This window comes from Megalops cyprinoides, chromosome 6, assembly GCF_013368585.1.
Source record: "Megalops cyprinoides isolate fMegCyp1 chromosome 6, fMegCyp1.pri, whole genome shotgun sequence".
Lineage (NCBI taxonomy): Eukaryota > Metazoa > Chordata > Actinopteri > Elopiformes > Megalopidae > Megalops > Megalops cyprinoides.
In genome coordinates this window covers 3,984,529-4,128,707 of record NC_050588.1, presented here as the reverse complement: position 1 = coordinate 4,128,707, position 144,179 = coordinate 3,984,529, and the positions used below count along the sequence as shown (strand labels likewise).

The 144,179-nt window shown below is 40.0% G+C and overlaps 3 protein-coding genes across 4 annotated transcripts; all 3 read right to left on the bottom strand.

Annotated features, from left to right (window-relative positions):
• Positions 1-48,243: 48,243 nt before the first annotated feature.
• On the bottom strand, positions 48,244-62,202 carry LOC118778883 (NACHT, LRR and PYD domains-containing protein 3-like). Its single transcript, XM_036530670.1, is given in 10 exon segments — positions 48,244-48,782; positions 49,159-49,205; positions 49,334-49,507; positions 49,596-49,769; positions 52,689-52,862; positions 53,356-53,529; positions 56,620-56,793; positions 57,452-58,493; positions 58,496-59,152; positions 61,941-62,202. Coding segments are annotated over 10 exon segments (3,417 nt in total).
• A 7,807-nt stretch (positions 62,203-70,009) lies between these two features.
• Positions 70,010-99,315, bottom strand: LOC118778691 (NACHT, LRR and PYD domains-containing protein 12-like). The gene is made up of 15 exons (XM_036530321.1): positions 99,223-99,315; positions 97,949-98,094; positions 97,651-97,761; positions 96,615-96,725; positions 95,579-95,689; positions 94,584-94,659; positions 91,504-91,546; positions 89,130-90,912; positions 88,372-88,545; positions 87,618-87,791; positions 75,464-75,637; positions 72,921-73,094; positions 72,654-72,827; positions 72,470-72,516; positions 70,010-70,617 (listed from the first exon to the last, which is right to left on the bottom strand). Exons 2-15 carry the CDS (start codon positions 98,005-98,007, stop codon positions 70,079-70,081), a joined length of 3,750 nt encoding a protein of 1,249 aa, XP_036386214.1. The 5' UTR covers positions 98,008-98,094; positions 99,223-99,315; the 3' UTR covers positions 70,010-70,078.
• Positions 99,316-121,615: 22,300 nt separating this feature from the next.
• On the bottom strand, positions 121,616-130,224 carry LOC118778690 (NACHT, LRR and PYD domains-containing protein 3-like). 2 transcript variants are annotated; one of them, XM_036530318.1, is made up of 10 exons: positions 130,134-130,224; positions 128,067-129,858; positions 126,738-126,911; positions 126,264-126,437; positions 125,479-125,652; positions 124,559-124,732; positions 123,203-123,376; positions 122,766-122,927; positions 122,585-122,631; positions 121,616-122,168 (listed from the first exon to the last, which is right to left on the bottom strand). In XM_036530318.1, the coding sequence occupies exons 1-10, from the start codon at positions 130,186-130,188 to the stop codon at positions 121,627-121,629; spliced, it is 3,468 nt and encodes a 1,155-aa protein (XP_036386211.1). In that variant the 5' UTR covers positions 130,189-130,224; the 3' UTR covers positions 121,616-121,626. The 2 variants fall into 2 exon arrangements, with proteins under 2 accessions (XP_036386211.1, XP_036386213.1); XM_036530320.1 differs by lacking the exons at positions 125,479-125,652; positions 126,264-126,437; positions 126,738-126,911; positions 130,134-130,224 and having other exon boundaries at positions 128,067-129,850.
• Between the last annotated feature and the right edge of the window lie 13,955 nt (positions 130,225-144,179).

Here is a 144,179-nt window from a genome sequence, read left to right as displayed (position 1 = left end):
ACTTGCAAACAGCTTGTTATTGTCTGTATAATTATGTAATTACATTCAACGACCCACTGCCCCACTTGTCCCCATATATATATTTTGAGAAACGCTGAACTAAACAAAACAGGTAGTAATCATTAGCAACATAAGCAGGTTTAACCACAATTATTAACTGAAACAGAAACACCTGTGTAGAGGGAATAAAACTGGGTGAGGATCAGCCATACTGAAAAGGTGAGGTTGCAGAACAGATTGCTAATCTTACACCATGACAAGGGTGAGCATAGAGACACGACACAAAGTGGTCATCCTGCATCAACAAGGTCTATCACAGGCAGAAACTTCGAGGCAGACAGGTGTTTCCAGATGTGCTATCCAAGCTCTTCTGAAGAAGCACAAAGAAACGGGCAAGGTTGAGGACCAGAAACGCAGTGGTCGGCCAAGGAAACTTAGTTCAGCAGATGAACGACACATCAAGTTGACGTCCCTCCGCAATCGGAAGCTGTCAAGCAGTGCCATCAGAGCTGGCAGCAATCACACCCATCTACAGTCTGGAGAAGTCTGGTCAGAAGTGGTCTCAAGGGAAGACTTGCAACCAAAAGGCCATTCCTCAGACATGGAAACAAAGCCAAACGACTCATCTATGCACGAAAACAGAAAAGACCTGGGAGCCAGCACAATAGCAGCAGGTACTCTGGACCAATGAGTCCAAATTTGAAATATTTGGCTCTAGAAGAAGGCAGTTCATTCACCAAAGGGCTGGAGAACGCTACAAGGATGAGAGTCTGCAGGCAACAGTAAAGCATTGGGGCTGCATTGCTGCAAATGGATTTGCGGATTTGGTCAGAATTAGTGGCCTCCTCAATGCTGAGAAATACAAGCAGATTCTTATCCATCATGCAATACCATCAGGGAGGAGTCTGATTGGTCCTAAATTCATTCTGCAGCATGACAATGACCCCAAACATACAGCCAGAGTGATAAAAAAAAACTATTTTCACCAAAGAGAGGAACAAGGAGTCCTGCAACAGATGGTGTTGCCCCCACAAAGCCCTGATCTCAACATCATCGAGTCAGGCTGGGATTACATGAAGAGACAGAAAGAATTGAAATAGCCAAAATCCAGAGAAGAACTGTGGCAAGTTCTCCAAGATGCTTGGAAAAACCTACATGCCGAGTACCTTACAAAACTGTGCACAAGTATACCTATATCGGAATCAGTGATGTTTTGAAAGCCCAGGGTGCCTGTACATAGCTTTCCACTATTTAGTTGACATTGCTGATATGTCCAAATACATGCTATTTTGAGGCCAACGATCGTTAAAGAGATAGTTAGCTATAGCTATACTGCCAAAACCTGTCTCTTGCAATGATTAATAACGTTGATTAGTAGCTAGCTAAGCTGTAGCTAAGTAATAGTGATAGGTATAGTGAGATAGGTGAACTGGTGACCTAACACTACATAGCGAACAACAAAAACTTACCTTATTGTTATAATAAATGTATAATTAATAATAAATTATGTGTACCGGTACCACCATTTGGATGTCTATGTGTGGTTTTTTATAGGCTACTCAAAAGTACAATAGTTATGTTCGCCTTCTCCTCATCCGTGCCACATTACGTACCCGTACCACCGAAAGGTAAGACATTGAAAAGAAAAAAACTGAAAATACTTCAACTCGCGAATACTTTAGGGGATCTCGTAAAAACTTTTCACTCGTGAGAATGCAAGTGGCGTCTAACTGGAAAATACCACGAGGAAATCTGGACGTTTTAAAACTCGCAATGATTTCAAGCGTGTATGTAACATACTACAAATTTAATTATTAATGGTCGCATACTGGGTACTACACTGAAAATAGCATGCAGTATACAGTATATACTTGTGTAGAACGCAGTACACAGTATGCAGTAGGCGGTTTCGAATACAGCCACTGCGATCTCTGCAGCGTACAGATCCTGCCTCCTGCACGCTCTACCCAGGCGCCGCCCCTCGCCTAAACCAAACCGGAGTATTTCCTGCAGGTGAGAACGCATCTGTCACGGACAATCTCCTGTTGTGTGCTACATGTGTGAAAGGGCAATTTCGGCCAAGTTGGGGACCTGATTCTCCGCACTTTTTCCGGAGTTCATATGTGAAATCGGCTTAGTCAGATGGCTAGTAAATTTATCAACCAGTCATTTGTCATCGCCGTTAGCAAGCTAGTTCGCAGATGTAAGCATTTATGCTGAAAGAGTAAAAATGGTGTGTTCAGAATTGTCCAGTACCAAGAAAAGAAAGGTTGATGGTGAAAACCGGGCGTTTAAGACTGAGTGGACTGAAAAATACGCGTTCATACTCCCCGAGGGAAGGACGAAACCAGTGTGCTTAATTTGTAATGAGACGGTGGCCATTGTGAAGAGTTTCAACGTTAAGCGTCACTATGACACCAAACATGTACATTTTGAACAAAATTATCCCTAGAGCACAGAGGTAAGAACCACAATGTCAGGACTGCAGCTGCTTAGCCGGGTTTGTTTTTGTTTTTGTTTTCCCTGTCCATGTGCTTTTGTTTTTCCCTGTGTTCCAGCCCTGCCCTGCTCTCCGCCAACCTGATCACCTGACTGGCTCCACCCGCCTACCTGCACACCTGAACCCCATCTTGTCATCTGCCTTGCCCTATATATTCCCCGTTTGTTTCATGTCTCGTTGTTAGTTCGTCTCAGTTCTTCTGTTGCGCTACAAGCCGTTTGTCCTGTTTTGCCCGCCTGTTTTCTTGACTTGACTTTGGATCTGTTTTTGGTTTTGTTTGCTGTGCTCTTATGGATTGTGACTTCGCATGTTTTTGACCCTGATTCCTGGACTGCGTTTTTGGCTTGATTAAACTACCTTGTGCATCCTGCCTCCCTGTCTGCGCCTGAGTCCCTGCCTGAGCCCTGACACACAAAACTAAACTCTCAGAAAAGTGTCAATTCTCCAATTAAAACTACGCTTTTTGTATATTGTTTGGGAGTTTTGGGGACTTATCGTTTTTGTACATAGTTCTGTACTTGGTGCGACTTAGCTTGATTGGCCTGCCTTTCTCTGGACCTTCGAAATTTGGTAAGTGGACCTCCTAAGACTTTTTTTTTTTATATTTGAGTACCCCTGACCTAAGCCTTAAACGTGCACCCACTCCCCGGAAAAAGACATTAGGTCGTTTTGGAGTAAAAACTAAGTAGGCTAAATGATAGCGATAGGCGTGTGTGGATTTGTGACCCAGTTTCACGTTATTCATCTTTAGAATAATTTGGCAACAGCGACTCTAGCCTAGGCCAGCGTTTCTCAAACTGTGGGCCGCGGACCGTCGCCGGTCCGTGATGAGGAAACTGCCGGCCCACAGAGCCCTGCCACTGCGCCAGTCAAATTATTCTCGGTGCTTCTGTCACTCGCCAGGTGCCCGCCCCTTGACTGAACTCCTTGCTTCGAAAATGGTAACATTTTATATAAAATTCTAGAATGTTAAGCCTTCCCACAGGCGAGAAATTGCACCCTTTGTTATCTCAATCCCACGCTACTTGAGCTGTCGTTCAGGCATGTTCCAAGCAAGTCAAGATTCCTGTTTTAGGAAACAACCAGCATCTAACGACGCTAATTTAAACGAAGAGCCAGAGGCAAAATATCGCCCATTTACTCGTAATTATGACTCATAAATTTGGTTTCATTTCCAGCGATAGCTTCCCCCAAAAGCCAGCCTGTGTCATTTGCCAAACCATGCTAAGCAACGATGCAATCGAAATTACGCGGGCATTTAGAGACAAAAAAAAACACATCTCAAAGACAAATCTGAGGATTTCTTTAAAAGGAAAAGGGATGAATTGGCTAATCAAACTAAAGTAGCCTACTAAAGAAAACGAGAAACTTTCAAAAGCGTCATACATAATTTCACGCCACATTTCAAAATGCCAGGCTCCATTCACGATGGGGGAGAAACTCATGTCCTCGCTAGTGAGTGCTTGCTCTGAGGTATTGGGTCCGGCTGCTGCTGCAAAAGTGAGGGAAATCCCTGTCATAAGTCTGCCGTACATAGAATTGCGGACATGGCAGCCAACATTGAAACGCTAATCTTAGAGCAAAAACATCAAACTGGTTTGCTATTCAATTAGATGAGAGCACTGATATTTCCAATGCAGCATGCCTCTGGTGTGCATCGGATATGCTTACGAAGTCCGGTTCCACGAGGATTGATTTCTTGTGATGCAAAGAGCTGCCTCTGAGCACAACTGAAAACACGCTCCGAGTGGCTTTGTCATCATGTCTTCGTTTCGATAAGTTAGTTGCGAGAAAGCAGGCACACCCATCGCATTAGATTGGCGTCAATAATCACAAGTTTGTGATGGGACTGTAAAATCAGTCATGTAGGTCCATATTAAGTCAGCAAGTTAAGTCCATCATGGGTCCAGGTTACTTGACTCAGTTTTCTTCATGTAGTCCCCTCTCTGATGTGTGGGGAACGTTTATTTAAAAAAAATGTATAGGTTATTGGGGCATTGATAGTTTTGGCAGTGGTTTATGTTCAGCCAAAGCACTTTTGCAAACCACTATTGGACAGTGCTCTGTTTGAGTATGTTGTAAATATTCGTATATAACGTTAGCTTGTTACTTATTTCGCTGATCGTTAATGAACAAGCTAACGTTAGCTAGCCAGCTGTTGTCACCGATATAGGCCTATTGCTGAGGTAAAGTTAGCATCAGCTAGCTAGCTAGTAATGCTGGTGGGAAAATTGTGACCAACTTTGTGAAAACTTCACCACAGTATTGTCGACATTTTAAGTTTTAGAAACTGCAGATGAATAAATGTTTTAAGTTAAACAAAAAATGTACACACAGTATGTACTGTACTTCCATGTTTTCCTGTTCAAGGCCACAGATTTTCAAAGTTGTACCGGTTTCCCTGGCTATACAGTGAGGGAAAACCTGTCTGCTGTGTGTAATCCATATTTGGCAGTCTTCTGCTGTGATTGGATGGCATGCACCATTCATTACACCAAAGTGTGACATTTGGTTATGTGGATTAGTGTCATACTTTCCATCTCCACGAGGAAAATAACTTCATACATATATATATATATATAGGCCTAATGAGACACATCCTAATGTTGGGTGACACACCTTCATGTTGGGCAAACTCTGCCCCATCTCCTATGTCCAGATGAGCTTAGCACTTAAGCAGTGTTTACACGTGCATACCTTATTTCAAGCCATCCTGATAGTTTTATTCTTCAAGATATATGCTCCTTTAAGGACTGGGATTACATATACAGACAAAATTCATAGCAAGTTGTGCCCCCCCACCCCCCAATATCAAACACTCTCCTACGCCCTTGGAGTTAGTTCAGCTGGGCTGAAACTCTGGGCTGTGAAATTGCAGACACAAAGGACATTCTGAGCCACAGGAAATTTTTCCATTTGTACAGTTTGGAGAGGGGGGGGACAGAAGTTTGAAACAGTCCTTTGGATGGCATGGAAGCATTGAGTGTGTGGAATTAATGGCAGTTCTGTTGAATACATGTTCAATGTTGATTCAACATCACTGCAACGTCTGTGGACATTAACTAAATTACCTCAATTGAAAAGTTTGTGATTTACACAAATAACCTGTGCAGATGTTAAATGTTTTAAAATGGACAACAGAATTAAATTGAATGAAAACGTTTTTATTGATCTTTATTCAGTCTTTCTGCTGAGATATTTGGGTGCTAATGTTTGTGATAACCAAGGTAAATATTAAAATGCCAAATTAGTTTAAAAATGCAATATGTGGAGTACATATACTGAATTGGCTCTAATCATACACCACACCAAAGATGCATATCAGGTTGACTTTCTAGAAGAATGATGACTCAGTTAAGTGTCAGTATTTACTGTGCTGTAGACACAAATTATTTTTAATTGGTTATCTGATCTTTTTATAATCTGAGTTATTAGATGTGCTATTGCTTTACTGCAGTCTCCCATCAAGGTCAACTGAACTTTTCCATGGTTGGTGAGAAAGTCACTGGCCAGGATATCCCTTAACCTGCAGAGAAATGAGCAGACAGATGACTAGGAAAAGCATTACGTTGCACAAATAAAACTTGATATCAGAAGAGAAAAATGACAGTGATGACAAAACCCAAGCACAACCTAATGAACAGGGATATAGTCAGTATGACAGAGATGGGCAAGGTACTTAACCCACAATTACCTCAGTAAATGGATAACAGGTAAAAACTTTGTAAGTCGCTCTGGATAAGTGTTTGCTAAATGACAATGTAATTCTGATAAAATGCAATTTTGTTTTTTAGTGGCACTTGATATGACCTTTCCTTTTTTTAGCCCAGTATGGAAGATTGCCCAGATTGGAAGGCAGTGACTAACTGATAAACTACATGTGGCTGGAAGGGGATAATAAACTGCTGCTGGAGGTGAATGATTTTGGTTTAAAGGCCACAAACATCCAGCAAAGAGAAGATGATGGTCTAAGCCAGTGTTTCTCAATCCTACTCCTGGAGCCCCCCTGTCCTGCATATCTTTGCTCCAAACACACCTGATTGAAATGACTGACATGCTCTTGATTAAATCAGGTGTGCTCAGCTAATCAAAAGTACCACTGAGTTCAGTCAGGTAGGTAGAGCAGGGAAAGATGGAAAAGGTGCAGAGCAGGGGGGGGGGGGGGGGTAGTGCTGTAGTCAAGCATTGATCATTTTCTTTCTCTGAATCTTTAACCAGTGTTATCCGTGATAATGGCTAGGCTTAAGGAGCAGGGAAAAATAATCCCCAAATAAGCACAGAGAAATTAGCAAATTTATTCTGCAGATAAATCAGTGAATGTTTCAGTCAGGATGGAAACACTAGCAAAAAGGCCCTCCTGATCCACACTGCTTGCAGAGCTTATAAGAGTGCAATTTGGAATTCCTTACAAGTCTTCTCTTACCCTTTAGAAGTGTTTATACCTGTATACTATGAAAGCTGTTCTGTTGATGAATGACGGTGTGGTTTTAAAATGCTTCTTGAAGCCCATCTTCTGTAAGGAGATGAAAGGGAGGAAAGAAAGGTGTGGGTAGATAATGGTCATACCATATTCTCAAACAGACATAATTCACTTTTTAAAGCCAAACTCTTTTACTGTGGAATTTGTTTTTGTTTCTTTTATACACATTTTACATTGTCACTGTGTGAGTGACAATCTGATTAAATCTGAATCTGAATGGGGACGGGCAGTTACATGTGATGTAGAATACTTACATTCACTACCAGTTTCACTGGCAAACAGGTCTATTGCAAGTCTTTAAAGCTACGTTTGAGTGAGGTTATCAGTGATCAATAACATGTAGATTGCTGTAGGCTTCTCATTAACCCCTGTGTAACCAGGCTTCAGCTGTTCACTCTGACTTATCCAGCCTGAATCGCTGTATCACAGTGTAAAGCTTAGTGTATGCAGTAGCACCAACATCTAAAAAACACTCACATTAAACACGCTTAACTTCTGCCCTTTTTCCTGGAGTGGTGAGGATCCCTAGCAGGAGAATGAAGTAGGGATTTAGATATGGGGAGGAACATCATCCAGCAGACATAACAAATAATAAGCTGAAGCCAATCTTCTCTGCCTCAACACTGCATTAACAGGAAACTCCAGTGTGATAATATATTTTAACCACCAGATGGCAGCAGCAGGTTACCTACAGTTACTGAAACTGAGGCACATTTACATCCATGTTTAGAGAAGGAACACTTGTTTGACACTTGTCTCTTACCAGCTTATAATGTTAAAAAGAGGTCCTGCCAAGTTGATATGAGTGTTTTATAGAGTCTTTATAAAATCGTAACTCGATGTGTGATCTGGACTGTGTGAAGCTGTGCCTGTGCTTTATCACTGTGTTTTTCTGGTCTGTTCTGTGATGTATTCACTATTTGTGGCTGTTTACATTATAGCATATCTATGGTGTTACTAATCACATTTATATCACTACCTGAGAACAGCCGTAATTTAAATTCATTGTGTAATTTTGTAGTTTGTTAGGGAGTCCCATACTGCAAGCACAAAAGAAAACATGATGTGTAACTGATTTCCAACCAACAGCACAAAGGCAAACATTGATTTTAAAAGAATTGATGTGACCCCACTACAGTGTCACCATTGGGGAGTACAAACTAAGCTATTCAGCTAGCTACTGTAGCATATATCAGCTAAAGTGGGTGGATGTCCTGATTTTGATTGTTATAAATAGGCAGGATGTGTGGCCCTGTAGAGAAGGTGGATGGATCTGCCATAAATGCAATGTATTGTAAAGCAGCTACAGTAATGAACTGAAACATGGAGGCATGGAGTTACTGATGTGTAAAGTGAGGAGCAACAAGTCTTATTTCTGCACATCATTTCCAGCTGTTTCTCATTATGCACATGGAAGGTCATTATAAATGATCCTACATTAATAATGAGCACAATTTTGAAAAATGCTGCTGGAAGGAAGCCAGTGACTACGATCCAAAGCCACACCAGTTACCTTTTGCCTCGCCGAGGCCCCCATATTCCATATGTGTAATGTTAAATCACACATCATATTAACAACCAAAACATGTACTTTCAAAATGATTTTATTTAGAAAAACATTATGAGAAATATAATTCCATTTAAAGTGAAAATAGTGCATTTATATATCTTAATAAAGAAACAGTAAGAAAAATGGTGAACATGTCTGTGGGATGTAGGTGACTGTGATTATCTGAGTGAAGGAAAAGAGGAGAAATAGTTTTATGGAAAACATATTTACGTAGGATGATGAAGTCAAATGTTTCCATGAGAAAATATGTATCAAACATGTTTTAAACTATACCCACTTTACACATTGGCAGTAGTCTTATTTTCAATTCAACTGAAAAAATACACTGTAATTTATAATTCCACAGCAGTTAAGCATCATTCTGAAGCTGCTACAAGTCCACATTGTTACATAAAGGAATACTTTATATAACCCCAGAGAGCTTGTTTTTAAACACAGTGACCAGGCAGCACAGGAATATTCATACATTCATATACTGTAAAAATACACTATATGAATGTATGTGTATGTATGTGTGTGTGTGTGTGTGTATATGTGTGCATGAGAGGGTGTATTTAATGTATGTACGAAAGTGTGTGTGTGTGTGTCTGGGAAAGTATAAGTTTATGTCATACAGTAAAAGAGGTGTGCGTCTGTGTTTGTGTGTGTGTGCATGCGTGTGCAAGACTGTATTTGAGTGATACAGTAGATGAGGTGTGTGTGCGTGCGTGCACACGCGTATGTGTGTGTGTGGAAGACTGTATTTGAGTGATACAGTGAATGAGGTGTGTATATGTATTTGTGTGTGTGTGTGTGTGTGTGTGTGTGTGTGTGTGTGTGCGCGTGCGTGTTTCTGAGATAGAGTGGATGAGGTCTGCGTGTGTGTGTGTTTGTGTGTGCAAGAGAATATGGATTTAATTTATGTATGAAAGTGTGTGTGTTTGTGTGTGGGAGAGGAAGTGTGTGTTTCTGTGATAGAGTGGGTGAGGTGTGTATGCATGCGTTCATGTGCGTGTGTGTTTCTGAGATAGAGTGGATGAGGTGTGTGTGTGGTACAGGACTCTACTCCAGCTGGCACAGAGACGCTGAGTTGTTCCTCGAAACCCTAAACCCTGGATAGAGGGGTTGAGTGAAGGTGGTGTGGAATCTGTGCAGGAGGGTCAGTGTGTCAGAGGAGATGCTGTAGAAGGACAGAGTGCCAGCCGGCCAGTCCAGATACACTCCTACTCTGCAGGAGGGGGAGGGAGATGCAGGCCCATACTGTAGGAACAGCACAAGAGTGACTTAATAAGACACAGCCTGTCTATGAGGTGCAGTGTGGAAACTAAGAACCCTGAGACAATAGGTAGGGTCGGGCAACATCAACATTTTCACATTGTGGGTTCGAAACCAAGTGCCGACAAACAGCAGGAGTCCACAGTGACAGACAAAAATTGGCTTCATTCTGTCTGAAGTACGAGTGGGTTTGTCTGTTGGGTCCCCTCATATCTACACTCTCAAGCTCTTGTTAGGCATCTAAGAGCCACTCTGGTGACATCAGTGAATCATCCTTCAACTGGCAGTTACTACACTGTAGGGCTATGCGATATGACCAAAATCTCATATCCTGATATAGGTCATTTCATATCTCAATACATAGTATCACGATATAGCACATTTTCGGTAAATTCAATGAATAAATAGTTTATATAAAATGACCACATGGAAAGGCCTATTTCTTATTACATTTTGAATTATATACTCGACAAATAAAATGTACTTACTCACATTTGATTATTTTTCTCCTTTTATTTAGAACCTTTGTGTAAATTTTCAATTTACGCCTTGTTTCCATATGGCTCTGTGTACGTATGCCAGTCAACCGGAAGTCCATTCATTCCTATGGGAACCTCCGTGATCTCCAATGTATTTGCGAAACTCCTCCTCCTGTTTTTAAGGTCCAGAATTTGCCTTCGAGTGCGCTGGTGAATGACGCTGATGAAAACATAACGAACCATGTAATGTAACACACGCACTACCATAGCATGAAAATAAGTAATGGCAAAAGGGTTAAGCATGTAACAAAATACAAAACATTAATGTATAAAACATAAAAAGGTAAATTGAAAAGACTTTTCAACTATAGTTCTGTCACGTTCACTCTCCTCTGTGTTTGTGTTGCCTTCATGCAAATTTACTGCCTGAATCCGTGCCATGTGGAAGAACGCAAAGCGTCGTCCAAATGACGAAAAATATTGCCGTAAAGTGTGTGATTTGCCACACAACAAAATAAACGATAGAGCATAATATGAAATGACAGACGTTTTTCTATTTTCACACGATATACACTATATGGACAAAAGTATTCAGATGCCTGATCATTACAATCTTTACAATCTATGGAGTTGGTCCCCCTTTTGCAGCTACAACAGCTTCCACTCTTCTTGGAAGGCTTTCCACAAGATTTTGGAGTGTTTCTGTGGCAATTTGTGCCAATTCATCCTGTAGAGCATTTATGAGGTCGGGCACTGATGTTGGACGAGAAGGCCTGGCTCGCAATCTCCGTTCCAGTTCATCCCAAAGGTGCTCGATCTATATTCCTTGCTTTGTGCACTGGGGCACAGTCATGTTGGAATAGAAAAGGGCCTTCCCCAAACTGTTGCCACAAAGTTGGAAGCATAGCATTGTCCAGAATGTCTTGGTATGCTGAAGCATTAAGATTGCCCTTCACTGGAGATAAGAGGCCTAGCCCAAACCCTGAAAAACAGGTATGGCCAAATACTTTTGTCCATATAGTGTATATCGTCATATCGCACAGCCCTACTAAACTGTGGTGTATGGCAGGACTTGACTTGGAAATACACACAGCTTTGAGGTGCATATATCCAAGGACTGCATTCCTCTCCATTCTGTGCTCCTACCTGCAGAGGTTATGACAATTCTTACTGGAGTTTCTAATGAAGGGGAAAAGACATTAAAAAAAATATATCATATATTATGTTGTTGGTGGCAGGGGGTGAGTGTAATTACAATTTTAGATGTAGGGTTAAATTATTATATTGGGATTAGGGAATAAAATCATCTATAAAATAATCACAGTGCTCAACTTCAGAATGAAGGCAGGCTCATGAAAGAGGCATGATTTATTTAAAATAGAAGTAGACTGAGTCACAACCTCGTTTATTTTGGCTGTCGGGAAAACATGGAACGTGGACGCATTTACCATGTGAATGTCATTGAGATTCACGCAAACCATAAACCAGACTGATTTTGAAAATAAATGTAAAGGGAGAGCTATATTACAAATCACCTCAAAGGAAAGCATTTGTTTCTATGTATGACATAAACCCAAAAAGAAAGTAAATATACCAAACGACACACGTGCTGGGCCTATGTAAAAAGACATGTTAGACGTGTGGAGATTCATTAACTCTAACGTATTTTTTATGCTATGTAGCGCACGTGTTAGGCTACGTTACATGGTTTGTTATGTTTTCATTAGCGTTATGAAGCTTCTCATAGTTTTCAGTTAGCATTTGCTGTAATTTTTAATGTTAAATCGCTGTTTCAATGTTAAATCTAGTTTTCTAATCACACCGGTTTTAGCATACACGCTAAACGGCTAATCACACCGGTATGACCGTACACACAAAAGGGTTAATAAAAACACACTATTGAGGAAAAGGGCAACAAAATGCATGTTTCAATGTCCACGCTTGAACTCATGCGGAGTAGCCTGTTATTAAAAATTCATTAGTAATCACTCATCATGACTCTACCAAAGTACTCTATATTAGCTAAACTGATTAATGAATGGCTTACGCTTTGCTATTTATACTCATCTTAATTGATATGTCTGTTTTATCTTAATTGAACTAATTATTTACCAGGCTTGTTCACAACACCAAGTGATGTAAAACATTTTTTTCTGTTTAACAATGTAATATAGGTTTATAAGAAATGTTATTGTAGTTTAAAAATAATGACACACAAATATCGTAAATTTTGAACTTTATTTGTACGTGTATAATAATGTTAAAAGTAGCCCTACCGCCGACTTAAAAGGCAATATGGTGTTTTGCCATGTAGTGGCACTTGACTTATTACAGCCCTCAGAAGCGCGTAGCTGAAAAGCGCGTAAGTCAAGGGCAAAATACGCATAAATGGTGTTTACATAAGAAATGCCCAGATTCTGGGGTTGCTCCACCTGAAGCTGCCTTCATGGCGTGCAAATCATAGACTTAAGTCAAGGGGAGAATACACGTAGGCTGAAAAGTGTGTAGCTGTGCGCTTTTTTCGACTCAGCAGAGCTGAAGCCGGAGAAGCACAGCCTCTCTCTGTGACTCGACATCCTGACAGCCTACAGGAGATGAGAACTCTTCACTCCCCCAGCTCTGGACAAACTGCAAGGATCAGACACATCAGCAGTACAGTGTTCCTCACCCCAGTCTCTGCAGTTTACAGTGTGGGTCCTCCAGTCCAGCAGAGAGTGCTCTGACTCCTGAATCTTGTAAATTGTTGTCTCTGAGCTCCAGATCTATTAGCTCTGAGTGAGGTGAATGCAGGAACGAGGCTAGATCATCACAGCAGCCTTCTGTGAGATTACACTCCCCCAAACTGTGGAGAGAAGGAGAGAACACACATACATGTTTACCTTGGATAATCCTGATAACTTTAACTCACCCTTATCCTGCAAAGTCTGTGCCAATGTGCAAATAGCAATTCTTGCAACACACAGGAACTGATTGATCCATTTGGGCAGTTGTGTGTATGTTTCAAGTTGAAGCTGAGCCAGGAGTGCTGAGCCAGATGAATAGAGTCCTCCAATACACTCAGCCAATATTTCACACTTTAAGTCTCACAGTGCACCACAGTGAAGTGGCCACCAGCTGAAGGATAGACACTACTTCACTGACATCCTCTATGCAACTAACATGTGCCTGCTGAATTGCAGGTTGCCTCAGAGCAGAAAAGCAGAAAAACCCCTGGCTGACCTATCTATGCATATCCCTGACAGAAAACAGACTGTAGATCTCAGCTTTCGATCAAAGTGGGTGCCTTAACCTCTGAGTTCATCAGGATCCCTACCAGAAAACTGTTTAACTCTTCAGTTTAAATTTCAGTGTTAACATTTAAATACCTTGACACTGAAAATATACACAGGCCATGTGATAACATCCTACTCATGTTCATCAGCTTGCGCCATGAAATGCGTCATGACACAGTGTATCAGCACTATAATTTATCTGCACTATATGAAATGACATACTAAGGGAGCTGACCAGACCCTTGGTGTCCTTTTGGCACCTATGACTGTACAGATTCAATTGAAACCAGATATTATGGTTGAGACCATAATTTCTGAGACTAAAACTCATCTCAAAAGGGTGTTGTCCTGTTTTGCTGTCATAGAAGACTAAGAAGAAGGGGATGGAACTAATGTGGACCAACAAGGAAGGCTGGGGAGGGAGGAGTAAACTTAATTAGAAGGAGCTTCTTTCACTGCATCTCTGTACAGAGCCATAATCACTGAGCTCTGTTTGCTAAAAGTGATATATAACACAGCACTACTCACCTCAGTCTCTGTAGGATACAGGTTGGACTCCTCAGTCCAGCATAGAGCCGCTTCACTCCTGAATCTCCCAGGTTATTGTAGCTGAGGTCTAACTCTATCAGGTGTGAGGGGACTGACTGGAGAGCAGAGGCCACAGTGTCACATGACATCTCTGTCAGGTTACAGCTGTCCAGTCTGTAGAGAGGAGTTCATAGATAATTAATAATAATAATTATTCTTAAAAAAAACATAACATTTGAAATTAAATACTGATGGTGTTCAGTAAAATAGTCTAAGGAAGATGGCTGTGCTACATGCTTCAACTGCAGCACTTCAACTGCAGGGCCTGAAAATCAAGTATCATGCTGGTCTCAAATCTAATAGTGACAGAGCTCTGGTTCAGACCATACACTTTTCCCTGAAGCCAGATATTAGAACCAAGAGCTGGAGATCACTCAACTTTAAGATTCATCTGCAAGGGATATTGTCTTGCTGTGCTGTGATAGAGGAGTGAGAAGAGAGGAATGGAACTAATGTGGACAAAGAGGACAAGAAAAGCTGGAAGAAGGAAGAATAAACTGAGAAAGAAGGAGCTTTTGAATGATTTACTGTAACTGTATAGAGCCATAATCACTGAATTCTATTCACTAAAAGTGATGTATTACACAGCACTACTCACCTCAGTCTCTGTAGTTTACAGTTTGGACTCCTCAGTCCAGCACAGAGCCGCTTCACTCCTGAATCTCCCAGCTTATTGTAGTTTGAGGTCTAACTCTATCAGGTGTGAGGGGACCACAGTATCGCATGACGTCTCAGTCAGGTTACAGCTGTCCAGTCTGCATAGAAGAGTTCAGAAATATTTAGGCCTAATAAGAAACATGTAAAATCTGAAGTGTGATACTGATGATGTTCAGTGATAGACTGAGAGTGATTATAATAAGGACTAAAGTCTGATTTTTTACTTCCCAACATAAAATGAAATATCATCCTATAAACAGATCTCTTCAGCGCCACCTGTGGTCACTGTGAGTGGTTTATAGATGCCACGACTGCCTCACTAGTTCACTTCCAGAATAAATCATGTTCTGAGTTTCTACCTTACCCCAACCTCTATGTCTGCTAAAAAGATTCCAGCTTTGCTACATTCTCTATTACTTCTTACATTTAGAATATGCCAGTTTCATTTTAAACTGCATTGATCATACAGAGGCACTTCAGAGACATGCAGTGGTCACAATGGAAATTATTGAGTAAGGCAGTTTCACTGTGAGCTAACTCACACTATTCAACATCATTAACATGAGATCTACTGTCTTATAAATGCACAACCATTAAGAGTATTTAACAGGTGGCTGAGTTCACTTCAAAGAAATGATTTATCATCACTCTAATACCTCATATACATTGATCTTCCAGGGAGTATCTTACAGACAATGTACTTAATAACATTCAACCTGCATTTAGGAAAGACCATGAGAAATTCCCTCCTTTTGTTCACTGAATCATACCTGATAATAGGGCTTGTAAGGGTTCTACATACATTGGCAACTACCTAAAGGACAGTAATAACTACTGAAATGCCAAAAAGACACCGTTAAGGGTGAGTTTAGAGCTAATATGTGATTAGTTGATGCAAGTTTAATTTTAATCTGAGCCGAGTTGCACCATTCAATATACTACTGACTATGAAATTGAAGGTTAGTCCTTTCCCCTATGATTACTTATTTTGCACACCACATTGAATTTACAATTATGCAATATGTAAACAAGCACACAAGGAGAACTGGTTACAAAGTATTTTTTAATTATTAAATGCCGTTACACATTAAAAAAAAAAAAAAAAACCTGTGAACAGTTTGAATTTTTTTCCTCGGTTTATGTATACATATTTTTTTCCAAAACAAAAACGTCAATTGCAATGAAAAAAGCACTGCGAAATAACACTGAATTTTTCCTCAGCCCATACACAAATGTCCATGTAGAGGCAGGGAGACCAGGGGAACAAGATTCACCAGACAGCAGATCAACAATACACTACAATACTACAAACAGACATACAATACACCACTATGCCAAAAAATGGAACAAAACAAAAATTAAAGAAAATATTCCACAGACACAAAAAGGATGCAAACAGCTTGGTCATCCATCACCATTCCCTATACAACTTAATAAGATTATGGGCCAGATGGTAATCACACCATTGGAACACCCCCGATTAATTATGATTTTATTCTGGAATTGATGGGAGCCAAGAGTAGTGACTTTCATCAGGGAGGTGCAGCTTTTCTGCATACGCAAAGAAAGGCCTCCAAATCTTGTAAAATTTGTTGGAGGAGCCCCTCAATGTGTATCTAATTTTTTACAGTTTAGGCAGTAGGGATGTCACGAGAACCGATGCTTCGGTACCAAGTCGATGCCAAAATTCTGAAAACGTGACTGTACTCGTTTTTCTACAGTAGCCTGCCGTAGGTACCAGGGATGCAGCTGCAGCGACAGCTCTGCCTCGACTCAACTCATCGACAAGAAAAACAGTAAGAGTCGTGTATGGAAGTACTTTGCGTTCGAGGCTGATCATCAGGGATTAATTAATTCGCAAAAACCAGTATGCAAACGGTGCCATCGAACTTTTCAGACGAAAGGAGGAAACAATTCCTTTACAATTCCAGCTGACAAATTTTAGCTCCCTTCCACCCTTCTTGTGGGTTATCCTAAGTTGTACCACATCTGATGTAGGCTATTAAGTATATATAGATGGAGAAACTTGGCAATAGTGTCTGACAAGTGACGTGAATAACCCAAGCAAAGTAAAGAACACATAAAACACATACAGAAACTGATAACAGATAACACCCACCAGCGCTGGCAGAAGCATCTCCCCAAACAAGAGACCCTCACTAATACAAAACAATCCAAAACCCTCAATGTCAACACTGGTATTAACCCTTCTAACTAAATGCTGCGTGAGAGTGGCACAAGACTTATGAAAAGTGAACACGGTATAAATGATATCAACGATATCAACCAAGAATTACGCTATGCTGTCTTTAACACAACAGAAGAATATTATGGACTGATCTAAATTATGTATCAAATAAGCTAATGTCAGAGCGGTCCGTATAGTTAAGATAGTGGCTAACATTCGTTAATCAGAACTAACCTGCGCTAGCTAGCCAGCCAGCTATTTGTGGAGTAAGGTAACAAGCTATTCATGCCAGAAACTACTCCTACTACTTATCATTACCTGAAGTGACTGCTGTTTCAATATTTTTTTAAAAAAAAAGTCCTCTACAGTGGCAGGGTCCTCAAATTCGTGCGTGGTTCCGCTGGGCAGGGTAATGCTCAGTAATGCAGGGTAAAGAAGTCCAAACATGACTCCCGGACAGGAGTGGAGAAAGCGCTTCATGGTCCCAAAAGCAGCCCACTTCCCAACGATGGCAGCTGATGGAGAGCTTCTTACCCTTGTAACTGAGACCCAGGATTTGGGCTTGTTGCGGAGGGAGTGATGTGGTTGGTCTAGCAAAGGTCTTTCGTCAAGTTGTAATAAGTCCTGAGATTCCTGGGCAACAAAATTGGTTGGGTGGGAGCCCTCCACACCCCCTGGGACTCCCACAAGGTGAATGTTGTTCCTCCTCAGCGTTCCCGGCCTCGAGATCTTCACACTGAGCATCTGAAAGAGTCCCCTGAGTTTTCAGATAGATTATAATGGGCTCTAGTTCAGTTGGGCGGTTGCTGCAGTTAGATAATTCTCCGATGGAGCTGTCATGAGTGTCAACCCTCTGTTGCAGGGGTTCTGACGCATCTTCTACCCCTTGTTAGACTGTGGCAATCATGGCCCGGAGGAGTGCAACATTAAAGGGGTTATTATCATTAGCACAAGCGTAATGTTACCATCCTACGAAAAGACCGGGATTTTGCTGCACGCATTTCTCCCTGTATAGGTTTTCGCTTGAGTTGACGGCATTTCAATGGATTTCAGCAGATTAAAAAACACACTCATTAAACTAAGGACAATATTTTACTCACCATTTAGTGGTAATTATACTAAACTGTGCTGTAATTTAATAAATTAGTCAGTTTCTCAGAGCAGCTGGAAAATATCTTACCTCCTCTCCCCCGTAGTTTGAATTTTTAAAGAGACCGTTAGTAGCTAATGTAGTCCACTAACACACGCAGGCATCACTTGTAGATTGACAGAGCAAAAGCCTTTTCTGGTATGAAACAGCTCTCCGTGGTCTCCTCCAGGGTCTTACATTCGGATATGGGTGTCAATTGCTCCAAGCACACCAGGAAAACCATCTGCCATGTAGAATTCAGGAGTTGTCTCCTCTCTAGGTTATCCTTCAGCATTGCAATATCCTCTGACACTCTACAGATGGTCCTGCTCGCAGTCGACTTGTGATAGCCTAAAGAAAAGTTAAATGAATACGTTTAAAATACAACCATTGTAACGCTTGCATAACGTTCGGCAGGCTCAGGAAGTCCTTTTTGATGAAAATCGGTCACGACCAATGAGATGCGCTGTCAGTGTTGCGGCGCGAGATTTAAAAAATGGCAACCTCCGAGCATAGTCCGCTGGCAATCAAAACAAAAGATTACAAAAATACAGAAGGGAATGGGAAAATGACTACGAATGGCTGGAATGTGTGAGAGAGAATGTGTACAAGGCCAACTGCACCGTCTGCCACCGGGGTTTCTCTGTTAGTCGCGGCGGAATTTGTGACATCAAACAGCACGCATCGGAAGAAAATCATAGGAGGAGCGAGAGGCTGCGCATGACACAGGGAGAGGGAGCACTCTCAAAGTTCCTTGTCCACCAGGCGTCTCCAGAGGCTGATATGGTATGTATAATAATCATATACATTTTTTAAACCCAAATCTGGTTGATAGATGCCAGTGTTGGGGAATCTACTTTGAAAACACAGTTTTGCAAGCTACCAATTACTTCACACTGTACAAAGCTGAACTACAGCAAAGTTACTCTAGGGAGAAATCTAGTTTGGTTAACTAAGGCTGCTTAGAAAAAGTAGTTCAAACTGCTTTGTGAAAAAATTATCAAATTGACAATGTACATGTGATATGAAATTATAACAAAATATAATACAAAAAAGTCACATCCCAGCAAAAAATGCCACTCAGTTGAGTTTATTGCAAAAGTCCCCACTTGTTCACAGGTCATACATAAACCAAAAAAAAAAAAAACACTATTCATGGGTAAGTGAAAGGAATGCCAGCTTTTTATGATCCAAAATTGTTTGTAGTTTCAATTGTTAACTACACAAAAAATGGGGAAAAAAGTAATTTAACTACTTGAATCACTATGCAAATATGAATGTAGTTGAACTACCAGCAAGTTACTAGTAGTCAGAGCTCCTCAGTCCAACAGCCCCTCCCCCCCCCCCCCCCCCCCCCCAACACCATAGGAGGAAAATGGAGAACAAAAAAAGCTCTGGCACCCAGAACCGAAGAAGAAAGAGGCAGCCGGAAACAGAAAACATTAAAATTTAATATCTGGCTTACACAGAATGAGACATCTGAAAAGAGAGAGGAAACATTTAGGATTCCCTTGAGGGCAGGGCATAGATTTACCTAGCTAGCTAGCGTAGCCTAATATTTGTTGGGCCATTTGCCCAATGTCAAGGTTTGGTAGCTAGCTAGGTAACTAGTTAGATAGGTAGTTAGCTAGTTAACTAGCTGCATACGTGAGCAGTTAGCTGCTACATGATATTAGCAAACTTTACTGTTGGGGTCTCTCAGAAGTGAAGATGGAGAGAACAGGCAGCAGAGAGAGGCTACATTAGTGGACTCTAAAGCAGATCAAGAGAGGAAGGTGTAAGACCACACTCGACAACTGAAATCAAATATAGCCTATGTTTATTAAAAATCAAACATAGCTAGCTAGCAGACTGAAGTAGGGTATGGCACCTACTAGCTACATATGCCTTGCTAAATTTCCAGCGTTTGGTAAGGAGAGTAGTAAGGCCATCCAGAGTGAGGTCAGGGCAGAGGAGTCTAGCGAGCACAGGGATACTGTCAGCCTCGTTCAGAAGAGATTAGCTAATGCAGCCTTTCTCAACTGGGGTGCCGTCTGGCTTCCTCAGGGGTGCCGTCAAAAAAAATATTCTGACATTGCTGACATAATAAAATGAACTAAAATTCCAAAAATTGATAGTTACACAACTATACACAACCACCTCATACATCATCAAAATTTGTCTCACATGCTCCTTTCCCCATGTCACAACGTCAACACCGGGGTCAGTGTATGTCTGTGTAAATAGCCTTCCACAGTGTTTTTTTTCCCTCATTATCGTAGGATGCATTACCAGAGTGTTGCATGAAGCACACAAACTAGCATGGAACGGGTTATGAAATGAAAGGCTCCAGAATCGGATAACTCTGAATCTGAGCCATCAACTTCATCATCCAGTGGTAGCTCAGCAGCGAGGGTAGTAGAGGCCAGAAGCAAGACAAAGAAAAGACAGTACAATGACAGCTACTTGTCATATGGTTTCATCTTTGCTGGGAATCCATCATGCCCTCTCCCTATGTGCCTGGTATGTGGTATGAAATTGTCAAACCAAGCAACGGTTCCCAGCAAACTTAAAAGACACCTGACAACAAATCATCCGTCAGTTGCCAGCAAGGGTGCAAAGTATTTTATTCGTTTGAAAAGTCAACACAACCGACAAGAGCAAGTGATGATGAAGTGTGCAAAAGTGTCAGAGAAAGCACTGGAGGCCAAGGTTTGGTTTCAACATTGGTAGGGACACAACAACCGAGGGCACATCGGAATTATCTAATATGACTTCACTCCAAAGATAATGCGAACAAGTTCGCTCAAATATTGGTAGGGACAATTCTGTCCTCCAAAAATATTGATAGGGACATGTCCCTACCGTCCATATGCAAACCTACGCCCTTGCTGGAGGCTAGCTATCTAATGGCCAGGACAGTAGCTAAGGTTAAGAAGCCACACACGACTGCCGACATGGTCATATTGCCGGCATGCACAGCAATTGTCAACAAAATGCTAGGCCCACAATCAGCAAAAGAAATTGCAAAGGTTCCGCTTTCGGACTGTACAATTGGAAGGCGAATCAATGACATGTCTGCAGATACTGAAGACATGGTTTTGGAAAAAATCAGATCTAGTGGGAAATTTTCCTTAGAAGTTGACGAATCAACAGATGTCAGTGGGCATGCTCAGCTTTTGGCAAATGTTCGATTCGTAGATGGGGACCATATCAAAGAGAATTTTTTTTTGTAAACCAATGCCCACCAAAACAACCGGAGAGGAGATTTATCGTGTGACAACTGAGTATCTTGAACGGGGGGGATTAAGTTGGAAGAACTGTATCAGTATCTGCACTGATGGGGTTGCTGCCATGATAGGTAGTGCCAAGGGTTTCATCAGTAGGGTCAGTGCGCAAAACCCGAACGTTCAAAACACTCACTGCTTCCTTCACAGGGAGGCACTAGTCTGTGTCTGTGTCAGAAGGCCTTGCAGAAGGCTCTGATTGGAGTCCAATGAGAGGCCCACAAGGAATCGGAGGAAAAGGTCTAGATGTCCATTCCTGCTCTGTAATGCCTGATCCACTGCACATCTGTGTAACTCAGACAGCTGCATTCTGTCACCTTGAGGTTTTGATTTGACAGATCTGAGTACATTTCTCTTCTCATTTACGCATGAATGAAACACAAACAAGGCAGCCAGAACCTACTGAATGCTCTGATGCACAAAGCAGTAGACTTTCTCCTGATGCAACCCTGACTCCTCTTTAAAGATTTCTGTGCACACGCCAGAGTAGGCTGACGCTTTGCTGACATCAATGCCACATTCTCTCAGGTCCGTTTTATAGAATATCAGATTTCCCTTTTCCAGCTGCAGAAAAGCGATCCGTGCCAGTTTAAGGATGATTTCTGAGTCTGATATTGACATCTCCTTTGGATTTGACTCATTGGTGCCATGATACTTCAGATTCTTCACATTGGTCAGAATGAGCAGGAAGTGTGTGTACATTCCAGTCAGAGTTTTGGGGATTTCTCCATTGTCAGTTCCACCCATCAGTTTCTCCAGCACAGTAGCAGAAATCCAGCAGAAGACTGGAATGTGACACATGACGTAGAGACTCCTGGATGACTTCATGTGTGAGATAATGCTGCAGGCCAGGTTCTGATCACTGATTCTCTTCCTGAAGTACTCCTCCTTCTGTGAGTCATTGAATCCTCGTAACTCTGTCACCCGGTGGACACACACAGGAGGGATCTGACTGGCTGCTGCTGGTTGGGTGGTGACCCAGAGGAGACCAGACGGAAGCAAATTTCCCTTAATGAGGTTTACCAGCAAGACATCCACTGATGTTGATTTTGTTACATCACCCAAGATCTCACTGTTCTGGAAATCAAGAGGAAGGCAACACTCATCCAGACCATCAAGGATGAACAAAACTTTGACTTCATCACGTTCAACACTTTGAATCTCTTTCAGTTCTGGGAAGTAGTGCTGGAGAAGTTGCATCAGACTGAATTTTCTCCCCTTTTTCAAATTCAGACCTCAAATAGGAAGAGGGAAGATAAAACTAACGTCCTGATTGGCTTTTCCTTCTGCCCAGTTGAGAATGAACTTCTGCACAGAGACAGTTTTTCCAATGCCGGAGATCCCATTTGTCAGCACAGTTCTAATAGCTTTGCTTTGGCCAGGTAAAGGTTTAAAGATGTCCTTGCAGAGGACTGCAGTCTCCTGTGTGGTTTGTCTCTGGGATGCCAACCCCCCACTTCCCCCCTCTGTAGAGCTCTGTATCCATCTCATTGAGGAGGGCTGGGTGGCCCTGATTTGCTAGATCTTCAGATGTGCATTCAAACTTCTTCTTCAGGTCATTTTTCAGTTTCTGTTGGACTCTTATAATGGATTCATCTGAGGACAGAAAATATGAGAAACAGTGTTGTGCAAAATAAGATTATAATCTTGGTAATCCAGTAATCCTTGGTAATCAATCTCTAGAAAAAAAAGAATTTTGTTCACTTATAATTTAGTCATATTCTGAGTATTGGAAAATTGAAAGGAAAATAAGCGATTATGGGCAGAAATTCATTACTAAAATATAAAAAATAAATAAATAAATAATTTAAAAAATGATTCTATAAACTTGGAGAATTCAGTGACAACCAGTCAATAATAATTGCATTTCTTATCACAGTGTGTTACATTAACACAAAATTCCCTTTCAGTTACAAAAAAGTTACTCACAAGTATTAAAAACTTATGCTCTATAATCCAGTAGAAACACTTGCAAAAATATGTCTGACATTAAAATCATCAAAATGACACCAAATCACTCTAAACTCCTGACACAAACAATTGTTACAGAATCTGAATCCTTCCATATAAACATATTCAGTGCAAACTGAATCCTGTTTATAGTGACCAACTACAGAGAAACAGTAACAATAAAACATTTTTAAAGTTTAATTAACAAGGATGGCAATTCGAATAAATAAGTGGCAATAATCCCAAAGCTTTCTCTTAAATGTTTCACATTATAGCTTTCTTGTGTTACAAAATTCAAATTACAAAACGGAATTAAATTTAGTTAGATCGATTTAAATTATTGAGAATAAACTTTTACGTTAGGTTGAGTGCAATGAACAATAACGTTTAGAACACAGACCTCACAAAAGCTGTGATATGTCATGAGCATTTAACGTAATTTAAATCGATAAATGCCATCCTTGTTAATTAAACAATCTCACGTTGTAGCTTTCGCAAGCACACAAACTACAGACAATCTGCGCAGTTTCGCGATCATAAACATTTATTCTAATTACGCGATTGGTGTCGAATATTCTGTGAATTATTTGTTTTATTGTTAATCAAGGAGGATAAAGGGGAACAGTTTGAAAGTAATGATAGATTTAAAGGTAGTGTTCGGGCTTCCCCTGTTTCCACCTCCCCCGCCGCCACTAATTGTGATAGCTAGCTACCTTGAATGATGCAACATTACTAGCTAGATGACTACGCTACGTGACGTCCGTTGACCATTTTGATAATTAATAATTATTCAGTATTGCTAATTATTTCTCAAAACATCCTCAAGCATTAAATTCTTAGGTAAGAACAACAGAGAAATTTAAAATGTTTAAATACGTTTATTTTTTTGCATCTGGCAGAGAGTTCTGTGATGTCTGCCTTTTCCAACACCCGCAGCACCTCTACTTCCCACGGCCCTGGACACTTCTGTGACTGCAATGGCCATCTTTCAATTAAAATCCATTCATTATATCTGCTGCTGTTCTGAAGTATATTCAATGTGCATTCATTCAAACAGACACAAACACACTACTTACGCATTAGTTGGCCAAGCTCATCTGCAGATAAAAGAAAGCAGAATTAACTCACTGGGAAGAGAATAATTAAAATGTTTATAAAATGTCTTCATGAAACTAAAGTTTCCAGGGAAATGAGAAGTATTAGAAAACACTAAGATCATTGCTTTGCATCAAATGATTTCTATATCTTCTGGATGTCTGCTGGAAAAGAGTGTCATAGTGTCAATATATGAATAGATCTGCATGTATGACCACAGATAAATGCTTTGAGCTGTCTTCTATAATGCAAAGAGTTATGGAGTAGAGCAGCCATTTTACTGACTGCAGATCAGTGATTAGAGCTGTCTCCTCCTGTAATGTAAAGGGTTATATGTTGATATATCTTGATATATCTGCCGTGATGGAAAGAGTTAGTACAGCCCGTTCACTTCTGTGATGCAGAGATGTATCAATAAATGAATTACCTTCCTTTCTGTGCTGTTCTCTGCGCAGTTTTCTGAAGCAGTAATAAATAGCAGATCCAATGACAGCAAGAGCAGCCAGAGGAAAAAAGCACAAATAAGGCCACCTTCCAGGGAGCAAGAGGGAACATCTTAGCTGGAACAAAGAGAACTGCTGATTAATATAGTATTTATTAACATTCTTCATTCATTAATACTGATCCTTCATCAATACTTCTCATCTCAGCTGGAACAGAGAGAACTGCTCATTAATATGGTATTCATTAATAATGTTTACTCATTGATACTGTTCATTTAGTAATATTGTTCATTAATCTGTAAGAGGCAGAGTGAATGCAAACGTGGAGAATCTGTTAATATTGCTAATCTGATAATTATTAGTAGAGCTCATTAATTTTCAGAATGAATTTTCTCTTCATTAGTATGTTACATTGGTGTATTTCTTTAATAAGAGAAATAAAGTCAAAAGGCAAAGGTTTGTACGTCAGCTTTTGAAGAGTTGTTACTGTTTACAGTGAAATGAAGTGAGGTTCAGCCACTCCAATCAAAAAGTGGATAAAGTGGAAATGATCAGAGTGGGACTGGAACCAGAGTATGAAGGTAGAATCGTGACTTATGTACGAAGAAGGGCAGAGTATGATTTGCGCTTGTGAATGGCGAACAGTAAAAGCGAAACTCTAATCACAATTGTAATTCACAACTTGCGAAACCGCATTTGGACTTTGCAGTTGTAATTTCCGATCTGCAAAACTGCAAAAAACAAATTTCAAAGTTCAAAAACAATCGTAATTTCATACTCACAAAACTGTACCGTTTGTAACTTCTGGTCTGAGAGTCAGGAGGGTAATCTTATCGCGTGATTTTTGTCCGCTTTCTCTCGCAAGTCTGTGCGCCAAAAACGAAAGAAGCGCGACTCAGGATTTGCAACATACAAATTGCTTTCAAGAAACCGTGAGCTGTGGCTGTTCTAACACAAGCATCCAGTAAGTGGCAGTGTATGCAATTGATCATAGATATCGAAACCGAGATACCGCGTTTGTGATTTGACGTGCGTCTGCGTGGTCGCCATATTGGAGTGGTCAAGATCCACTAGTAAACAAGTACAATCTGTATTGAGAGATGCAGACTTCTCTACTAAATCAACTGTAACTCGCTTAATTTTGAACCGATTTTCATGAAATTTGGTTTGTTATAAACGTGAAAATTGAACATGATAATGGTTACTTATTGCAATTAAATTCAGTTACTGGGGGCAGATCTAATCAGCTCTATGCCAAAACATTAACCTTCTAATAGCCCCAAATTCCTCTGGGACATGCAGGCTCCGATCTATGAGTAGGTAGCATCAAGTGTAAATTATTTAGAATTTTAGCTTTTGTGAATTTCTCCAAAAATGTAGATATATGGCGTCAGATTTATGTCAAAAGTCGCTAGCGCAGAAAACATTCTCGCGCACAAAGCAGCCACCACGCGCCAAAGAGTTTTTGCTTGGCGAGCAGGGCTGGACGGCATACGTGCTTACTCTGCTCTCGAAGCTGAGTTCTACTCGCGCGAATCGACCTGAGTTTTGACAATTTGGGGGCGGAAGCCAAGAGAGGCACTGGCCCTCTTATGATTGGTCACTTTCAACGCGATCACACCCACACGCGACATCCTTGAACCTTGGTTGACAGCTTCCTTTACCTGAACGACAGGGAGACAGTTTGGCCAAAGGCTTGTTATTTCACACACTGTTGCTAACTTAGCTACTTTGTCATTAGATTTAGCGACTTTTCTAACCCCTTTCGCGACTTTTCCACTTTCCATCAAAGAGAGTCGCCAGTAGCCTACTGCCCCGTGAACGAGAGGCTGTCGCTTCTAACTTTCTCTCTGAGTGATCATTTTACATGTAAATATAGCCGAAATCATAGCACAACCGTTGTCTTAAATTATGTGTATGATGATTTTGCAGTTTGCCGAGTCCAAATTGCGGTTTCGCAATTGCGAATTACAATTGACCTATCGCTAAGCCCCTCCCTAAAATAGAAATTGTCCAATCATACCATAGTAACCCTTACTAAGCGCTGTGCCCTCGGTCAAGCAAGTTGAAGCAACTCGGACAAGTGCATTGAAACCCATTTCAAAATGGCAGGAGCTGACTTAAAATCTTTATAAAAATTAAAAATTTAGTAATACAGGATGGTGAAACGCTGTGCGTGGGGTAGGCCTACCTGTACTACAGACACTAGGTACCCTGAACGATTGGAGGGAGGAGTAGTTTTTGTTCCTTTCCCAAAGCCAAAAAAACAAAGACAAATGTAAGCTCTGTGGTCGATAGGTGTTCTGTCGATTTGTCCTACCTACCAAGCGGTTCTACCAACGGTTAGTTCGCATGCGCATATCACAATTACATCATGTTCCTCGGGTTTAGCGGGAAACTCATCGATTCATCATACTTGGCGGAAGGCTACTTCTCACACACACACATACAGACAGACAACCCCCCAAACACAATCACATGTACACAAATTCTCCACTTACTGTGAGTTTTTTTTTTTTTTTTTTGTCTTTATAAAATTCTTTTTTATGTGCTTTTGCCTTGTGATTGTTGATTCTCTAATAACAAAATATTGTATGCTAAATTGATGAATAAAGCTTAAAACAAAGCTTCATGTCTACTTATTAATGACACTAGCGAAATACGCTACCTGTAGGTTTATGTTGGCAGCACTTTCTGATAAGGTTTAGAATATCAAAATATGCTAATTGAAGTTTTACGTTGATATTGATTAGAGTGTGTTTGTTCTGACCTTTTCAATTAGTGGTTACTTTACTGGTCGATTCTGGTATTGCACATAAAGTCAAGTTGTGTTTAGTTCCTTTCTTTTTCAAAGCTGTGCGAGGTAGACACGGTATTTTTCAATCGTTAGGAACCTTGGAGTAAATATGTCTGTGAGTATGAAAACTTACTGGCTCTACAACGTTATTAACTGTATAAAGAAACCTGTGGTAAGCAAGTTAAGTTGCATGTTATACGGAGAAATTGAGTTGGCATCGATGTTGCTAGCCAGTTGAGTTAATCTGTTCATCTTATTTACTGTTACATAAAACTTACGTTAATACAGACCTACCCACGAATATTTACCTACACGAATGCTGTTTGAAGTGAAAAGAAAAACTGTGTAGGCTAATACAGGGGGATGTTTAAATTCGTTTATTGTTTAGAAGCACTTTTCATATTTGGAAAGGTGTACAAAGAACACATGTTTGTAATAGGGAAAATGTATGCAAACTGTATCCCCTTTCACACATGCACTGGACGCCAGACCGTATCCAGCCCTTAGCCGGAGGAGCTGTATGTGAGAAAGCAAATGTCCGGATCAGTCACATGTGACGGACTTCTTTCTGCCAGCTCCCTAGTACAAAGTCCGCCTCATGTCGGAGTGGTCCCACGTGTGAACACAGCAGGTAACGTTCTGGAGAATCCACAGCGAGCAAGTGGGCGTGTTGATGACGTTACAAACACCTGCCTCTTACTCTTTTCCGCGTGCCTGTACACTGCTTTCCACTGTTTCGTTGACATTGCGGATGTCCAAATACATGCTATTTTGAATCCAATGATCATTAAAGAGATAGTTAGCTATAGCTATACTGCCAAAACTTGTCTCTTGCAATGATTAATAACATTGGTTAGTAGTTTATTATCTGGTTAGAAGCTAGCTAAGCTGTAGCTAAGTAATAGTGATAGGAAAAGTGAGATAGGTGAACTGGTGACCTAGCATTACATAGCGAACAACAAAAACTTACCTTATTGTTATAATAATTATATAATAAGTATAATTAATAATAAATTATGTGTACCAGTAGCACCATTTGGACGGCTAAGTGTGATTTTTTATAGACTACCTAAAAGTATAATAGCTATGTTCACCTTCTCCTCCTCCGTGCCACATTATGTACCTGTACCACCGAAAGGTAAGACGTTGAAAAGAAAAAAAGTGAAAATACTTCAATTCGCGAATACTTTCTCGTCAATACTTTTCACTCGTGTGAATGCAAGTGGCGTCTAACTGGAAAATACCACGAGGAAATCTGGACGTTTCTAAACTCGCAATGATTTCAAGCGACAATGTAACATACTACAAATGTAATTATTAATGGTCGCATACTGGGTACTACACTGAAAACAGCATGCAGTATACAGTATATAGCCTACTTGTGTAGCACGCAGTACACAGTATGCAGTAGGCGGTTTCGAATACAGCCACTGCGATCTCTGCAGCATACAGGTCCTGCCTCCTGCACTCTCTACCCAGGCGCCGCCCCTCGCCTAAACCAAACCGGAGTATTTCCTGCAGGTGAGAACGCATCTGTCACGGACAATCTCCTGTTGTGTGCTACATGCGTGAAAGGGCAATTCCGGCCAAGTTGCGGACCTGATTCTCCGCACTTAGTCCGGAGTTCATATGTGAAAACGGTTTGTAATACTGTATCTTGTTTGTGTTATTTTTTAGTTTTAGGAAGAGAAAATTCAGTAAAAACTCAGGCAACACTGGAAGACAGTCTACTGAAGTTTTCATTTGTGTGCTGTCTAGCCTTGCTCAGTACGCAATAGCGAGGAGAGAATAGTGTTGATAGACAAACTAGAATACAGATTTACATAACAGCATGTAAATTAGACTGTCGAAATACATACAGTTTATGTGATGGATAAATTGTAAGTAGGCTATGCCTATTATTAAAATGTATTTGACAGCATTTTCGAAATTGCTATTGGATGAATTAATGAAAACAGTAATGTTATTAACTTAGAACCATAAAAAGAATTACCGACCTTATTTGCCTTCTAAGGTTGCACAACCTACTTGCGGTAGTATTTCTGGATAGGGTAGCAAAGATCGATAGATATTAACTATTGATCTACGCTACGGTAGGACATTTCGACAAAGTAGGACAAATCGACAGAACACCGCCATTGTTTTCAATGCGATATCAGTGAGCTCCTGGCTCGCTTTTCCGAGGTAGCAACAATAACTAAGAGGGCGGGACTTGTTTTTACAGATCGCCATTCACAAGCGCAAACCATACTCTGCGCTTCTTCGTATGTAAGGCACGATTCTACCTTCATACCAGAGTCTTCTTGAAGACACCATAAGCAAAACCATATGCCACAACACAGCACTAAACCTACCAATCCACCCTTAGGTAGATTAGAGTATACTTCAGTGAAGTAAGTGCTATTTATCAAGCCAAAGCATTTTTTGTGTGTGATTTTGACACAGTTGCTCTGTAACCCCAGTCTGGGTGAGGGGGCTGTTGTAGCTACGCTCCGAGTCGTACCCTCACCTCCAGTATAACTCAATGGTATGATTCCGTGCTTCCTGAAGGCTGTCATTTTACAGTATGTCCTTAGTTTCTGGAAGGTTTCTTGGTGTAGCAAACTGAGCGCTGATACAATTATCTCTGTCTGCATTTAACTAATCAGTCTGTGCATAACAAAGATCTGTCATTTTGCACTTCATTGCCGTGGTAACATCAGCCATGTCTCAGCTGCAACGCTAGTCCCTCAAACCCCCCTCCATTCCGCCTCACCCATTCTCTGCCTCACACCGCTGTCAATCACTAGTGGGCGGAGCTCATTCATATATCTTTCAAAAAATTTTAAACTGAGATTTAGATATAAATGTTTATAATTGCATGCCACGATTTAAGGAAAAATGAATGTATCAAATTTAACATTAAAGATTTCCATATTACAGATTTACATATTACAGATATTAAGTAAATATTTATTTTCAGAGTCCAGTTTAAATTTAGTTTATACTGAATATTTAATGAGCACTTATATCTTTTTAGATCTATTGTTTAAATCTGTAGATATGTACAAAAAGTCTGAGGAAATCTGAGGAAAAAGTCTGAGATTTAATTGAAATTTATAGCCTAAATCAGGTGGAGAAAGACTTGAAAATATTTTTATGTTGTGCTGTACATTTGTAGCCCCATAAGAATGTAATTCTTTGGACATAACAACCAGTCTTAAAATAAAGTAAGTTGGTTTCTAAGGATATATACAGTGTTCATCATTTTTAAACAGATTTTTTTCATTTCATGTTTTATGTTCCCACTTATTAATAAGTACGAATAAATATGGAGGGTAATGTATGTCGTTAACATTGACTGAGCTCTAATGAAGTAAACATTTATTTCCATTTTTATATTATTGTAGTTACATGTATGTTCTTACATTTTTGGTGTGAATGTTTCTCTGATGAATGCCCTGGGCCTCCTTGGCTGTAATGTTGCTGAAATAACAGCAGCTGCACTTGGTAGTGGTTGGCTACAGAAATGGGTAAATGCTGGTTTGGAGGCTGGAGAAAGTATGTTTGTAGGTTTCTTCCCAAATCCAAGAGCTGACTGCACTAATTACCTCTAAAAAAGGAAGTGCTGGTGTTGACAGCAGCCATAACAGCAGAGAAGACCATGGCACCCATGCAGTAAAACAGACTGCCAATGAAGACAAACGCAATATGGGGAGCCTTTCAGTGGCTGCACCTACTTTTAATTGTAATATATCAGCACCTGGTGAAAACAGAGTAACTAACCTGGCTGCATGGCTCAGATTAATATTATTTATATAATATCCACACTTGATGAATACAGAGTAACTGACCTGATTCAGATTAATATTATTTTCTTAATATCAGCACCTGGTGAATACACAGTAACTAACCTGGTTCAGATTAATATTATTTTCTTAATATCAGCACCTGGTGAATACACAGTAACAAACCTGGCAGCTATTTTTAAAGAGAAGTTTCTGTTCTGTTGCATATACAGCAATGTATTAAAAGGAATTTGAGTAGCTGTTTTAACATTAATTTGCAAGATGATAAAATACTGATTCTGATGATACTGAAGTATATTTTGCTAAATTCTCCCTCAGCCAGCAGATGTGTTTTGCTGCTGCAATGTGTGAATCTGTTAGTTTGCTTCCTCTGTTGTTTCTATTGGTTGGAGCTTCTCTTTCCTCTGCCATGTCTTTGCTTGTTCACTAACCATTATCTTACACAATCTATCGTGGGAGATGCTTCACAGAGGTACATTCAGGGGTGCCATTTGCATAAGGAATTTAGTTGATCACTCTCATAAATACCCCCAATGGGAAATTAGCACATGTCATGCACTGTAAGTACGGCATTATTACTACAGTGTATACGCATGTTGTGTGAATGGGGTTATTTAGAGTGGGTGGTATAGTGTTACTCACCTGTGATGTGAAACTCTGTGTCCTTCTCCAGGCTGCGTTGCTGCAGTTGAACTCGACAGGTGACCCTGTTGGTGTCTCTGTCTTGTATGATGATGTGTTGTTTCATGATTAGGAGGTCCATACTGTCTCTGTGTGTCTCTGTAGGTCCAGCAGGGAGACTGTGTCCCTCACTGTCCAGCCAGATGAGTTCAGGCTGAAGATCCCAGCCTTTAGATTCACACAGCAGGCCGATCCCCCATTCTCTCTGTCCCTCCATGGCCCTCCAGTGGCTCAGTTCCTACGGAGACAAAGACTCAGAGGTTACAGCACATAATTTATAATCATTTAATGATCTTTCTCTTAATGCTGCAGAAATATATGCATAAGCATTATTGAGAAAATAATAATAAAAATAATGTAATTGTAGTAATAATTATATATTTTATTTATAGAGTATCTTTCATACAACATTTTGCAGCCCAAGTGCTTAACAAAGCACTAAAATAATGGTAAAACAAGATAGAGTGGATAACAATAAACCAGACGTAGTAAAAATAAGTTATTTTAAAAACAAAAATGAGTAGAGTACTGATATAATAAAGGTAAATAACAACAAATAAGGTCATATTATTAATAAAAGCAGATAAAAACCAAAATAAGATGAGGTCATCCAAAAGCAATCTTAAAAAAATGTGTTTTTCAGTTTTTCAGGGTGCTCTAAACTATAGAGGTGTAAGAATAGAATGCCTCTCCTCTTTACTTTAGATTTACATGTAGAACACAGAGCATATTAGTTTGGGATGATTTGAGTAAGCGATCTGGCTGGTAATTGTTCATATGCTGAGCTGGTGCAACGTTCTGTGCTTCTAATATCAATAAAAGAACCTTAAAATCAAGAAGAGCACTGACCTCTTACTTCCACTTTAACAGAAGCATCGTCATACCACTGCAGAGACTGAATGAAACATTTATTTATTTATTTTTATTTTATTTTTTTTAATACCCACCACCACCCCCCCTCTTCGGAGGACTTTATTTTTAATAAGGAAATGCATTCGTAATAATATACTTATGGTTATCCATAAAAGGGGGGGATTGTGTATAGCACAACATACAGAATGTGAAAGAAAGAAAACGCAAGAAAAAACAAAGTGACGAGTAAGACGGGACGAGTAGGACGGGACAATAGCACAGGACTGGGAAGACAGGACTAGACAAGACAGTTGACGAACATGAAGAGGCAAGATTGAATAAAGTAAGCTATGATTCACATTGGGTGGTTACGGTTTAGGGATGCTGAAAGAGGTTGTCAGATATATTCTGCAAGAGTGTAAGTGACGTGTCTATGTGTATGTGTAATTGTGGTAACTGATGGTAACTGTGGCAAAATAAGTAAATAAATTAAAGAAAGAGGGGGGGGGGGGGGGGTGAACCGAGGGTAAGAATGTTAGGGGTCAGGGGGTGAGGTGGGGTGGGGGGGGGGGGGGTGCGCCAGACAAAGGGGAGCAGGGGGGTATGTGTCTGGTAATATACACGGCTTGTAGTTATGTTTGGATTGAATTTAGAAAAGTTAGAAATGGGTACCAAATGTCTTCAAAGGCTGATATTTGGTTCTTTTTGTGAGCATTATTTTTTTCCATTGAAATGTATTCTGAAATTAGATTAGTCCAGTGAGTGATGTGACAGGATTTCCTTGATTTCCAGTTTTGGAGGACTACTTTCTTAGCGACAGTTAGAGAAATGAGAAACGGATTCCTGAGTTTTGATGGGATGTGAACTTTGGAGATATCACCAAGGAGACAGAGTGTTGAGGATGGTGGGATTCTGTTGCTCAGGATGGTGGAGAGTGTCTCAGTAACCGTTATCCAGAAAGACTGAACTGGTTGACAGAGCCAGATGGCGTGAAGATAGTTGTCTGTGCTACCTGAAGTGCATTGTGAACAGATATCTGTGTTGGCTAGTCCCATTTTTAACTTTTTACTTTGAGTGATGTGAGTTCTGTGAATGACTTTATATTGTATGAGCTGCAGGTTTGTGTTAGTGGTCATGGAGAAGGTATTCTTACAGATTTGTTCCCAGAAATCAGGGTTGGGAGAGAGGGCTAGGTCAGCTTCCCACTTGGTTGTTGGTATTGTTATTATATTATTTGAGTTGGAGATCAGTATATGTAGTTTGGAGGTTAATTTTTTAGAGTTATTGATTTTCATGAGTTCATGAACTAATTGAGAGGGTTGTTGTTGGTTAAACTGGTTTTGTCTTTAATTCTGAATCTAAGTTGTTGATATTGAAGGAATTGGTCTCTCCCAACCCCATATTTCTGTATGAGTGTGTTGAATGATATGAGTTGATGATTCTCAAACGGGTGGTGAAGGTGTGTAATTCCCTTTTGTGCCCATGTGGAGAAGTAAATAGGTTTGTTCTGTAACATGAAGTCTGGGTTGTGCCAGAGTGGGGTGAACTTATTTAGTGCTAGTGATGATTTAGTGATTTGATTCGTTTTCCACCAGGCTGTCAGAGTTGTAGAGATAGTAATGAGTTTACAGTAGATTTTTTTCATTGATTGTGGGAGGAAGGGGAGGTCTGCAATTGAGATGTTTGTACATTGGTTTTGTTGTAGTTCCAGCCAGGGGTAATTGTATTTGTGTATTTGGATCCATTTGACTAAGTACTCTCATTGATTTGTGAGGAAGTAGTGAAGGAAGTTTGGTGCCTCAAGCCCGCCATATGATTTTTTATTTTGCAGTGTTGAGAGTGAAATTCTGGGTTTTTGGTTTTTTCAGTAAAATTGTGTTGTTAATGAATTGAGTGTTTTAAACCATTTATCTGTAGGGGTAGTGGGGATCATAGAAAATAGGTAGTTAATCTGGGGTAGGGTTTTCATTTTGACTGCGGCAATTCTTCCGATGAGTGTGAGAGGGAGTTTGGTCCAGCATTTGTAGTCGTCTTCAATTTTTCTGAGGAGGGGAGTATAATTGAGGTTAAAGAGCTCTGACAGCCTGGGGGAGATATTAACCCCTAGGTACTTGATGTTGCCAGTGTGAAGACAGAGGGGAGAGTCCTGAGCTCCAGAATCCCAGGCATCCTCTGAGAGGGGTAATACGACTGATTTATTCCAGTTTATAGTGTAATGTGAAATTTTTGAGAATTTATTGATGATATTGAAGGTTTCTTGAAGTGATACGTATGGGTTCTGTAAGTAGAGTAGTAGATCATCTGCATATAGACTGATTTTATGTTGTGTGTTGGCTACCTGAATTCCTTGGATTTGGCTGTTCTGTCGTATTGCTGCTGCAAGAGGTTCAATGGAAATAGCAAAGAGAGAAGGCGAGAATGAAACATTTATACTGTCCTTCATCAGAGGCTCATACTCCTGCCACTCTTAGTGAAGCGTTGCCTTTCTTCAGCTCCTCTGGGAACAGTGCTGTCCTTGTTCTGTAAGATGGGATCTGCTCCTCATTTCTAATCTCTCGCTCCTGGTAAAGCTGCACCAAATGTGTCTGTGGAGTCAGGTCTGAGTCACCTGATCTCCATGTCCTCAGCTCTGACATTGGGTTTGAGGTAAGAGGGCAGAACAACATCTTCAGCAACATCAGCAATGACAGCATCAGCTGGACCAAGAACCCAGGAACTCTCTGCAAAGAGCAACACAGACTGAGACTGCAGCTGGACCAACAGCACAGACCCCACATTCTGTGACAGACACATGCTTTGGATGTCAGTATTGCAGTGAGAGTGCAGGTGAAGATGTGCTGCTGTGTCAGACACACACTTTAGATGTCAGTACTGCAGTCAGTGAGAGTGCAGGTGAAGATGTGTTGTACCTGGTCTGGAGACAGAAGTCTGGAGGAACAGGAGAATTAAACATGGGTACTCATCGCCCTTCATCTCTGGAAGACACAATGGCATGGAAATTATGCATAGTATGTTGGGATTTGTTTGTGTAAGAACAGGACCCTACTGTAGGACAGTAGGGAATCACTAATATAGTGAACATGATGGTTTGACATCATGTTTAAAAAGCCAATTATCAGTTTCAGCATGTCACTCTGTTGTAACTACATAATTATTAATTTCTCATGAACACTCTTGTAGTTCTCAGAGGAACAACCTTTATCAAGAATATAAAGGTCTGTAGTTCAACAAATTGCTTTTGTAACTTATATTATCTTTAACATTTAAACTTAAATTTGTTACATTAAACCATCTGTAACAAAGATGCAGTCTGGCTATTTGTTAGATTCAGCTGTTCTGCTGTTTGTAGTACTGTTTAATACTGAAACCCACAGAGTGTCTACCTGGCTGCTGTTCTAGAATGTTCCCCCTAAATGAAGCCCACAGTGTTGTATCTGTCTGCTGCTGTAGAAGGTTCCCCCTCACCGAAGCTCATAGTATGTGCTGCATTACCTGTCTGGTGTTCTGATAAGGTGACAGGTGTTCTTACCTGATCTAAGTCTGTCACTCAGCAGCTGTGCTGGGGCTCCAGATGTTCTCTTTCATGCTGGACCAGTTGAGACTTTACACAGAATGGACACTTTTCAATACTGAGGGTAAGAACACACAGACAGACCCTCCATCTGACTGGCAGCTCTCTGCTATGGGAGATTAACATAGAATGCTGAAAGAAGTTCAGTTTTTACTTTCATTTTTTTACTTCACCCCTGGCTTGTTATACCACATAGCAAGACGTCTTTCTCTCTCTCTCTGTGAGTATGTGTATGAGTGAGTAACTCTGTGTGTGTGTGTGTGTGTGCATTGATTGACTGTGGTTCTCCTGGCCTGTATGCCCCATGCTAACATGTCTACATGCCAGCCTTATAGAGCAATGTCACACTTCCTGGTGTAGCGTATGAGAATATGAATGTATTAATGAAGTAAATCTCTTCTTCTCTCATTTCGCACACTGTCCTCTGGCCCTGTGTCCTGCGTTGGACTGAGGAGCTCCCACTACTGTGGCCCTATAACAAATATAACGGGTCTTACACCTGCATTACCCTTCAGTAGTAGACTTACTGTATCTAAAGATATAACATAAAAATGCCCACATACTTGGTAGTGAGAACTCCTATCCATACCATACATAATCACATCAAGGAAACTGCGATAGCTTCAACCATTTTCCAGACATGTATCTATAGGCCCATGTATTAAGACAAGTAAACACACAAACCTGAATTTGATCAGTTTTGTATTTTTGAGCGATAGGAATACATGTGTAACAGAATGTCATTCAAGAATTTGATGGACTCTAATAAGCTTCTTGAATCCCTCATTTTCAACAGTGCTAATGGGAAGTATGTCTTTTGCAATGCCATATGCAATTGCATTTGTGATGTCTTTGTGTCTTTTTGTTTTTTTGTCGTGAGGCACGGTGCTGGAAAATGCTGATACGATCGTTTGCTGCTGGTTAGTCGCACTGGGGACTGGCCTGGTGCTTGTCGAGGGTCCACTAACAGCACTCGTTTGGGACTGGTATTTCTTGCTTTCTGCGTGTTCTAACGGGTGATATTGTTTCAAATGATGAAACAGGTTTGTGGTGCTGCCTGTCTTTGATGGCAGGTGTTTTCGGCACAGTTTGCAGTGCACGCTGCTCTGTTTTTTGTCTGATTGTAAATAGCCAAAATATCTCCAAACTACTGAAGTTGAGTGACCTTTCTTGTCAACGATGTCTTCATCTTTCGAGCTGGTCATGAGCACTGCTTTTTCTTCGGTGTCGCTCATTTCAATTATTTTGCTAATACTGCTCCAACGGTAACTAGTATTACTATGCAACAGATAAATTATTCATTCATCACATTACCTCTGTCTGCTTCCCGTTTTTCCTCCTCTTTTCTTCTTTTTCTTCCCTGGGCACCAGAGGGCTTTGATCTTTTTGACATGATATATATATTTGAATTAGGCTACTGTTGTTAATCGAATGACGTTTCATGGTCAGTGTCACTCACTAGTTCGGATAACTCGCCCATCCCCCACAATCAGGTAAATCTAACCAAGGGGTGGGGGGGGGGGGGGGGGGTGATGCTGTGGGCAACCCAGAAAATAGGGTATGTAGTTACGTTGTTGTGAGCTTTTTTGTTATATTTTGAAATAATAATATTAAAATAGTATTAGTGAAAAATAGTAAAAGTTAAAAATTTTGAAGGTTTTTTTTTCTTCCCTCATTTGGGATGCCCCTAGCATTCACCTATACTGCCTATGCCAAGGGCTGGCTCTGGTCAGAGTGCATACTCAACCGTAACGCTGCCCTCCCCTTCGGGAATACGCCCATGCACTTCACGCATAGAGGCATACCTCACGCATTCCCCCACCGTACTTCTCGCATCCCAGGGTGCCCTACTCATTAGTGCTTCACCCATCTCTGGGGTCCCTCACACCAGGGTCAAACTAACCTGGGGGTCCCTCATACGGCTCACACTGGGCACGCCTCCGATGGCCTCACGGCAAGCCATCCCACTTCTAAAACCATATGTAGCGAAGGGAGAGAGCAGTCACCACACCCGGCCTCGAACGCAGGTCTATGGGGTACCAAACCTGCAGCTTGACCCCAACGCCAAAGAGCCTAGCTTGTTGGTATGGCAGTCAGAGTGCATACTCAACCGTAGTGACAGCACTCTGTCACATGCATGCTTGCAGTACCTTTGAACTAAATAACAAGAGTTCCCCTCCCCTGTGGTATATACATTTATCTATATATACAGACAGATGGAAAGCATCTAGAATAAAATCATAAAAACTAATGAAAGTCTCATAAAATTAAATCCAATAATATTTATATGGAATATAAACAAATATCACACTTTTCTTGTGAAGGATAATTCCATGTGGTGGTATCCCTTTTTCAACATACATCTGGACTCTGATCTCTGGACCCTGTGAAGAGAAGATGGAGACAAGGCTTCCAGTTAACCTCACCCTCTTACTGCAGCTCTAACCCACAGCACATGGACAAGCACAACTTCACAGAACAGACATCTACACAGCTTACTATATTCATTAATATTCATTCACACCAATTACAAACTTGTAATACACATACCATACAATGTACCATACATACATACAATGTACCATACATTAATATAAGCATCTTTCCTCTTCACACAGGTCTTTGCTTACCAAGTCTATATTGAAAATACAGAAAGTAATGGCCTAATGTCACATAAAAGCTTTAGATAATGGATGGATTAGATGATTTGGAACTTTGGAAATGACACTGGCATACATATGGATTATAGCCAGATTCCCCTCACCAGTAAAAGATAAATACCATCCTAAATATTTGAAGAGTAGGCTGAGGGTTTCATTCTGTTTCTTCAAATAAAAAAGATCCTTTAACATCAACCTCCAGGTAGTTGTAGATTTATTCCATGCTACATGAAAAACAGTGGTGGTCATAATGCCCTTTCTTTCCCAGTACACTCTCTCCTGTCTCTATGGTCTTCAATTCGCTGCAAAGTCAACTCAGTTCATCTCAGTAATGCTGACTACACACCAGAGTGGCAGCAGGTGCCATTTTATTTTTACTTTGGGTCACCAGCAGACATCCTGATCATGTAAAGGCAGTCATTCTTCCCACAAGGCCTCTGAAGCGGTACTAAAGATGAACTGCAGAGGAGCTATGCACCCTACACATTACCTTGAATCAGCTGCAAACTCTCCTCTGAAATTCATTGGTGGTTCCATGGAATTTTCACTTTTCGTTGACAAATGGCTGGATACAGTTTTATCTTCTCTCTCAGATTGGAACTTTTGAATACAAAGTGGAGACAGCTTCTAGTTACCATTATCCTCTTACTGGGATAATATAGTGGGTCATAGGAGTTTTGACACGTCGTTGTATGTAGGCTACATTTTGTGAGGTTAGAGTACTGCTCTGTCTGTCTGTCTGTGTGTGAGAGAGAGAGAGCGAGAAAGAATGGGTGCGCGTCAGTACGACAGTAGCGCAAACTCTCGGTGTCCAATAGGGCGTAGGCTACAAACAGGCCTGCATGATATGAGGAAAATCTGCGATGTGCGATGACATTGTTCAATATTGCGATGACGATATGACTTGTGATAAATAAACAAATATTGAAGTGTGCATATTAGCTATACAGTTCCTATGTCTTTCTGCTTTAATAGGTACACTGCTAAGTACATAGACCCCAAACATTGAATAGCCTATGCCCATTGAATAAAGAAATGAAATAAATTATTTCGAACATTCTTTTATTGAACAAATTGCACATGAATACCCAACCAATTAAACAGAACATTAATTTTAATAAGACATTATAACTATAAGAAATTAAAGTTTAATTTCCCTGCTCCCTTTAAAATATTTTCTTCTAAACCAGAGATGCCCAAATTCTTTCCTATGAAGGGCCAAAAATTTATCTGGATGGAGGGCCGCGGGCCAAAAATAAATGTTGATGTGATGTGAAATTACATTACATTAAAATGTATTATATTTTATAGAAAATTAACATTCTAAATCTAAAATAAAATTTCAAAATAATAAAATTATTATAACATTACTCTTTAATCTGCTTCACAGTAATTTTATTAATCTGCAGCGATGATTGTCAAAAACATAAAACATCCATATGCTTCTTCTTGGGAGCATAAACAGTTAAAAGGAAAGACACCTTTCTGACAGAAAGTGTGTTCAACTCAAGGTGCTTTGGAAAATTAAGTTGAAAACAACTGTATTGTCCACCTTTGTAATCAAGAGTGGAAATTTGACTTCAGCTTGGAAAATTGACAAAAAGTTAAACATCATAGTTATAGCACTGAATAACAAATCAATATTGGATATTAAGTTTACATTGGGCAACGTTTAAGTTACCCATCACAAAATGTCCCCATATGGTAGCTAATGAGCCACAATATCAAGCATATTAACGAAACTGGGCCGCCAGGTTTGGCATAATTATTTTTGCCTAATTGGTAGTGATTTCGTACTGACTTGTGCGACTGAAATGGCAATAGTTTGGTTTCCTTACTGAGATCGGGTCAAACTAAACAAAATAAAACATGCATTTTAGCCATCAATTTCAACACTCGTTCCTGCGCAGAAATAGCCACGGGTTGTTTCCACGGTTAGCAGTTTATTGTAAGTAAACACTTGGCAGAGTGGTGTTTTAGTGGTTTTTCCAAAGCGAACCTTGTCGGGAATCGGTTTTGATAGCGTGTAAGACAATTTCAGCTTTTTATGTGATGTCACTTGAAATCAGACTGGTAACCCTATCGAAAATGCCGACCGTGGTTTATCACAAGACACGTTTCTTTAGTGCATTTTATTTCCTATTCAACCAGCGCTCGCTACGCCCCTGCCCCTTTCCGCTCATTGGTGGAACATCAGTTTTAACGGGCGCGTCATCTTATCCAGAAGAACGTGGCGGCGGGAGCTAACTGAAAGCTATGAGAAACTTAATAATGCTAATGAAAACATAAAGAACCATGTAACATAACACGCGCGCTGCGTAGCATAAAAAATAAGTTGCAAAAGGGTTAAAAAAAAAATTTAAAATCTTCTCTCGCGCGCTTATCGCCAGCGTGCCTAAGGTTGCCGACCCCTGATGTAGGGTAACGTTACGTATTAAGTTGTTCTGGTTATCAACGGGTTTATGATTACAGTTATTTGCACTGCTACCATGTTAGTACACCTGATTAAAATTAATGTGACTATATTTGGCTAACCTGATATTAGCTAGTTAGCACGCTAGTTTTAGACAAACTATGAGGCAAAACGAGAATGTGTTCTTGATTAAATACATTTCATTGACAAAGCTGTTGTTTGCCAATTAATTTGTGGTGAACATCACACACAGTGAGAGAGGCTGCCGTGAGACAACAAGCGGTCATTGTGTTTTATTCAGGCGGTGTACAATCTTTGTGTGAGTAGGGCTTATTTACTCTTATATTTACTTTGACCCAGTATGGATAACTCAAAAAGGCATCAGGTTCATTATGCAATGAAGGAGGAGATGTGGTTCCCTCCATAAAATATTTTTTTATTAACTATAAATTATTAATTATATTTAAGTTAATGATCAAATATAGTAAACAATTAGATAAAAATGGGAAAGTTATAAAAATACCATACAAGCACTTATTAATAAAAGCTACAACATATACACACTAAACCAAAGTGGTGATGAGGCTGGCAGAGCAATGACCAGGCTGGCTGGTGGTTATTGAGGCTGGTGGAGCGATGATGAGGCTGTTGGAACAACCAGGCTCCCCGACCCTCCGTAGCTTGAAGCTGAAGCTGCAGGTGTGCAAGCAATGGACAGGCTAAGTACGTCCATGGCAACAAGCAAGGTGCTTGGTAGTGGCTTGGTTGTCATAGCCGTAGGTGCTGAAGGATATTTGGTCTTCTTTGCGCTTTTGCTCTGGCTCTTGCTTCCAAGATACCCCTCATTAATTGGCTTTTCCCTCTTTGCAGCTCTGATATTCTTGGACTTTATCTGCAACCTCAGCCTGATGTACCTGGTGGTAATTTTTTTTCAGATCATGGCATGAGGGAAGCCTGCTGTCCAGGAGCATGGCCTCTCTTTCCAGCAATGCCACTGCATTGGGGAGCTCCATGAGGGAAACACTCATCCTTGCCCGGAACAGCTGGTCTACTTTGCAGACGAGATCAAAGGCCTCATCTGATGGCTGGTAAAGAGCACCCCACTTGAACTCTTTCAATCACAGTAAAATACTGCGTTCTCCATCAGGACTCTCATTGTTGTGTATAATTGCAACCTGTCATTTCTCACAAACTGTAGAGTTGCTGATGCCCTTCTTAACAATGTAGCCTGCGAGGTGGTACAGAACACAGGTGTCTGTTTTTGTTAATTCAGGTGCTGCTCTTCGCTCCATCAGCTCCAGAAAGTCTGCTTAATGGTCACTGTCATCCTCCTGATAGCTTCTAGTTTTCACTGTTGACAGGAACTGTCCAACTGTAATCGCTCGCAGTGCATAACTGAACTCCACTGGAGTTGGGACAGGATTCCTCTGTCTAACACAGCTGAAGGTGTTTTCCAGGCAGTCTTGCGTGAATCTGCTTGTCAACACAAACTTGTGTCCCTGGCTCAGCATGTCTTGCTGTATTTCCAGTATTGTCGACATCACCACTCCGGTTCATATTGGTTTCCAGCTTCCCTGATGACCGATCCTCAGGCCACGATATAGATTTATCATGTCCTGTAGGAAGTTGATGGCCTTTTGATATTCTTCCAGTTTGTACTTGCTCAGGGCTGTGATGACATGGCGTGAGGACATAAGGTCAAACCAGTGGTCAGCTTGCTCTAGGAACCAAGATGCTGTGAGGTACATTTGGGGCCGTTGTTCCTCTTCCACTAGGCAAGACATGCATCGCAGAGCTCACCTTCATTTTTTCAAAGTGGCTGGGCTCAAGTATGTTCCTGGACAGATTTGGAGCAATTTTTAAAGCCATCCCCTCTTGAAATGTTACCAGATCCTGTAATGGACTAATGGAAACTTCGTTGGATGTAAGTTTCTCCTTTTCAACCACATCTGGTGGAATCAAGAAGGTCTGTCCACGGACCAGGGCTCTTTTCAGATTCTTTACCAGATGTGGGACATCTGGCGTGAAGTATAGCCTCCTGTGTGATTGGACTGGATGTGGGACCGATGTTTGGTTGTAGTCCACTCCAAAGGACTTCCACATTGCTCTATTAGGGCTGCCCATGTCTGTCGTGACATTCACCACGTAAAATCCTATAGAGGCTGCTGTTTCTATTATGTTAAGTATGATTGGTCAGTATACTGCCCCATCAGTGGAATTACCACTGTAGTGGTATGCTACTATCTGTTTCCACTGTGTGGTGATTCCTGCCAACATAAACACACAGGCATGTGTTGTAGCTCCTGTGTGACTGGGTAGTGTCACATCCCATACAGCTTCCCTGCCCCCATGTGCAGCTCCACACTCGGGGTGATGGCCATCTCTTCCAGAGTAAATACACACTCCCTCTCCATCTTTGTCAGGCTAATTGCTCGGATTTGATCTTTTGTTAAAATTGCAAATTTCTTTTGAATCATAATGTTTTTCTGCCTTAGTGCTACATTTATTCTTTTCTGCTGTTGCAGTACTCTCTCTGCTCTTCTTCTCATTGCTTTTTCAATTTTCAGTTCTTCCTTCAGGTCTTCCTGACTGGCTCCTGGGTGACTGGCTCCTGGGTGACTGGCTCCTGGCTGACTGGTTCCTGGCTGACTGGCTTCTGGATCACTGGCTCCTGGATCACTGACTTCTGCTTCTCTGACTACATGCTCACTGTCTCCTGGCATATCCCTTGGTGTAGAGGAGCGGGGACACATTCCTTGTCTTTTATGGCCCAAGAATGCTTACTTGAGCAACAGTCTCTTATTTTAGTGTGCCACAGTCCGTATGTTGTCAGGCGTCTCCCATTCCCACCTTACATTAGGTAAGAGGCCAGAGTTCATTACAAGACCATTAAGACAAATCCTCACAAAAAATGGTTTATCAGTTGTGTTATATTGTTACTTTTGATATACTTTTGTTTTCTTTTAAATACCAATACCACAAGCAACTTGTATGTGTCAAGATTTCTCTTTATTATCACTGTACTTGAGAGGTGGGGCATTCCTGTCTCAGGCAGTAGTAATGACATGGTCCAAATCCCCTCTTTGGGCTTCGGGATGCTCACAGAGCTGGGCATTCAGAGGTTGATAATTTAGATTGTGCTCCTAATTTCAAACAACATTGTAATTTCAGTGTGTGTGTTCCGCCATCATCAGAAGCAAGGATGCAGAGGACCAGAAGGACGTGGGGTATGACTGGAGTGGTCACAGGAGGTCTTTTTGCGTTTTGTAACAATTTAATAAATTGTTTCATTTATTTAAAACCTAAATTTGTGTCAGCCTCCCTTTTTATGTTGTGGTCTCACCAGACCAGCCATAACATGTGTTGCAATTGTTTTCTTGAATGCAGTTGGTTGCTTTGTATATTTTGTACTATTGACCAAACTTGCTTATTTAATGTGAGCAGTTATTGGCCTTTGTTGATATTTATTTGTCATGATACATGCTTATGTTGTATGTGAAAATATTAAAATATCAGGGATATGTGTGATGGACCTAGAGTTGCTACCTTTGTGTCATCAAAAACCTGGACACAAATGGTGCGTTTCCACCAAGCAGTACAGTACAGCTCGGTTCGTTACGTAACGGTTTGATACGGTAAACCTGGTACGGCTTCTGTCTCCACTGCCAACCGTACCATACTTAATAGGCGGCGCGTGTGCTGGATGGCGATTGCTGCGTCAGCTAGGTAAGTAGCGTGACATCATAAAAGCGCGCGAAGAACGCAACACAGCAGAAACGGTTGATGAGCTTTTGTGTTTGTATTAGGGCTGTCAACGTTAATGCGTTAACGCTCCTTCACGATTATTCTGGAAACTTTAACGCGTTAATGTTTTAAAGCAAATGAATCATGTTACCAAATTTGGCCGCAACTTTCTTCCGTAATTCCAACGCGAATATTTACCTGGCTGTATTACTGAAAGACGTGGCAAACGCAAATTTCGTTTTAACCCTTTCGCATGTAATTTATTTGTTTTGGCATGTAGCGCACGTGTTACTTTATATGGTTCGTTGTATTTTCATTTGCGTTATTAAGTTTCTTATAGATTTCAGTTACCATTTGCTGTATTTTTAGAGTTAAATCACTGTTTCCTTAAAGCTAAAATTAGCTAGAATTTCTCCAATCTGGTGCTCTAATCGCACCAGTTTTAGTGTATGCGCTAAACGGCTAATCACATCGGTGTGATCATACGCGCAATAGGGTTAAAACGAAATTTGCACATCAAAATTCAAATTCAGCACATCTGCGTTTGCAAATCTTACGAACCCAATAACAGCTGATGTGTGGTGTTGGGCCAAAGACGTTTAATATTAGAAATCCTCAGGAAAGTGAAGGGAGGTTGATTTACGCTAAAAAAAAAAAAATTAAATCCAACAACTCCAGGATCTTGGGTTATGTAATGTATGCTAACATAATGTACTCTAACATGAACGAACTATTTCCCTCCAAAAATAAAACTGATATAAATAACTGATAAACTAATTAAGTTATCACTCCGCCACTCCACATACCAAATTGACATTAACGTATATGCAGTAAATGTAAAGGTAGTTAAAAAAATACAAATGGTTTAATATTTTAATATTTACCATTTAATACCACATTTGCTGCTGTCTGTCCCATAGGAGAACCTGCCAGTGTGGGGTTTGTTTGGACCTATTGAAGGTGTACATGAACCACTTGATGACGCGACAACATCAATCAGTGTCGCAACTCTCTCTCTCAACGGCTCTGATAAATCCCTAGCTGTTGCTCCTGTGCAGTGGCAGAAGGCAAAGAGGAAGTTAACGCTGGTAGCCTGTCAATATGCTAAGTTTCTGTTGGGTAGAAACAGTGGACCCTCAGAAATAGCATTGTAGCATAGCACACATCATGACTAAAGACAAAATGTCATGGCATGGTCAGAAGGATGTAGGGGCAATTAATCGAATGTTGCTGACTGTGTTACACCGGGAAAGAAAAGAGGCCCCAGTCTATTTCACTACAGTCTTGAAAAGTGGTCAGAAACAAGTGAATCATTGCAAAATTCTTCAAAAAAATCATACCATCTATGCCCAGCCAGAGTGTTAAAAAAAGCAGGTAATTATGCAGTCACTTTGAAGAAGAACTTAATTGTCACAGTTATCGCCACAAGCAACACAACATGATGAACAGCATGTTACCTGGTACAAGTGAGAATGCATGGTGAAACAAAAAGCTTTCAGAGATAACTAAATAATGATTATTACAAAGCCATGTTATGAAACATGAGGAAAGAACCTGGAGCTTAATCAGACATGAAATGACACCAGTCTATATTACAAAAGAAAACATGAAAAGGGAACAGAGGTCACATCAGTAAAGTCTTTTACTAGTATTGCAAAATACCCAAAAAGGCCACCTGAGAAGATACCATCATCACACCCAGGGTACAATATGTGTAATAAATTTACCTTAGTGGCAGAGACATTTTATCATCCAGTTCTGAATTTACATAAATCTGTTTAAGTAACACTCAACCATACTATTGCAATCTGCTCCTGCCAGCAACGTTGCTTTTACCATGGCCTGATCTTTCTTTCTTGAACCCTGTTTCAAGGAGTTTCAGGAATTACATGCAAAATATTTTATCTATTTAATAATAAAACAGACATAATATTATTATTATACATCTATTTTATTTGGATAAACTTTTAAAATTTTAAATGAAAGAAAATTGTGCATTTGATTGTAAGAAGGATGATGAACATGTCTGCAACTGACTGGTCTGACTGAAGGAAAAAATGGGAAGTAGAGATTTATGGAAAACACATAGGATAGGATAATATAGGATTACTATAAATAAGCAGTGACATGTTTCCATAAAACAAGTGTATAAAAAATTACACATACATTACACATTGAAAGTTTAGCATTTATATTAAAATGACAGATCTTACTCTGAAACTCCTACAAATCCACAAAGTTACAAAGCATTCTTTTGCATCAACCTATAGTTCAATCTATAGTGCATGTAGCAATCAGGCAGCACAGGGCTGTGATCTTATTCTGCTGCTATAACTACATTCTGAGAAGTCACTAAAATCACAGAATCAATTTTCGAGAAATTTAGTGGTGAAATCTGAGTGGAAGGATGACCACAGACTTCACTGAATTGTGTTGTAATTTTTGTAATTTTGGAAACACCCTGTTACATGACTATACTCACTGTATTAATGTATGTGTGATTGTGTATGCATGGATGTATGTGAGTATGTCAGTCAGAGTATATATGCATATGAGTATGTGAGAGTCTGTATGTATGTGTGTATTATAGTGGAGGAGGTGTTTGATTATGTATGTGTGTGAGTTCATGTACATGTCAGTGTGTGTGCATAGACGTGTTGCATGAGACGTGTGGGTGTGTGTGTATGTGTATGTGAGACAGGAGGAAATATGGACATTTGTACATGTGGCACATATGTGGTTGTTTGTATATATATATATTACATTAATAGTATCTAAGCATGTGTACATGGGTTACAATGGAGGAGATGTAGGGGATTGTGTGTGTGTGTGTGTGTGTGTTTGTGTAATTGTGTGATACAGGACTCTACTCCAGCTGGCAGAGGGAGACTGTTGACTCGTAAACCCAAAACCTAGGATAGAGGGGTTGAGTGAAGGTGGTGTGGAATCTGTGCAGGAGGGTCAGTGTGTCAAAGGAGACGCTGTAGAAGGACAGAGTGCCAGCCGGCCAGTCCAGATACACTCCTATTCTGCGGGAGGTGGAGGGGGGCACAGGTATGTATGTTCGCTTATTATTGTGCCAGGCAGAGTAACGCCCATGAGCATAGTACAGACTCCAAGAGTTCATATTCAGTCCAAACCTACAGTCAGGACCCAGTCCTTTCCTGCTGATTCCTTTATATGTCACTGCTATATCAACCCCCCCACTGCCACTCCACTGAGCCTCCCAGTAACAACGAGTCCCAGACAGACCCTCTCTGCACAGCACCTGGGGCCAGGAGTCAAATTTCTCTGGGTTATCAGGAAATAGCTGCTCCTCCTTCCCCCAAATCATTGTCCTGTCCCCCTCAGACAGACATAGACATCTATGTGCTGTGTTTGGGTCCAGTGTGAGCTGACAAACATCTGCAGAAATTAATAAAGTTAATTATTACTAGTATTCGCAGTAACAATGAGCATGTGTTACTTTGTGTGATATACATGTCTGCAAGTTTACATGTCTACATGTGCTTCTGTTTGTAAAGATTAGCTGTAAACAAGCACACTTGTAAAACTGATATTATGAAACACAGGGACACCCACGCATACACACACACACACACAGCGACTAAACAGAAGAGGAGAGGTAGACAAAAATAGTGGTGAGAAATGAATGAAGACAGAGGAGAGGAAACTGAAGAACATCTTTGCTCCTGTCTGTACTCCATCTTTCTCTCCCCTCTCCATTGCTGACATGTCTTCATCTGTGTAAATGAAGCGTATTCATTACAGGGGCACTTACATTTACATAGTCCTGGTTTGTTCCTGCTCTCTCCTCCATGGTCCACACTGTAGGAACAGCAAAAGAATAGACAGTGACTAAGTGACATACAGCAATTTAAGAAGTGCAGTGTGGAAACTCTGAGTCCTGTGACAATGGAACAGCTCTACACACTGTTACACCTCTCTGTACCTACAGCAGTGTCTGCAGTTGACAGCTAGGGTCCTCCAGTACAGCAGAGAACGCTCTCACTCCTGAGTCCCCTGGGTGATTGTAGCTCAGATCCAGCTCTCTCAAGTGTGAGGGATTTGAACATATAGCTGAAGCCAGAGAAGCACAGCCTCTCTCTGTGACTTGACAGCCTGACAGCCTGCAGAGAGAAGGCGACAAGAGCTCTTCACTCTCTCAACTCTGAAAAAACTGCTAATCAGACACATAATCAATAGAACGTTCCTCACCCCAGTCTCTGCAGTTTACAGTGTGTGTCCTCCAGTCCAGCAGAGAGCGCTCTCACTCCTGAATCTTGTAGATTGTTGTCTCTGAGCTCCAGATCTCTCAGCTCTGAATGGGGTGAACATAGGACTGAGGCCAGATCATCACAGCAGCCCTCTGTAAGTTTACACTCCCTCAAACTGTGGAGAGAGGAAGACAAGATCTTTGCTCATTGTATTAACACATACACACAAGAACAACAAAATAATGGATTATTTCAATTTTGCATAACTGACAACACACCATTAGTTCTAATTTGCAGTGAGTTCTATAAGACCTGCTATATCACTTCTAGACACCACCAACGTACAGAAAACCCAGTTACTAGTTTAGAGCCTCACTACACTTACAGGAAATGCAAAAAAAGCGGTGGTAGGTGGCTCCGCAAGATGACTTTGTAAAAAGTGTGGTCTGGAAACAATTTTCCTTCTGAGAAGTTAACGGTTATATCACAAGTAGCAATGACAAGTATGCAAGTGTGAACTCACCTACCACACTGAAATGAGCAACACAAATATTCAGTTGAAACAACATCACCTGGAGGAATACAAAAATTAAGGGCAGAGATTCCAGTGCCATCTGGCACAAAACAGCCAGGATTGACATTGTGTTTCTCTCAGATAATTGCTACTCCCTTGTCCAGCCCAAGCAGAGTACTTACAAGTGCTTACAACAAAAGTAGCCAAATTCATCTGTAAATACAGGTGATAGATCACCATTGACAAAATGATCCCAGCCAATCATAAATAAAAAACATGGTTAAAAACCAACACCATTTAGGAAAGTGTGCAGAAACACTACAGGATAAGGACATTCCATTGCCTAAGGATGCCTGAACTTCCTCAGCCACTGGTACCAAGTACTATATTGTACTTCTATTACAGCACACTACATTTCACTGTTACCTTACATTACATTACACTGTTGCCTTAGGCTCACTCTCAGGGAGTCTCCTGAGCTTACTCCTGGTAACAATGTAAAGCTGCTTTGTGACAACTTGTGTTGCAAAAAGCTCTATACAAAGAGATAAATTGAACTGAATTTCTGATTCATGAGGACTTGAGAATTTGAACTGAGAATTGAAGTTTTCAGGGGAAGCTACACTGCAGACAGTATAGCAGAATGTATTTTGGGCACACCATCTGATGTCACTATTCAGTTAAAGGTGTTATTACAGATAATGCATTAAACTGGGTAAACACTGTAGAAATCTTAACCTTAACATTGTAAATATACTGTCCTTGCCTTACACCATTAAACTTGCTGTATGAAAACAACACTAGGCAGGCTCCAACAAGCAACTATACTCTTCAGCAAATCCATAGATAGATCCCTTTGGAGGATAAACAAGAATTACTTGGCCTGAAAATAGAGAAATTGATCAACACTGCAATAGCAGATGTGGTCTCTGCATATGGAACATTCATCTCCAAACAGCTCAATGGTGGAGGCTTGTGACTGAGTGCAAGTTGAGTGTACAATTGACTAGTGTACAACTGATGGTTCCAAAACTGGGTTGTATAAAAGGGGAAATGGCATTTTAAAAATATTGTATATAAATCCAACCATAAAAGGCTAATGTAACTCCTCAATAGAGAATACTTTAGATAAATGAACAGGTAGGTGGGTCTGCCCTTGTCAATTACAGGGAGAGTAAATCTGGACCAAGTGGTTATTATTTTTAAACTCATGTATATACTATCAATGACATATAGACCTATAGGCATATAGACATATAGGTCATTATATATCTGTACAGAGATATTTCTACATTTGTTTGGGCTAGCAGAAAAGTTAAAATATAGCTATATAAACTTCTACTGCCCCTGAATGCCAGGGTGTATCCTGACCAGACATTGAATATTGCATGTTGCCTACACAGACTAGAATTATTTACAAATGGGTTCATATCAGAGACTCCCATATTGATGAATATCAAACCTGAAATATGTGCCTCAATCCTACTCCCTAATTGTTGTTTTAAAATTTATAGACATTCCAGGTTCAATCAGAGAGAATCTTTTGATTATTAAAACCCTAGGTTGCAGTGTTATTTGCACATTTAGATGCCATGTGGCATTTTGGGAAAACCTGGAATTAAAACTAAGTCTTCAGCAAAAGTAATTTATCAGACAGGAAGTTAAAGGACATAAAAGAATCTTGACCTGAAAAGTTTTGATTAGATGCTACAGAGTACAATCCCAAGAGGTAACTTAGAACTGAGACACTGCTGGACTTCTAAAACCCAGCACATGACAATGACCCTGTTACAAAATTAGCTCTATAGGAGCCCCATTTCACCTTGGAGATGCAATAAATTTGTAGGTGGAGTATCTCCCACTCCTTGGAGTATCTCTTGAATGTAATGCTCAGGTTAGATAATTTATACACTGAATTCTTGTATGTATACACTATATACATTCTATGAAAATGTCCTATTGTGTCAATGTTTTTGGAGAGGACTTGTAAAGAAATCTCAAAAACACTAAGCCTGAATATGTAAAAGTGCCCTTTGATTTATTTATTGGGAGCTATAACAAAAGAATTCACTCATCACCGGCAGATGATACAAAATCTGTTTTTGCAAGATAGGAAATGTATTATGGTAAAGCGGACAGGAGCAGGCCCACCCACTATATACTGTAACAGTGGAGAAGTCAGGCTATTTATATGGTACCCTTGAAACAATACAGTAAAGATGTTGTATGATGAGTGGTTAAAGGAAAAATGCACTGCTCTGTAAGTAAGTACACAGTTAAGGGGCTGTGAGGATTTATTCAACATACACAAATCCCTCTGCAGAGGGGTGGCACCAGAGTATCCATCCATCCATTCTGACTGAGCACTTGACAGCCCGTTGGCACCAATAAGCAAACACTGTATATATTTTCCAGAAAACAAATATTGCGGTTGAGAACCAGTCACCTGGCAACCCATGACTCATCTGGATGTTATCTTGCTGGGAGAGATTGCAGTCAAAGGGATGTGGACAAAGAGGAAAGGCTGAGAGAGAGAGTAGTGCACTGATGTTAACACACAAATTTCCACTCTGTACTTACAGAAGTGTCTCCAGCTTACAGCTGGGGTCCTCCAGTCCAGCAGAGAGTGCTATCACTCCTGCATCCCCTGGCTGATTGTAGCTCAGATCCAGCTCTCTCAATTGTGATGGGTTTGAACAAAGAATTGAAGCCAGGGAAGCACAGCCTCTCTCTGTGACTCGACAGCCTGACAGCCTACAGAGAGAAAGAAACCAGAGCTCGTTACTCTCCTAGTCCTGGACAAACAGCAAGGTTCAGACGCATGGCATTCTGTTATAGACCTTATAGCAGCTGAATATAAAATAACAAATGGGCCGTGTAATTAGTGTTTATCATTATGAATTACAGGCATCATTCTGAATGTATTCAATCAATATGTCTAAAACACTACATACAGTTTGTTGTTTGTTTGTTGGGATGTTACTCACACTGCAGAAATTCTACTGAAACCAGATACTTTGGCTGAGAACATGTCACCTGGCAATCCTGATTCATGTTCGTGGTTTATCTTCTCTTATTAAGCGTGTCTTCAACCACACAATTAGTAATTTACTCAACAACAATAAGCTAATACAGAATATTCCCCAAATCAAAAAAGTTACCTGATCTTTTAGCCCAATCAATGAATGGTAAGTTTGTAACTAAAAAGTACATCACTAAAAGTGATGTATCACACAGCAGTACTCACCTCAGTCTCTGTAGTTTACAGTTTGGACTCTTCAGTCCAACACAGAGCTGCTCCACTCCTGAATCTCCCAGGTTATTGTAGCTGAGGTCTAACTCTATCAGGTGTGAGGGGACTGACTGGAGAGCAGAAGCTACAGTGTCACCTGACTCCTCTGTGAGATTACAGCTGTCCAGTCTGCAGAGAAGAGTTCAATGTGATTTGATAAAAAAAAAGCCATATTTGAAATGTAATACTGATGCCAAGAGTGATGATAACATCTTACATCTAATAATTGCCAGATCAATCAAGTAGCATTTTGCAAACAGATCTCTGCAGCACCCCCTATGGTCACTGTGACTGTTTCATGAACACCATACCTACCTCACAAGTTCACTTCCAGAATGAACCGTGGTCTGGGTTTGTACCCCTTCCTCTATGTCTACTACAAGCATTCCAGCATTGCCACATTCAATATTTGACATTTCAAACATCCCAGTTTCACTGTAAACCCTATCAATCATACTGAACCACTTCAGAGACATACAGAGGTGATAGTATAAATAATGCGTGTTTTAGGGTAACAGGCAGCTTTATTGTGAAGTGACTCTCAATATTCAACACAGTTAAAATGTTAGCTCAGATGTAATGTACCAATAAAGAGAATTAGGCTGGCTGTTTACTTCAAAGAGATGATTTTACATCAATCCGCTTGCTCGTATATGACCTCCCATTAAGTATCTAACAGACACAATGTACAGACTAGATACAACATACATTTAGGAAAGACAATGAAAAATTCACTCTCTGTTCCCTGTCACTTATATGGCAAGTACTGTTCCCTAAAGCACTGTTGGCTATGGCTTTGTCTCAAACTGAATGCTAAGCTCTGGAAGGCATATGGGTACCAAACATACCTCTTCAAACAAACTTAAAGATCAGACCCATGTTATCCATGACAACCAGGCTTTGCAACAAAGCATCCTTTCACATTAATGTTCTCTTTAGCATGATTGTTGTCAAAATTAAAAGAGAAAAATGTTTTGAGGTTGAGTTTAATGTATGTATTTGTGTATACAATAGAGCACAAACCGCCATATAGCAAATATATATGCACAAAGCACACCAGATGTAAGTACAATTCCTATCATTTCACATCCAAAAAAGGAATCATTTTGCTGTCAGGAGACAAGAGTGCACATCTGGTGATCTGGTTCAGTGGGTCAGTGTCATGGAGCTGTCTCTTTCTGTCTTACGTGATTGAGATGACAAGTATGTCAAGCAGGTGGGAAGTCAGTGAAAGAGAGTCAGGATATAGAAAGGATTACAGTACAGTTTTCACAGCAAGTAGCAAATGATGAACGAGGATTGCCATGTGGGACTTATCTCAATATTTCACTATACAAACTGATATGACAAAAACAGGTTGTCAACCATTCTGATGGGACATTTTACATCCATTTGACAGCTAGAACCAGACACAGACTCCAATAGAAGATTTTTAAGACTGTAGTCTTTTAAAATTAAAATTTGAGAGTTGCAGATGTGACATCAACGGTCCTTGAACACTTTGCTAGTATAAAGCATCCATATAACATTTCAATGCACTAGCTAAATATGGTTACTGTGTTTTATTGTATGTGGTGCTAGTAAACATGGGAGATTCTCAAAAGGACAGGTGTTATGCCCACTTCCTAGCGAGTGGGTCATCATGGTAAATCATTTTCTCTCCTGAGGTTTCTTTAGTTTGTTATAGTAGTTATTACTGTAGTTAGTCTACGCTATGGCACTCATTTAGTGACACGGCAGCTTTGCACCTGGAATGGTGATTTTGGAAGGGCAATTGGGATGATGCCCTCAGTCCTGATTTGGGTGCTGGTCAGAAATAGGGAGGGCATTTCTTTTTTTGAATGCCAGAGTGGTGGGAAAAGGGTGGTGGGCATGTGTGTGAGAGACACACCTGAGACTGGCTTGCCAGAGAAGCAGATACCCCACCATTCTGACCTAGCCAGTTTTGTTTTCCTTTCCCTATGGGACACACCGTGTTTTAAGAAAATGCTTTTACAAAAAAAAAATCTGAATGAGTAATGAGAGGACGCTGGAGCTCTTCACCGGTAGAGCGGCAGCTTGAGTTGGTCTGGTGACCGGTTCGGCGACCTGGCTGAGGTGAGTCCCAGTTTTCATTTCCAGCTTCACCATTCCAGGTCAGCCACATTTTGGTACAAGCGAGAGTCTATCCCCTAGACAGCGAGGAAGCCATAACAATGGGTTCCTCGCTGTCTAGGGGATAGACTCTCGCTTCACTACTAGGGTGGTGCAAATTTTAGAAACCAGGTTCAAGAATTCAAGTTACACTTGCTCTCAATGTAGCCACAATCTATTCTCTTCTACCTTGAGGCTGGCTCAGCAAATCTGATCATGATCAGATTTAAATGTGTCTTTTGAGCATTTACACCCGTCCATCAAGATGTGATTTTATCCAGCATCCAATCAGGGAGGTCTAGACTTTGGGACCAGACAACTCCTCTCTCATGTTACATCATCACTTGTAAGTCAGTTTGGATAAATGCGTCTGCCAAATGAATAAATGTAAATGTAAATGTAAACGTATATTCATAATGGAACCTGGGAGAGAATGGAGTGAGTGCATTGACAATTGTCATTTTGTTCAGCTGATCTAGTAGTGATGAATTTGGATGAAATGTCTTTTTTGTATGTAGGGCTGTCTTCTTTCTTAAGTATTAATCTGGCATTTTGTCATTACCTAGATACCTATCCCCATTCACAAATGGCACCTCAGAAGTTAACTGAGGACAATGTAAGGCACATGTGCACACACACAATGTTACAGTTTAAGTTGTTTAAAAACTCTATTTTTAAAGTATTTTTAAAAGAAAACTGTTGTTATGCAGTTAGAAGAATCCTGCACTAGTATTGGCTTGATGACCTTTCTGTGGTGTCCATCGGAATTAAAAAGATCATATTAACAGAGCCACATCAGGTGGATTTTCTATTAAAAATATGTCAAGTCTGTGTCTTTTTTAGTAGCAACCAGCTACTCAGGATTTCAGTTTGAGTCTGGCAAGTTAATGCCAAATCCAAAAATGTCTGTCTTAAGCAGGGACAGAGATCTGCACACCTGGCAACCTTAAGGCTGATAGGGAAGTGCTATTATTCTGCATTGTTGTGATAGAGAAGTAAGAGGGATTTGAACTAATGTGGAGAGAAGGAAGGCTGGGGTAGAGAGGAATAAAGTGACAGAAGGATACATTACAATGCACTACTCACTCCAGTCTCTGTAATTTACAGTTTGGACTCTTCAGTCCAGCACAGAGCTGCTTCACTCCGGAATCTCCCAGGTTATTGTAGCTGAGGTGCAGCTCTATCAGGTGTGAGGCAACTGACTGGAGAGCCGAAGCCACAGTATCACATGACTCCTGTGTGAGATTACAGTTGTCTAGTCTGCAGAGAAGTGATAAGAGGCATATAATATAGTACAGAAACATATAATATCTGAAATGTCACGGTGATGGTGTTCTGTGATAAAATGATAGTGATGATTTAAAGGTCTACAGAGCAGAGGAAGATGTATGTCCTATACTCTTCAACTGCAGCACTTTGGGCCTGAAAATCAGACATTATACTGGTCTAAAATCTGACAGTTGTAAGGTTGTATTTTTTCTTTCCCACCACATATCAAAAAATTACCAATAAAATCATCTCTGCAGCATCACCTATGATCACTATGAATGTGTTATGAAGGCTATGCCTGGCCGGCTAGTTGACGTCCTGAACGAATCATTGCCTGGGTTTGTACCCTACCTCTACTTGTACTAAAAAGGTTCCAGCTTTGCTACATTTACTAAGGGTTAGGAATATATGATTTTAATGCTGGTTTGACAAAAAAAGTTTTCTGAAAATACAGTGTCAGGTTTAAATAGCATAATAAAATTAAAAAACAATGTTCTTAAAACATTTTCCTGAAGGTATTATAGCACTTCTGTTGATGATACCCTTCAAAACTTTTAAATATGGTAGTATGGGAGCATTGTCATCATAAATAAGTCATTATGGAAAAAAAAGTGTCCATCATATGCATAAATAATGGAACAAAACTTACATGACTTTCCTGCAGTTCTTGACTACTGGTAATAGTCTCTGATGGCCTCGCCATGTGGTATTGTACCTCTTCAGATCAAACTCACACAGGACCTCCTCTGACATCAGTAACACAAAGGCCAGAGCTGAACATTGGTGTGGTTCCAGCTCTTTATCTGTAAGTGTTCTTGATTGCAGTAAAGCCTGGATTTCCTCCACCAGCGAGTTGTCTTTCAGTTCACTCAGGCAGTGGAACAGATTGATAGTCCTCTCTGCTGAAGGTTCTTTTCTGATCTTCTCCTTGATGTACTTTACTGTTTCATTAATGCTCTGTGATTTTCTTCCTGTCTGTGTCAGAAGACTTTGGAGAAGGAGCTGATTGGAGTCCAGTGACAGACCGAGAAGGAATCGAAGGAAGAGATCCAAATGTCCATTCTTGCTCTGTAAAGCCTGATCCACTGCACTCCTGTGTAAATCAAACAGCTGCATTCTCTCGCTCTGAGGTTTTGATTCATCTGGTCTGAGAAGATTTTTGTTCTTGTTTACAAAAGAAAGAAGCACAAACAAGGCAGCCAGATACTCCTGAATGCTCAGATGCACAAAGCAGTAGACTTTCTCCTGATACAACCTACACTCCTCTTTGAAGATTTCTGTGCACACGCCAGAGTACACTGAAGCCTCACTGACATCAATATCACAATCTCTCAAGTCTTCTTCATAGAATATCATATTTCCCTTTTCAAGCTGTTGAAAAGCCAGTTGCCCCAGTTTCAGGATGATTTCTGTATCTGACACTGACAGTTTCTTTGAGTGTGTCCCCTTGGTACCATGATACTTTACATTCTTCACATTAGTCTGAATGAGCATGAGGTGTGTGTACATTCCAGTCAGAGTTTTGGGAATTTCTCCACTGTCAGATCCATATAATGCTGTCTCCAGGACAGTAGCAGAAATCCAACAGAAGACTGGAATGTGACACATGATGTAGAGACTCCTGGATGACTTAATGTGTGAGATAATTCTGCTGGCCAGGTTCTGATCATTGATTCTCTTCCTGAAGAACTGGATGGAATCACATTCCCCTTAATGAGGTTTGTCAGCAGCACTTCTACTGATGTTGATTTTGTAACATTACACCAGATCTCATTGTTCTCAAAATCTAGAGGAAGACGACACTCATCCAGACCATCAAAGATGAACAAAACTTTGACTTCCTCCCTCACTTGTCTACTTTGTACTACACTTCTAATCTCTTCCAGTTCTGGAAAGTAGTCCTGAAGAAGTTGTATTAGGCTAAATTCACTCCCCTTCTTTAAATTCAAATCTCGAAAAGGAAGAAGGAAGATGAAGCTAATGTCCTGATTGGTTTTTCCTTCTGCCCAGTCGAGAATGAATTTCTGCACACAAACAGTTTTTCCAATGCCAGCTATTCCCTTTGTCAGCACAGTTCTGATAGACTCTGTTTGACCAGGTAAAGGTTTAAAGATGTCATTGCAGCAGATTGCAGTCTCCTCTGTGATTTGTATCTTTGATACTGTCTCAATCTGTCTCACCTCATGTTCATTATTGATCCCCCCATTTCCCCCCTCTGTGATGTAGAGCTCTGTGTAGATTTTACTGAGACTGGATCGTTGGCCCTGCCTTGCTAAACCTTCAAATATGCATTCATACTTCCTCTTCAGGTCAGTTTTCAGTGTCTGTTGATCTCTTATTATGCAGTCATCTAAGGAGAGGAAAAATGAGATATAACGATGCTTGAATTAGATTATAATCTTTGAAATGATTATAATGTGTGGACCAAGAAATTCTGCTGCAGGTTTAACATAAATAATTTAAATGATACTAAATATAAACTTGTGTTTTCTCTGCCACACAGACAAATGCACACAATACACAGATATGGACACAGATACTCATGTTGGTTTTGGGAAACATATTCTGTAGGTAAAAAGGCAGAATGGACAAGAGAGTAAAATACAATGAAATAAAATGGTAAGGATTATATAAGAAACAGCAGAATCTGAGTTCAGCTACTTTGAAGAGAATAATGTAAATACAAAAAGAACTATGTACTACATTCTTCAGCAGGTTTGTGACCCATTCAGAACCTGTACTCTATTGCTTGTATGATCCTCACATGCACTTTTGCTCAATCACGAAAGATTCAGGAATTTCTGAATCTTGTTTTATTTACAATGCAAAGGCACATTATGTGATGTATATTATTACAAATGTCGGTATTTCTTGATTTTATATCCTGTAGATAGGCCTCTGTATTGGGTGTACTGCGTTGTATCTTATACTAGATGTTACGTGGGTCAGCCAGCGAGTGAGTTTCTAACCGGAGTTCTCACTGCTCACTACCAACCCCTTACGGCCAGCGTCACCACCAGTTGAGCTAATGGCAATTCGCCCCTAGCCTATTGGCAGCAATGCTTGTTAACTTGGTCTCGGGGAGTGATGTAAACGCTGCAACCGCTCGGCTACCTGCTATGCGCTACCCCAAGGCTTTACACAGGCCTCACACAAGCTACTCACTTCAGCTCAGCCACACATCCCTTTGACATCCTAATTAACTGTTTAACTGAAATGACTCCAGAGAGAACAGAGATGAAGAATTGACCCACACCCACACCACACTGCATGCCCCCATCCACTCCCCTGGACTGAACACCCCAAAAAATTCAGATGCACATTAAGAAATGTGTCATTTTGTTTACAATTGCTACTTGCACACTTCTGCCTACCACTTTGACCATTTATTGTCTTTTTATTTTGTGTATTTATTGTCTTGTTGTATTTATTGTAGCTATTATCTTGTTATTTATTGATTTTATGCTTTGCACCTTATGTTGTCTTTCACTGTCTGAATGTAGCACCATGGTCCCTAGAGAAACGTTATTTCAACCCTACTGTATACTTGTGTATGGTGTATGGAAAAGCTCTCTTGACTTGAGATGAGAATTACATTGTTTCCCACAAACTACTTCATTATTTAGCAAGAGGCCACCCTGCTAGAAATGAGCATCTTTCAATATAAAAATAAAATGTAATGTATAGTAGTGGCATAAACATACAACTCATGTAATGGCTGTTATTTTACCTGTTATGCATTTACTGTACTTACTAGCTACGATCTCTCAAGGGTTCATCCAGAGCTCTAGTAATCTGGTGTGTGAGTGATTCATTGTAGTTATTTAGACTACGGTGTGTGACTAAATGTCTTGATTTAGGCTCTAGTATGTGAGTGACTCATGTCAGTGACTTAGACTCTGGTGAGTAAATAATTATTTGTGGAATTTGGCTGCCAGCTTACCGTTCTGTTTGTTTCCAGGTGTCCTGGTTTTTGGAGCTGACACTGTGTGGGAGACTAGAGAGAACCGATGGATCACGGAGAGAAGACAAATAAATTTAGGTTATGATTTAGAAAATGGCCAAACATCAGAAAAAAGAAAAAGAAAAAAAAAAAACTGAATTAAAAACTGCCACCCTACACCATAAATATTTATTATTAATAATATTTATTATTAAATATGAAATCCAACCCTTTAGGCTGAGGTAGCCATAGAAGGGAAATATAATGTAAATTAATTAGGGCTGTCAATGTTAGCGCAAGTGATTTCAAATGAATTTTTGTTTTTTCATTTTTTTATTTCAGGGAAAATTATTTATTTTTGTTCATGCAAATTAGTTATTTTTAACCAGCAGCAATTGGTTTCTGGTCGTTCAGCATAGTGAAGGGTTTTGGAATATTCTTCAGATTACTTTGTTTTCACAACAGAATGAAATTAATGCCAAAAGTCGAGCTAACAGACTATCAGTCGTGTGCATCACGTGTATCCAAAAATTTATCCTGCTCACGTTCAAGACTCCGCGTTTGCGCTGTTTGCATTCTGCTACCACTTCATTCTCTACTGTCACTTTGCACCTTAACTGCTCTCGGCCAAATTTTCTTTGCATGTTTGGATATTTAGTGGTGTTAGAGAATTAAATTTTATCACCTTCTCGCCAACTGATGCCATTACTTTGGTTGATTAACTAACCTGAAATTGCAAGATTATCGCGAATAGGTTTTTAATCATTTAACATCCCTAAAATTAACTATTTTTTCTGATATGTAGTGTTTAACATCAAAGAATGGGCTTAGAGTTCATTTTAAAAATGTGTAGTGGGCACACACTTTATAAAGTTTTGTGTCTCCCAGGTAAAGTGAGACATACCTTCAACACATTCAGTATTTACACTAGCTCAGATGTCTGTTGCATAAACAAGTATGCTAGTTCCTGTCCTATTTTTTTTAACCATCTCCATATTAATCCCTAAAATCCACAGTTTGAAAATAACTGGCCTGCACTGTATGCCTCTCTTATCATCTCTAAGTCCAACATTGTGTTTATTAAGTATTTAAATATCATTACTTCTTCACATTGTGTTTCTTATTTGTCTATGTGTCTTTGCAGTAAATAATATAATCATAATATAGAAATTCAAGAACATTTTGCCTATCTCACTTTTTTCTTGGTCTTCCTCCAGTCTCTGAATGAGATCATTTCGTGGAATTTTTTTCAGGAACTCCAGTGTGATTTTGAGGGACATCTCTTCACCATAGGAATCCAACATGATGATAACAATGTCAGTCACATCCTTTCCCTCCAGCTGACACCTTGGAATGGGTTTATATCCTTCCATTACATTTCCATTCAAATAAAGTTTGAACTTTTTGAGGTCTTTCTGTTCCAGTTCCTCCAGAGTCTCCAAGAGCAGGTAAGCCATCTCAGAGGTCTAACAAAGGTAAAAAAGATTGGTAAAACACCCCATTCACGTGACATCACATGTAGCATCTGCTATTTTTGGGTCAAGTTCAATGATATAAATGCTGGTAGAGAAAAGTCTGTGGTTTGTTATCTAGCAAGGGCAACAAAACATTATATCATTGAGAAGTGTTTGCAAATTATTTTAGTTTGTTTAATGTGTATTATTCTTATATATACTGCCATTTATCTTCAAATGATATCAGTACCCAATACCTATAATATTAGTTAAATGTACATACACTTCTTTTATTTGTATTTATTTAAAGATGTTCAAAGATGGTCTGTTATCCAGTGCAATGCTGTGCTACCACAGACTCCATAAACAGAATGTATCCAGGCCTCTGTGATGCTGTACATGTACAACTGTACAACTGCTGTACAGCTGTACAACTGTCGCCAGCAGAGGGTGCACACAGCCTGCAGTGGGGTGGCCTGCTGTTGGCAGAAGGTAGTGCAAGAAGCAAGCAGCCACCTGTGAAAAACAGCAGAGTAAATGCAGAGCCAGCAGCTAATCTTCCCACCTTCTGCCACAAATGGTGAATACAGCCTCAGGCAGGAAGACTTGCACACAGGATGTACTCTGCTAGCTGCTATAAGGTTAGAGGCCTCCATCTCGTTGTTTTAAATAATATTCACCTCTGTGGTTAAAATGCTGAATAATTTTACATCTTCACGAGTGATTGTTCCTTCCTCTTGCAGAAGTAATGACAATTGGCATTTCCGCTGTCAGAATACACAACAATTGCAGTTTCTGATATATAGATGAAGTTTCCCATTTGAAGTGGACCCTTCTGTCTCTGATTGAGAGTAAATACACATACTGGTCTTTCTCAGTATTGAAGAGCAAGGTTTGACAGACTGCACAGAGGTAACATTAGCTCAGTCATCAGAAAGTAATGTAAAAAACTTTTTCAAGTAGGCTGGCTGTGTCCATTTTTATGTAGTTTGCACAATCATTTAATTATATAATTAATTATATATTATATAATTATCCACCTTCACAAATGATTGTTCTTAAATAATAAATAATTATAACTGATTCACATTAGGAATGATAAAGTACTGAGGAGGCCTATATCCATAAGTGATTGCAAAACAGGAAGCAGCAGAAAAAGGAAGTGCTCCATTTTGCTGTTAACAATAACTGTATTGTAAAAGTGTTAAATTGCATCCTCTTCTCGATTTCCTACACCATTTCATGCCCCTAGGTATGACCACCTCCTTTATTTTGTGTCTACAAGCAGGTCAAAAAACTAATAAAACATAAAATTGAATTAAAATAAAATTAAAGTCATGAGCTTCAATATGGCATGTGCAAAATATTTTTTCACTAGTTAAGTTATATCCTAACATGCATATCCTTGATGATCTATTAATGTCAAAGGTAATTTATTTCATTACTTTAGAACATAAAATGATTAAAAAACAGTGCAACTGAGAGCTTTTGATGGGACAATACTCAGATTCATATGTTGCCTACCCTTGGTAGAGTGTATCTAGCACTGTGTCAGACTTGGTTGTGAAATCAGCCTGTGACTTCCTGTATCACATTTTAGGGGGCAAATAAAAACAATTAAAACATTTGTTTAAAAGAGACAGGTTGTGTCCTTTCTTGTGTACTCTATGTCCTCAGTGAGGCTCAAACTGTAAAAATGCTCATTTTGTCTGCCCCCAGATATGTAATCTGTGTAAAGGGTGTGAGCTCTTGGACCATCTAAATCTCTGTTTTATAATACAGTAGGCGTTTCGTTTGTAGGTACTCAGTTAAGTTAAACACCACCTGCATTCCTTTTACCAAACTACACAGACCCCTTTGACTTCTCTCCTCTCCCCATCCATTTCTGCTGTACTTACTGTATTGGTTTATTCCTACTTAATTCTCTTCTCCCCATCTCCCGCTCTCCTTTGTCTGTTTTCAGATGAGCTGGAAGGCTGAACTGTTCTTTCAGGTCCTCATTTTTGGCTCAAACTTACATCTGGATGTGTTTAATTTATTGAATGAGCAGTCCCTGGGAGTTTAAACAACTTGCATTGATTTATTATCTGGTCAGGCATATTATTTGTGCATTCAGCTAAAACTTGACATCTGAGTGAGTTCAGAGTATGAAACTATACCTTATTTCAGTGAAGTAGCATACAGCAGACAGACTTGGAGCTCATGAATCCCTTGTAGACTATGAATGCTTATGAATGAATCTCCATGGGCCCCCGGGATATCAGTCTAATATGACATTTACAGTACATCCAGGCAATGGTAGTAAAGGAGGACAACAGTAGATTCATTACTCCTGATTGAGACACTGTCAAACATGTGACTCAGTGCTATTTGGATGGGAAGTGCTTAGGGGAAGTGAGCAAAAATTATGTTTTAGACAGAGCCACACACTGTGATATTTCAGGGGTTTTGTCCAACCTTGTAGTATTACCTGGTGGACCTGTACATTGGGACTGCTTTTTACTCTCTGCAATAAACAACACTCGATTACAATCTGTCAACTTATGCCATATGATCTTAAGGATGTGTAGACCTGGGCACACATATTTTAGCATCCAGTTGGTATTTTGCATAAACTTTTTGATCTGATTCAATTACACTCATCATACTGCCCTTTGGGCATTTGAGTTAAGATTTATTATTTTAACATGTGGCAATACTAATGCCATCTACTGGCCATTTTATTTATAGCACTTTATTTCTTATATTAACCTCGAAGCAGGTAGTAGTTTGCAGAGGGCAGCTACACGCAATCAGCACACGCTTCTTCTCCGATATTCTCCATCTGTTTAGATTTGAGTTTCTTCGAAGCAATGCCTGTAAGTAATGATTTACATGTTGTTTAATATGCCGCTTATAGGATATATGATATGTATGCTATACGCACCAAGTTTCTGTTGATTTGAATTGATTTAAGGATTGTTTGAAGTTTATGCTAACTTTCATTACTTGATATGTGACTAGCATACTGTTTGGCTGTAGTGCACGTGACCTTAGGTTCGGTTATGGAATCTGTTTAATCAGTAATATTCGTGCATTATGAATGTATGTACTAAATAGGCACTGTACGCCATTATTGGCTCATTAGTGGTTTGCTATTTGTTTTCTTCCAGTTTCACTCCATTTTCACATGTTAATCCTGACCCTTTGTGAAAGGAGTTTGGCTTGTGTTTAGTTTTGGTATCAGGCACCATAAGGAGAACAGTACAGTGAAAAGGCAGAATATTCAGCTGGAACTCAATCTGAATCATCATGGAGGAGGCTGGGAGGAAGCAGACATATTGAAAGCAGCTGAAGAAAATGGTGTCCAGCAACTTGTAGAAGAAAAGGGTGATGCACTATTAGATACAGATCCAGCTGAGCGCACACATGAATATGTCAAAGACCAAGCAATGCTACATGCTGACTCACAAAGTAAAGCTGCTGCAAGTAACATGCCATATCCTGATGACAGCTTCCCCACACTGAGAACACCATACGCACATCAGACATATGAGCCTGCTGAAAGAAAGCAACAAAGACAGATTGATTACCTCAAGACACCCTTAAAGCCTTACCTGCCACTTCCCATACCCAGTCTCTACATCCACACACGCCGATCATAATACAGGCTCACCAGGGCATCAAGGTTCCCTGAACCCAGCAGCTCGGCCTTATGCTCCACCACATGTTACCAGCTCACCCAAACAAGATCAACCACACGCTATGATGGACTTTGCCAAATACCTAGCACTGCGTGAGCTGGTGAACACGGGACTCAAAAAATTTAATGACCGTCTGGAGAGCTTCAGGGCTTGGAGATCTTCATTCGTCAATGCCACTGAAGGCCTGGAGCTGTCAGCTGGTGAGGAACTGGATCTTCTCACAAAATGGCTGGGTGAAGAGTCAAAGATCCCGAAGCAGCCCTCAGGAAAGCCTGGGACAGACTCTATGAGTGTTATGCTGTACCTGAAGTGATTGAAAGTGCACGATTTAAAAAGCTAGATGCCTTTCCCAGAGTGGGCAGCAGAGACTATGTTAAACTGAGAAAGCTTGGAGACCTTTTGATGGAACTGCAGTCATCCAAGGAAGATAGTTACCCGAGATCGTGTTCACCTGCCTGCCTGCACACCTGCTTCCCTCCTCCTCGTTAGCCTTGCCCTATATCTTCTCTGCTTGTCTCTGTCTTGTTTGCCAGTTTGTTGCAGTGTTTTGTGCCTGTTTTGTTCCCGCTGTGTTTCTGCCTGTAAGTCCTGCCATTTTCGATCCTGCCTGTACCTCGACCTTGTTTCTGCTTGCCGCCTTGCTCTGTTTGCCTGATTGCCTGCCTGCCTGGTTCCTGACCCTACGTGTTCCTGTTTTCGACTCGTTTTGCCCACGGATTGCCTGCCTGTTACCGACTCTGCCTGTTCCGGTTTTGCGATTTTTGCCTGACGTCCTTAATAAAGCCCTTTGGAACCTGAAGCTCTTGTGTCCGCGCTTGACTCTTTGCATGAGCCCTGACATTCTCCTACTTTACTGCCTTTGTGTGTCATGAAGCGTGCACCAGAAACGACCCCAGCTTCGCTCTTCTCAGTAATACCAGTGCTCCAGCCAAGGAGAAGCCATTCAGTCAGCATTTAGAGCTAAGCCACTGGAAGAGAGAAAAGCCTACCTGAAAGACAGTGGGATTTGCTACAAATGCTATGCATCCTCCACTCACCTGGCCAGGGACTGCAAAGTCATTGTCAAATGGAGCAAGTCCAAAAGTGATTGCCATGTTGCAGCAATTCAATTCAATTTTATTTGTATAGCGCTTTTTACAACACGTTGTCACTATGCAGCTTTACATTGTTCCCAGGCCAGAGACCCCCTGAGAGCAAGCCTAAGGCAATGGTGGCAAGGAAAAACTCCCTAATTTACAGGAAGGAACCTTGAGCAGAACCTGGCTCAGAGGGGGAGCCCATCTGCTTCTGCCTGGCCCCGGGCAGATAAAATTACATAGAATACTTAAAATTGTACTTTAAGACATTTGAATTATAAACAGTAGTAAATAACACAGTAATTATAAAATGTATCCTAGAGAATGTCCGGTTCTTGGCACGCAGTTGGCTTGATAAGCAGGGCAGTGAGGTAGCAAGACTGGAGATTGGCATGTGATGCTTGGACTACAGCTCCAGGCAGGAACCCAGAGCAGGGACAGGAAACAAATACAAAACAATGATTAGTGGATGGTAAGAATGACAGGAATGTACAGCAGAGAGACAGGAGAGGAGGGGCAGGGAAAAAGGTGCCAATGTGCAACAAGGAAAAACCTCGGCAGGCTAACATTATGGCAGCGTAACTAGGAGAGGGGAGGCAAGGAACTGGAATAGTCATGAGGGCGACCCTAAGGCAGTCAACACCAGGTCACAGCACAGAGTCCATGTCATGACAGCAATGACCACTTAGTCCACCAGAGACTCTATGATCCATGCCAGCACCAGGCCATGTCCCTCAGCTGAAGGATTTACTGTATAGATATGTTTTGAGCCTAGATTTAAAGGTGGCGAGAGAGTCTGCTCCCCGAACCTCGGTGGATAAACTGTTCCACAGGAGAGGGGCTTGATAGGAAAAGGCTCTACTGCCTATAGTAGTTCTGCCCACTCTTGGAACGATGAGAAGCCTGGCATTTTGAGAACAAAGGGCTCTTTGTGGAAGGTATGGATGAAGAAGGTCCTTAAGATAGGGAGGGGCAAGCCCATTTAAAGCCTTAAATGTGAGTAAGAGTATTTTAAAATCAATCTGGTATTTAATGGGTAGCCACTGGAGAGAGGGGTAATGTGCTCAAAACGTTAAGTTCTAGTTAAGATTCGAGCAGCTGCATTTTGTACCAGCTGAAGGGGTTTTAGTGAGACATATGCACATCCTGACAAGAGGGCATTACAGTAGTCTAATCTGGATGTTACAAAGGCGTGGATTAACTTTTCAGCATCATTAATTGATACAATTTTCCTGATTTTGGCTATATTTCTCAGATGGAAGAAGGCTGTCCTAGAGGTGTTAGTTTTGTGAGTTTCAAAAGAGAACTCAGGACCTGATTGAATTTTGGCCAATTACCAATATTTTGGTTTTGTCTGAGTTAAGGAGGAGAATTTCAGGCCATCCAATTCTTTACATCTGTTAGGCAGGCCTCCATGTTTGACATATTCAGAGGGACATCAGGTTTGACTGATATGTATAACTGAGTGTCATCCGCATAACAGTGGAAGCTAATGTCATGTTTATGGATGATAGGCCTGCACGATATGAGGAAAATCTACGATGTGCGATAACATTGTTCAATATTGCGATGACGATATGACTTGCGATAAACAAATATTGAAGTGTGCATATTAGCTATACAGTTCCTATGGCTTCCTGCTTTAATAGGTACACTGCTAAGTACATAGACCCCAAACATTGAATAAAGAAATGAAATAAATTATTTCGAACATGCTTTTATTGAACAAATTGCACATGAATACCCAACCAATTAAACAGAACATTAATTTAAATAAGACATAACTATAAGAAATTAAAGTTTAATTTCCCTGCTCCCTTTAAAATATTTTCTTCTAAACCAGACGTGCCCAAATTCTTTCCTATGAAGGGCCAAAAATTAATCTGGATGGAGGGCCGTGGGCCAAAAATAAATGTTGGTGTGATGTGAAATTACATTACATTAAAATGTATTATATTTTATAGAAAATTAACATTCTAAATCTAAAATAAAATTTCAAAATAATAAAATTATAACATTACTCTTTAATCTGCTTAATAGTAAATTTTATTAATTTGCAGAGATGATTGTCAAAAACATAGAACATCCATATGCTTTTTTTTTGGAGCATAAACATATTTAAAAGGTAAGACACCTTTCTGACTGAAGGTGCATGCAACTCAAGATGCTTTAGAAAGTTAAGTTGAAGACAGCTGTATTGTCCACCTTTGTAATCAAGAGTGGAAATTTGACTTCATCTTGAAAAATTGACAAAAAGTTTAACATCATAGTGACATTGAGCAATGTTTAGGTTACACATCATCACAAAATGCCCCTATATGGTAGCTAATGAGCCATAATATCAAAACGAAAATGATCTTCTTATTCACAGGGTCACTCGGAACGATTTGGTAATTTCGTTCCATAGTAACGCTGTCTAACTATTAACACCAACAACAGATTATTGGTCGGAAATACAACAGAATCCGCTAACCTGGGCTGCCAGGTTTGGCATAATTATTTTTCCTAATTGGTAGTGATTACGCACTGACTTGTGTGACTGAAATGGCAATAGTTTCGTTTCCTTACTGAGATCGCGTCAACTTAACAAAATAAAACATGCACTTTAGCCATCAATTTCAACACTCGTTCCTGCACAGAATTAGCCACGGTTTGTTTCCACAGTTAGCACATTATTTTTTGCGGCTCCAGACAGATTTTTTTTCTTTCTGGCCAAAAATGGCTCTTTAGATAGTAAAGGTTGCCAAACCCTGCAATAGAGGGTTACGTACCTTGCCCAAAGGTACAGCAGCCTGAGTGGGGAATTTAACCGGCAACCTTTCGGTTACAAGTCCTGCTCCTTAACCACTATGCTATAGCTGAAGCTTGTGTGAGATCCCTGTTTATTTGCATCATGAACTTGCATGTGTGTAAACTTGGGGGTGTTTGTGAGGCAGTGTGTGTGCATGTGCACACGCGCGTGTGTGCGCGCGCGTGCGTGCGTGCGTGCGTGCGTGTGTGTGAATGTATGCATGTTACAGAGTGTGCGTGTGCATACGCTTGTTAGTGTGTGTTACAGTGAGTAATGAGTTGAGTGTTCGTGTGTGCATATTTGTATGTGTGTGTGTGAGGTATAAGAGTCTACTCCAACTGGCAAAGGGACACTGAGTTTTTCTTGTTCCAAAGCCCAACCCCAGGATAGACGGGTTGAGTGAAGGTGGTGTGGAATCTGTGCAGGATGGTCAGTGCGTCACAGGAAACGCTGTAGAAGGACAGAGTGCCAGCCGGCCAGTCCAGATACACTCCTACTCTGCAAGAGGGGGAGGGGGGTGCGGGTATGTCTGTTCTTTTCTTATTGTAACAGACATGGTAACGGTCAGAAAAGCAGCGCAGATTCCAGGAGTTTACATTCCCTCCAAGCTTACAGTCATCACTCGCTCCTTTCCTGCTGATTCCTTTATATGTCACTGCTACAGAAACACCCTCTTTCTTCCACTCAGCCTCCCAGTAACAGCGAGTCCCAGACAGACCCTCTCTGCACAGCACCTGGTACACAGAGTCAAATCTCTCAGGGTGATCAGGATATGGCTGGTCGTGTGTGTCTGTCACCTTCCTGTCCCCCTCAGACAGAGACAGCTCTCTGTGGACTGTATTAGGGTCCAGTGTGAGCTGACAGGCATCTGCAGACAGGAAGATATTATTATTAATATTCATATAATTATGTGTGTGTCTGTGTTGCTATGTATGAGAGAAAGAAAAACAGGTTTCTGTTTATTGGTGTATCATTTACTTGTTTCCTTATTTTGGTGTATGTGGGCATGTTTGTATACACTATCTGTACATATACACTCTTGTCAAATGGACAGACTGAGAAAATAAGGCATATAAACACACTGTAGTATGTGGCATATAGCATGGTACAGTATGCATGCTTGCACATGCTTCTGTATAGATACAGATGTGTATGACTGTGAGTGACTGTAAAAGTGTGTCTGTTTTTTGAGTGTCTCTGGTCTTAATATGAAAGAGACAGAGAGAAGACAATGACTAAACAGGAGAAGGGAGACAGAGAAAAGAGTAATGTAGAAAGAAGGAGAGAGAGGAGAGGAATTTGAAAAACGTCTTTTCTCCTCTTTGTCCTCAATCCCTACACTAGGGCTGGGCGGTATGGCCGTACTGGTATATCGTACAGCTATTTTAGTGCAAGAACAGCCATCCCCGGTTTGTGGTATTAGGTTTCTTCCTGTATTGTTTTCGCTTTATTCATACCTGATGCAGGAGCACACCTCCAAAGTTCAATGAAATGCTTCCGGGGAAGAAAAATTTCACTCGTATCTATATGTTGGTTAACTTACCTATTAGCTTTGAAAAACACATAGCATATGTTTTCACTCTTTATCTTTGTAGCAATGTGTTTCCATCTACCACATGGAAGCAGCATAGTGCTGTTATCAACATTGAATAGATACGAGCAGTGGCGGCGGGTGAGCTGGAAACAGGGGAAGCCCGAACGCTACCTTTAAATGTGTCATTACTTTCAAACTGTTCCCCTTTATCCTCATTAACAATAAAACAAATAATTCACAGAATAATTGACACCCATCAGAATAAATGATTATGTTTGTGAAACACCACAGATTGTCTGAAATTTGTGTGCTATTACAAAAGCTACAGCATGAGATTGTTTAATCAACAAGGATGGCAATTTGAATAATTAAGTGGTAATCCCAGAGTTTTCTCTTAAATGTTTCACATGATAGCTTTCTTGTGTTAGAAAATTCAAATTACAAAACGGAGCTAAATTTAGTTAAATCAATTTAAATGACTGAGAATAAACTTTTAGGTTAGGTTGAGTGCAATGAACAATATCGTTTAGAACACAGACCTCACAAAAGCTGTGATGTGTCATGAGCATTTAACGTAATTTAAATCGATAAATGCCATCCTTGTTAATTAAACAATCTCACATTGTAGCTTTCTTAAACACACAAACTACAAACAATCAGTTGTGTTTCGCAAGCATAATCATTTATTCTATTGGAATAATTGGTGTCAATTATTCTGTGAATTATTTGTTTTATTGTTAATGAGGATAAAAGGAAACAGGTTGAAAGTAATGATAGATTTAAAGGTAGTGTTCGGGCTTCCCCTGTTTCCAGCTCACCCGCCGCCACTGCTCGTATCTATTCAATGTTGATAACAGCACTATGCTGCTTCCATGTGGTAGATGGAAACACATTGCTACAAAGATAAAGAGTGAAAACATATGCTACGTGTTTTTCAAAGCTAATAGGTAGCTAATAGGTTTCCAGTTCACCTGCCGTCCCTGGATACAAGTGGCGTTTTTTCCCCCGGAAGCATTTCACATGGCCTTGGAAAAGTAGAGGTGTGCTCCCGCATCAGGTATAACTAAAGCAAAAACAATACGGGAAGAAACCTAACGCTGCATACCAGGGATAGCTGTTATTGCGCTAAAAATAGCTATTCGATATACCGGTATGGCTATACCGCCCAGCCCTACCCTACACTTACATTTCCTTAGTCCTGGTTTGTTCCTGTTCTCTCCTCCATGGTCCACACTGTAGGAACAGCACAAGAACAGACAGTAACTTGATGACACACAACCTGGCTATAAGGTGCAGTGTGGAAACTTAGAGCCCTGTGACAATAGAACAGCTCTACACATTCTCACACCACTGCTGTTCTCTGTACTTACAGCAGCGTCTGCAGTTTACAGCTGGGGTCCTCCTGTAGTGCTGAGAGCACTCTCAATCCTGAGTCCCCTGGGTGATTGTAGCTCAGATCCAGCTCTCTCAGGTGTGAGAGGTTTGATTGCAGAGCTGAAGCCAGAAAAGCACAGCCTCTCTCTGTAACTCGACACCCTGACAGCCTGCAGAGAGAAGGATATATTGACAACTCTTCACTGTCCCAGCTCTGGCCAACCCACATAGATTGCACACATCAGCAGTAGTGTGTTCCTCACCCCAGTCTCTGCAGTTTACAGTGTGGGTCCTCCAGTCCAGCAGAGAGCGCTCTCACTCCTGAATCCTGCAGATCATTGTCTCTGAGCTCCAGAAATCTCAGCTCTGCGTTGGGTGAACACAGGACTGAGGCCAGAGTATCACAGCAGCCCTCTGTGAGATTACAGTCCATCAAACTGTGGACAGGAGGAGACAAGATCTCTATTCATTATAAACACACACACACACACACACACACACACACACACACACACACACACACACATACATACACACACAAAACACCATTTAGCAGATGCTCTTACCTAGAGCGACTTACAAATAAGTGCATCACTATGCGAAGACTTTTTACACACACACACACACACACACACACACACACACACACACACACACACACACACACTCTCTATCTGAAATTATACTACCTAAAAATGTACGCACTTGTATGGGTGTACAGTGCACTGTGACTATTAGTCTGTCATGGAGAAAATGCCACTTGGATAGAGGTGATACGGATTACCTACAATAATGTATGTGAAAGTATTCAAGCCTTCATAATACATTTGCATAACCTTTCTCTTTGACTTCACCTCAAAAAAGGTTTCTACACAGGCTGAACAAAGCGCTATTTTCCTTTTGAAAGTCTTTCATTCAGTGAATCATAATTGCAATACAATTACCTGACATTTGTATTCAATATTTTGCTCAATTACATTTGAAATTAAAAATAGTGGAAAAAGTTGCCTCCTTTATAAGGTAATCAAATGTTTATTGCACTTTTACATACAGCTTTAAAAGAATTGTATTTTTTCATTTTTACTCTTAAACTCAATCTGGAGAAGACTGAGCTTCTCTTTTTTCCATCAAAGAACTCCCCAACAATCAATGCTCCAATCACCATTGAGGGTTCTGTGGTGGCCCCCTCCAGGTCAGCCAAAAACCTGGCTGTGACCCTGGATGACTAGTTAACCTTCACAGGCCACATTGCGGTGGTCACCCGGTCCTGCAGATTCTCCCTCTACAACATCAGGAGGATCCACCCTTTCCTTACCCAACAAGCAACCCACCTCCTGGTTCAAGCACTAGTCATCTCCCGCCTTGACAACAGCTTACTGGCTGGCTTACCGGCCTGCGCTATCAGGCCACTTCAGCTGGTTCAGAATGCTCCTGCACACCTAGTGTTCAACCTCCCAAAACATTCTCATGTAACTCCGCTACTCACTGCACTTCACTGGCTTCCGGTGGCAGCCTGCATCCAGTTTAAGACACTGGTACTGGCTTACCAGGCCACAAGAGGCTCCGCCCCGTCCTACCTTCAGTTTCTGATCACTCTATACACTCCAACTAGATGTCTCCGCTCCACCTCCTCTGGGCAGCTGGCGGTCCCCTCACTTCGGGAACCTGGCAGCCATTCCACTCGGCCATGTCTTTTTTCTGCCCTCGTTCCGCGGTGGTGGAATGACCTTCCTCACCCAATCAGAACTGCGGAATCACTCGGCATGTTCCGCAGGAGCCTGAAAACCCACCTTTTCAGAATCCACCTGTCCCCTATTGTGTATCCTTTCTGTTAGGTTTCTATTAAAAAAAACCTGTACCCTGTCTCTATGTTGCAGGTTTTGTTTGCAGATTTCTGTTTTATTGTCGCAGGATATACAGGAGCACGGTACTGTAAATAATTAATTTGCATTCCTACTGTGATCTTTTGTCTATGAAGAAGTCAGCTAAACCTGTTTGATGTACTAACTGTAAGTCGCTTTGGTTTAAAAGCGTCTGCGAAATGCCACATTGTAAATTGTGCTCTGATCAACTGAATACATGATTGTGGAAAAAAAAATCAAAACTATGTATAGTTTGTTTTAATGTCATGCACCATTCAGCATTTAGACAAATAAAGGTTGTTTTGATGTCAAGAATATCTTTGCTTATTCTAATTATGTCAATTTACTCTCATCTACCAGTGTGATCATTTTATAACTCAACATTTTTAACATTTTTTCCCCTTTATGCAACCCAGTTTTTGGAATTGCCAACTGTCCATTTGGCTCATCTCATTGTGACAACCTCTGTACTTGGGCAGGAGAACTAAAGGCAAAACATACTTGCACACAGAAAGCAAACTATCTCCAAATCCTGTTTATAAATACAGATTCAAGCTCAACAGCGAAATAATATGTCCAGCTGACACACTAGAGATCACAGCGGCTAAGAGGCAGCGCTATATTTGATCTACACTCAAAGTAATTACAAAGTAAACAGGCTGTGTGGACATGCACAAATGTACACATACAGTGGTCAAACATTCCCAAAAGACAGCTTGCGTCCAGTTGGCACATATGACCAGAGATGTACAGATTCTCCTGAAACTGAATATTATGGTTCGGAATTGGTCACCTGGCAATCCTAAAGCTCAAATGAAATGTGTTTTATCCTGCTTTGCTGTGACAGAGGAGTATAAAGAGAGTGGTGGAACTAATGTGGACAGATAAGGCTGAGAGAAGGGAGTAGACTAATATTTATACACAAATTCCTGCTCTGTACTTACACCAGCGTTTCCATTTTAGAGCTGGAGTCCTTCAGTCCAGCAGAGAGTGCTCTTACTCCTGAGTCTCCTGGGTGATTGTAGCTCAGATCCAGCTCTCTCAGGTGTGAAGAGTTTGAATGCAGAGCTGAAGCCAGAGAAGTACAGCCTCTTTCTGTGATTCGACAGCCTGACAGCCTGCAGAGAGAAGGACATGAGAGTCCCAAACCGCAAGGGTGAGACACATGGCACTTTATTATAGGTAGGATGCTTAGTTTTTCCTGACCATGTGACCTGGAAGGCATTTAGCCTGTATTTTACTCTGCGTCCTCAAGGCACAACTGGAGGCACTCTAATTTGATCAGGTAATTAGCATATAAACGTTACAGACCTTACAGTAGGTAAATACAAAATAACAAATGGACTATGATTCAGAGTGTGTTCAACAACTACACAACACTAAAAAACACAATACTTTATTCCCTTTTGTTTAAATAGCTTGCATAGATGTTCCTCATGGTTATAACAATGCACCTGGAAAGTGGATAGCTAGGGAAATGATGGCACAGAACTGTGCAGAAAGATTAATAAAAGATCAATAACCGATTAGCTACTGAAACAGAATATCATCGTGGTCACCTGGCCACCTGAATGGTGTCACGTTCTCATTTAGCCTCACTTACTAGATGTGCGACTTCAGCCACATGCTGAGACAATGCAATCATCCAACATATTTGAGATGGATTTGTATAGGAAAATGTATAAAAATATACATGCTCCTATGCATGCAGCTACCCTTTTTAATGCTTGTGATTAGCTGTGATGTGCATATGCAAAACCAAAGCTGGAATGACAAATGAGAAATTTGGTCACCACTCCTCAAATCCCTAAAATTTGCCAATAAGAAAGCGTGAGCTATCCCACAAACAAATACACATGCAAGGCATAGACCATAGACCAAAACATACATAGACTAACAATAATAGTTACTTTCTTCTTGTTTTTAATTTTCCTTTTATCTTTATTATAATTGTTAATTAGTTTGTTTATTTCTGCTACCATCATCATAAATACTAATTTCACAAAGATGATTATATAACACTCTAGAAACATTCCTCAGATCAGTAAAACAGTTTCTTTTACTGAAGATTCAAGGGAAGACAAACAGGCTTGGTACAAGAGTTCACACACACTAAGCAACTCAGGACAGCAAATACATGGACAAAGGGCAGGGCATCAATAACAGAAACACAGGTGAAATCAACACAGGTGGAGGGCATTAACTAAATGAGACATGGAACACAGAAAGTTATGAGGCCACCTGGTGGTCATCTCAGGAAGCAGCAGCCAAATCTCTGACATCCTATTCATCTGCGTCCTGTGTATTTGTATGTGACGTGTACTTATGCTGTTCTATCATCAGTTCTGTTTGTTTATATTTATGTCCATGTATTTGTTCATTCTATTTGTTCTGTTTGTCTATCTGGTAATAACAGAGCTGGGGTAGGGTGGGTGTTGGTAATGGTTTTGAGTTGGGGGATACAGTGGATGGACACGGAATGTATTTTTGGTTGGGGCAAGAGGAGGAGGGTGTATGTGTTTGGAGCGGTTTCATCTTTTGAATGTATAGAATTAGAAATAAAAAACAAAAGAGACACTGAAGTATGTATAATACTAGATGCAAAAATGAACTGCTGCGTGGTATATTGTATCCCATCGTACCGAAATTCAGAAGTAAAACTAATATACTGTTGTCTCCTATATTGTGACTTACACCACTAACACAGAATATTTGAAAAATCAGAAACAGTACCTAACTTTAGCCACCCTGCCAAGTGTCCCTGAAATCACACCCATTTTTACCAGATGTATGATACACCAGACATAAGCCTTCATGACTCCTTTCTCCACATCACCAATTACAATGAGAGATGTGTTTGCTGACAGTTTGCTTGTTATTTCCAAAAAGGGACACTATGGCACTTAAATATTGACATGATATTTAAGAAAAAGGAATACGATTGAGGCAATTCATTCTGTAGGCTATACACAAGAAAAACATTCCAAAATTCCACCAAAAATTTGCAGAACGGGATTTCACTATTGCTTCTGGAACTTTCTGGATACTTTTGTTGGCAGTTGCAAATGTTGCTAACTAGGTTAGACATTAGCTAACCAAGGAGGCTATTTGTGCCTGAACAGCTTTCAATCCGGCAAGTTTTTGAAATGATTAATCACAACATAATTCTGATAAACTGATACATTTTTATAGTTAGCCAGCAAGGAAACCAGCCAGCTGTAGCCAGATACTGAGCTACATTTAGTAGACACCTTGCTTGTTAGACCCATTTTCCTAACTTTATTTATATGAAGTGCCACGTTAACGTTCATGTTAACTGCTTTGACTTGAAGCCAGACCTACATGTTATCTTAAGGTGTGGTGGAAAAGTCAAGTAAAAACTGGGCAATTAGTAACTTTCCTTTCAAAAATGGGGACCAAACCAGCTAATTATGTAATGATTTATCAGGAATATCACTAGGTCATTGGGGATATACAGTGCATTCAGAAAGTATTTGGACACCTTCACTTTTTTCACATTTTGGTATGTGGCCTTATGCTAAAATCATTAAATTCATTTTTTCCCTCATCAATCTACAATAAATACCCCATGATGACAAAGTGAAAGCAGAATTTTAGAAATATGGCAGCATCCTGTTATGGGGTGTTTTCCAGTGACAGGGACCTGGAAACTGGTCAGGGTTGAGGGAAAGCTGAACGGAGCAAATTACAGAGATATCCTTCATGAAAACCTGCTCCACAGCGCTCAGGACCTCAGACTGGGCTGAAGGTAGACCTTCCAACAAGGCAATGACCCTAAGCGCACAGCTAAGACAATGCAGGAGTGGCTTAGGGACAACTCTGTGAATGTCCTTGAATGGCCCAGCCAGAGCCCGGACTTGAACCCAATTGAACATCTCTGGAGAGACCTGAAAATGGCTGTCCACCAAGGGTCCCCATCTAACCTGAGAGAGGTGGAGAGGATCTGCAGAGAAGAATGGCAGAAAATCCCCAAATCCAGGTGTGTAAAGCATCATATCCAAGAAGACTCGAGGCTGTAATCACTGCCAAAGGTGCTTCAACTAAGTACTGAGTTAAGGGTCAGAATACTTATGTCAATGTGATATTTAAATTTTTTATTTTTAATAAATTTGCAAAAATTTCTAAAATCCTGTTTTTGCTTTGTCATTATTGGCTATTGAGTGTAGATTGCTGAGGAAAAAATGAATTTAAACAATTTCAGCATAAGGCTGCAACATAAGAAGATGTGAAAAATGTGAAGGGGTTTGAATACTTTCTGAATGCACTGTATGTCTAAGTGAGTTTAATCCTGCTTCGCTATAATGGAAGAGTAAGAAGAAAATGGTGAGACTCATGCAGACAAAGAGGGCAGGCTGGGGAAAAGGGGAGTAAACAGAGAGAAGGAGCTTTTTAACATTTCACTGTATCTCTGTATAGAGCCATAATCACTGAGCTGTATTTTCTAAAAGTCAGAGGCAGACTTTACCATTAGGCAAAGGTCGGCAATTGCCTTAGGCCCCAAGCCCCAACCAAGGGCCCTATAAATGTCTCAAACTTATGGTTAAGTTTTTTTTTTTTTTACTTTTTGCTGATTAATTATGTCTTTCTAAAAATCCATACACTAAAATGGCATCAGAATGCCTAATTCATGAGTGTCTCCTCCCCACTACATTGGACTATTCCATGATCTTACTGCGCATCTGTGGAAATGATTCAGGAAGACAGTAGCCAAGCCGGTTTCCGCTAGGATTTTTTCTTGCCGGGCTGGTGTCCAGAAATAATTTATTTTACTGGACAAATTTGAAACTTACCGGTCACGTTTCAATAACAGTCTATGTTACAAACGCAAATATAATGTACACCTAGGTTGACGAAAGAATGACAACTACCAAACGACAAACAAACCCCTCTCTGCTGGCACACTTGACACAGGCAGAACACAGGCAATTTTAGCCAGTGTGGCCCAGTTGGGGTACAGCTCGCTGAACTCATAAATAAGCACTTAAAACACAAATGTCCTGTTTAGGAATAGCCTTCGTTGTAGCTATGTTTTGTATGAGCATTATTACCAGACATTTTGACGTCTAGTTTTTAATTTATCTTTTTTTTTTTTTTTTAATTTTACCAGGCAAAAACCGGTAATTACCGTTTAACGAAAACCCTGTAGCCAACTCAAATGGCTCGGCATGGTGTACAGACTGTTGAAAAGTAGGGATGCACCAATTGTGAAATTCTGAGCCGATACCAATACCTATGTTTAAAATAACAATTTGGCCGATAGCTGATGCCAATACCAATGTTTTTTTTAGTTTGATAGCTAACTAGCTCTTAGTAATATGACAGCTGAGCAAAGTGCGTGAAAGCCAAATTAGCTAGCAAGCTATCAAGGTTTCTACGTTGTTTTTATTGTAGCTAGCTAGCTATGTGTTTGTTTGCAAGGTGATATTTGTATTTGTCAGCAGAATGTGATAGTAACTAGCTAGTTACATTTATTGCTTTGTTTGTATTGTAGCTAGCTAGCTATATTTGTCTTTGTAAGGTGGTATTTGTACTTTTCAGCTGAATGTGCAAGTAGCTAGCTAGCAAGCTAATTTGGCTTTCACACACTTTGCTAGCTATCAAACCAACAGAGCTTCATGTCTCTTATTATGAACAAATACTTTTTAATTTTAACTAGGGCTGCAACAATAACCGCATCACCGCCATACCGCGGTATTAGGAGGTGCACTGCGGTGTTGTGCTCGTCACCACCATTACTGTCATAACAGCCCCCCCCCCCCCCCCCCCCCCCCATCTGAGAGTGCGTCCATCCTCATGTAGCTTTTGGCTTAGTCGGTGCCCTTGTCTGCACGTATCCAGATATTTTTGAAAACACACTTTTTTCTATCAGTTTTGAAAAGGATCACGTCCATAGTACACACGTTTTTTTTTTTTCCAAATCTCTCCACACGAGAACAAGAAATCAACTCTAAAACGCCCAGACCTCTGCACTGAGAATACATGTAACACTTAGCAAGCGCATCATGTCATTGTAACCTTCTGGTGGACTGACTAATCAAATCAATCGAGAGGACTGTCAATGAGGAGAAGTGGTTTGCGAGTCTGGTGTTGACAACTAATGATCCACTGCAACTGTCAACAAATGTTATGGAAGAAAACATTCAATGTATGATAACCAGGGGTGTACTGGGAAAGAAATTTAGCCCTGGACTTACCTGCTAGGACCAGCCCGGTATATTTGGCTATGATTCTCAAGTTCTGTCTACAACTCAGACTACCTCTTAATTAGTTAATGTGCATGGACTTTACAAACGATTATATTCTTCTGAATATACGTCACGTAGCAAGTTTTATATTATCGCGTTTAATGCAGCTAGCTAGCCAGCTAGATACAACTTGGACATCAGCGGTCCTGAAGTTCCCTTTAACCCGCTAGGTAGCCAGCTAGCTAGTTAGCTTGCTTGCCTTGATAATGGCACACAGCTAACATTGAAAACTTGTCTCGTTTTATTTAGTGTTAATTAAAAAAAACACTGGTGACAATCCAATATTTTACTTAGGTTAGACGAGCGGGTTGTTGATAAGCTTACACAACTAAGCTCTGTTTGAACTAATCGTGATGTGACTTTGTCAGTGTCGAGGTAAAGGATTAAATACGAACATGTGACATTGAAAACTGCTGTGCAACATGCCTTAACAGTGAAATCATTCATGAAATGATGGTATCTTGTTATTGAAATAAATGTTCATTTCTCAGTCCTCCCAATTGAACCATTTCATCAGATGATAGGCACACAGAGAGGGCCAGGAAAGAGACAGACAGGGCCGGTAAAAACTTTATGGATTTTTTAATGGTCCACCGGCCAATCGATGCAGCAGCCCACTGGGATTTGTCCCGGTATGCCCGATGGCCAGTACACCACTGATGATAACCCCTGTCTATACCCATGTTTATTAATTATAATGCGAAACAAAACTCACGTAAAACTCTTTTAAATTTGGCATTTTATATGGTGTTTGAAATGCAACCCTTTCGCGCATAACTTATTTTTATGCTATGTAGCGCACATTAGGTTACATGTTTCATTATGTTTTCATTACCATTTTTAAGCTTCTCATAGTTTTCAGTTAGCATTTGCTCTATTTTTAACGTTAAATTGCTGTTTCCTCAAAGCTAAAATTAGCTAGAATTTTTCCAATCTAGTGTTCTTTTTTTTTTTGTAATTTAAGTTTTTATTTTAACTTTTTAAACAGAGATGGTACATAACTCATGTTGTACATCATATAGAAAATAAAGAGTAAAACACATGATCAGACATTAAAGTTAGAAATTAGAAAGTGCTCCTGGATAAAGACAATATCCATATATTGTATACATCTGCATGCAAGTTTTACAACATACAAAGTATGACCTTAATATGCATAATTTACAAAGAGAATGTTCAGCTATGTGGTAGTCTCTTACACTTATGCCACTGATCAGAGGTAAGGTACTCTTGAAAGAAGTCCCAACTGCTCAACACTTCAGGCCTTTTGCCTCTTATTCTGGTCAACATGACCTCATATGACACAGTTTCAGTCATCAAAACTTTCCATTCTTGGAATGTCGGCTTATCAGGTGACTTCCAATGTCTTAGTATAATTCTAGCAGCTGATGTTAGCCCTACTATCAGCACAGTGTGTGTATCTTTTGTCAGTTGAGGTATTACGGTTCTATCTCCTAGAAGACACAAACGTGGGCATATTGGGAGGTTTATTGTTGTCCATTTCTCCAAGAACTTCAATATGTTACACCAGAATGGCTTAACCATGGCACAGTCCCATATGAGATGTAAAAGCGTGCCAGTTTCCTTTTTACATTTCCAGCAGATATTATTATTCATTAAACCCATTCTAAAAAGTCTACATGGTGTCCAGTAAAACCTGTGTAGGATTTTGTATTGAATAAATTTACATCTAATTTCTTTGATATATTTACCATTATCAGCCAAAATATGTTCCCAAGTGTCTTTGTCTATGTCACATTCCAGATCTCTCTGCCAGATCATTCTTAAGTTTTCACATGAGGTACTGGTCAAACAAATCGAGCTATTGTAAAACACTGAAGCCTTATGATTACATGGCAATCGGAGATAGTCAACAATTGGGTTGTCAATGTCATTTGGTTGAGGTATTTTTAATATGCAGTTTCTGATCTGCAAATACTTCCAGAAGTCACTCTTTTCTTGCAGATTGTACTCCTGGGCTAACTCAGCAAAGGATTTAATAGTGCCTTCTTTGTAAAGGTCATTAATTGTGTGTATTCCGTTCTCTAGCCACTTTTCCCAAAACACTGTTCGTTTCCCAATTTTGATTTCTGGGTTATGCCATAGTGAGGCATATTGCTGTTTGTAATGAGACAGTTTGTATAACTTATGAATTTTCACCCAAACCTCCCTTGAGTGTTTAAAGACTGGGTTTCTATCCTCCTCAGAGTTAGTCACCTGTTGGGATAATGTCTGTATAGGATGAAAGGGTGTGGCAAGAGTCTCTTCTATAGTGGCCCATTTTAAGCCAGACACCATTCCACTCCAATGTTTAGCAATCTTTGCCATTTCAAAAGATAGGCTGTACAGTCTAATATTGGGTAAGCCTAGCCCACCTTTATCCTTGGGTGCAAATAATTTGCTCAGTTTAAATCTAGGTTTTCTCCCCGCCCAAAGGAATTCTTTGATGAGATTGTCATACTGTTTAAAAATGTGGTCTGGTATGCTGAGGGGGAGCATCATGGATATGTAATTAAACTGTGGAGCAATCACCATTTTAATGACATTCACTTTACCATACAAGGTCAGATTTAACTTCCCCCACTTTCCTATGTTTGTCTTAATTTTTTGAAGCAGTGGTTCATAGTTCAAGGCAATCATCTCGTCAAAGTCTGGGCTCAACTTGATGCCCAGGTAGACCATGCCCTTTGGCAACCATTTAAAGTTATATTGAGTGATTACCTGTGGATGACAATATTTGGACACTGGCATTGCTTCAGACTTAGTCCAGTTGATTTTATAGCCTGAGAGCTGAGAATATTGACTAATAGTGCTCATCAAAGCAGATAGGGAGTTTTGTGGGTCACTAGTCAAAAAAAGAATGTCATCAGCATAAAGCATTAGTTTATGCTCACTACCACCTCCATCCACTCCTTTGATGAAGGAGTTTGCTCTTATGGCTATCGCCAAAGGTTCAAGGACAATTGTAAATAGAAGTGGTGATAGGGGACACCCCTGTCGTGTTCCTCTGGAGAGATTAAAGAATGGTGAGATCACCCCATTAGTCATACAGTAACTGCTGCCTTAGGATTACTATACAGTATTTTAATCCATTTCATGAAACCATTTCCAAACCCGAATTCTGACAGGGCCGAGTGAAGAAAACCCCACTCGACCCTGTCAAAGGCCTTCTCAGCGTCCAATGAAATGGCCACCACTGGCGCAGTGTTAGAGGAATTGGACCACATTAAGTGCATGAGCCTTCTTAAATTATCTGTAGACGACCTGCCTTGTAAGAAACCAACCTGGTCTGGATGTATAATGTCTGGTAATACTGTTTCCAGCCTCATAGCTAGTACTTTGGCCAGTATTTTGCTGTCCACATTAATTAGGCTAATTGGTCTGAAATTGGCAGGATCAGTATGATCTCTGCCTTTCTTAGGAATCACTGAAATGAGCGCTTCATTCAGAGATGGTGGAAGAGAGCCTTTCTGAAAGGCCTCTTCATACACTTTAGTCAAGACAGGGGTAAGTATATCTATGTATTCTTTATAATATTCAACAGGGAACCCGTCGGTTCCAGGTGACTTCCCTGTTTTCATAGATCTAATAGCCTTCTTCACCTCCTCCTGAGACACAGGTTTATCAAGACTTCCCACCTGTGCAGGTGACAAGCATGGAAGAGCTATGTTAAGGAAGAAGTTCTGCAGTGATAGTTTGTTAGGCATGCCTTCTGACCTATACAACTCCTCATAAAATGTTTTAAAGATGTCATTAATTTCTTTGGAAGATGTTACTAGTGAGCCCCCTCTTCTAATTGCAGGAATTACATGAGCACAACTTTGCTCTTTGAGCTGTCTCGCCAGGAGTCTTCCCGTTTTCTCTCCTGCTTCATAAAATGTTGTTTTTAACCTAAATAGGGCATATTCCGCTTTTTTGTTAAATATTTCATGTAATTTAAGTTTACTTCTACAAATATTATTAAACAGACTATCAGAGTAATGTTCTGCCAGTTTTCTTTCCATTATGATTAAATCTGCTTCCAATTTTTTAATGGTGTTAATATGCTCTTTTTTCTTTTTAGACGTTTGTGCTATAATTTTACCTCTAATATATGCTTTTGAGGCCTCCCAAACCATTGCCATACTGTCTGTGCTACCTATATTGATCTCAAAGAATGATGATAGATCTTTTGCCAGTTCATTATGAAATACCTCATCTTGCAGCATGGAGGTATTCATTCTCCATCTACCTCGCCTGAGTCTGTCTGGATGTATTTTTATACAGAGTACAACAGGTGCATGATCTGACAGAGAGATGGCATTAATGTTGCTGTCAATTACAGCATTGATTAGATTCTGAGAGATTAAAATGATATCTATACGTGAATAGGACTTATGGCAGTGAGAATAAAAAGAATAGTCTCGTTTACTTGGATTGACCACACGCCATATATCAATCAAACCATTATCTTTCATTAGCATATGAATAGCTGCTCTATCCTTAGGTATGGAAGATTGGAAAAATCTGCTTTTATCTAATGCACTATCAAGAACCTGGTTAAAATCTCCAGCTAATAGCACTTGTCCTTGTGCATTCCCCAATATTCTATTAACCTCATGGAAAAAAGATGGCTCTTCTTTGTTGGGGGCATAAATGTTACACAGTGTTAGTTCCATGCCATTTATGATGGTTTCAAGGCAAATAATTCTGCCATTAACATCCGCAAATTCCTTTACTAGTGAGAAATTTAACCTTTTGTGTACTAAAATAATAACTCCATTTTTCTTGCTTGAGAAAGAACTGTAGAAAACTTGTCCTACCCAATCTCTTTTAAATTTTTTAGCCTCATCATCTTTTAAGTGTGTCTCCTGAATAAATGCTATGTCTGTTTGTTGAAGTTTAAGATATGAAAGCACTTTTTTTCTTTTTACAGGGTTACTGCAGCCATTAATGTTCCAGGACACTACCTTAACATAGGAGCTATTTGCCATTCAGGCTTTTAAAGTAAATAAAAATGTATATGGGCAAATAAAAGCAATTCAAATATGTCTGACCTTCATAAAACAATATCATTTTCAAAGCTGTTGTTGTACCATCGCTGAACAATTCCAAAACGTCTATAACTAGACAGAGAACAAGCATGACCAAACTGGTCAAAATAATCCCCCCCTTATCATTAAACCCCCTAACTGAAACAGTAGTCATACTTAAGAGACTCTTAACTAGAGACTCTTCCTTGTTAAATCTGTCCAAATGTAGAAAAATAAAAAATAAAAAGGAAAAAACAAAACAAAAAGTTGAGCTGGTCTGTGGAACGTCCAACTAGTCTCCTAGGTTCAGACAGCTTCACAAGTTATCCAACCACACCATACCTTTCTCAAAGTGTCCCTTAGTGGTAACTGTCTATACTGGATCAATCCTCACTGACGTTGTCTCTCTCATCGCTCTCTGCCTCTGTCATTCGTTGTTCAATGAACTCGACAGCCTCCGACGCATCTTGAAACTTTCTGCTCCTCCCCATCCATGTAAACCGGAGTGTCGCAGGGAAGGCGAGGGTGAACTTCACTTTCTTGGCGTGCAGTAGTTGCTTGGCCGCTGTGAAGGCTTTTCTGCTCTCAGCCAGGTCTCTTGTCATGTCGGGGAAAAGCGAGAGGTTACATCCACTCCACGTTGCTCCACCTTTTTCCCTCGCTGCTTTAAGCACTTTATCCCTCGCGGAGGAGCGCAAGAATCGAATCATTACTAACCTCGGAGGTTTGTTCTCCTCCGGACGAATTCCAGGGGAACGATGAGCCCTCTCAATTTCAAATTCACTGTCGATATCCATGCCTAATCCCTCAGACAAGATCTTTTCAATGCAAGTCTTTATATTGTTCCCCTCCTTGCCCTCCTTCAAGCCAAGCAACCTAATGTTATTGCGGCGACTTCGGTTCTCTAAGTCTTCCACACGGCTCCATAACATGTCGATTCGCTTACGATGTGCCTCGCGGTCATTAACAAGCTGTTGTGTGGTGTCTTCCACATCGGATATTCGGGTTTCTGCCTCAGTCAATCGTTCTTGCATGGCACTTACAGTGTTTTTCAGTTCCGTTGTTGTTTCTTTAATCGTTGACACGTCTGCGGCCACTGTATTAAGCGTGGAGCTCATCTTGCTCATTTCGGCCAAAAGGTTTTCAAGGCTAGCATTCTTCTCGGAACTTTTCGGGCTAGCACCACCAGCATCCAGGGAAGGCTTACCACGTGTGGGCTTGAAATATTTGGAGGATGAAGCCATAGGTTGTATTTGACGGTCAAATTGACGAAAAGACTATTAAAGGATTGTTGTTGAATTTGAAAATAACCACAAATAAGGAGATATTGACGGATAAATTACATTATATTGGTGAGGCTTCTGGACAACTTCTAGTGAGCAGCCATCTTGTTCGGCGATCCCACGTGACTCCCCCAATCTAGTGTTCTAATCGCACCAGTTTAGCATATGTGCTAAATGGAAAATCACAATGGTGTGACCGTACGCGCAAAAGGGTTAAGGGACAAGTAACATCAAATGAATGAATAATTAAACACGGGGGGGGGGTCTGGTTGCAGTATTACAGGTAGCATTCTTTGAATACCACGGTAAAGAAATTTCTATACCGCTGCAGCCGTAATTTTAACATTCATACTGCAAGGTATTGACTTCTGATCTTAAGTACCGCTGAAGTTACAAGAAGGTCTTTCTTAGATAAATAAGGACTGAAAAAGGGGGAGAACAAGGGATGTGGAGGGCCCCATGCCTGTGTTCACCTTAGGCCCCAAAATGACTAAATCCGCCCCTGCTAAAAGTGATGTGTCACACAGTACTACCCACCTCAGTCTTTGTAGTTTACAGTTTGGACTCCTCAGTGCAGCACAGAGCTGCTCCACTCCTGAATCTCCCAGGTTATTGTAGCTGAGGTCTAACTCTATCAGGTGTGAGGGGACTGACTGGAGAGCGGAGGCCACAGGGTCACATGACATCTCTGTCAGGTTACAGCTGTCCAGTCTGCCAAAAAGAGATCAGAATTCATTTAATATACAAAGCTGTAATATTTAAAATGTAAAACTGGTGGCATTCAGTGATAAACTAAGAGTGATGATTATAAATTCTGCAGCACTTTGGGCCTGAAGGTCAGATGTCCTGCTGTTCTTAAATCTGATAATTGTAGAGCTGTGGTTCTGTCCAATTTTTTTATTTCCTGCCATAAAATCAAATTAGCATCCTACAAATAGACCTCCACAGTACCCCTTATGGTCACTGTACATGTTTTATAGAGGCCACACCTGCCTTGTTAGTTTACTTCTCAAAACGAAGCGTGCATCTTGGTCCTGCTTCTATGTCAACTACAATGACAACAGCTTTACATTCACTATTGCTTTTTACATTTAGAATATGCCATTTTCTTTTTAAACTGTATCAGTCTAACAGAAGCACTTCAGAGGCATGCAGTGGTGACAGTGGAAATAATGGGTATTCTGGTGTAACATGTAGCTTCACTATGAGGTTACAGACATGAGATGATGCATGTGGCTCATGATGCTATCTTCCACAAAATGGCGCTCATGAAATTAACACAACTACTGACCTCAGTCTCTGCAGTTTACAGTTTGGGCTCTTCAGTCCAGCACAGAGCCGCTTCACTCCTGAGTCTCCCAGGTTATTGTAGCTGAGGTCTAACTCTATCAGGTGTGAGGTGACTGACTGGAGAGCGGAGGCCACAGTGTCACATGACTCCTCTGTGAGATCAATACTGTCCAGCCTGCAGAGAAGAGTTCAAAGTTAATTTAATGTTAATCCTGCAATATTTGAAGCATGATACTGATGGTGTTCAGACATAAAGTGATAGTAATGATAATAAGCAATGACAGGCTACACTGGAAGAGTTTAGAGAGAGGTCAAATAGTTGGTGCCCAAATTACAGGTGTGTCACAAATGGCAAAATTGTTTCATAGTCAAGGGGAGCAAAATGGCGTCAAGAAAGGAAGTGTTTACAAGTTGAAGCTCATCTGCATGGATAAACAAGCAGTTAACAGGATAGTTGCTAAAAATCACGAAACCGCAGCATTAAAAATTACCACAGAAGTGAATTTACACCTCTGTGACCCAGTGTCAACAAAACCTGCTTATGTTAGGGTGCCATTTGGAAATCGCTTGTAACTGAGATCAGTGTGCAACAACGCTAACCTGGGCCAACAATATATATATATATATATATATATATATGGTGATCAAAAACGCAACTTTTTCTCAATTTAGTCCCCTCTAGAAAACTCTGATTCTGATAAATATAAGTGAGTGACTATGAAATTAATGTGTTAGCATTGATAATAGAATAATACTTACATGGCCTTCCTACAATTCTGGACTACTGGTACCAGTCTTTGATAACCTGCTGTTGATGTGTTGTACTTCTTCAATTCAAACACATCCAGGACCTCCTCTGACATCAGCAACACAAATGCCAGAGCTGAACATTGGTCTGGTTCCAGCTTTTTATCAGAAAGGGTTCCTGATCTCTGGGAAGTTTGGATTTCCTCTACTAAAGCATTGCGATTCAGTTCACTCAGACAGTGGAAGAGATTGATGGTCCTCTCTGCTGACGGCTTCTGTCTGATCTTCCCCTTAATGTACTCTACTGTTTCATCAATATTCCCTAATCTGCTTTCTGTCCAATTCAGAAGGTCTTGCAGATTTGAGTCCAATGAGAGGCCAAGAAGGAATCGGAGGAAAAGGATCAGGTGTCCATTCTTGCTCTGTAAGGCTTGATCCACTGCACACCTGTGTAACTCAAACAGCTGGATTCTGTCACTCTGAGATTTTGATTGATCTGGTTTGAGTATATTTCTGTTCTCAGTTAAAAATGAATGAAACACAAACAAGGCAGCCAGATACTCCTGAATGCTGAGATGCACAAAGCAGTAGACTTTCTCCTGATGCAACCCAGACTCCTCTTTAAAGATTTCTGTGCACACCCCAGAGTACACTGAAGCTTCACTAGCATCAATGCCACAACCTCTCAAGTCCTCCTCATAGAATATCAGATTCCCCTCTTCGAGCTGTTGAAAAGCCAGTTGCCCCAGTTTCATGATGATTTCTGTATCTGACACCGACATCATCTTTGGGTTTGTTTCATTGGTTCCATGATACTTCTGATTCTTCGCATTAGTCTGAATGAGCAGGAAGTGTGTGTACATTTGAGTCAGAGTTTTGGGGATTTCTCTACTGTCTGCTTCACCCATCAACTTCTCCAGAACAGCAGCAGAAATCCAACAGAAGACTGGAATGTGACACATGATGTAGAGACTCCTTGATGACTTTATGTGCGAGATAATTCCATTGGCCAGGTTCTGATCATTGATTCTCTTCCTGAAGTACTCCTCCTTCTGAGGGTCATTGAACCCTCGTACCTCTGTCACCCGGTGGACACACTCAGGAGGAATCTGATTAGCTGCAGCTGGTCGGGAGGTGATCCAGATGAGAGCAGAGGGAAGCAGATTCCCCTTAATGAGGTTTGTCAGCAGCACATCTACTGTTGTTGGCTTTGTTACATCATACCAGATCTCATTGTTCTGGAAATCTAGAGGAAGCCGACACTCATCCAGACCATCAAAGATGAACAAAACTTTGACCTCATCACATTCGACACATTCAATCTTTTTAAGTTCTGGAAAGTAGAGCTGGAGAAGTTGCATTAGACTGAATTCTCTCCCCTTCTTCAAATTCAGATCTCGAAAAGGAAGAGGGAAGATGAAATGAATATCCTGATTGGCTATTTCTTCTGCCCAGTCCAGAATGAACTTCTGCACAGAAACTGTTTTTCCAATGCCAGCAATCCCCTTTGTCAGCACAGTTTTGATAGACTTGTTTTGACCAGGTAAAGGTTTAAAGATGTTGTTGCAAACGATTGCGATCTCCTGTGTTGTTTGTCTCTTGAATGCCGTCTCTATCTGCCTCACTTCATGTTCATTATTGATGCCCCCACTTCCCCCTTCTGTGATGTAGAGCTCTGTGTAGATCTCATTGAGGAGGGCTGGGTGTCCCTGCTTTGCTAAATATCCAAATATGCATTCAACCTTCCTCTTCAGGTCAGTTTTCAATTTTTGTTGGTCTCTTAAAATTGATTCATCTGAGGAGAAGAAATATGAGAAATTATAATGTGGAAAATAACATGAAAAATTATCACAGAGGATGTAGCGCTAAGAAAAAAAAAAAAAACTTAATCATCAACAATTTTCTTCACCTTAACACCAAGATGTGGATGCTTGGAAGGACAAAATCCATCCATTATTTGGAGAGACAAAAATGCATTATGACTTCTAATTTATAATTACAAAGAGTAATTTTCTGCACAATGTAACCATGAACCTAATGACCCTAAAAGCCTATCATAAGTGGATTGCTAAACTCTTGCCTCCCCTAACATATTGATCCTAAAACTCCTTTCTCCGCAGACTTATTGAGCACTTTCCCATTTGCTGTCCTCTTCCCCTCACTCTGAGACTCACCTACAAAAAGCCATGTTCATACAAAATATAATACACTTTATCACCCCACAAACACTCTCAAGCAAGCACACCTCTAACACTACACTGTTATGTAACTAATAATTTCAAACACTCTTTATATTTTGGAATGTTTGACTGCTTTTAAAAAGTACATTGTGCTGAAGTCAGTCTCAATATGTTAATAGGAATACAGTCAATGATGGAAAACTTACTGTTCTGGTCATCGTTCTCCAGTGAGTCTGCAACAAGATCCATCTGGTTCATGAAATGAAATGTACAAAGTTATTCTGTGTTAATACTGTGGAGTGACAAACAGAGCAAACACATACATATTATATATATATATATATATATATATATATATTAGGGATGTTATAAAATATTGATATATTGATTATTAAAATTAGCCACCATTTAAATTAGACGCCTAATATGTGTGCTTTCCAATTCATTCAGTTGGCCTTCCGTTTAATGTAGTATGGAATAATAGCTTTCGGAGACCACAATGGGGCAATCTATAGGCCGTGTGTAGTTATTACTAAGTTACCTTGCTCACCTCTCCCGCCCCTACTTTTGTGCTGCTGGTATATGTAAACTAGGCTAGGCTAATGTTATGGCAGACAAAAATATTGGAGAGTTTTGGGGAAAGGGCAAACAAAGCAATGTTTGGGCTCATTTCGGATTCTGAGTTGATGGAGCTGGCCAATACCTGGAAAAAACAAAAACTGTGTGCAAAAGGTACAAGGCAGAATTGCCATTCTCCAGGAACACAACCAATCTAATATCACATATGAACAAATATCATAGCGAATGGCAGAGATGTACAGCCAAGGAAAGTACACTAGTACAAACTACAGTTGCAGAAAATTTGATCACCAGGAAGAAGTTACCAACTGATTCATCACAGGCCAAAAAGCTAACAAATTGTGTAGCGAAATTTATAGTCGGAGATATGCAGCTGCTTAACGTGGTAGAGTCCCTTTTTCCTACTTTTACCTGCTGGAGGAAATGAAACCAGAGTTTCAGGTACCCTGTCGCTCACACTTCACCAGCATTGTGTTGAGAGATATGTATGAGCATACAAAGACTATGGTGCATATGCAGCTTAAGAAAGCGGAGGGTGTTTCCTTATATGACACTGAATACCGATACGCCTTCACAACTTGGATAATTAAGGGTTTGTCTATTTATTTACGCCTATTTATTTCTATCTGAAAAATGGCAATATATATTGATAATCATCGGGAAAATTTCCTGATTATTGATGCATGAAAAAGGCATCAATCCCAAGCCTAAAATATATATATGTATATGTATATATATATATATATATATATATATATATATATATATATATATATATATATATATATATATATATATATGTATATATATGTGTGTGTGTGCGTACAGTGGGGTGCAAAAGTCTGAGACCACATTGAAAATCTCTAATATTTTCACGTAAACCTGGAAATAATCAAAAAGTTTGAGGATTCAGAAATGTTTAAAAACACAAGAAGTTATGTCATGTAAAATGAAGAAGAAATATTTAAGATTCTGCACTATTTCTAGGTCAGCAATCAAATTTAATCAAATTTGGGGCATTGATCAACTTGACTCCTTCGTACAAAAGGTCAGATTTCCTTGAGTTGTATCCTTTCCATTGAAGCATGTGTTCAGATGACACTCAAGCAGATTTGATCTACTCATCAGAGGCTCCTAGTAACTCCACTTGCAGCCAGTGTTCACCTGTTATAAATATGGCTGTGCCTCCAGTTTCCAGCAGATCATTGCTTACTAAGTAGCACTGTGATAGTGGGAAAATGGCATCAGAACTAAGTGAAAGTGTCAGAAGTCAAATTGTTATTCTAAGCAAAGAGGGGCTTTCTCAGTGTCAAATCATGGCTAGACTAAAGGTTTCTAAGGGGGCAGTGCATGGAACTCTGAAAGGTTTTGCAGAAACTGGATCAGTTGTATCCAAAGAATGATCAGGCAGGCCAAAAGTGACCACACCATCAGAAGATCAATACATCAAGCTTAGTTCCTGAGAGATAGAACAGCAACTTCATCACAGATACAGAATTTGCTAAATAAAGAACGCAAGACTCCAATCAGCAAAAGTACTGTCAAAAGAAAGCTGTCTTGTATTGGGCTCAGAGGACAAGTCGCAGTTTCTAAACCACTTCTCAGGAGAGGAAACAAGGCCAAATGCTTGGGGTTGGCTAAGAAATACCAGCATTTCACAGTGGATGACTGGAAAAAGTCCTATTTAGTGATTAGTGAAATTTGAGATTTATGGCAGTAACAGAAGGGTGTATGTCAGGAGACGAACAGGAGAGAGAATGATACCGCAGTGTATCAAACTGACAGTGAAACATGGTGGTGGGAATATTCAAGTCTGGGGGTGTTTTGCCTACTCTGGAGTTGGACAGCTGCACCAAACTGACTACACCCTGATCAAGGAGAAGTACCACTCCATTCTTCAGAGACATGCTATACCCTCTGGTTTGCATCTTTGTGGAGAAGGATTCATACTGCAGCAGGATAATAATCCCAACCTCAAAGCTTTGTAAGAACTACCTGAAGACCAAGGAGTCCTGATTGTCATGGACTTTCCTCCACAGTCACCTGACCTCAACCCCATTGAACATTTATGGGGGCACTTGAATACTGAGAAAGCCAAGCATTTTGTGACATCACCAGAAGCTCTTTGGAACATTGTCAAATCATGCTGGGATAACATGGGTCATCAGGTTTTGCACAAACTTGTGGAGTCCATGCCATTTCGAGTGCATGCTGTCATTAAAGCAAAAGGGGGACATACCAAAGATATTCTGAAATTCACGCACATTTTTCAAAGATTCAACTTTTCACTCAAATTGTTAAGCTGATATTATTATCTGTAATGAAAAAATTTGTATTACATTCGAAACAGATGCAAAATAGCAGTATTTTGACTAGTGGTCTCAGACTTTTGGACCCCACTGTATATGTGTGTATATCCAAAGCGACTTACACATGAGGTACAACACAACACAAATATTTTATATTATATATATATATATATATATATATATATATATATATATATATATATATATATATAAAATATTGGAACAACAAAAATGTATGAATATTTATTAAGTAATATGGAGTTGCTTCAGAACAGGTTCAGTCCTTCTTGGAGTGCTGTTATACATGTTCTGAACTTTTCTACAATGCACACTAATCATTGAACCCAGTGAGATTTAGTTAAATAACGTTTACTACAGAACATGAACAGATACCACACCCTCTTTGTAAGAGTTAAATCCATCAAGTGGTCTCTCTCCTCTAAGAAATTTCTCGACCCTGCTGATCCTTGGACCCTGTGAAGAGAACACAGAGACAGAGCTTCCAGTTAAACTAAATCCTCTCACTTCGCATCCAGCTCACAGTATACGGACATAGAGCTTCCATTTAATTTCATCCCCTTAACTTCAACCCATTAAAGCAAAAGTAATACTTTACACTTCTTTTCAAATAAAGCAGTTTTATTTTGTGTTGTATTCAATTACAGCATTGAGAAAAAGACGAAGGATACATCATTTGTGAAGAGAGTTTAAACTGAAGCACTAAAGCACTAAATATTAAAGATGTAGCTGTTCTATAAGAGTCTGCTTATTCACAAACTAGACCTGATGAGACAGTGAAGAAGCAGTATCAAAGGCACAAAAGATACAAGGATATCAAAACAGAATTGAGTCAAAAGAGATTACACTAAAATTGATATAGCCCCTCTGAAGACCATATTTACAAAACCGTGCTCCTGTTCTTGTTACTATGATAGACAGTCTTATGTCTTCCAATAAGACTACTTTGAGGACTTCAGAAATACCCATCAAGATGAATGTAAGGAAATATGTAAAATATGTCTCAGGGAAGAAAAGGTTATATTTTAAAGGAAAATCTATCAAGTATCACATTTTGTGAAGTCAGAGACCCTGTGATCATTACAACTAAATTCGACAATATGACAAATTCATTTTACATTACAGGAAAAACAATGAGCTCAGACAGGTTATAATTTCTAATCTTCTTTTCTTATGACTTCTTCTGCAAGGTCATGGTGCCAGTTTAAACTCAGTAATGCAGAGTGCAAAGCTGAGTTGCAAAGGGTATATTGTAAATCTTTGGTATGAATGTCAGGGAGAAGCTAATATCCTGCATGCAAAAAAGGAAAAAACTACCCGCAAACCACTGAAATTGTACCTTAGCTAACATGGACCTCTAAACCTAGTACATTACCTTGTTTCACCTGTAGGCTCTTGTCTGAAATGCAGTGGATTCTCAATTGACCGTTCGCTTTTCATTGACAGACAGCTGGGTACAGGTGACCCTGCTCTCTCCTCCCGGACCCTGTGAACAGAGCATGGAGACAGAGCTTCTAGTTAACCTCATCCTCTGACTGCAGCTCTAACACAGAGCTTCCAGTTAACCTCCACCCATTAATGCAAAAGTAATACTGTATGTTCCTCACATTTTCAAAAAAAGTTTTATTTTGCATTTTATACAATCACAGCATTGAGGAAGGGTAAAGTATATGTCATTTGTGAAGGGAGTTACAGGACTAAATATTAAAGATGTAGTTATTCTAGAGGAGTCTGCTTATACACAATCTAGACTTTATAAGACAGTTATGAAGCAATATCAAAGGCACAAAAGATACAAGGATATCAAAATAGAATTAAGTCACAAGAGGTAACACTAAAATTGCAATATGCCCTTTGAAGACCACCTTTCAAAAAATGTGTAAAACTTTGTCTCTCTATAAAAGAGACACTTTAGTCCTACAAAACAATTTAAGAGCAGCAATAAGACTACTTTGAGGACTACAGAAATACTCACCAAGAAATAAGGAGCTTTAGTCTTATTAAAATGACACTTTGGGAAGAAATGGTTAATATTTCAAAGAAAAATCTAAATGAAAAATCACTTTTTGTGAAATCATACTGTGTGATTACTAAAGACTAAACTCTAAAATATGACTAATCCATTCTACTTTACAAGAAAAATGATGAGCCAAGACAGGTTACATGAGATTCCCTACCATTGTACTGTACTTTCTAATCTTCTTTTCTCATGACTTCTTCTGCAAGGTCATGGTGCCAGTTTAAACTCAGTAATGCAGAGTGCAAAGCTGAGTTGCAAAGGGTATATTGTAAATCTTTGGTATGAATGTCAGGGAGAAGCTAATATCCTGCATGCAAAAAAGGAAAAAACTACCCGCAAACCACTGAAATTGTACCTTAGCTAACATGGACCTCTAAACCTAGTACATTACCTTGTTTCACCTATAGGCTCTTGTCTGAAATGCAGTGGATTCTCAATTGACCGTTCGCTTTTCATTGACAGACAGCTGGGTACAGGTGACCCTGCTCTCTCCTCCTGGACCCTGTGAACAGAGCATGGAGACAGAGATTCTAGTTAATCTCATCCTCTGACTGCAGCTCTAACACAGAGCTTCCAGTTAACCTCCACCCATTAATGCAAAAGTAATACTGTATGTTTCTCACATTGTCAAAAAAAGTTTTATTTTGCATTTTATACAATAACAGCATTGAGGAAGGATAAAGTATATGTCATTTGTGAAGAGAGTTACAGGACTAAATATTAAAGATGTAGTTATTCTAGAGGAGTCTGCTTATTCACAATCTAGACTTTATAAGACAGCTATGAAGCAATATCAAAGTCACAAAAGATGCAAGGAAATCAAAACAGAATTAAGTCACAAGAGGTAACACTAAAATTGCAATATGCCCTTTGAAGACCACCTTTCGAAAAATGTGTAAAACTTTGTCTCTCTATAAAAGAGACACTTTAGTCCTACAAAACAATTTAAGAGCAGCAATAAGACTACTTTGAGGACTACAGAAATACTCACCAAGAAATAAGGAGCTTTAGTCTTATTAAAATGACACTCTGGGAAGAAATGGTTAATATTTCAAAGAAAAATCTAAATGAAAAATCACTTTTTGTGAAATCATACTGTGTGATTACTAAAGACTAAACTCTAAAATATGACTAATCCATTCTACTTTACAAGAAAAATGATGAGCCAAGACAGGTTACATGAGATTCCCTACCATTGTACTGTACTTTCTAATCTTCTTTTCTCATGACTTCTTCTGCAAGGTCATGGTGCCAGTTTAAACTCAGTAATGCAGAGTGCAAAGCTGAGTTGCAAAGGGTATATTGTAAATCTTTGGTATGAATGTCAGGGAGAAGCTAATATCCTGCATGCAAAAAAGGAAAAAACTACCCGCAAACCACTGAAATTGTACCTTAGCTAACATGGACCTCTAAACCTAGTACATTACCTTGTTTCACCTGTAGGCTCTTGTCTGAAATGCAGTGGCTTCTCCATTGAACGTTCGCTTTTCATTGACAGACAGCTGGGTACAGGTGACCCTGCTCTCTCCTCCCGGACCCTGTGAACAGAGCACGGAGACAGAGCATCCAGTTAACCTCTTTCTCTAAATCTATCTATCAAGTAACCAAGTAACTTTTTTATACAGATGTTTTATTTTTCACAGTGATCTGTGGTTAAATGATGAACTATTGTAAATACTACTTTTATATTAAGTACTGATATTTGCATTTATTATTCTGTCATACCTCTTATTATCATGGCTGATGGTTCCAGCACCAGCCTCAGGCCCTCCAGGGAGACTCATGTCAGACACAGCACCCCCTGTCTCAGGAGTCTGGAACACAACAGACCAGAGGAATCCAGGTTGGGCTTCTGATTCAGATCAGCAGGCCTGTAAACGAGTTAACACCACAGACACACTGATTTACACACTCATTGACATAGTAATTTACATAAATATGTAGTGACACAGACACACTGAATTCCACAAAAACTAACATACACAGGTTCACACATGCACCAAAGACAAACCTGTTTACACATTCACCGATTTACACAAAAACTTACACACACAACCCCATCACAGACATTCTGAAACACACTCCTCTGTGTAAATCTGTTGCTTTTTTAAGGTGTGCTGAGTGTGAGTTAATCATAACACAATGAGACTGGCTCACTGCTCACCATCACCACACTGGCAGAGACAGTAACACTCATCCAAATAATATTTCGTTAAACACCCTAATGATACTCCATTCACTTCAAGTAAATCATCTTTTATGCCAAAATACATTTCGTTTTCACCTCAGTAACATTCCATTCACTTCCAATCGCATTCACTGACATAATTTTTTATTCCGTAACAATAACATCTCACATTATAGACATTTTTACAAAAAAAAAAAAAAAAAAAAGAATTATCTGTGTAATAATCTAAAGGCTCTATTATCTACAGATAGCCTACCCGGGTGTATTTGTTGTATTAACAAGTGCAACTTGTGAGTGAAACAACCTACTCACAACTTAGTATTATCAAGTTTTACAGTAAAAGGTTGTGTTACATCTTCTATCATTCCTCCTCGATGCTATAATAATGGCAAAGGTTATTTTACTGACTGGCATCCTGTTGTGAGTAAATGCCTTGTGAAATAGGCTATAGCATATCGAGCGCGAAGTCAAAGGTGGTCCTGAAAACTCCAGTCTGGTGTAGTCCCGCAGCTTCCCGTTTCCCATTTTAAGATATAAACAAAGCATCCGATTAAAAGAGGCCAGTCGTATCCTTTTACATGTAGTCTATGCTTATAGTGAAGGTCAAACTGCAAAAATAATCATTTACTCCAGCTCCAGGAACGTCATGCGTGTTGGCAGCATGAAATCTTTGAAGCCCTAAATCTCCATTTGTAACACGGCAGGTATTTCTCCTTGCAGCCAGCTAACACAGTGTGTTATTTCGCTTTTAGATTCCACACAGAAGCCCTTTAACTTCTTGCCTCCCCCCATCACACTCCGCTCTACTTACTGCGTTGTTTTGTTTCTCCTTTTTTATTTATTTTGCCTCTCTCCTCCCTGTCTAACAAAATGAAGACTGAAATAAGCTTCCTGTTTTCCCTCTTCGGCGGTACAAGGTGTCATATTTCAACCTCACTCGATACTTTCACTTTGAAGAGGGGCGGGCGGGACGGCAGTAACTTCCTCTCTCGCATTACCTCAGTCCCTCACTGATTTTTATGACAGAAATAAAGACAGAAGCGCTGATTTAAAGAGTTGTTTACTTAAAATTTTGAGTTTCTTAACTGTGTGGCCTTTTTACCCTTCACTAATTTTACGAATGGATATTATAGAATGGATATACTTTTATATGGCGGTAAAATATACATAAATACGGTAATGAAAGCAGCGTCACTCCCTTGGTTCCGAATTCTCTCAGGATCCCTGTGAGTGTTTATGCATATCTAAGTGCATGTGTGAGGATGAAAGTCTCTGTATGCACATAGGAGCAAGTGTGAGTTTGTGAATATGTCGTTTGTGGCTCTCGGTGTATATGAATCTGTGTGTTTTACATTTACATTTATTTATTTAGCAGACGCTTTTATCCAAAGCGACTTACAAAAGTGCATACAGTAAGTATAGCGACAGGACGGGGACAGGATGTGTACAGTTCCACAATGAGACAGTTCTCAGCTGAGAGCAAGGACTGTTTGTGTACACAGTACTATCAGATTTGTACAATTACAGCGTATAGGGCAACTAATACGACAACTTCAAACGGCGCAATGAGCGTCAGGGTAAAGGCGGCAACAAGAAACAATTTAAGTAGTGTGCTTTTTGTTTTTGAATGTTACAGTGTGAAGGTGCGTTTTAACCGAACGCGAATGCATGAACTCAGTCGAGCGAAAATTTCTCCTGGCGGAAGCCAATAACCTTAAGGTAGGTAGGGCTAGAAGCCGCGCCCCCTTTCCAGAAATCTCAGGCTGATTGGTATTGTCCATTAGCTGACGTTTCAAAACGTGGACCCATCGTTGTGTTGACCGTTAACTTTGAAAATTTAGAGAAACATTACTTCTTAAAAAAAAAAGATTTCAAAAGAAATGACGAACTGTTTGGGTGAGGTATTGATATATGCTAATTAACTAGCTAGGTAGCAACGCAGGATAACTTAGATGTCTTTTATCGTGTCTAGCAAACTTACTAGCAGCGTTGGTGTAATAAAAAATGCTTGCTGTGACGTGAAGCGAAATTCGCTTGTTCATTTTTCAGGCAAGTGATCAAACCCGCGTGAGGAAAGCGAAGCGAAATTTCGCGTCGCGTTCGGTTAAAACGCACCTTAAGAGCTGTTTCTGTAGCAGATGCTCTGCTAGAGCCTTGAGTAAAGTCAACAATGCACTCAAATGAGCCTGATTTTCAGGGTCATCTACAGGCCTTATAAGGTCTGAGATCTGCCTTCTCCACCCCACCTACCATGGCGTTGGGCAACAGTGGAGTCTAGAAGTGTGAATCTTCACTGGTCTCACGATTAGATTCGATTAGGATTCAAAGGGTAGCGATTCGATTACAAAAATATTGTCGATGCATCTTCTCCTCCATATTTACTTATTTATTTATTTTTATTAATACGAGAATACAAGCGCTCAGTTTTGAACTGTTTTTAGTTTTCAACTTTTTTAACAGCTGTTTTCAAAAACCATATCAATTAAAATTACCACAAGGTAGGCCTATATGTAAACAGTAACACAAACATTTTGTTTTTAGTGCATTGTAAATTAGCGGTTATGGGTTTTTTTTTTCAGTTGAATTATATTTAAAGTTCAAGGAAATCCACTGTATAAAAGACAAGTTTTTTTTTTTTTCAACCTTTTCGCGCATGCGTTCACACCGGCGTGGTTTGCCGTTTAGCGTATGCTAAAACCGGTGCAATTAGAACACTAGATTTTTAACATTCTAGCTAATTTTAGCTTTGAGGAAACAGCGATTTAACATTAAAAAATATAGCAGATGCTAACTGAAAACTATGAGAAGCTTAATAATGACGCTAAAAATTAGTAAGAGTTCCCTACAGTCATTACAATATTAGTAATTCATTAATTATAATTTTCCTAAACATGAAATGCAGTTAAATGTGCAGAGCGAGACATGGTGAAAAAGTTTTATAACAATATAACGATTAGGAATTATTTGTTTAATACGGGTATAGCACAGAACAGGAGAGTTCGCTCTGTAGGTAAGTTTTAATCCTTAGTTTTGCGATACAAATAAAGACTCGCCCCCTGATTTACTGAGGTAGGTGCAAACCAAGGTAGATTTAAGAATAATTTTTATGTGTGCGCCTAAATTAAAACATGCTTTCACTGGGCGATATAGTGTGATTAAATAAGCTGTTTTTCATTTGAATCTGGCGCAAGAAGCTAATATAACAATAAGAATAAACCCATCCTTCATTTTTGCGCTGTCTGGCTGACACTCCTTGAAATACACATTCATCAGTTCTACGGCCCAAGTTGATCCCCGGGGAAACCCCCGCAAATAAGTAATAAATATATATTTTTTACGTTATAGCAGAGAAACTGAAATTATAGTGTGTATGTGGTAGGATGCGCCCACCTGTCTGTGGCGGGGGGGGGGGTTTAAATCACGATGCCGGCTCAACATCTGATGACTGTCAGCCATCGGCCAACCCTAGTTCTTAGAACTAGTCCGTAGTTCGAATCGCACCGGTTTTAGCATACGCGCTAAATGGCTAATCACATCAGTGTGACCGCAAAAAGGTTAATTACAGTTTTTAAGAAACGACCATTTTCTTTTTCTGCATTGATGCAGAATCTTTCACTTTCGCATCGCGATGCATCGTAAAAACGATTATTTTCTCCAGCTCTAGTGGAGTCATAGGGGCTGAGAGCTACCTTCTCCAGTTCACATGTAGCTGAGTACTATTAAGTACGCAGCCCCTGCTGGAATGCTTTGTCATGATCTTCAGATTGTGTAGACCTGAGCACAAATATTTTATTTTCCAGTTGCTATTTTGCACTAACGTTTTGATCTGTTTCATTTAGCTCAACAACACTATTGTAATCTGCTCTCACCGGCAACTTGGTTTTTAACATGGCCTTGTGTTTCATGCTCAATTCTTTGAAAGATAGCCTATTTTATTTGGAACAATATAATGAAAATATAATTACATTTAAAACATAAATGCTGCATTTGTACATCTTCATCAAGAATCAGTAAGAAAAATGTCTGGACATGTCTGTGGGATGTAGGTGACTGTGATTATCCGATTGAAGGAAAACAGGGAAAATATAGATTTATGGATAAACATAATTATAACTGTAATAGAACTATACTCACTGTAATAGATATTTGAGGTAAATATTACTGGATTCAGAGAAGAAACTGTCTTTTTAGTTTATTGTACTGTCCTGTAAAACTGGACACCAGGTTGTGAGAAACATATCCTTCTGTTCTCAAAAAATTTCACCTGTTTGAGTAATAAACACACGTTCATAAATGTCTGGAAAATAAAGTGGTGTAATGTTTAAATTACACAGCAGAGGACGTTGTTTTACCTTTATATTTTAGACCTTGTTTGAGTTTGCATGTTAGCATGCATGCATGAAGATTAACTTGTGCTTTTCTATGTACATGTTTGTCTCTCTAAGTGTGTGTGAGTATGTTAATGTGTGTACACATGTATATATGTCATACAGTGGAACAGGATTAGTGGAGTGTTCACATGTGTGTTTGTTAATAGCATGTGTATCTCTCTCTGTGTAAGAGTGCATGTTTGTGAATGTATGTCAGTGTTTGTGTCTTTGTGTGAATGTACAGGCATAATGCTGTGTTTAAATGTGTCCACTCTGATAACAATATTTTTGATAGCATAAAGGCCTTTAAGAGCCAGTGACTCCGATTGGACGTAAAGTTGGTTAGTTTGCAGGCAGATACTGTTGGAAGCAACACAGTTTTTTGACCGTGCGTCATTAAAAAAAGGAAAGTTATCTTGTCTCGTTGCTTGTGTTACAAAGAACTTTGTTAGACTTACTCCAGTTACAGAATGACATGGAGTACCACTACAAGGCCAATAGGGTAATATCAAAATATATTTTTTTAGTCTCAACGGCCCTGTACTTCAAATACTAACATTAACTATGCCTGTGAAGTGTGTACCTCTATACTTACCGAAGAACATTGAAAAAAGGGAAGAAATGTCTTTTTGCATTGGGTTATGAACTTTATTTTCAACAGAAAAAGGCACAGATTGAATCAGATTAAAGTAAAATTTAAATTAAGTTAAATTTGAACAGGTAGTCCAAATTTTCATGATCCAGAATATTTACAGTATTTGAGCACTGCATAACTGAAAATAAAATAAGATATAAAAGATAATCAAGTTTTTTTTAAAATTGATAACATTTGTGTAAGTTGTGATTAACGTCTGACTAATAGTAGAGCCAATTTTGCAAATCTGACAAATCAGCAAAGGAGTAAAGTCAACCAATACACTGCACCATCACCATCAAGAGACCATCAGTCTTACATTAATCAAGAGGAGAGCTGTCACAGAACGTTACCTTATTCTGATAAACCAAATCAAATCATTCAAACCTGTTCAGGACTGTCAGCCTGATGAATACTTATACTAGCAAGATGTCTATACCAATGACGCAATATACAGCAATGAAAGCAATACAGTAAAGCAATATGAAGAAATTTGCTGTTAAAACGTTTCAGTTGTGTAGTTGGATATAATAATATAACAAGCTAAATGGCAAGACTTGTTGCAAGCATGTGTATGACAAATTTCAGAAATCCTAAAGCTGACATTCACACTACGTCGAATTCTGTCATTTGGCTTGTTTTTCACAGAATAAATTATCTGCGTCACCAAGTCTCATACAAGAATTTTTATTTATTGAGAAATGGACGACTCTGACAAAGGTCTCTTGGATGTTATTAAAATGTTATTCCTTTAATAAAACTGCATCTTAGAGAGACATGGTTGTAGGGAAAATTGTCACTATATACTAACATGCTTCACTTCAGCATCTAGTTTGTAGCTGTTTACAGACAGCAATGCTATCAACCATCTGAGTAGCTAGCCAATGGGAACTAATTTTGCTTACTCTGTTAAAATGACATATGACGCTCCAAATCATTAATCAGACTAAATGCAGTAAAGTGTACTTAAGTATCTGAGTATATCCCAATACTTGTGCATGCACACGTGTCTGTGTTTATGTGCAAGTTACAGTTAAGTTACATCAAGTTACAGTTGATGTATGTATGAGAATATGACTGTTTGTATGTGTGTCTGTGTTTGTCTGTAAGAGAGGGAAGACAGATGTAGGACTCTACTCCAGCTGGCACAGGGACACTGAGGTGTAATGAGTGTTAATCCTAAACCCAGGATAGAGGGGTTGAGTGAAGTTGGTGTGGAATCTGTGCAGGAGGGTCAGTGTGTCAGAGGAGATGCTGTAGAAGGACAGAGTGCCAGCCGGCTAGTCCAGATACACTCCTACTGTGCAGGAGGGGGAGGGAGATGCAGGTATGACTATATCCTTATCATTGTGATGGAAATAATAGCAGTCATCCTTATTTTCAGAGTGAGAGAAACTGTGCCAGACACGGTAACTGCTATCAGAGCGGAACAGACTCCAGAAGTTTATATTTCGTCCAAACCTACAGTCAGCACCCCCTCCTTTCCTGCTGATTCCTTTATATGTCACTGCTATAGAAAGTTCACCCCCACTCCACTTAGCCTCCCAGTAACAGCAAGCCCCAGAAAGACCCTCTCTGCACAGCACCTGGGGCTCAGAGTCAAATCTTTCCGGGTGATCAGGATATGGCTGCTCCTCTGGCCCCTGTGTCACCGTCCTGTCCCCCTCAGACAGACACAGCTCTCTGTTTGCTGTGTTGGGGTCCAGTGTGAGCTGACAGGCATCTGCAGACAAGAGGAAGATTAATGAGATTAAGTATTATTCATTATTATATTATTTATTTTTCATGTAAATTCAATTCAATTATGAGTATGAAAAATAGGAGTGTGTGTGTTTTGCTTATTTGTGTCTGTGTCATTGTTTACATGTCTGTGTGTAAACTGTATAAACTGATGAGGCACACACACAGTGTAGTATGTGGTATACAGTTTAATACCATGTGTGCCTCTGTAGATACAGAGATGTGTACTTGTGAGACTGGGAAATTCTGTTGGTCTACTTCAGTGAGTCTTTACATGTCTCCCTGTGTTTGTGTACATGAGAAACAGAGAGACACACTACAGGGACTAAACAGGAGAAGACAGGTAGACAAAATAGTGATGGGAATGAAGAAGAGACAGCAGAAAGGAAACTGAGGAATATCTTTTTGCCTCTCTGTCCTCCAGCCCTCTCTCCTCTTTCTATCTCTGACATGTCTTCCATCTCTCAATGAAACGTGTTTAGTGCAAACACACTTACATTTCCTGGGCCCAGGTTTGTTACTGCTCTCTCCTCCATGGTCCATACTGTAGGAACAGCATAAGAACAGACAGTGACTTAATAAGACACAGTCTATGAGGTGCAGTGTGGAAACTAAGAACTCTGAAACAATAGGTAGGGTTGGGCAACATCAACATTTTCATATTGTGGGTTTGAAACCAAGTGTGTCATTAGCCGACAAACAGCAGGAGTCCACAGCGACAGAAAAAATTGGCTTCATTCTGTCTGAAGTAAGAGTCTCCCTGTGTTTGTGTACATGAGAAACAGATAATGTTGGGTCCCCTCTACATTATATCTACATTCTCAAACTCTTGTTAGGCATCTAAGAGCCACTCTGGTGACATCAGTGAATCATCCTTCAATTGGCAGATAGTACACTGTGGTGCATGGCAGGACTTGACTTGGATATACGCACAGCTTTGAGGTGCGTATATCCAAGGATTGCATTCCTCTCGATTCAGTGCTCCTACCTGAATGCAGACATTATGAAAATTCTTATTGGAGTTTCTACTGAAGGGGGAAAGGCATTAAAAAAGATATCATCAAACTATTGTTATACATGATATTAATGTTGTTGGTGGCAGGGGGTGAGTGTAATTACAAACTTAGCTGTAGGGTTAAATTATTATATTGGGATTAGGGAATAAAACACACTTGCACATTTGATATTTTTCACACTTCTTCACAACTCCTACAGTGTACTTGTCCCACAATGACATCATTTCAATCACATAGAGCAGGGGTGGCCAACCCTCTCCTGGAGAGCCACATGTCCTGCATGTTTTAGATCTCTCCCTGCTCTAACACAGCTGATTCAAATGATCAACTTGTTATGAACTCCTGAAGCTGCTGAATAACAAACTGAAAATTTTAATCAGCTGTGTTAGAGCAGGGAGAGATCTAAAACATGCAGGACATGTGGCTCTCCAGGAGAGGGTTGGCCACCCCTGACATAGAGCCTGACAATGGACAAAATGAGAGAACCATCTGCTGGTCTATCACACTCCTGCTGTTCTCTGTACTTACCCGTTTACAGTTGGGGTTGTCCAGTACAGCAGAGAGTGCTCTCAATCCTGAGTCCCCTGGGTGATTGTAGCTCAGATCCAGCTCTCTCACGTGTGAGGGGAGAAACACAGCCTTTCTCAGTGATTCAACATCCTGACAGCCTACAGGAGATGAGAACTCTTCACTCCCCCAGCTCTGGACAAACTGCAAGGATCAGACACATCAGCAGTACAGTGTTCCTCACCCCAGTCTCTGCAGTTTACAGTGTGGGTCCTCCAGTCCAGCAGAGAGTGCTCTCATGCTTGAATGTTGTAAATTGTTGTCTCTGAGCTCCAGATCTATTAGCTCTGAGTGAGGTGAATGCAGGACCGAGGCCAGATCATCACAGCAGCCTTCTGTGAGATTACACTCCCCCAAACTGTGGAGAGAAGGACAGAACACACATACATGTTTACCTTGGATAATCCTGATAACTTTAACTCACCCTTATCCTGCAAAGTCTGTGCCAATGTGCAAATAGCACTTCTTGCAACACACATGAACTTATTTTACAGTAAGATTCATTTGGGCAGTTGTTTCATGTTGAAGGACCTTTTGGTTCACAAACACTCTAAGGTAAAAGGAGTCGCTGTACTCCAAGACTTTCTGAAGTCATTTTACTTGCAAATAAAAAGAGTGAACTGTAGTATATATTTCACAACAGGTCAATAATTGTCAGGTTTTCATTAACATTTTGTTAATACAGAAATATACATGGTTACAGGCTCACAGCTTTCCACAGGCCTCTCCCCCTCTGCAAGGTTATGACATCATTGCTGTCTGGAAACTGGGCTTCATGGCATCATTTATTCCCCTACATGGAAGTCTGTTTTGGAATTACTATAGTTGTGTAATGCACTTGATCCACTGTGACAACTACTGCACTCATGCGGGAGTGCTGAGCCAGATGAATAGAGTCCTCCAATACACTCAGCCAATATTTCACACTTTAAGTCTCACAGTGCACCACAGTGAAGTGGCCACCAGCTGAAGGATAGACACTACTTCACTGACATCCTCTATGCAACTAACATGTGCCTGCTGAATTGCAGGTTGCCTCAGAGCAGAAAAACCCCTGGCTGACCTATCTATGCATATCCCTGACAGAACACAGCCTATTTGGGATTGAACACAGACTGTAGATCTCAGCTCTCGATCAAAGTGGTTGCCTTAACCTCTGAATTCATCAGGATCCCTACCAGAAAACTGTTTAACTCTTCGGTTTAAATTTCAGTGTTAACATTTAAATACCTTGACACTGAAAATATACACAGGCCATGTGATAACATCCTACTCATGTTCATCAGCTTGCGCCATGAAATGCATCATGACACAGTGTATCAGCACTATAACTTATCTGCACTATATGAAATGACGTACTAAGGGAGATGACCAGACCCTTGGTGTCCTTTTGGCACCTATGACTGTACAGATTCAATTGAAACCAGATATTATGGTTGAGACCACAACTTCTGAGACTAAAACTCATCTCAAAAGGGTGTTGTCCTGTTTTGCTGTCATAGAAGAGTAAGAGGAAAGGGATGGAACTAATGTGGACCAACAAGGAAGGCTGGGGAGGGAGGAGTAAACTTAATCAGAAGGAGCTTCTTCCACTGCATCTCTGTATAGAGCCATAATCACTGAATTTACTAAAAGAGATGTATCATACAGCACTACTCACCTCAGTCTCTGTAGGATACAGGTTGGACTCCTCAGTCCAGCATAGAGCCGCTTCACTCCTGAATCTCCCAGGTTATTGTAGCTGAGGTCTAACTCTATCAGGTGTGAGGGGACTGACTGGAGAGCAGAGGCCACAGTGTCACATGACGTCTCTGTGAGATCACAGCTTTCAAGTCTGTAGAGAGGAGATCAGAGATAATTATTCTTAAAAAACATAACATTTGAAATACAATACTGATGGTGTTCAGTAAAATAGTCTAAGGAAGATGTCTGTGCTACATGCTTCAACTGCAGCACTTTGGGCCTAAAAATCAAGCATCATGCTGGACTCAAGTCTAAGGCTGGGGCTACACCAGTTGCGTCGCGTGTGTGTGATGCCCATGTTAACGGGTTAGAGCAGCCACACAGCCCGCGCGTCTCAGGCACGGCTCGAGCCTCGCTGCAGCTGCGAGTCATGTAGACTTTCGGCATGGAGCCTATTTTTTTCCGCGTGATGCGCACAGTTCTCAGCAAAAATAGACAGTGAAAACAATCTGTTGATGGTCATATTGACATCATACCAGCAACATTACATAATTGACACTGTAGTTTCAATGTCTAGGCTATATGTCACAGACATGAACAAAATAAAAATATTACTTTTTTAACCATTTTAGTAATCGCATGTTATCAGTAGGTGATTTGTTCATTTTTTTTTAGCAGGGGGATGGCAGATGCACACTCATCACTCTTTCTGCTACTAACTAGGGGATGGAGAAGGGGGGGATGGCAGGTTAACAAGGGGGATGCATTTTGGTCATTTTGCTAACAAGGGGGATAGCATCCCCCCTCAAATCGCCTACTGCATGTTATTAAATGGGAAAGTGGAGGCTACATGTATACTATATAGTCAAGGAAAGAAGATGATCCATTTGTTCAGCGCTCATTCTGAAATACTTCAGGTGTTTGTCCGTATCAAGACGCAGTTCAGCAGCAAAATGGTGAAAAGCTCCAAGTTGCCTCCTTCTCTGGTTTATAAGGTGAACCCACATTCTTTGCCAGTTTCTCCTCCAGAGCATTCAGAGCAAAAGATAAAGCACGATGGCTTTCCTTCTGTCTAAAAATCTAAACTCACATTACATATAAAAAAGAAGAAAATAAATACATAATAACAAGTTGTCCTAGGCAGCCTATTTTCTTCATGATCAACATGCTGTTTTACAAAATATTTTTCAATTAAACAAATATTATTTATTTTATTATTATTTTTTACAATTGAGCACACACTTCTTAACCTTTGTCTCTCTAAACTAAATATATAAACTAAATTTATAATGGATTAAATCAAACATTCTGTTATTGATGAAGATAGGGCTGGCAGTAGCAGTGCTGCAGCAGCAACGCTGGCGGTGTGGACAAACACACGCATGCAAGCTGCAGCAGTTCAGCGACGTAGCACACGTGACACAACTCGAAACTGGTATGGCCCAGGCCTAATAGTAATAGAGCTCTGGTTCAGACCATACACATTTCCTTGAAGCCAGATATTAGAACCAAGAGCTGGAGATCACTCAACTTTAAGATTCATCTGCAAGGGATATTGTCTTGCTGTGCTGTGATAGAGGAGTGAGAAGAGAGGAATGGAACTAATGTGGACAAAGAGGACAAGAAAAGCTGGAAGAAGGAAGAATAAACTGAGAAAGAAGGAGCTTTTGAATGATTTACTGTAACTGTATAGAGCCATAATCACTGAATTCTATTCACTAAAAGTGATGTATTACACAGCACTACTCACCTCAGTCTCTGTAGTTTACAGTTTGGACTCTTCAGTCCAGCACAGAGTTGCTCCACTCCAGGGTTAGGGTTAGGGTTCAAATGGCATGACAAATGTCATCAATACTATGCTGTTATACCTTTTGTTATCATGGCTGGGGGTTCCAGCACTGGTCTCAGATTCCCCAGGGAGACTCATTTCATAGACAGCGCCCCCTATCTCAGGAGTCTGGAACACATCAGACCAAGACGAGTCCAGGATGGGCTTCTGACCCAGACCCAGACCTGTTAATACAAACAGCACAGACACAGATGTTGTCCACAGCTTTTACAGTTGTCATGGCTTTGCAGCCATTGTGGGTGGTGGTGTCTGCACTGCCATATACCTGTGTGAAAACCCTGGTTTAATACTTTCTGCAACCAGTCCTGGCAAAGATGACAGCCTTGAGTCTCTTCCTATAATTTGTGATAAGATTAGAGAACAGATTTTGAGGGATTTTCTCCATACAGAACTTTTCAAGATCATTGATCTTGCACTGAGGTCTGCACTTTGCCCTCTTCAGTTCAGACCATAATAATTCAGACCACCAATAATTTTGACATCTATGGATTCCAGAAAAAAATGAGATTACCTAATACAAAAACAATGCAGTATGAGAATAAGTGTAATGAAATAAAAGTATATACAGTGCATTCAGAAAGTATTCAGACCCCTTCACATTTTTCACATCTTCTTATGTTGCAGTCTTATGCTGAAATTGTTTAAATTCATTTTTTTCTCAGCAATCTACACTCAATAGCCAATAATGACAAAGCAAAAACAGGATTTTAGAAATTTTTGCAAATTTATTAAAAATAAAAAATTTAAATATCACATTGACATAAGTATTCAGACCCTTAACTCAGTACTTAGTTGAAGCACCTTTGGCAGTGATTACAGCCTCGAGTCTTCTTGGATTTGATGCCACAAGCTTTACACACCTGGATTTGGGGATTTTCTGCCATTCTTCTCTGCAGATCCTCTCCACCTCTCTCAGGTTAGATGGGGACCCTTGATGGACAGCCATTTTCAGGTCTCTCCAGAGATGTTCAATTGGGTTCAAGTCCGGGCTCTGGCTGGGCCATTCAAGGACATTCACAGAGTTGTCCCTAAGCCACTCCTACACTCCTGTCTTAGTTGTGCGCTTAGGGTCATTGCCCTGTTGGAAGGTCTACCTTCAGCCCAGTCTGAGGTCCGGAGTGCTCTGGAGCAGGTTTTCATGAAGGATATCTCTGTAATTTGCTCCGTTCAGCTTTCCCTCAACCCTGACCAGTTTCCAAGTCCCTGCCGCTGGAAAACACCCCCATAACAGGATGCTGCCACCACCATGCTTCACTGTTGGAATGGTTGGTATTGCACAGGTGATGAGCGGTGCCTGGTTTCCTCCAGACATGATGCTTAAAATTAAGGCCAAGAGACCAGAGAATCTTGTTTCTCACAGTCTGAGAGTCCTTTAGGTGCTTTTTTGCAAACTCCAAGCGATCTTTCATGTCCCTTTACTGAGGAAACTGTATGTTGTACTGAGGTCTAACATTTGGATATGTTCAGTTCCCAAGTGTTCATTGACCCTGTGCAGTGCTGTGAGTCACATTAATCATTTTCATACATGCCATGGTTTCTGTATGATTCCAGCTAAACATCACGGTTCGTGCTTGCAAGCTGGTACAAAAACAAGTCTGCCATTCAAGTAGCTGATTTCATAATTTACACTACACAATCTGCATAACATGACCTCACACAAACTGGACAAGCATTATTTCAAACTGATACGTTGTTTCCCCACATTCTTTTGTGTCACTTGGCCCTGTGTTTTTCTGTCAGGGTGGAATACATGTTCGCAATGACTGCAATGTACAGCTACTGATCAGTACACACTAGATGTGAAATGTCTGTGCTCACCAGCAGTTGCTTTTAGTTTCATTTTACCTTTTCAAAATCTCAGTTTTGATCATAACATATACGAATTATAATAATGTAGTCACACAACAATGCCTTACAATTATTTTGTAGCAATAACTATACATGCTATATGCATAGCCTACACCCAGCTGTCAAGTGAAAGAGAACGCTTTGAAAGATTGTCATTTCAGTTATACTGCAAGGTGAGTACATCTAGCTCTGTACATGAAATCCGAAAACTCCAACCTGGCTCTGAAGAACTCCCTCTAACAAAGTACAGAACCGTAGAGAAATTAAAACAGAGCACATCTTTTTAAAACAGGTTGATTGTGTCCATTTATACAGTATGTACTGTATGCATATAACTCCTCCAAGTATATCTCAATTTGATAACGCGTTACTAGTGGTCCGCTGACGTGAAAACTACAACGTCATGTGATTTTACTTTCCCCTACCCAACCACACACACCCCTCCACTTTTAATCTATCTACCCTCCCCCGCTGTAGGCCTATTACTGTGTTTTATTCCAGTTTTTCTCTTTTCTGCTTCTCCCTTCCGCCTCAGTCTGGAGTCAAATACCGTCTGAGCTTAATTTTACTTCCACTTTAACGTTTGCGGTGTGGAATTTTTAAACGCTTGTCGTCCATTTGATTTATTGACTTATTATGTAGTCAAAACAAGCGCTGAGCGACTTAAATCGGAAAAGACGCCCAGAGAGAAGCAACAACATTCAGACTTGCAGTTCACACATCCACTGTAAGCAATCAAATATACAACATATGAGACGGTGCAAACACACCGAAAATTTCACATAAAAAATAACAATCGTATCATATAAAATGTGTGCTCATGTTTACATATCCGACAGAATAATCTGTTATTCTATGGAAATATATAGTAATGCAGAATTTAAAGTTGCCGTTTATTTTGAAAAACGACTACTGATTAAACAAATACGAAAAAATGAGATTTTATATCACATGAAAAATTATTTTACGTGAGCTTTTTGAAATGTTTTTGTTATACTGTCTGACATATTGCACATGTGATTGTGTTCTCCCATGCACTGATTCGCCAGCATTAAAAATTTCCGCACGAGCATAAGATCAGAGCGCCACTTTGTTCCAACCTTTTGATTTGTTGACATGTTGACTTCAACTTCTTTCAATAAACGCAAACTTTTATTCAACTGTTTGTGTGTGTGTGTGTGTATGCACTTTGCTATTACATTACTAAGAGGCTACGTTATGTCTTTACACTAAATCAAGAATAACTAAGACGGTTGAAGGAACAACGTAAAAATTATTATTACTTTGCAATAGCCAGGTTTTCTTTCGTGTGAGCAATTTTATTAATGCTTCGCAAACATGACTACAGTATTTTTCAATGTAGCGTAAGAGCACGTCAAAATTTTAAGCGGCAATAGCCTGGCTGTCTTTTTCAGGAGTGGTGATAGCAGCCCGCGTTTTGTTCCGCTCTTGCGTTCTCGTGAACTCGTTTGATATGGCGCCAGATTTATGTCAAAAGTCGAGAGCTCACAAAACATGCTCGCGCACAAAGCAGCCACCATGCGCGAGAGAATTTCTGCTTGGCGAGCGCTGGACGGCATACGCGCTCGCGCGAATCGACCTGAGTTTTGACAATTTGGGGGCGGAAACCAAGGGGAGGTACTGGCGCTCTTATGATTGGTCACTTTCAACGCAATCACACCCACATGACCTCCTTGAACTTTGATTGACAGCTTCCGTCAACTGGACGACAGGCAGACAGTGTTTGGACAGAGGCTTATTATTTTACGTTTACATTTGTTCATTTAGCAGACGCTTTTATCCAAAGCGACGTACAAAAGTGCAAATAGTGGGCAAACAACAGGCACAAGGGCAAGATGTGTACAGGTCATACAATGCAGATAGTGCTGAAGCTGAGCGCAAGGTCAGTGTAGCGAGACAGAACTAATCTGATCTAAGGTTACATATCAAATACAGTCACTGGGACAATAAAGTGCTACTATATTACCTAGGCAAAACGTGCTACAAATACAGTGTAACTTTTTACAAGTACGAGCCAAGAATCTTAGATTTACAAGGCCAAATGGCAAGGGTGTCAGTCCAGGCAGAGTCTGAAGACGTGTCTTCAACCCACGTCTGAAATTGCAAACAACTGAGTCCTGACAGCAAGTTCGGAGTTGAAGACACAGTGGACGAAACAATGGCGGCGATACCTGAAGATTTATATGTAAGTGATACAGATAGATGGCTTCGTCTAACAACCCAGCAATTTACTTACTCTGAAATTTGGCTGGAACATGTAAATAGCTAACGTTAGCTAATTAACGTTAGCTATGCTTCCCCTGTCATTCAGCCAATTGCATGCAATAGACGTTAAAAGTAACGTTAACGTAAGTAAATTGCTGGGTTGTTAGACGAAGCCAGCTGGCAGTATCACTTAGCCTACATGTAAATCTTCAGGTGTCACCGCCATTGTTCCGTCCACTGTGTCCTCAACTCCGAACTTCTTGTCAGGACTCAGTTGTTTGAAATAACAAGCCTCTGGCCAAACAGTGTCTGTTATGGAGTTAGATTAGTTTCTTTATTCACAAATAAATGTCCCACAATGTACAAATGTATTTCATGATTCACAAACAAATGCAACACGATTCGCAAATATATTTCATGATTCACAAACAAATGTAACACGATTCACAAATATATTTCATAGCTTACAAATAAATGTCACACAATTCACCAATCCATTTCTCGAATCATAAATAAATGTTATGTGATTCACAAATGTTAACACAGTTACATTTATTTACAAACTGACGAATCTATTTACGAACCACCTGACATTCGTGAATATCGCTGCATTTGTTTGCGGATTTTTGTAACTTCCCTGACATGGCTCGATCCACAAATGCATTTTTTCAAAAGGTCATTTTCTGTAGCCAATCAGATGTCTCTAACAATTTCAGCCAATCTCATGAACGTAAATTCGAGCGTATCAGAAAGGGCTTGCTGTAGAGCTCCCCATTGCTATTTTAATAATGGCTGTTCGTGTTCAGTATTGTCCGTCGAGTGTCCTTCCAACTGCTGCAGTATGTATCGGTTTCTTTACGCTGTTTGAAGACGCATGTAATTTTATCCTGTAATTGCACTCCTTTCTAACATCCATGTGGAACCTAATGGCAAAGAGTCTATGGCCCTGTTCATACCTGGCATTAAAGTGCGTCTCCACATGCGTCTCGAGTGACCACTTGTGATTGGAGCTCACTTCCCCGCTCTATATGCAAATAAACACGTACATCATTTCCGTCTGCAAATGTAAGTTTGCGCATGTAATTTTAGCGACCAATGATCACCAAATTTCTCTTAGACATCTCTTGTCATAAACACTTCCTGTCAAAAAAATCAAAACCGAAATCCTATAAGTATGAACGCTTTTTTGATAGGAGATAGTGTTTATGACATGTGAGATGTTCAACAAATTTGGTGATCATTGATCGCTGTTTTGGGACATTACAGTTTTTTACGATTGCTTACACACTAAAATTAAAACCAAAATTTATCATGATGTAATTTCCTTGCAATTTCAAAGCAAAGGCTTTCAAATGAACACACCCATGAACCAATTGGTTAAACACAGCCACCGGGTGTGCACACACACAGGTGCTTAATTGTAGACACACCAATCAGGTTTAAGCACTATAAAAAGGCAACAGGTAAGTTCACCTGACTTCAACAATAATGGACGGTGTCAGAGGAAGAGGGAGAGTGTGGATGAGAGGGGGAATCCGGAGAGAACAAGGTGGAGGAAGAGGCCGAGGTAGAGGCCAAGGTAGATGAAGAGGAAGAGGTAGAGGGAGAGGGAGAACTGGAGGAGGGGTTGGACATGCACAAAGAAGACGACAACCAAATCTGTCTAATGAAATTCGTGCTACACTTGTGGACCGTGTAATAAACCACGGACTAACACTGAGAGAGGCTGGACTGAGAGTACAGCCTAACCTAAGCAGGTACACAGTGAGATCAACAGTTCGGACATTTCATCAAGAGCACAGGTGAGAAACTTATCTTCTGTCAACAGAAAATCCATAGCTTACTGCATGTACTATATCAACAGTTTTGGTATCTATTCCGGTATCATTTTACAGTAAGCTACATGTATTTTGTTTGGCCTACAGAGGATTGAACATCGAGAACACCAAGGAGGGAGGGGCCCCATATTCACACAGGAGCAAGAGAGAGAGAGATCATAAACCTCGTTTTGGCCAATAATGCAATCAGACGTAGAGAAATTCAAACCCATATTGTCAATGATCACGCAATTTTCAATAATGTCCAACAGGTCTCTGTCAACAATAGCCCGTATCCTTAAAAAACATCAAGTTCTGATGAAACTACTGTATAGAGTGCCATCTGAAAGAAATTCAGACAGGGTGAAAGTCCTGCAGCATGAATATGTGGAGGTAAGTTTTGTTCACTGACTGTAGTATTGTATATTGCACACATAACCTTTTTACTGTACATGTAATTTTACTGTATAGCAGACCTACAGTATATTGACCTACACAATGTGATCTTTTGCTGTATTTCAGAGTGTTTTGCAAATGGATACGGAGGAAGTCCCGCATGAGTTTATATATATTGATGAGGCTGGATTTAACCTGACAACAATGAGAAGAAGGGGAAGAAACATCACTGGCCACAGGGTTATTGTCAATGTACCAAGGCAACGTGGGGGTAACATTACCCTTTGTGCTGCCATTACACAGAATGGGGTCTTCCACCGCCATGCCAACTTGGGTCCTTACAACACTGACCTCATTCTTACATTTTTAGACAGATGCAATACATTGTCATCTGGGACAATGTATCTTTCCATCGTTTTGTTCTGGTCCAAAACTGGTTTCATCAACACCCACAATTTACAGTTCAATACCTTCCACCATACTGTCCCTTCCTAACCCCATCGAGGAGTTCTTCTCAGCATGGTGGGGGAAGGTTTAAGGTCTCTGGCCCTATGTCCAGAAACCCCTCATTCAAGATATGGAGGAAGCATGTGATCAAATTGATGCAGCATCATTACAAGGGTGGATTCATCACTCCAGAAGATTCTTCCCACGTTGCCTTGCAAATGAAAATATAGCCTGTGATATTGACGAGGCCCTGTGGCCAGATCCAGCTAGGCGGAGAGATGATGTTTGGTTTTTTTTTTTCAGTACTGAACTGGATACCTAATTTGTTACAGTAAGCTTACAGTACAATGGTACGTTCAGTAATACTGTATGAAAACTGGAAAATGTTTTATGAATGTTTTGTTGAATTGCTCAGTATTGACTGACTTGAGTATATGAAAAGTAAAATGAATATTTTCATTAGTCTGCCCAATTGGTGTCATGTAGTGTTGGTGAATTTTAGGGTTTTTATAAGAAATTGTATAGTTTTGACTAAAGTGTTCCATTTTGCAAATGATCTGAGGTGTTGTGCTACTTGGGTGTAGTGTTGTGCTAATTGTGTGAAGTGTTTTGAAAAACCGGGCCCTGTTTTCAAAATTGTGCTTAAGCAATTGAAAAAAACTGTAAGCCACGTTCAGCTTTTTCCTTATAATGGGCGTCAATGGAGAGGAAAACGCTTAAAGTGAGATAACGACCATACTCCTAGGATTTTTGTTTCTGAGCGATCAGATCTCAATGCGTCTTGAGTGCGTTCACACCTGTACTTAGCGCTGTCCACTTGTGATTGGATCACCCAAGACGCATTTTAATGCCAGGTGTGATCCTTACCCAGGTAAAGGGCATCCAGACAGAGTAGCTATTAACAAGAGCAGAGACTGACTTTTTAAATCCCGCCAGCAAGGTTTCATCACGCTCCCGCAGTTTAGTTTAGCCCGAAGTCCCCCAAGGTCATATTTCTGTATGCTTTGAGACAGCTTTCAGACAGCATATACACGTGGTGGGATGATAATAGACTTACTATAACGTAGGGCAGAGATGGGGCGTTCCAAAACGGGATTAGCATTTTGTCATCAGAAATGAATGTTCAGGGGAAGCTTTCTACGTTTAGAAAATGTATCTGTTCTTAGACCTTAGAAATGCTTTTTCGGGGTGCTTTAAAGGGCGTTTTTCGGCAAAACGCGATATCCGCGTCTAACGCATGGTGCAATTTGCCTGGCATAAGCTACAGTGAGACTGCAATTAAAACATTTAACTGTTCAGCCCCTTAGCTTCGCTATACGCTGAGATTTTTTCTGTTCAAGTCTAAATCAAAAGTGATTAGTGATTTCTGTAGGCTTTTAGTCATCTCAGATGGACCACCGAGTTAGCTAGCTACACAGAACTGACAAAATAATCGGGCGCTACCAAAAGCCATCAGAACAGGAATGGAGCTGTTGCTCTTATGTTCTCTGTCTCATTTAGTTCAAAATTGTCCCTGTTACCGTTTGCACCTGTGTTCTCTGTTACGTCTTACGTTGTTCCTGTCTTTGCTCAGTCTTGAGTTGCCATACCTTTGCGTGTGTATGTGTAACGGGTGGTATCTTACTGCCTTGTGTTTAATTATATGATGTTACGTAGGTCGGCGAGCGAGTTTCGAACCGAGATTCTCACTGCTCGCTGTCAACCCCTTACAGCCAGCGTCGTTGCCAGTTGAGCTGAAGGCAAATTGCCGTTAGCCTGTCGGCTAAATAGCAAGGCTACTTAACCAGGTCTCGGGGGAGTGATGCTGCAACCGCTCGGATACCTGCTACCCGCTACCTAAGGCTTTTTACGCAGAACTCACATGAGCTATTACTTCAGCTCTGCTACACATGTGCGTATGCATATGCGTGTTTTCCCAAGCCCGCTTCTAGGTTGTGAGTCTCTATTGGTAATGGTAAGTTTATTTTTTGAACCAAACTTCTTGTGTCTCAAGTTCTCTTGCTATTTGGGTTCACTCTGCTCCTTGTCACACATTATGCTTGAATTGGATAATGGCATCTACTAAGCAAAGGAAAAATGGTCAATATTTCCGTTATATACAACAGAATGATGTGTAATGATTCAGTGCTGGACAAAGCTGGGAAGTCATTTGTTTTGGCTCTCTCCTACTACAGTCCTGCTACCTAGCTACCAAATTGTGTTTTATGGATGTACTGTTGTTTTGCCGATGTATTGTGGAGTGGGAGACCAAGTTTTAGTTTGCAGCTCTCATGGTTAGTCTTGAAGCTTCACCGAGAAAGCCCTGAACTAGCCACAATATTTTGCTATCGACATGCTATTTTTTTACAGCACATAAAATGCTGCAGACATGATATGGAAATGTTTATAGTTTGATAACACTGCCAGTTTAATACTGTGGTATATAACGAAACCAATATATCATGACATCCCACACCACATACACATAATGTACTCACAAATGCGCGCGCGCGCGCACACACACACACAGTGTAGCATGTTGTATATACAGAATGCATATGAATAACAATAAAACTTAAACTTTTTGATCTGTTTCAGTTACCCCTGACTACACTACTGTCCATTCCCAGCAGTAACACGTTTTTAGCAATGTCAAGAACAATGGCTGTTGTTTCTTACTCAAACGTCCTTTCAGGAGATTCAACAATACATATAAAATGTCATATCCATGTAAAATCAAAACACATGTAATATTAAGAATCCAAACATTTATTCTGAAAAACATTTGAAAAAGCATATAGAAAAAATATGATTACATTTAACATGAAAATACTGCATTTGTATATCTTAATAAAGATAACAGTAAGAAGAATGATGAGCGTGTGTGTGGGATGTAAGTGACTGTGATTACCTGACTGAAGGAAAAAGAGATTTATGGAGATTTATTTATACATTTACATTACATTTACATTTACATCCTTTAGCAGTTTTTCTTATCCAGACCAACCGAGAGAAGTGCATACAAAAAGAGTAGGCTAAGAGCGGAGACAATACTAACTCTTAAGCGTCACAATAGGACAGTAGGGGCCATATGTATCAATCTTTGTGTACAACTTGCCGTAGGACCATGCGTACACACAATCTCACGATTTGTGTACGGAGGTTTTTCGTCAGAGTTATCAAACACCACGTACGCCTGATTGTTTCCAATATCTGAGCGTAAATCAAATCACCGTGAGATTAGGTGCACCTGAACGCGCTTAACGTCCACTATCCCACAATTGTTCTAATATGGACCGAGACACGCCTTTCATTTATCGAATTAGCATATTGAAGATCCCAGGTAAATCTGAGTGAAATGCAGAGACTGATGTTGAGGATCAATGTAAGAAAAGAAATTATTCGGACACGGAGACAGAGGTGATGAAGAGGGGAAAATGTCCTTTTGGAGGCCAGACTAGCGGCATGTCAAATCGACGGAAAAATGCGGAGTGGCTCAAAGTGGTGACTGCTATGAATGCAGTTTCACCAGAGGTGCGTATGGTGCAGGAGAAGACAAAGAAGTGGTCGGATTTTAAACCTGAGTGTCCTCGCACCATTTAGGGAATCGGAGCATTCGGAACGTAGGTCTACAATAATAATAACGATTCTAACCACTGAGAGATGACTGCTGAAATCAACAAAATAATAGCCAACGGTGTCAGGGTCATTAAGTAAAAAGAAAAAAAAGATAATCAGATCGTTTTGTCTGTCTTTCTGCTCATGCCATGCAGCTCTCTTGCTCGCTCGTTCTCTCTCCCTGTCTCTCGTTGACCGAAACTTTACTTCCCTGTGTCGTTTCCAACGTTTCCAGTATGTTTGTTGTTTGTGCTATTTTTCTATAGGGTGCATAAAACTTAAAAAAAAAGGGGGGGGGGGGGGGGGGTGGATACGACTGCCGACACGCTGGTGCTGTGTGCGCTTATTCATTTTTGGCCTCTCTTTTAATATTGGTTTCACCACTGCTGTGAAATAAATGTATTGTTTGATTTTGAAACAGTAGTCTTGTGTTGTTGTTATTTAACCTTTCAGAGGCTATTGCATGGTTAAATCAAAGAATTTCATTAAACCTACCACCAGACCAATTTTAGGTGGTGAACTGGCAATCTGCCCCAAATATTCCTATTTCATATTATGGCCATGACGCACAAACACATGGAAAAGATAAGGTAGGGAATGGTTCACATCTAGTCAAAATTCTGCTAAGTGTCATAGTGTGTGCAAGAGGAAGTTTGAGGGTACAGTACTTTACACAGAAAATGTTTGAGGAAATGGTAAGAATTTTTAGAGCTCGAGCTGTATCATCAGCATCGGAGTGGTAGGAAAATCCATGGGAGGATATTAGTGAGCCTTGGTTCACTAATATGTATTAGTTGATGTTGTTTATAAGGATGACAGGAGGGGACAGAGAACAGATCCCTGAGAGACTCCTGTGGTAAGGCAGTGTGACATCCAGAGACAGATCCACACCAGGTTGTTCACCGCAAGAATGTATGTGTGTTTATGTGTGTTAAAATGGATGAGGTGCGTCAGTGTGTGTATGTGTGTTAAAATGGATAACGTGTGTGACTGTGTGTGTGTGTGTGTGTGTGAGACAGGGGACTCTATTCCAGCTGGCACAGAGACACTGCGTTGTTCCTCCAAACCCAAAACCCTGGATAGAGGGGCTGAGTGAAGTTGGTGTGGAATCTGTGCAGGAGGGTCAATGTGTCAGAGGAGACGCTGTAGAAGGACAGAGTGCCAGCTGGCCAGTCCAGATACACTCCTACTCTGCAGGAGGGGGAAGGAGGGGCAGGTATGTCTGTGCTCTTATTATTGTGCCGGACAGAGAAACGGCCACCAGAGCAACGCAAACTCCATGAATTTGTATTCTCTCCAAACAGACAGTCAACACCCCGTCCTTTCCTGCGGATTCCTTTGTATGTTACTGCTAAAAAAATCCTCACATTCCCACTCCATTCAGCCTCCCAGTAAAAGCGAGTCCCAGATAGACCCTCTCTGCAGAGCACTTGCTCATAGGAGTCAAATCTGTCTGGGTGATCGGTGTATGGTTGCTCCTCTGGCCTCCATGTCACCTTCCTGTCCCCCTCGGACAGACACAGTTTTCTGTACGCCGTGTTGGGATCCAGTGTGAGCTGACAGGCATCTGCAGACAAGAGGGAGATTAATAAGCTTAATGATTATTATTAATTTTAATGTGATTACGTGTGAGTGAGAGAAAAAGAAATGTGTGTTTTTGTTTGTGTCATTGTGTGTGTGCATTCATTTGTTCACAATATCAGCAAGCACATTTGTGAAATATACAGACTGAAAAAATGAACATACTGAACTTACACTCACATGCACACACACATGCACAGTATAGGCCTGCCTTTGTGACTTTTCACATGTTTATTGTTTTGTGTACATGAGAGACAGAGAGAGAGAAAACAGAGACTAAAGGAGAGAAGAGAGGTAGAGAAAATAGTGAGGGAAAGACAGAGACAGAGGAGAGGAAATCTTTTTCTCTCTGTCCTCCATCCTACTCTTCTCTCTACACCTGTTCAGTGCAGACTGACTTACACTGTCTTGGTCCTGGTTTGTTTCTGCTCTCTCCTCCATGATCCACACTGTAGGAACAGCACAACAAAAGTGTCTGGGTGACATACATCCTCTCTATGAGGTGCAGTGTGGAAACTCAGAGCCCTGTGAAAATGGGACAGCGCCACACACATACCATACCTCTGCTGTCCTCTGTACTTACAGCAGTGTCTGCAGTTTACAGCTGGGGTCCTTCAGCACTCTCACTCCTGAGTCCCCTGGGTGATTGTAGCTCAGATCCAGCTCTCTCAGGTGTGAAGGGTTTGAATGCAGAGCTGTCGCCAGAGAAGCACAGCCTCTCTCTGTAACTAGACAGCCTGACAGCCTGCAGGGAGGAAATGAGAGCTCTTCACTCTCCTAATTCTGGACAAACCACAAGGATGGAATTTTATTATATACTTTACAGTAGATGAATATGAAATAACAAACGGACAGTGGGATTAGTGATTATTATCAAAAGCAAGTGTCTTTTTGATTGTCATCACGTCTAAAACAGTACATGTAATTCTTCATCTGAATGAGAGTTTATTTTCTTTTATGATTGTCTTTGTTACTGTCCTATATCAGCAGTGTATTGAAAAGCAGTAGAGTTTTCCTCACCCTAGCCTTTGTAGTTTACAGTGTGGGTCCTCCAGCCCAGCAGAGAGCGCTCTCACTCCTGAATCCTGCAGCTCATTGTCTCTGAGCTCCAGAACTCTAAGCTCTGAGTGGTATGAACGCAGGACTGAGGCCAGATCATCACAGCAGCCCCCTGTGAGATTACACTCCTCCAAACTGTGGAGAGATGTATTACACAAATTCACACACACACACACACACACACACACACAGTCCTAACATATTAACACCTATTTGCATACAGTAGGCTATGACTCAAGACCACCTAAAAATGTTTGGAACAAACAGATTGAACACATGACTATATACAGGTTTTCTTCCACTTTTCTCATGACTATATTTTTCTAGTGGTAAGTGATGCACATATTTTTCATTATTTTCATTATTCGTTTCAATGCCAAAATTTTCCTTTATTGGAATTATGTTAGTGTAGCCTCATCTACCAATATGATCCTGTTATAATCCCAATGCTTTCAACTCAGTCTTAAAACCTTATCCTGATAAGTATGTGTCAGTGCACAAACAGCAATTCACACAGGAAATATCAACTGTTGATTTAGCAAGATTAATATGGATCATTGCCTGAATGCTTCACACATAAATTAAAATTAAAAGCATAAACTAGACCTACTGTATATTTTTCTATATATATAAAGACTGATCAATGTGTTACTCAGTCTGGACTGTAATGATGCACATTTTTTGTTTGTTTTGTTTTTTTGGTCAATTCAGTATTTTTCATAAAATGATGATATAATTGTTTGTCAAGTTCTTCAGTTTGAATTTCAGAGTCACCACTCTGAACCCCAATTCATGTGCAACAGCGAAAAAAATTCCCTTAAGCACTGTAGTTTGGATATTGCTCCTAGAGGTCATAGGGATGGAGAGACAGCACTGTATTTTTCAGGGATAAGGCTGCTGCTTCCTGAGATGACCACCACATGGCCTCATAACTTCCTGTGTCCTGTATGTCTCATTTAGTTAATGTATTCCACCTGTCTTAATTAGTTATTGGTTTCACCTGTTTTTTGTTATTTAAGCCCTGCCCCTCGTCCATGTATTTGTTCAGTCTTCAGTTGCTATGTTTAGTATTTACCAAGTCTGTTTCATGGTCTCTTGAGCCCCTTTTGTGTCCTGACTCATCTCTGGACTTGGAATCACCCTGCTTTGCTCACGATCTGGTCACCTGGCAACCCTATGACTAATCTGAATGGGATGTTAACCTGAGTTGCTGTTAAAGAGGATTAAGAAGACAGGGATTGGCTGATATGGAAAAAGATGGAACACTTGGGGAAAGAGGAGCAATCTGACTCATACACGCTCCTATCCTACACTTACAGCAGTGTCTCCAGTTTACAGCTGGGGTACTCCAGTCCAGCAGAGAGCGCTCTCACTCCTGAGTCCCTGGGGTGATTGTAGCTCAGATCCAGCTCTCTCAGGTGTGAGAGATTTGAATGCAGAGCTGAGGTCAGAGAAGTGCATCCTTTCTCTGTGATTCTACAGCCAGGCAGCCTGCAGAGAGGAGGTACACTAGTCAGTTTTCAGAAAGTTACTGCATTCACAAAATAGTGGAGTAAAAAGCACATTGTAGTTGTAAATATATGTACCATCAACAATCTTTCTAATTAGTCCTTTTGCAGTTAAAATAAAGCTTGAAACATTTGATGTATCTATTCAAAACTACTTAACTGCTGAAATGTTACCAGGAACATGGATGCACTGGGTTTCATTGCTTGAAATGAAATGGAACCCCTTCCAAATGATTTTTTTAAGTTTGTTTTTTTGAAAACTCCATTCCAGCTGTCTTGCACCTTCTATACTGACTGTAATTATTATAACATAATGTGTTACAGGAAGAGGAAAAGGATAACTCCAAAGAGAAATGTTTCATTTGTTTCATTGTTTAATTACTGTGTTAGTGCTTTTTATTGTAAATCAGAGCTAGGGTGAGACAACATGCGATTACTGTTCAGATGTACGGAAATAGCCTGCTTTCAAGTTCCACAATGAGGAAAAGAGGCTGTAATAGAATTCTATGAAAAACTATTTGCAACCAGACTCTCAAAAGAGTTTTTCCAAGACGAAGGTAACTTATTCAGAGTGCACATGTACCTCACATTTTATGAGATATGTGCCTGTGTGGGAATCAAACCTGCTCCTTACCTCCTACTCCTTACCACTACACCAAACTGTGGCCAATAATGACTAATCAGTAAATGGTATTTACTAAAAGTGATGTATAACACAGCACTACTCACCTCAGTCTCTGTAGTTTACAGTTTGGACTCTTCAGTCCAGTACAGAGTTGCTCCACTCCTGAATCTCCCAGGTTATTGCAGCTGAGGTCTAACTCTATCAGATGTGAGGGGACTGACTGGAGAGTGGAGGCCACAGTGTCACATGACGTCTCTGTCAGGTTACAGCTGTCCAGTCTGCAGAGGAGAGGTCAAAAGTATTCAATATAAAACATGTAACAGGGCACACCACAGAGAGAGATTATATGGTGAAGGATCTGACAGAATTGTCCAGGGACCATCAGAAAGTATCTCAGACTGCCACTAATTAAATGGACCAGCTGGCCTTGGCCTGAAGGGTCCCAGGTGATCCAGGCCACAAACCACAAAATTCTCCAGCCTCCCCTCTATCAGTGTCCAGATGTTTCCCACAGCTTCTGTGTGGGATTCTAATTCTTAATTGATAGGCTCATATAAAGACAAAATATAAGTAATTCAACTACCTTTGTGTACTTATTATGCACAAGCTTCCTTGTTGTCTATTGCTTTTTAATGAAATAAGCTGTTGTGGTTTTTGTATTCATAGTTTTATGACATATGTAAATGTTATCATTTTATATATTTTATATAAAATACCATTATGTATATAGCTCAGTTAAGCTCCAGGTATATATATATAAATAACCAAGAACCAAGACGTTAGAATAATACAGGGCACTTTATAGAGAAAGAGAGAGTGGTACGACTCCCTCTAGTGCTCTGATGGAAGCACACTTACTAAAAGTGATGTATAACACAGCACTACTCACCTCAGTCTCTGTAGTTTACAGTTTGGACTCTTCAGTCCAGTACAGAGTTGCTCCACTCCTGAATCTCCCAGGTTATTGTAGCTGAGGTCTAACTCTATCAGGTGTGAGGGGACTAACTGGAGAGCGGAAGCTACAGTGTTACATGACGTCTCTGTGAGATAGCAGCAATCCAATCTGCAGAAAACAGTTCAGTGACATTTAGTATTTGAAATTATATTCTGATGGTGATTAGTCTGACAGTGATGAATATACTGTGAATATGTCTGTCCTACACTGTCCTACACTGCCACAATAGAATACTAATCCCACAATGTATTAAACAGGATATACCCAAGATACCGAAATTGTGGATAAGATCAAAAGGTTTTAATACAAACTGAGTCATTTCAGTGTACCTCTGTATAGATAATAATCACATGTTGTAATCATAAAACTACATTTACTAAAAGGGATGTGTTACACATCACTACTCACCTCAGTCTCTGTAGGTTACAGTTTGGACTCTTCAGTCCAGCACAGAGCCGCTTCACTCCTGAGTCTCCCAGATTATTGTAGCTGAGGTCTAACTCTATCAGGTGTGAGGGGACTGACTGGAGAGCGGAAGCTACAGTGTTACATGACCCCTCTGTGAGATTACAGCTGTCCAGTCTGCAGAGGAGAATACTGTGACCTCTTCATGCATTTTAATATGAAAACATGTAGTATTTCAAATGTAATACTGATGGTTTTCAGTGTTCTTCAGAGTCCACTTCTACAGCTATTGTCTGGGTTTGTACCTAAGACAATGATTTAGCTTTGTTCTATTCATGGTTACCTTTTACATTTAGAATGTGCCAAACTAAACTGTAAGCACATGTGGCTTGATCTCATCCACATTGTTTCATCAAACCTTTTCCAAAACATTTAACATGATTCACTATTTTAGGTGCAACCTTCATAAAGAAAATTTCTCATGTTCATATGGAAAATCATATGCGATTCAAAATTCTAAATTTATGTTGTAAATTGGACATATTCCTCACAGTCACAAGCATTGTGGTAGATGGTTTAATTATTCACTCAACAATGAGAGCTTTAGTATCAATAAAAGGGCTACAGATGAGGTCTCCCGTGTTTGAAACAATGGCTGAGACCATGGAATCAATTTGACTAAAATCTGACAAAAAAGCTGGCGTCATGGTCAAGGTCCTGACAGGACAATGATTTTACTCGAAAAGTATGCCCAAACACATTTATTCAGGCAAATTCTGAGGGGGTAGAGAAAAGTTTAAAGGAAATGGCTGATATGGAAGGTTCAATGGGACACAGCATGATCTGTTGCAGATGCATCCCCAACTCCTCCCCCAGCTCTTATTCACTCACAGCACCACTGTGCATCAGCCACTGCGCACCACATTAGATTAAAATATTGATTAAATGATCAAAATAATTTTCCTCAGAGAAATGGTCGTACTTACAGCTCTTACTACAGGTGTGCAAGGTAGATTTATTTAGAGAGTAACTGCACATCAGTGCCTCTATTGTCAGCATGGATACAGTGAGGTAGTACAGTAAGACTGTTCCCTTAAATTTTCAGGCCCTTTGAAGCATGAATGCCATTCATTTTTTAAATTAAAAATAGAACATTCATAAATTATTTCTTAAAGGTAAAGTGCAACACCAGTTTATATCACCTTTTAGTCTTAAGTCTCTTTTGGAAGGGTATCTGAGTTTTGTTCACTGTATTTTATTCTGCCTTACAAAACCAACAAACTATAAACTAGTGATAATGAAAGCAATAATAACTTACATAGCAATACTTACCTGGCCTTTCTGCAGTACTTGATAACCGGTAACAGTCTCTGATGGCCTGCTGCTGATGTGTTATACGTCTTCAAGTCAAACACATGCAGGACCTCCTCTGACATCAGTAACACAAAGGCCAGAGCTGAACATTGGTGTGGCTCCAGTTTTTTATCTGAAAGTGTTCCTGATCTCAGGGAATTCTGGATTTGCTCCACCAGAGAGTTGTCGTTCAGTTCACTCAGACAGTGGAACAGATTGATGGTCCTCTCTGCTGAAGATTCCTCTCTGATCTTCTCCTTAATGTACTCTACCGTTTCCTCAATGCTCTGTGATCTGCTTCCTGTCTGTGTCAGAAGGCTTTGGAGAAGGCTCTGGTTAGAGTCTAGTGAGATACCAAGAAGGAATCGGAGGAAAAGGTCCAGGTGCCCATTCTTGCTCTGTAAGGATTTATTCACTGCACTGTAATGTAACTCAAACAATGGTATTCTGTCATCTTGAGGTTTTGATTCATCTGGTCTGAGTACATTTCTGTTCTTGTTTACAAATGAATGAAACACAAATAAGGCAGCCAGATACTCCTGAATGCTCAGATGCACAAAGCAGTAGACTTTCTCCTCATACAACCCAGACTCCTCTTTGAAGATTTCTGTGCACACGCCAGAGTACACTGTAGCTTCACTAGCATCAATGCCACATTCTTTCAAGTCCTCTTCATAGAATATCAGATTCCCCTTTTCCAGATGTACAAAAGCCAGCTGCCCCAGTTTCAGGATGATTTCTGTGTCTGATGCTGACATTTTCTTTGGGTTTGTCTCAGTGGTTCCATGATACTTCTGATTCTTCACATTAGTCTGAATGAGCAGAAAGTGAGTGTACATTTCAGTCAGAGTTCTGGGTATTTCTCCACTGTATGCTTCACCCAACACTGTCTCCAGAACAGTAGCTGAAATCCAACAGAAGACTGGAATGTGACACATGATGTAGAGACTCCTAGATGACTTTATGTGTGAGATAATTCTCTTGGCCATGTTCTGATCACTGATTTTCTTCCTGAAGTACTCCTCCTTCTGTGGGTCATTGAACCCTCGTACCTCTGTCACCCGATGGACACATTTATCAGGGATCTGATTGGCTGCAGCTGGTCGGGAGGTGATCCAGACGAAAGCAGAGGGAAACAGATTCCCGTTTATTAGGTTTGTCAGCAGCACATCCACTGATGTTGGCTTTGTTATATCACACCAGATTTCATTGTTCTGGAAATCTAGAGGAAGTCGACACTCATCCAGACCATCAAAGATGAACATCGTGTTAAATGCATCATTCTCAACACAGGTCATCTCTTTCAGTTCTGGAAAATATAGCTGGAGAAGTTGCATCAGACTGAATTCTCTCCCTTTCTTCAAATTCAGATCTCGAAAAGGAAGAGGGAAAATGAAATGAATATCCTGATTGGCTTTTCCTTCTGCCCAGTCAAGGATGAACTTCTGCACAGAGACAGTTTTTCCAATGCCAGCAATCCCCTTTGTCAGCACAGCTCTGATAGCTTTGTTTTGACCAGGTAAAGGTTTAAAGATGTCATTGCAGAGGATTGGGGTCTCTTGTGTGGTTTGTCTCTTGGATGCTGCCTCAATCTGTCTCACTTCATGTTCATTATTGACCCTTGCACTTCCCCCCTCTGTGATGTAGAGCTCTGTGTAGATCTCATTGAGGAGGGTTGGATGTCCCTGCTTTGCTAGACCTTCAAATATGCATTCAGACTTCTTTTTCATGTCAGTCTTCAGTTTCTGTTGCTCTCTTATTATACATTCATCTGAGGAGAGGATATATTAAAATAAATGTGGTCAATAATGGTGTTGAAAATGAAATGAGGATTCCTTGCCAAGAAAAAAAACAGATTTCTGTTTTCTCATAATCATTCAGTCATTTTCCTCCTCTTTCACACTGTGTCTATTCTGTAACTAATAACGTCAATGGCAAACAGTCTGTACGCTTTGGAAAATGTGAATGCTTTTATGAATACAATTTTGTGCATTGTGTTAAAGTTTTTACATCATTCTAATAGAGACAGAGTCAATAAGGGAAAACTCTTACTGTTCTGCTCATCTTTCTCCAGTGAGTCAGCAAGATCATTGTGGTTCATGTTCCTCAGAATGCGCACTGTGATCTTCAGAGACTTTTCCCTGCCACAGCTCTCCAGCATCTTCTCAACAACTTTCAGGATCTCATTGTTCCTTGCCTTACTTTCAGTGTAGTCTTGGTATTCTTGGCTTTCATGTCCCATGGTTAACTTCTCCATCTGCATAATAATCTCCTGGACATTGCCTTGGTGTCCCCAGTGCTTCTTAAACTGTTTCAAGTAATCCTTGTTCAGTTTCATCAGAGTTCGCAGCAGTGACTGAAATAAACACACAGAGAGGTGTGCTGTATCAATTGTGTGACTGAAATAAATGCATTAAGAAGTGAAATTTGTCATTTGGAAGCACAGTTCCACTCATAGTTTTGCATGGATTTTTAATCAGTATTTATGTAAATAATTATTTACTGTTTGAAGTGTTTTAAAATGAATAAAAGATAACGCTTCCAACTTTCAAATTTCTGAGCACAACACCTAGCTAACTGATACTTTTCACATTACAAAGCAATGAAATATCCCTCTGGCAGGGTTTGTATGTGTGCACAATCCCGATAATCTGTACTATTAGTTTCCATAGAGATAACTGAGTTTTTGACAGGAATTCAAGCAAGTATGTTTTTGCAGCAAATGAAAATTAGTTTAGCTTGTATAACAGAGTATATCTAATTCATCATGCCACGGTCAGGGGTTTCCTGATTGCATGTGCCAGTAATATAAATAGTTTTGTATACAATTATGTGTGGAAGGAGTGGATCCAAGATAATCTGAAGTGGAGTGAAGTGAAGTGAAGTGGAGTCCCAACCAATTAAACATCAAAAATAGGGCTGGGTTTGTTGGGTAATTAGTCTTGATCTTAACTGTATTCTAAGATATGGGGTTTATGCTGATCAAGCACACCTTGCAGGAATCAAAGCACACACATAGTATTTTTTTTAAATGTAATTTTATTGCTGTGGCTATGGAATGTACCTTTACAGATTATGTGAATAATACTTCTATTTCACTACAGCTGTGGTCATGGGATGTAGACTGACCTAAACAGGTTGGGTGAGTTATTATTAAGGAATTATATTATTTTTCTGCACATACATGTATGCACACATGGACCCGATCCTTTTTACAACAATAGCCACTATAGTATAGTTTTTACAGGGGACATCCTTAATCATATTAATTTTGTCATTATGAGTAATGTAATACATATATGTGGAATACATACAGCATAAAATCTTAAAAGCATATTCTGCAAATAGAACATATACTTAACTATCATTCTAGAACATGAACAGATAACACACCTTTTTTGTGAGGGCTAAATCCATACACTTCTCTGTCTCTAACAGACAGTTGGAGCCTGCTGACTGGTAAACCCTGTGAGGAGAACACAGTTCAACACCATGAATTGAAAAAATATTTTCATAAATGACCAGAGACCTGCCACATTTTGATATTCAGTCCATCTACAGAATTCTCATGTGCATGACTGATCACAGTAAAATAGTAAAAAAAAAATACAAGTCATATGAAACTGAAATATAAATTTGATCTCTTCATAACAAAGGTAATCCTCTCAAATAATTTGAATATTCAGTGTTTATACACCTTTAATTGAATACATCATATTGTTAAAGACATTAGTGTATTAGTATTTGACAGGTTACTGTTTAGTAGTTTTAGTTGTCTAATCATGTTTTGTTGACTGAATGGCAATGAAAAAAAAGATGCTTTGTGCAGTCTATGGAAAGATCCTCTTTGTTAAAATCTCAATATTATCAAAACCTCTCTTGTTCTGCAGGCTGGGAACATTACCTTGGATCAACTGTGAACTTTCCTCTGAAGTTTACAGGTCGACCGATTGAGCCATCACTCTTCACTGACAGACAAGTGGCTTCAGGAGACCCTGCTCTTTCCAGCTGGACCCTGTGAAGAGAACATGGAGACAGAGCTTCCGGTTAACGTCATCCTCAAACGACAATCCCAATATGTATAATGGTATAGTATTTTTTATACTTGTAAAAAGTTGGATGACAATGTCAGAATGACAGTTGAAGTAAATTAATCTCTTCTCAGGCCACACCTGCTATTGAATTAGGAAAATAGACAAGTATATTCCTTTGGCTTTTTCCATTATGTAAAATGTACAGCTTGCACGTTTTAATGGTATAGTAAAATCACTTCAATAAGTCTTGGAATGTATGACTGACTGCATCCCATTGCTTGAGAATAGCTGCTCAGCACTAGGTGCTTTAATTAAAAAGATATGAATTATCCAGTGATCACAGTGGCAGATGAAACCACATTCACACAATTAGAATCAACAGCAATTTACACTATGTGCACTGTTGAAAAAACATTTTTGAAAATGACCAGAGGTAACGTCTGCCATTTCTGAGATACAGTATATCTGAGGGCCTCTTGTGTTCTTGATTGATCACAGTAAAAATGGTAAAAAAATAAAAAATCAAAAAATCAAAAAACACTTCCTTGAAAGGTGTATTAAAGTGAAATATAAATTTGACCTCTTCATAGCAGAGCTGTCCCTCTCAAATCATTTGAATATTAAACATCCATACACTTAATAACTGAATACACAATATTAATAAATAAAATCATTCAGTAAATATATAGTCATGTTTCCCTGAATGAATGGCAATCTGTAAAAAGGAACATAAAGAGGCTTTATGCAGTCTATGGAGAGATCCTCTTTGTTAAAACATCATGATATTATCTAAAGTTCTCTTGATCTGCAGACTGGTAAGATTACCTTGGATCAACTGTGAACTTTCCTTTGAAGTTTACAGGTCGACCGATTGAGCCATCGCTCTTCACTGACAGACAGGTGGCTACAGGAGACCCTGCTCTTTCCAGCTGGACCCTGTGAAAAGAACACGGAGACAGAGCTTCTGGTTAACGTCATCCTCTTACTGCAGCTCTAACTCACAGCATAATGAGACATAGCTTCCATTTAACCTCATCCTTAAATTACAGTGCCAATATGTACATCTCCTTCCTTTGTCAGTTTTTTATTTAGTACTACTTCCAAATAACAGACAGCTTATTTAGAGTTGGATACAATTTCAGATTTCAAATTACAGATTCTAGAACAGACCAAGTATTTTTTACATTTGTAAAAAGTTGGATGACAATGTCAGAATGACAGTTGAAGACATAAATTAATGTCTTCTCAGACCACATCTGCTGCTGAATTAGGAAAAATAGACAAGTATATTCCTTTGGCTTTTTCCATTATGTAAAATATACAGTTTACACGTTTTAATGGTATAGTAAAATCACTTCAATAAGTCTTGAAATGTATGACTGACTGCATCCCATTGCTTGAGAATAGCTGCTCAGCACTAGGTGCTTTAATTAAAAAGATATGAATTATCCAGTGATCACAGTGGCAGATGAAACCACATTCACACAATTAGAATCAACAGCAATTTACACTATGTGCACTGTTGAAAAAACATTTTTGAAAATGACCAGAGGTAACGTCTGCCATTTCTGAGATACAGTATATCTGCGGGCCTCTTGTGTTCTAGATTGATCACAGTAAAAATGGTAAAAAAAAAAAAAAATCAAAAAACACTTCCTTGAAAGGTGTATTAAAGTGAAATATAAATTTGACCTCTTCATAGCAGAGCTGTCCCTCTCAAATCATTTGAATATTAAACATCCATACACTTAATAACTGAATACACAATATTAATAAATAAAATCATTCAGTAATTATATAGTCATGTTTCCCTGAATGAATGGCAATCTGTAAAAAGGAACATAAAGAGGCTTTGTGCAGTCTATGAAGAGATCCTCTTTGTTAAAACATCATGATATTATCTAAAGTTGTCTTGATCTGCAGACTGGTAAGATTACCTTGGATCAACTGTGAACTTTCCTTTGAAGTTTACAGGTCGACCGATTGAGCCATCGCTCTTCACTGACAGACAGGTGGCTACAGGAGACCCTGCTCTTTCCAGCTGGACCCTGTGAAAAGAACACGGAGACAGAGCTTCTGGTTAACGTCATCCTCTTACTGCAGCTCTAACTCACAGCATAATGAGACATAGCTTCCATTTAACCTCATCCTTAAATTACAGTGCCAATATGTACATCTCCTTCCTTTGTCAGTTTTTTATTTAGTACTACTTCCAAATAACAGACAGCTTATTTAGAGTTGGATACAATTTCAGATTTCAAATTACAGATTCTAGAACAGACCAAGTATTTTTTACATTTGTAAAAAGTTGGATGACAATGTCAGAATGACAGTTGAAGACATAAATTAATGTCTTCTCAGACCACATCTGCTGCTGAATTAGGAAAAATAGACAAGTATATTCCTTTGGCTTTTTCCATTATGTAAAATATACAGTTTACACGTTTTAATGGTATAGTAAAATCACTTCAATAAGTCTTGAAATGTATGACTGACTGCATCCCATTGCTTGAGAATAGCTGCTCAGCACTAGGTGCTTTAATTAAAAAGATATGAATTATCCAGTGATCACAGTGGCAGATGAAACCACATTCACACAATTAGAATCAACAGCAATTTACACTATGTGCACTGTTGAAAAAACATTTTTGAAAATGACCAGAGGTAACGTCTGCCATTTCTGAGATACAGTATATCTGCGGGCCTCTTGTGTTCTAGATTGATCACAGTAAAAATGGTAAAAAAAAAAAAAAAAATCAAAAAACACTTCCTTGAAAGGTGTATTAAAGTGAAATATAAATTTGACCTCTTCATAGCAGAGCTGTCCCTCTCAAATCATTTGAATATTAAACATCCATACACTTAATAACTGAATACACAATATTAATAAATAAAATCATTCAGTAATTATATAGTCATGTTTCCCTGAATGAATGGCAATCTGTAAAAAGGAACATAAAGAGGCTTTGTGCAGTCTATGAAGAGATCCTCTTTGTTAAAATATCATGATATTATCTAAAGTTGTCTTGATCTGCAGACTGGTAAGATTACCTTGGATCAACTGTGAACTTTCCTTTGAAGTTTACAGGTCGACCGATTGAGCCATCGCTCTTCACTGACAGGCAGGTGGCTACAGGAGACCCTGCTCTTTCTAGCTGGACCCTGTGAAAAGAACACGGAGACAGAGCTTCCAGTTAACCTCACCTTCTTATTGCAGATCTAACTCACAGCGCATGAAGACAGAGAGTGCAGTTGAACAGTTTGCTATCATGATGAGATCCTCTGATTAGCTCATCAGGCACCTGTTGCTGGTCATATAGACATTAGATAAACCCGAGCCAAGGTCCATAAGCATTTCTACTGGACAAGATGGCATAATGATGTAGTTGTGTTTTGTTTAACTTGTTATGCCTGTCTCTCCAGAATATTAAAAGGCATCAGACAGTGGTGTACAACTTAGGCATCAGACAGTGAAAGTCCTGTGTTTAACACCGTCTGTCTGAGGGGGCGTTAGAAACACATTATGAAATGTTGAAAATAATGATTCAGAGGTAATGCACTGAATTTCCAGAGTACTGGAACAACCGTGTTCCTTTTATTTATGTTTATTTTTCAATCAGCTGTCTTCAGTCCATTTTTTTTTTGGCGGTGTACAACTGAAACATTCCATCATACCACAGGGAAAGATGTCACTGCAGACACATTATCAAGTACAGAAATTCAGAGTCAGTTGCTAGTATGTAGTATGCAAAGTAATATATATATATATGTAAAAACACTTATACAAAAGAATCAAACAAAGAAAATCATGATTTTTTGGGATCTGTGATAGGATGAGGGCTACCACACACCTTTGGTCTGGTTTGACAATCTTTTGTTTCTTTGAGTTGTGAAGTGCTGCTAATGTCATTACACAGTGAAGCAGGTAATAAAGGTGTACTCACCACAAGGAAAAGAGACAGGAAATATGTATAGTGATAACGTTGGGGATATGGTGATAACATTGACATGAAGGTCAAAATCTTTGACATTTGGGCCATCATTTGTGTTAGTTTCATTTATTTCATTTGGAAGAGAAGTACAACACATTTGGGACAATACCAATATATGGGAGCTCTGATCTATGACTTGCAGGGAGGGTCTTAATGCAGCCCCATACAGATGGGGTCTTGGGGTGAATGCCAATGCATTATGATTTTCATCTTTTTATCTTTGTTAAAACATCAAATTTGAACTAGAGTGCATGAAGGCTTCTGTGGGCTGTGGGCTGAGAAGACTGTATTGACCCACGTTACCGAAGGCAGTCCCATGCAGCAGGCTGGGGAGTCACCTGTTGAGTTATGGCGAGGGTTCTGTCTCAGAAAACGTGCCATTTTTACTTTCACTCAGATTTGTATTCACCCCACTTTTATACACCATACACATAGGCTAGGCCTTAGGTTAGGCCTGCGAGTTCCTCAGGTTTCTATAGCGAGCTTAGATTTACATTTCCTGGACTACACAGAGAAAGTTTACTCAGGTTGAAGGAACACGTATCAATGTTCATATTCATTGCAAACTGTGGTCTCCAAATCTGCACAGCAAATACATAATACAATGACCTACTGCAAAGTACAAACACAACATTAAATATTTTATGCATTAATTACACAGCAATACCTCTTGCTGTCAAAGCTGAGGGTTGCAGGGCCAGTCTCAGTCTCTCCAGGGATACTCATTTCAGAGACAGCGCCCCTATCTCAGGAATCTGGAACACATTGAACCAGAGGAACCCAGGATGGGCTTCTGACCCAGGTCAGCAGACCTGTAAACCCAAACCACACACACATTAATTTATACAGGCACAAAAAATAAAAAAAAAAAAATAATACACACAGATACAACAAAACAGACATACACACTCATGTTTGTAAATGTATTTATATATAGAATGTGGGCATCGTCTGAGTGAATCATTACAGGGGAAGTCTGGCTCCCTGCTCAAGGTCACCACATTAGCAGAGAGAGCAGAATTCAATTCACTCAATAAAATTTAATTTATACTGTTCATTATGCCCACACAGAGCAGAGCTGGAGTTCAATTAAAATTCTGAGACATTTTTTAATTATTCATTCAAAATCTGAACACAGCTCATCTGTTAATAGTCACCTTCTGGACTCTACCTGTGTTCTCACGTCTCCCGTCATGCATCTGCCCTAAACTACAGTACTAGAATGACACTGTGAGCAATAAAAATTATATATATATATATATATATATATATATATATATATATATATATATATATATATATATATATAATATTAATATATATATAATAGGGCTGTCAACGTTAACGCGTTAACGCGATTAATCGCGAAACTTTAACGCGTTAATGTTTTAACCCATTAATCATATTTCATATTTCAAGTTTGCAACTTCCTTCCGTAATTCCAGCGCGGATATTTACCTGGCTGAATTACTGAAAGGCGTGGCAAATGCAGATGTGTTGAACGGCAAATTTCGTTTTAACCCTTTCGCGCGTACGTTCACACCGGTGTGATTAGCCATTTAGCGCATATGCTAAAACTGGTGCGATTAGAACACTAGATTGGAGAAATTCTAGCAAATTTTAGCTTTGAGGATTTAACTCTAAAAATATAGCAAATGCTTAACTGAAATCTATAAGAACCTTAATAATGCAAATGAAAACATAACGAACCATATAAGGTAACACCCGCTACATACCATAACAAATAAGTTACATGCGAAAGGGTTAAAACTAAATTTGCCGTTCAGCACATCTGCGTTTGCCACGCCTTTCAGTAATTCAGATAAATAGGTAAATATCCGTGCTGGAATTACTGAAGGGAGTTGCGGTCAAACATGTTTTGTTTTCTTTAAAACATGATTAATATGTGGCGGCTAATTCCATGCTGTGTGTACTCGTTATTGAAATGCAGAAGCATTGGAATGTATAATGTATTTTTTCTAGTTTAAAACTTAAGAGAGTGCACGATATCAGTCCTATAGATGCTGTGCTGTGGAATAAACACACGGTCAAACCACGATCCCGAATCCCTCTGTGTCCGCGTCTCCCTCTCTACCACTACCCACGAACATACATAACACAACGCAGAGTGCTAGTGGCCAGCAGGCGCGCAGAGAGAGGTAGAAGAGGGCTACACACACACACATTTTTTTAAATAAAAATAAGACATATTTTACGTTGCTAAACCAGAACTGATAAACACAAGGTAAATAGCAAGTAGAATGTCTTAGCTTAAACAGGACAGGACAGTCTCCGTTTTTTTTAAACTTTGTTTCCTCCTTACTGTATAGTAGGCTCAATGTGTCGACCTCTACTCACAAGTGCAGAGGTTTAAAAGGGTTTAATTAATATTTAAATGAATTTAATTGATATTTAAATAATTAATCATTAGATTTAAATATTGAAGAAAGCAGGCAAAGCATCAGTAATATATCTATGGTTTTAAAAAACATTCCCGTTGGTGTGCCAGTTTAATAACGTCCTTCAATTATAGTACTTACAGAGAGTGACTTAAAATACCTTAACTTAAAATGACTTAAAATGACTGAAAATTATGATTTTCGTGGAATAAAAGGAAACAATCTTTTTTCAAAAATGTATAAAGTGCCTATTAAACTACTATGACTTATCTACAGGATTACGCATTTACATGAAAACATTTTTCTCTGAGACTGTAATAATAGTAAGTTATTTTTGTTATCATCCTGTTGTTTTTATGAACTGATGTGCAGATTCACTGAACTAATAAAATGTAAAGGTATCCATTTTTTGGTCAACAATATTTTAGGTGTAAAAATAGATATGCTGTCTGAGGGTACTGCCCCTCATTCCTGTGATTCTGGTTCTGGGTGCAGGCGTGCCACTTCCTGTATTACTTTATAGGTGTAAAATTAATATAAAAACATAATAAAAATATAAATCATTTTTAAAAGACACAGAATGTGGCCTTATATATGTAATGTATGCCCATATATAGAGAGGTTAAAATGTGTAAACGATAATTTCATCCAGTCACAAATACGTAACGCATGTTAAGGTCATGAGCTTCTAACGTTTAAATCTACATTATGTAACCCATAAAAATTTCTCGACTGCTGACTCACGATAAAAGCGCATCTCAACAAATTATACTTTTGGACCCCTTCTCCTCATCTACACATATACCACATACCCACATGCACCTGTGGCAGAGCTGAAGTAAGTAGCTCGTGTGAGCCCTGCGTAAAGTCTGTGGGGTAGTGGGTAGCAGGTAGCCGAGTGGTTGCAGCGGTTACGTTACTCCCTGAGACCTGGTTAACTAGGGGCAATTTGCCTTTAGCTCAACTGGCAATGACGCTGGCCGTAAGGGGCTGGCAGTGAGCAGTAAGAACCCAGGTTCTAAACCCGCCCGCTCGCTGACCCACGTAACATCTAGTTAAAACACACAACGCAGATACACCGTTATACACCGTCATGTGATTATACGTTTAGATACCCCTTACCCAACCACACACACCCCGCCAGCTTTAACTTCTTTCCTCTCCCCTTCACTCTCGACTGTACTTACTGTGTTCATTGATTCCAGCTTTTCTCTTTCCTTCTCTCTGTTCTATCTGTCTCAAACAGACTGAAATGAATACCTCCTTATTTGTACTTGGCACATGATAAGTCAAAGTACAGACCAGCTCAAGATTACAATCACCTTCATATGGGAGGAGCAGTTAGTTTTTATTTCTCTTGATCGAACTTTGACCCCATTGAAACAAGCAACATTTATTTAAAAGTATTGCACCAGTTTGTGACCTCAGCTATGTTTTTCCCTCTTCTTTACCCTACTTTGGAATCAGTAATTGTGCATTAAGCTCGTCTCAAAAACACACCTCCTGCACTCCCCAGGGAGGTTTAATACAGAACACTGAGAGAGTGCAATGTGTGTAATTTAACTGCCCCCAAATCATGTGTTCATGTAATACCAGGCAACAATCTTCTTTTTCTTCAGAATGCTCTGAAGTACTTAAAAAGAATCCAGTCTAATCACAGTGTTATCATGCATTTACATTAATTACATTAATTGTATTTAATCAGAGGTGTCTTTCATCATATACTGTATATGTATACTGTCCTTCCTTGCGGTTGTCATAATGACAAAGGTTATTTAATTGTTAGCCATCCTTTGGTTTTTATGTAATGGTGTGCTCAATTTTACTGAGCTCAGTAATAAAACATTAACATATTGATTTTTTCACCATTTATTATCAATACGATATTGCACCATTTATTATCAAGGCTGATGTGGGCAAGAGGTTGGCGAGGGCAGACAATTTAAATGCAGAATTGGTCATTTCACCTGGCCCAAGCAGTGTAATGTGTTTTCAGTGAGTGAGCTCCCTCAAGGCCAAAATCTCCATTTCATAATACAGCATGTGCTTCCTCTTGTCACTAGCTAAAGTTAAAACAGCATCTTAACATGATTTTACTTCTGGATCCCCTCCCCAACCACACACAGTCCTCCACACATTTAACTTCTCTTCCCATCACTTGCTGCTCCACTTACTGCATTGTTTTATTCTTCCTGTTCTCTTTCCTCCTCTATGTTCTTTCTGTCTCAAACAGACAAATAAAAAAACACATTATTCCTACATAGTACAAGATGGGTCAAAGTACAGACCTGCTCAAGATTACAATCACCTTTAGAAGGGAGGGGCAGTGAATGTTTATTCACCTTAAATGAACTCTGTTGACACAGGTAAAATTTATCACAGACAGTAAACTAATGGGTGACATGACATTTTTAACCTGTTTATCACCTCAACATCTTCTGCATGGAAGAAGGAAGTGCTGAAGTGCACTTCTCCGATACCCTCACCCACAGCCAATGGCTGCTTTACTAGCCACGAGACCCCTAGTGCCATGCAGGAGAGGCAATGGCAGTTGAGGGTTTGTGCTTCAATCACTGATATTGGTTTAGTAACTCATAGGTGCCTGATGAGTCACTCGGAGGCCCTGATGTAGTGGTGACCTGAGGATCCATGCTTGTCATAAGCCCCTCCTACCCTGACAGGAAAAAGGCAATTACTGCAGGGCACCATCAAAAGTCCGTGAAAACACACCTTCGCTGAGACTCCTTAGTGGTTCAGCGAGCACAGCACTCATCAGGAGTACAGGTTGAGCCCTGTGGCCTGTGCCATCTGCAGAGAACAACTGTTAGTCCACAGCAGATGAACAAGTAGGCCTTCCCCTGCCGGTGATAACGGCGGATAGGTTGGCCAGGGTTTCCTTGTTTTACCTGTCCTGGCACCCTATGATTCATCAGGTGCCTGCGAGATGCTCACATACTGTCACTGGAGTAGCTCCTATCATCCAGAGCCCACTCTTCTGTAGTGCACTATGATTTTAAACGGGGTAATATCAGAAAGTTGCATTCACCTCATCCTGTGCTCCTCACAAGTGCAGAGGTTTTTGCAGTGGGACCAGCTTAAGTTGAAAAACAAAAAAGCCAGCCACCAGGTGAGATGATGGTGAGGTGATCAATGATGACCCACCAGCTGTGTTTCACTTGACGTCTCCTCCTTGTGTGGATGTTGTCCTGGTGCCAGGCTTGTGTTGCCCTTGTTCTTGGTGCTGTAGTGCCATCTTTTGGAGCGCTGGGGTGATGCTGATATTGTTGGCCAGGAATCACACTCACAATATCTTACTAATAACTGTGTGCGAGAAATAATGCTGCCCAGAAGACGCAAGGGTCTTGAAGGTGGATTGTTAACACACTGTTGCTATGCAAAGGCACTAACGTTATTAAATGTGCTTGTTGGAAATCCATTCCTTTCTTCTCTTTAGATGAACATCTCCTTGATGATTTAAAGCTTTCTCGACCATATCTACAGCACACGATTTAAAAAGCTCTCTGAGATTATTTTTGTATTTTGCTCTCTGCAAAACTCCTCTAAGGACGGAGAGAGTTCAATTCAATTCAATTCAATTTTATTTGTATAATGCTTTTTACAACACAAGTTGTCACAAAGCAGCTTTACATTGTTCCCAGGCCTGAGACCTCCTGAGAGCCTAAGGCAACAGTAACAAGGAAAAACTCCCCAATTAACAGGAAGAAACCTTGAGCAGAACCCGGCTCAGAGGGGGAGCCCATCTGCTTCTGGCCGGCTTCCAGTCAGAAGTTCCATTTTTTCCTCCAGAAACAGATATGTGAATAGCTTGAACAGAGTGACAGTAAGAGGCATTTGAAATTTTCTACCAGCAGGAGTCTAATTTAACCCTTTCACGTGTACGGTCAAACCGGTGTCATTAGAATCCTATATTGGAAAAATTCTAGCTAACGTTAGCTTTGAGGAAACAGTGATTTAACAAAGTATAGCAAGTATATGAGAAGCTTAATAACACCAATGAAAACATAATGAACCATGTACCATGAGTCACATTCGAAAGGGTTAAGAGGAAAGTTGTCATTGAAGCTGCTGTTTTGCTTTCAAAGTGCCATTTGATTTTAGCAACTTTGCAGATGTGACATATATAAACAAATGATCTTCAGGACAACTATGTGATCTTGCCAAATATTATCTTTTTGCACCTGGAAACCAGGGGCTTCAATTGGTGAAATAAAAAGCACAGATGAAAACATTAAGTTGAAAGAAAGGTATAAAGAATGACAAATTAACAAGGTATAAATGAAATGAAGTAAAATCACTCCATAGTAAAATAAAATACATTCACAGAACCCAGAGGGCATCTGTTCAGAGTACAATCACATAAAAGCACAGTGTGTCCACAAATGACAACATCAGGTGTTGTAATCTACCAAAGCCTTGCAGTTAACCAATCAGCGTTCGTGTGTTAGTGATTGTGTAGGAGTGTGTGTGTGTGTGCCTGTTGTAGTGGATGAGGCATGTCTGTGTTTGAGAGTGCATGTGTGTATGTGTGAGTATGGATAAGAGTGTCATATCACTACATGTAAATGTACACAAGTGTGTGTGTGTGTGTGTGTGCGTGGTTGCATGCATTAGTGTACAAGGCATATTTTGCACATAACAGTGAGTGAAGCTTGCATGTGTATGAGTGTTTATGCATTACAGTAGATGAGGTTTGCGTGTATACATTGGTTTGTAATACAATCTATTGTGCATGTGTGTGGTACAGTGGATAAGGTGTGTGTATTCATGCAAGATAGTGTGTCTGTAGGTAAGAGTGCATGTAGGTGTGCATACAAGTGGTGTGTGTCTGTACATAGTAGAATATGTATGTGTGAATGAGTTTGTGTTTTTGTGTGTGAAGCATGTCTGCATGCTAGAGAGTGTGTGTATTTGTGTGTTGTGTTGGTGTCCAAAGTGTGCGCAAGTGTGCATACGTAGTGTGTATATGAGTGATGTTTGGGTGTGTGTATGTGTGAAAGAGAGATCATCTCTGTACGTAAGAGTGTGTGTATGTCTGCTGGTGTAATGTGTTACGGTTCAAAAGTCTCAGAAGTGTTGCAGAAATCAGAGACAACAGCAAAGCTGAAAATATTACCACACCAAATAAATTTACAAGAAGTTTCTTAGTTTTCTTATATCATGCATAAAGCAAAAACAAGTAAACCTGCAGGTTGCTTTAAGCAATACAGAGCAGCTCACGGGCCATCTGGAGCGGGCCAGCAAATCTCTTAGACAAACCCTATTCTGCTTTAAGATGTTTACTAGCTCCCTGGAGAAAAGTCTTTCTAGGAATCTATGCTGTCATGCTAGACAAGATAGGTCAGCTAAAGTGCACCAGAAAGAAACAAACACACCACCTATAACAAAAACAGCAACCTGTAACTCCAGTATCCAAGTTAATCAAATAATCAACAAACTCTCAAAGTAAGAAAACTGTCACCATCACAGCACAGGACAAAGCCAGGCAGATGAAATACAAATGAACAGAACAAATGATGGAGGCGTGTTCAAGCGTGAGCTCAGAGAGGGCATCGTCTTCAGAATCATGGTATAACTAAGGTTGGGAAAGGCGACAGCGCAGGCCGAAGGACGCCAGCCATGGCCCCAGCCAAAAGAGCTGATCGGCAG

Excerpts from the sequence above, each read along its gene's own strand:
- LOC118778690 (XM_036530318.1), bottom strand. The coding sequence starts at position 130,188 with ATGAACCACAATGATCTTGCTGACTCACTGGAGAAAGATGAGCAGAAC. Across the intron at positions 124,733-125,478 it reads TGTAAACTACAGAGACTGAG|GCTGCCTGGCTGTAGAATCA; the intron begins GTGAGTAGTGCT and ends TCCTCTCTGCAG. Across the intron at positions 122,632-122,765 it reads TGTAAACTGCAGACACTGCT|TGTGGATCATGGAGGAGAGA; the intron begins GTAAGTACAGAG and ends CTGTTCCTACAG.
- LOC118778691 (XM_036530321.1), bottom strand. The coding sequence starts at position 98,007 with ATGAGTCTCCCTGGAGGGCCTGAGGCTGGTGCTGGAACCATCAGCCAT. Across the intron at positions 96,726-97,650 it reads GAGCCTACAGGTGAAACAAG|GGTCCAGGAGGAGAGAGCAG; the intron begins GTAATGTACTAG and ends CTCTGTTCACAG. Across the intron at positions 95,690-96,614 it reads GAGCCTATAGGTGAAACAAG|GGTCCGGGAGGAGAGAGCAG; the intron begins GTAATGTACTAG and ends CTCTGTTCACAG.